At 46.9% G+C, this 107,354-nt stretch overlaps 2 protein-coding genes across 2 annotated transcripts in view; both read left to right on the forward strand.

The window, feature by feature from the left end:
* Nucleotides 1–4,402, forward strand: part of LOC136943113 (gamma-aminobutyric acid receptor subunit pi) — a 16,581-nt gene extending 12,179 nt beyond the window's left edge. Inside the window, exons 5-9 of the mRNA XM_067236314.1 lie at nt 232–314; nt 2,733–2,870; nt 3,096–3,248; nt 3,526–3,716; nt 4,040–4,402. Coding sequence (XP_067092415.1) covers nt 232–314; nt 2,733–2,870; nt 3,096–3,248; nt 3,526–3,716; nt 4,040–4,402 — 928 coding nt within the window. The remainder of the gene's footprint in view (nt 1–231; nt 315–2,732; nt 2,871–3,095; nt 3,249–3,525; nt 3,717–4,039) is intronic.
* A 17,868-nt stretch (nt 4,403–22,270) lies between these two features.
* LOC136943206 (adhesion G protein-coupled receptor A3) lies at nt 22,271–102,615 on the forward strand. Its single transcript, XM_067236454.1, is given in 20 exon segments — nt 22,271–22,476; nt 29,614–29,685; nt 37,749–37,820; nt 38,686–38,757; nt 38,938–39,009; nt 39,110–39,273; nt 43,640–43,853; nt 50,525–50,689; nt 51,874–52,093; nt 52,371–52,520; nt 53,730–53,891; nt 54,150–54,365; nt 76,623–76,830; nt 77,357–77,565; nt 90,296–90,423; nt 93,162–93,285; nt 96,709–96,854; nt 100,714–100,809; nt 101,216–101,983; nt 101,985–102,615. Coding segments are annotated over 20 exon segments (4,095 nt in total).
* The last annotated feature ends 4,739 nt before the right edge of the window (nt 102,616–107,354 follow it).

Genomic DNA, 107,354 nt, shown 5'->3' on the forward strand with positions numbered 1-107,354 from the left:
GGAAGAGGCTGGGTGGGGGGGGGGCACGGGGGTGGGGGAGTGGGTTGGGGCAAAGGGGCAGCCGAGGCAGGCCTGCAGGGGAAGACTGTGTGTGGAAGAGGCACCATGGGAGGAGGGCTAGCAGCTGCTGTGGTGCTTCCAGTGGTGGGCCTGGGGGGGGGGGGGGAACACAGTAGTGATTCTACCCAAGAGGTGAACAACAACTGATCTGCTTTTCTTGGCTCTTTCCAGGATTACCACCACAGTGGCCTGCAATATGGATCTGACCAAATACCCCATGGACAAGCAGACTTGCACACTGCAGTTGGAAAGCTGTAAGGAGACCACACCTTTGTTATTGCTAGCTCTGCGAAGAGTCCATGTCCGTTCGATGGCTGTGGCTTCTGTGCACACAAACATGCATACACACACACACACACACACACATTCAGATTACTGTTTCAGATCTGCTTGGGAAATGTGTCAAATACATCAGCGGCTTTGATGCGGATGAGAGTATGAACGTTTATGCATGAGTAAGTAAGTCGTTGTGTATGAAGGTTCGGGGGGGTGGGGGAGGAGAGGGGGGATGTTGTGTTTAGAGGGAGGGAATACATGTGTAGGTGTGCTTATCCCGACTTATTTAATCATAAACCCACCATAAGACTGCGTCAGATGTGAAATCCAAGGCAACCCTGTCGGCCCCTTAATCCATGGTTGGCCCCAGAACACTCCCTTGCATTTTAGGATCAGGCTTGCCCTGTCCCCGATCTGCCCCTGCCTCTGCCTGCCCCCAACCCCCCCACAACCTTCCCCCAGTTATGCAAGGCTAAAGCTGCAGGGAGTCCGAGGAACAGGGAGGGGAGTGAGGAAGAACAACAAATAGCAGAAGCGTCTCTCTCTCCCTCACTCCATCGCTCTGCATCACCCTCTTTAACGGCAGGGAGGCAGGCTAGCAGCTGATCTGATCCCCGCCAAAACAGCTCCCTGCCAAACAAACAGAGCTAAAGAGGTCTCCGGCCCCTCTGAGCCCACTGGAATGTGGAGAGGTTAATTCCAGGTAAACGCATGGAGGATGTGTTCTTGCCACGGCTTAGTGTCTGACACAGCATTCCGCTCCCTTCCTCTTTACCCTGAACTCTCAGGATGAGACGCAGGCTTATAAAAAGAAGGATATGATTCTGTTTCATGCTGTGCCAAAAATGGATTGTCGCTCCCCGCACACTCTACATTTCTGACGGGAGCGAAAAGTTTGGAGCAAAAGGAAGCAAGCCTTGCCAGGCAATAATGGAGCGATAATGGTGAAATATTTAGTGGAAACTGACAGGACAAAGGGGCCGAGAGTCAAAAGGCGTTCGCTGGGGTGTTTGATTGTTGCTTTCAAGACGGGAGCACAGTGGAGCGATGTGGAAGGGAGAGGTTAGGTGTTTAAAAGGGAGCCATTTTAAATAGTGCCTCTTCTTCAAGGCAGCATGGTATTTTTAAGAGGTGAGCTGTGAACTTTGCAGGGTTGAAAGCACCTCTAGACAGCCCCTCATGCTCCCTGATGTTAATGCGTCTTCCAAGCCAGCGCACTTGATGGCACCGCTCATGTTTTAACCCCAGGGTTAAAACATGAGCAAATCTCCTCCTGACTCTGTTGGTCAAGAAAATAATGAGCAAAAAAAAACAAAAAGACTGAAATGCAACAAGGGTCTTCAGATGACATCAAAGTTGCCTGCGTAGTTCATCGTCCTCCTCTGGGACACATTGGTCCATAATGTATGAGTCCTTACATATCATACTGTGTGTTTAGTCCCAGATGAGTCGGTTAAGAGGAGAGCAGAAACATGAGATAATTAGAGTCACGTTGCAGGGACAGGATGTGGGGAAGGTTTGGTGTTTATAATGGGAGTTTTCCCTCTGCCTCCCCTCTCTGCTTCTTATTCTCCAGCACCCCCTGCAGGTCAACCATAGAAATGGATTTCATTAAATGCCATGCAATAAAACCGAAATAGTGCACACCCTTTTCTTTTCTATTTGTACGTCTGTGTAACATATAGCAGCACCTTCTACTATTCTTTTTCATCTACAGTTCTACCATCCCATACTTCATTCTGTCACAGTTTCACAGGGTTCATGTAAGGTTTGTCAAGCTGACTGAAAGATGCATGATAATCCTGTTATTGTGTAAGCCCAGAGATATGAAACTGTAAGCCCAGAGATAATGAAGCAGTGACGTCTTTACTGCCTCTCTGTCCCTTTCACCCTGTGTTGAATTATTGAATGAACATTAAGGTTGCGTTGACATCAGAAATTCATATTAATCCCTCCACATTGTCATGGTGCTTCTGAATGAACATTAGACGGGATTGCCACTGCGAGCGAGCATTATATCCTGAATAAAACATCAGCTAACTCAAAAAAGCTGCTTGTGCTTGTCACACTTACAGCACAGCAGCCAGTGTGTCCACTGTCCTCTCATCGCTGTGTAACATGTGGAGCTGTCTTATCTTATGAGTGGCAGACTGGACTGGATACTCGAACAAATTGAACAGCCACACATATTTGGGTATTTGTACATGGAAAGCCTTTTAATTATTCTGTCCTGTCTGTTTCTCCCTCTCTCCTTTCTTCCCCCCCCCCTTTCTCTCTACCTTTCTCTCCCTTGCTCTTTTTAACTCTGTCCTTCTCATCTCCTCTGTTCCTTGCCCTCTCTCCCTGCCATCTTGTACCGCTCCCTCGCTCCCCTCCCTCCTTCTCTCCTTCTGTAGGGGGCTACAACGTCAACGATGTGATGTTTCACTGGACCAGAGGGAACGAGTCTGTGAGTGGTCTGGACACTCTGCGCCTGGCCCAGTACACCGTCGAAGACCACTACACCTCTGCTTCAGAGGCTGTCTATGAAACTGGTAGATAAAGCATATACAGTACTGTAGATACACTCCAGTTGTCTTCAAGGACCCATAGTACAGCAGCTTCTTTATTCTTTCCATGTTGCAATTTTTCGATTGTAACATGAATTTAACCCCTCGTCATAAAAGTTATATAACAGGTTTGGAATTTCATTTTTGGGAGCTTTTACTCCCAAGGTTCTCCAAGGTAAGACCAGTCTGAATGTGACCTTCTCTCTCCAGGAAACTACCCCAAACTGATCTTCCACTTTGAGCTGAAGAGGAGCATCCTGTACTTTATCCTGGAGACCTACGTCCCTTCCAGCCTGCTGGTGGTCCTCTCCTGGGTCTCCTTCTGGATCAGCCAGTCGTCTGTTCCTGCCCGGATCTGTATAGGTAGGCAGGCACCAGCATGGCTCGCCGTCCATCTCTACCCACACCTTCCAGCCTCGTGGGTCAGAAGCTGGTCCAGCAAGTGTACCTCCACCCTGTTTCCAAACGCCAACCCTACCCACATGACGTTTATGACCAAAATGAAACATTTTTGTAATGAAGTGAGATTTTAGGAAGTCCTTCACTGGTTACTTCATGTCCACTGACCATCGAGTGGCACATCGTCATGACGATGCACGTCCTCAGGCTTTGTGAACGTTGTGGTTCTGTTCTGTCCCAGGGGTGACCACAGTCCTGACCATGACCACGCTGATGATGGGCGCCAGGACGTCCCTGCCCAACGCCAACTGCTTCATCAAGGCCATCGACGTGTACCTGGGCATCTGCTTCAGCTTCATCTTCGGGGCGTTGATCGAGTACGCCGTGGCACATTTCTGTACCATGCACCACCCAGACTCCCACCTCATCATGGTGAGTGCCGCTAAACCGGCTGACTGGGGTTGACATTTGCCCCTCGCGTCTGAACCCTCTTCCTTCTTTGCGTCCCCGTCAGTGTGTTTTGTCAACGTCGTCACGGCAAGTTTTTGGTTTCATGTTCGTCTCCATCTTCATCGTAGTCGTTGTCGTCATGGTCGTTTTCATCATCATCATCATCATGTTCATCAGCATCAACAGGCAACCGTGATGCACGGTAGGGTCATGTACTGTACGTTTTCTCTTAAGCAAAGTCCAAGCTATCGGTTGTTTATAGAGCATACACTATGTTAACCGGCCTCCTTTTCCTTGTCCTCTAGTACGGCCATCCGATGCGTGACTTTGACGAGGAGATGAACGGCATCGTCACCACCATCGCCAACAACGCCAACCGGGCCAAGAGGCGCAAGGAGACCCCCGTCGCGCCCACCGTGGCCGTGCCCTCCGAGGCGGGGGGGGCTCCCTCCAGCCCCACCGGCAGCGAGCCCAAGCCCGAGCCCCCCACCGAGGACCCCCCCAACCGCTGCCTGAGCGCCCTGGCCCTCATCCGCAAGGTCCTGCGCTCCATAAACTGCTGCCACGTGGAAAACCCCCACTACATAGACAACTACTCCCGAGTCACCTTCCCCCTCTCATTTGTCATGGTCAACCTGCTCTACTGGACGTACTATCTGTACTTCTAACATGGAACACGTGGCCGTGTGTGTGTGGTCGTGTGTGTGTGTTTGTGTGTGTGTGTGTTTGTGTGTGTGTGTGTGTGTGGGCGAGCGTTTTGTGTGCGCGTGGGAATGTTTCTGAGAGAGGTGAGGTGTGTACAGTATTGAAGTACTATGTGTGTATGGTTTGTTCATACATGTCTATTTTATCAATTGAGTGTGAGCATTTTGTACATTCGTGTTTGTGAGAGACGCACACTCTATGTAGCGTAGACCGTTGTAGTGGGTCACTACAGTTTGGGGGCTTTCAAAAGAAAATCATATGTCTACTCCACACACTGTACAGTAGTTTCTTTCCATAGCTCGGGGGTGGACTTGTTGAACAGAAGATTGATTGGCCAAGCCTGGTGATAAGCAGCAGTGGGTCTAGATGTGCTGTGTAATGTTGTGTTCCTGGGCAACAGTATGTCTGGTGAGGGAGAGAACCCAGGGTATCTGTGACGCCAGGTTACCCCAGGGCTATCGTTTGTCTCCTCTCGCTGCAAATCACCATCTCTCTCACTTCCCTCTATCTGTGGCCTCTCCTCTCTCTCTCTCTCTCTCTCTCTCTCTCTCTCTCTCTCTCTCTCTCTCTCTCTCTCTCTCTCTCTCTCTCTCTCGCTCTCTCTCGCTCTCTCTCTCTCTCTCTCTCTCTCATGATCTTATCCTCTCTTCCTCTTTATCCCTCTCTGTCCTGTAACATTCTCTATGGTTTTTATTGCCAGTATAAATCCAGTGGCCTTGGCTCCCTCCAACACGTTATGGAAATCGACTCCCAATGAAGGCCACCATAAACACTTTAATATCATTTGTCAACCCACAGTACGCGCCACTATGTTTTACTAGGGAGAACACTTCCAGTGCCAGCAGCACCTTAACCGGACAGACATAATGCAATTGGTGTGAATATACAGCGCTAAACAGACAGATAGGCAGCCTATATGGTGATATATGCAGTATTCCTCAAGGGCGCTGGTAGTATTTTCCACTGTGCTTTTGTATAACATGCTGTGTTGATAGTAAATACTTGTACCTTAACTTAGTATTGATGTTCTAGGAGACTGATGTTTTGAATATGGATGAGAACCTGACAGGATTTCAACAGGATGTCATCCTCAGTGCTTATAGGGCTTGAGCTAACATGACATGCCTCTTCCTGCAAGTTATCCTTCGTGTGAGCTTAGCAAGGAGCAGTAGGTAGTAATAACCAAAGGACCAAAGATTTCAAATTGATTTGTTATCCTTCTTGGTTTTGTGTTCATAGTTTCTTCTAAGTTTAACTATAAATACATTTCAAACTGCTAGACCGTAATTTGCCATTATCATCTGTGAAATCATAGCAGCATGGTTTTAGCATGCAAAAAGGATTTCTTTAACAATCCACATTACAAATATACCATGTAATTTGAAAAGAGGGTCTCTTACAATGAAATGCATGTTTCTTATTACTTTCTTGAATATCCTGATTATGAAGTGCATACTTTAGTTACATATTTCATCCATGACTGCAAAATATAAACAGAGCTTCCATTAGCTACAGAACAATCTCAGATATGATATCCTACCCTTAGTAATGCATTTATTAACGATGTATATAATGGGAATCCATGTTTGCAAAAACTGTTAATGGTCCATCTGTGTTTATTCCGGCCATATCGTTTTTTAAAGAGAGCTATCAAACACTGCCATGATTATCGAGGATAGTTTTGTTTTTACTTGCTTGATTTTGGTTCACATTCGACTGAATGAAGTGCTTAGGTTGAGTAATAGTCATGCAATCCAAACTGAGGCTCATAAAAGATATATTAATACTTCTCTTGGATTCTATATTGACCAAACTTTTATCAAACTCAGCGAAGTCCTTGAGATGGTTTTCCATCACGTTGAATCATTTCCATGCATTAGTGAGAATCCACAAGGACAAAGTGGAACCTAGGTGGCTGCATCCCTTGGATGGTCCTATTTTCAAAAAAAGCCTCTTTGAAAAACAGATCTCACTTAGGAAAAATTATTGCAAAATAAAATAAAAAAAACACACTGTTGCAGTGTGTGTGTGTGTTGTATGGTATTTTTCACAATCCCCTAAACCAGCAGTTTGTCAGTGCCAAAATTGAGCCAAAGAAAAGCAAACGGCTGCGGAAATAAACTTGTCAAGGTGAAATGATACCCTTCATCCTACCCAAATGCCTCATCCATTCAGCCCCCTGAAACCTTTCTGTCACCTAGTGCTAACGTAACCCCCTCCTGGCCACCCCCAAACACCACCACCAACCCCACCCCCCCTCACTGGACTAAAGTCCAACACATAATCAGTTCACCTTCATTGGGTGGACACACTTTTGGAGATTAAACAGCTTTGTTAAAGCTTCGCAAGAACACGACACATACAGGGTTGCCAATCAGAGAACACCTGGCCAGTGGGTGTGTAAAGGCCACTCCCACCCTTCCCTTATCAAACAACAGCCCTGACCAGACTCAGAGAACAGCTGTCATGTGACCAAGGTATCTTCTTTACATTTCTGGGATGTTCAAGCTGGTGTGGAGTATTCTCAGAGCAATCTTCCTGTATAATGTGTTTATACTGTAACTGTCTAATTGGCATAATGTTTTCTGACATTGTTGTAAATAGATAGTTGACACTATGCATGTTTATTTGATGTTTCAATATTGACCATGGTAATAAAAACAACATATACAGGTTAGCATTAGTCTATACTCTGTTAAATTGTGGATTTTATGGATATTATGAATATTTTCTGCAGAAAGGAAATTGCCAGTCTTGAAAAAAAAATAAACAATACAATGTTACAGGAATGTTATTGAAGCTTGTTACTGCTGCATGTGGATCACACCTAATCCTGATCAATCCTACTCCTAATCTGAATCAATGTCTTGCAATCCAATCAGAGGGGCTCAAGTTTCAATATAGAGTTATCTGTCACATCTGTAGAGTGTTTGATCACCCCGGAAAGCATTTCTCTGTTCATCCTTAATTATGCGGCCTACATCTATCTCAAGATTCCAGTATCTTTATTCCAACCTATTCCCCCCCCCCATAGTCTGATATTATGTGTATGCAACTGGAACTGGTAGATACAAAGATTCACTGCTGCTCTGATGTTATAATATACTGAACAAGGCACATGTATTGTATTGTAACTTCTAATTCCATGTCTCTAGAGTATTTGTCTTTTCCATGAAGTTGACCAAAAAAATATCCAGGCAGTCAGACATGATATTGCTCATAATATCAGGACACAGCTAAACATAGAACGTGAGTTGCAGCTTGTTTGGAAGGGCATGTTTTTCCCTCTGTCTACACAATGGCTGAGAGAGTCAGATTCAAGGGCACAGCCTCACTGGAGAGAATGCAACGCTTTCACAGCAGCCCAGAGCCAGGGATCTGAGATAATATGTGCAATTATCTTTCTCACAGTCCATGGAGTATCAATACTGGTCTTATCAAATGGACTCAAACACCCATGAGGAACTGTGTGCAGCCCAGGATAGGCCAGGAGTAATTATAATCTAACCGAGTCACTAAATGTCACTGAAGCCACTGTGGGTATTAACACACTAGTGGAACCAAACCATTCAAAAGCAATCATGAATAGATCTTGCGGTACAGATGTATGTACAGATGTATGTACATTTATGTCAATTAAGATAACTGCACAAAGTGACTCACATATGATTAAAAAAAAGTATATTCAATGTGCATCTATACCACATCGAATGAAACACAGCAATTGTAACTACAACGCTATTGCATGTGAAACAGGTGTACATGACAGTCACACTGTTGCTTTGAGTATTGGAGATTAAGAGGTGTGACATATCCATAGAAAGCTAATTCTGTAAGCAGTCACACTGAGAAATCACATCAGTAAACCAATTAACCTTGTAATATGATAACATGTCCTCCAGACCCAGTCAAGCATCCACTAGCAATGAAGGTATGCTTGACTTGGCCACAAGGTAGCGCTGTGATATCAGATTTTAACAGACTTGCCCACTGCAGTCTTGCCTTTCCTTGCAGAAAAGAATAATGAGCTTAGTTGACACATTTATGCATTGACAAAATATAACCCAGTATCAGAATTTATTGACAATCCCTTTTAATGTTTTAAGCAGCTTATGTGTCTAAAACTTGTGTATGTGGAATTCTTGTTGAGCCTTATTCCCGTGTCCTCTCTGTGTGGAGGTTGGGAGGGGGCGCTGCACAGGCACTGCCATCGGAACACATGTAGGACAACTTGCTGAAAACTGAAATTAAATAAGGTTAAGTAGGTAAAAAATTAAGTAGGTCCTCTTCTTATTTTTGCATTGTCATCGCAAAAAATATTTTCATGGAATAGCTAGTTTACTATCTTGAACCACACAGACGTGAAGCAAAATTTGAGCCAACAATTCAACATTGACAATACCCCATAACTGATTAACATGATTTTTAGTAGGGTTACGATATTGACAAAACCTCATAGTGTATATTTCTCTCTCACCTAAATCTGTCTCTCTCTACCTTGACCTTGTTGATTCTTCATCTCTGTGCTCCTGTGATGCCAATGGAACAGCAGAATTTAGCTCCGGCTGAGAGGCCTAGTGGTGGGGTCGCTGGAGTGATCCCTAATCTCCCACTCCAATCTGTGTCACTCCCTGCCCTCTGCCAGCCATGTAATTGGACTCAAATGGGAATCAGGAGCCAGGATTTGTTTACGTAACTGATTGTTGGTGACGCCGTGATAAAGCTACCATGCTGCCGTCCTTCTGCTGACTCACTTCGAAAAAGAGGCCTCTTGTGTACCATTTGAACGGACTGAAAGCTTTGTGATACAGTATACCTGACAATGTATTGAATGGAACTGGAATGAACATGGATGAAGCTAAACGTGTGTAGCTGTGCACTCCGTGTCGGTTCACCGTGTGCGAGCTTGTGTCTGGCTTTGTTTTGGCCAGGTCTCTGTCTGGCCGGATTCTTCTCAGTCTGACCTCAGAGAGCTTACTGAATGCCCATGATGAGTCATAGCTCAGACTGGAGCCTCCGCATCACAGTGGGGGGCGGGGAATACAGAGCAGCTACCTCACCCCGGCAGCGAGAGTATATCGTGCCCACACCCACACGCACACTGCTAGGTCATTAGCAAAGGTGTGAAAGAAGGGATTCCTCAGGAGGCAGCTAGAAGGGAGTATGTGTATTGTGCATGTGTGAGTGTGAGGGGAGTGGGTGGGTGGAGGAGGCATGCTCAAGGCTGTGCCTAGCAGTGGGAAATTATGTGTTTACTATGTATTTAACTATTATTATATAAGAGAACAATTGTTGCATGTTGGGCACACTTTAATAAAAATAATATATATATAAATACACAGTACCAGTCAAAAGTATGGACACATTGAATGGGAAAATGTGTCCAAACTTTTGACTGGTACTGTATGTATATATATATATATATACCGGTATATATATATATATCATTGTCACAGACTGTACAATATTGACAAAAGCTCACACATTCTATTTCTCTCACCTAGATATCTTGATCTGTACCTTCCCCTCTGGGAGTCTTCCTCTCGAGCTCTAGCGATGCCAGAAGAACAGCACAGTTTAGTACCGACTGGGAGGACCAGTGGTGGGGTCCAGACTCTCTCAACTGTTCATACACATTTAGCCCATGAAGGAAGTGCACACAGATTAACTCTAATAATTGTCAACATGCTGTTCTATACAGCACCTATATCCTTTTGTCTTCTAGTGGAGAACACTTCACCAAATCACTGATTCATCCCATTGTAGATTGTCAAACTTACATCACCCTTCTCAAAATGAAATTAAATTGAGAACTGTCCTCTGTCGTGCTCTATTCATCTCCTCCTTGTTGTATTTGGGTTTCATCTCGACGACTAAAGAGGTATTTTCCATTCTCCCAGCTCTCCACCTCTGGAAACCCCTGCCTCGGATCTCAAAAGCGCAGCTGGCTGTGATGTGTATTTCAGCCCTTCCCTCAGCAAATTCCTTCTAAGAAACCTTTTCTATCCCCCTCCTCTTCGGACGACGCACGGTGACATTGACCCTGACAAACGTTCTGCCAGGGAGTTCCGAGTCTGAAAGGTTCTTTTTCATCCCAGACAAGTTTCCACTTCTCCTATGATCAATGAGTCTGGTTGGGGGATGTGATAGCAACTATCTGACCTGAATGAGAAGGAGAGAGAGGAGAGGTGAGTTGCCAATTTAACTAAGATTGCTCTGTGCAGAGAGTGAATAGGAAAGGGATTGTGGTGGAGGATCAAGGTATTGGGTCAAGCCAGGGTTCAGTCTCTTTGAATTAAATATGGAGAGGGGAAGAAAAGACCTTCATATGGAAGCACACAGTACAGAGGTAAAATATCAAATGATTATCTTTTTGTTCTCAAATATAAGCACTTCTAAAAAAGGCTTTTACTGAGGCCCCTGTGGGTATCTGACCATACAAACTCTGACTGACTGACACCCACAGACACACACACACACATAGACACACCCACAGACACACACACACACACATAGATACACACACACACACACACACACAGACACACACACACACACATAGACACACACCCACCTACAGACACACACACACACACACATAGACACACACACACACACACCCACAGACACACACACACACACACATAGACACACACACCCACAGACACATAGACACACACACCCACAGACACACACACATAACACATAGACACACACACTGAAAGGCTCCCATGGACCATAGACGCACTACTACGTAAAGTCTATTTCTGCCCTCTTGAGGAGAAAGATTGATGTGTTTCCATGAATCTAAAGAGACAGGCTGAAAAGGTTCACATGCAAAGATGCTCTGTGGTAAAGTAACATGTTTACTCAACAGAAAGTTTCAGTTTGATCCTCTAGCTTCATGTGGCCCCCAGTTTGATTACGTTTACGTAAATAAGATCCCTTAAAAAAAAACAAGACTAACCTCCTCATTGGAAAACACACACATGCACACACACTGCGCATTCTTTGATCAGCCTGTGCTGGTATTTTTGGACAAGACAGTCCCCTATAATCACAGTAATATGTTTGTCATCTACCATACATGACATATCTGCTCACAGCTCAGTATTGGCAAATGTAACTGTTTTATTCTTGGACGACTTTCTGGTTGGCAAATAAGACAAATGTTGAGTTCAGTTTGATCAGCCAGAGAATTCTCTACACTCCCATTTTTATTTTTTCGTTCTTTTCCAACAGCTATAAGATTCAACGGATAAATGTCATATCAGCTATTTTCATGTGTTTTCAGGGACAAGGACACCTGCTTTTCATATCGGCTTGCATTCACGGTCTGTGTTGGAGGCAAAATAAAGGAAAATGTTTTTTTTTCTTTTTCTGCCCGACTCCTAAGGAGAACTTCAAGTCCCTCACAAAACAGAGTGGACAGCAGTAGTTTGGGATTCGGGTCAGTACCTACCGGACTCAGTGAGGGGGAGTGGATGGCACCATGGAGAGATGCTAATAAGGCGTCACGTGCCAGCGGGCACCCGACAGCTGGTGAAGGGCAGCCCTCAGGGTCCGCTCGGCCCAAATCACCGACTTTCATCCTCCATACTTATCCAAAACAACACATCGTTAGGTAGCGCTGATAATCAGCCCTTTTCCTTTCCTCCATGTGGTTTCCTGCCAGAGCTTTTGGTTTATCTGACACGATGCTTGCTGGATTTACTGGCATGGATGATTAGATTACGATCGGGCTTTGTTTGACCTGAAGCCTTATCTAATGGCGGTACAGCTGTGAACTCTGCATGTTCACAACTCTGTCCTCTTGATTCCATGTCATTTATCTAATGTAGAGCCTCCCATGACGTATGTGTACACTGTACATCACGTCATGCAATCCATTAAGTAATGCATTATTTAAGTGATAACGTGTACTAAGCATGGAAGATAATGGTGGAGCGCGTGACTCTTACTATACTCTTAGCTCCGGGAATCACATTATTTTATGAGTTCGAAAAGGACGAGAGGTGAAATGAGATTGACTGCATTACGGCAGAGAGCTTGTCGCTACTGTCCCCAGGACAGAACAGCTCAGCATGGAACAATTCCTTTCAGAGACTTCCCATCATTCCCTGGTTGCAGTGGGCCTTGTGTGCTGTGACGACTCTGTGAGACTCACTGGACTGGGCTCCCCTCACTCAATCATGATGTATGATGTGTATGCTGTCCAGAACCGCCCTCTGGAAAAGCAGCCCTTCGTTCTAATTGAGAGCTACCTGATATGAACACACACACACACAGAGAGACACACACGCAGAGAGCCACACGCAATGTCGCACAGCTGACACTGTCGCAATCTGAAAAAAGACAGCGACACGCAAACAGTCCCATTTCAAACACCTTCACACACTATGCTGTCAGATTTTTCCTTCATCTCTTTCTCTCTGGTGCTCTCTCTCCTTCTCACACACACCTACATAGACACACACATGATTGTGTGAGCAGAGAGAGAGAGAGGAACATGTGACAGACTGAGCTTCAGGTTTCCAGTCTGTCAACACGATTGGGAACACATTCAGATGAGACAGGTCTCTCCCTAGGGACACTTCCTTCCCAAAAGTGGATTTATTGATCAATATAAATCCTGAAAACAACCTCTCCAAAAGCATTCCCATTCTTAACAATAATTCACTTGCAGGCTAACAACCGTAAAACCTCCAACACAGCACAAGGTAAAATGGGATTTCCTTTTTCATGGTGTTAGACAGGGTCACAAAATGGTGTCTCAATTAGTTACAGTTGTAGTGACTTGTAGTTTCTGTATTTGTCATTGTCCTGACGTGGACTTGGAAACCATACTTCTCAAGACTCTCTCTAATTACTGACTGGTTTCACAAGTTACTCACAACATGTTGTTTACAAGCTCATATCTAACTCTCTGGACTGGAAGAAATAGCAAACTAGGACAGAAGTACATGACCACTATCTCACACTGCTGGTTTTCTCAACAGCGGTCGCGGTCACTACGGACTTGAGATGGAAAGACAAATATAACTAGAGAGATCTAAAGATAAAAGAGAAAGAACATCCGGTCCAGTGCTGTAATCCTGAGAATGGAGAAGGAACGAAGGGACTGAAATCAACAAAAAAATACTGGACTGAAAGAGAGAGAGAGAGAGGAGAGAGACAAAGAGAGAGGAGAGAGAGAGAGGAGAGAGAGCGGAGAGAGAGACAGAGAGAGAGAGAGAGAGAGAGAGAGAGAGAGAGAGAGAGAGAGAGAGAGAGAGGAGAGAGAGAGAGAGGCAGGTGGGAAGGAGTACCCATGGCAGTCTAGACGACAGGATACTGACAGGGCTCTAAAAGCACAAGCAGGACTGTGAACAAATGGAACTGCAATAGTGTAGGAGGAACAGTTCATGGGGATAGGTCCCACGACAAGTTCAGCCCAAAGTCACAACATCATCGTGTCAGCACTACCTGTAGCCAATGTCGTATGAGCACTGACTGACAAGCCATGCACTGTGCTAGGTTTCTTTTTCATGTTTACTGTGTTGATCAGTCACCTGTGTTATGTAATGTACACAGCCAGTTTGGGTCTAGGGTGCTGTGTCAGGATATGTAAGGACAGGGTGTCGGTGTTGCAGGCAGGATGTAGATGAAGGACCCAGCTGCTTCCTCCTTGGTCCTCTCTGAGAAATAAAGTCATCCAGCGCTCCAGGTCCTCATGAATATGCATGAGCAGCTTTTCAAGCAAGCTCATTCAAATGAGCCCAAATATTAGAGAAGCCTTTTTTAACGCTTTAACAGATATGGTACCAGAGATGGATCCATGAAACACTGTGTCAAGGAGGCGTATCAGACAAAACACAGCAGATCATTTTAGATAGGGAATCCTACAAGAAAAATACTTGTTTGTAATCTTTTACGTATTATGGTATGATTTCTTATCTTCTTTAAAATCTCCTATTCCGCTAATCGGTTGTTTTCCTCTGATTGTACGTCTGTTGTTTTTTCTTACGGGCCTGGAGGCTCAGACGGCCTGATTGGGAAGTCACCAGTCTGCTCTGCTAACGCTCTACACAATGACAGGATGTGATGTCACAGTGCTGAGTGGCTGGACTGGCAGCCCCTGCTCTCTGATTGGTTGCTTGGCATTGTAGGCTCCAGCCCGCTGGCAACTCGGCCGCCATGCTAACCGCGCACCGGGAAATTAAAATGTAGAGAAAGTTCAGACTCAAGCATATGGAAGATGACTCTAAGGTCATTAAGATCAATTTAGTTCTTGACATACTGTAGATATATACAGTCCCTCTGCAGAATGAACTCCTGTATATTTCTAATATTTTTTGTAATTCAAGGGAATGAACTTCCTGCGCGTCCTGACCCTGCAGGATGCTGAATCTTTGATGCTGAATTCATTTTCCACTCAACCTCTGAAAGGGTTCTGAGAATATCTTGACCTCCACCCTACAACACATCAAGCCTTTTGAATCCTGTAGGATAATCTTCATGGAGGCTTGGGAACAGTCTGTAGTTACTTCTCCAGTTGAAACCAGAGGACTATTGACTCAATGTGTCATGCATAGTCACGTTCTATGCATCGGTCATGCACGCAGCTGGCCGATGCTGAAACCTCTGCCTCAGTGCATAACCCAATCCCCTGAGCCCCTGAGATACCTGTCATTGCCTGGCAGCCAATCACAGTCTCAGAACCGGCACGGCCTGTGACCAGCGAGAAGGCCTAGAGGAACACATGAGGTCTGCAACCGACGCCATGGAATCGGGGTCAGCGTTTTGCTTGGCAGGCTGCCAACATCGTGAACAAGAGGAGGGGGTGGAAAGGGAAGGGAACGGAATGAAAAGAAAAAAGAACAGGAAAACTGCAGTATTTTTAACTCCTGCAGTGCGTCATAGAGATGTATGGGGGGCCGTTAGTTTGCATGCAGGGGCTGGCGAGAGGGCTGTCCCAGGGCAGGAAACCCCCCCCCCCTTCCTCCTCCTCCCCTTCGGGCAAGCTCTGAAGTCAATCAAAAAACTTTCGTCAGTTTTGGGTCATAAAGTCTCCGATGATGCGCATGAGGGGTTGTAAATATGTCCTTCCCTTCCTCCCTCAGTTCCTCCATGTTTTGTTGTTCAGCCATTCCATCTCTGACAGCTCTGTTCTTTCTTCTCCTCCACGCTCTCTACATCCCTCCGGTTGACACTTCTCATCTTCTCTGCCTCCACAGACACCACAGCTTTGTTGTGGCGGCTCTTCTTAAACTAGCCTGGAGCTGAAATGGGTCCCTGATTTCATTTGGCCAGTGTGACGGCTTTTGGCTAGTGTGTAAGGATTTGTACTTAGGATTTGTAGTGAGGGACTGTGTGCGTGTGTGTGTGTCTGTGTGTCTGGACTGCCCTCGGTGCAGTGTGTTGATTCAGCTGGAGCCTCCCTGAACACCTGACAGCCAACTGACAGCGTCTGTCACTGGGCTCCGGCATGCAATCATGACTCAATAAGGCCAGGAAAATGAGGAGAGGGAGAGAAAACACATGTCTTGCCAGAGTGGACCGAACACAGCAGAGCAGAGGTGAGGAGGCCTGGGGAATGGAGTATGGAGAGAAGGGGTAGAGATTCACGTTGCTCTGGCTCTGAGGCCCCATAAGAGGCTACGTGTGAACATGAGAAATCATTTGTGTCTTGTTAACTTGAACCAGAGGTAGTCTGTTCTGAAAACACAGGAACAGAGCTATTGAACATACATCATCAGGTGGCTGCACTGTTTCTTTTGCAAACTATAGGAACAGAGAGCTTGTTTTTCCACTGACCCTACCCAAATAACTGAACCCATCCCTTGGTTTCATCAATCCATGCCAAATGTTCACCAAGTGTAAAGCTGGAACAGAATAAAAAATAAGGCTTAATTGTCCTGTACTCAATGTCCAGTCTTTAATAGTATGTTCTGCACTATGTCCGTCTGTGAGAAATGACTATATTTTGGACCGCCCCCATTAACTTCATTTTAATGATGGGAGAGAAAGTGTGCTGTGCTTGGTAATTACGGCGCAAAGCAGTCATAAAAATCTCTGAGTGTAAGACAGCCATCCTGCCTCAAGATTCTCAATTCAAAACCGTAGGGACTGAAATTTTTATTGCATCGTGTCAGTTGTATAATAATGTGAATAAATTACCAATTTACTCATGTGTTGAAGCAATAAAGTTATTTTTGCATAAAAGCTGCACATAAAAGAGGTTGAGAGGAATATTGCAGCTGTACTGTAACATATTTCCATTACTATATTTTCCCCTTGAGACAAGCGTGAAATGATAAGGTGAAGATGGGAATAGCCTGGGTGTTTTATCCAGTGAAACACAGGGCTGGTAGGCTAACTGGCATGTGCAGCACTGTGACCTCCAGTAATCTGCCAAGTATTGTGACCTATTCCAGATATGTAGCACATCTCTTTCTAGAGGTGATCTGTTGTAACAGCTGGGGGTTCATATTTTCTCCCACCCCTCTCTTCCTCCATCTTTCTCTCCACATAGCCATGGGCAGATGGGATATGGGAGGGAGTGGTCAGTAAGAGTAGTGGAAAAGTCGTTTTTCATGCTTTTAGTTGGAAATCAAATTTAAGCTGGAACTACATGTATAACGGAACAAGGTCTCACACCTACAAAAACTAAAGCTAGACCATGGAATATAAATTTCATACATTCCCACAGTAGCTTCCCAGTTGTTTTCACTGGGTCCGTTTTAGTTTTAATACGAAGCCCAGCTGTGGAAGGCTATCTGCCCTCTCAGAACATGCTGGGACTTCACCATGTGCGACCTTCTGGGTTTGAGGTCATGGTTTTTCGTGGCTCTGCCCCTCTGCGCCAGCCCGCCACATCCTCCCACCCTTTGCTGTGGCGGCATGGCAGAACATTCTGTGGGGATGATGAGCTGGCCAAATCAGTGGTCGGAGCCAATTAAAGAGCTTGGAGCGGCGTGACTGGTTTGGAGGGGTGTTCCAGGGCGTGCGGACGCATACGCTGGATGACACAAGTAGGAGGTCGGGTGACAGGCCACCAGCACATCCCACCATCAGATGACAGAGTGGGCGTCACCAAAGAGCCCAACGTTAGCGTCGCTACTCTGGCAGACTGCCACAGCTATGGCAGGATTTAGCTGGGCAGATTAGAGGTTCCTGTGTTCAGGGACATGTGCTTGCTTTATTTTCCTCTCATCCTTCCCCCTTTTTAATGCGGAACAATTAAAGAGCTCCCTTGTGAAAAGTTGCGAGGAAAAGTGTGCAGAGGTTGATAAGATTCCCGTTGAGATGAAAGGTTCGCAGGGTGAGAGCCTCTGGTGCAGACTAGTGCAGTGAGAGGAGGGCAGGAACTAGGGCTGCCTGCACTTTCCCCAGGGAAACAGCCCTGAGATCCTCACTGTGGATATGAGGAAGACATCTCTCGAAAGAGCCAAGCGTGTACTTTTAATGGAGAAAGCACCAGAGATCGAGAAAGAGATAGAGAGAGGAAGAAATCCCTGACAGACGGATAACATGGCGTGAAATCTGTGCGTTGTCAGAGCACTTGGTTGACTCTCTGATGACCTATCTCACCATAGAGAACAAGCAGCAATTATGCTTGAGGGATGGGTGGAAGTTATACTAGGCTGGCACCACTGTCCCTACAGCCTCACAGGCCCAGAGGTCACAGTCCTCACAGCAGTCACCCTGAGGGCTGTTTTTAGAAAGATGTCATGAGACAAAATGTCATTGTCTCAAAAGCCCAGGCTTTTCAATAGATAGTTTGTTTCAATGACTTCAGCTCGTTTTTCGGATGTCCCTTTCCATCCTCGTTGCCTCATGGTTCCACGGAGAAAAAAGAGTTGCAGACTGTTTGCGTGTGTGCGTGTGTTTAGAGTTGTAGACTGCGTTTGTGCGTGTGTGTGTGTGCGAACACACACTTGCGTGTTTTCAACCCCATCCTTTTTTTCGCCTGTGGAGCAGAATAGAGCACAATGAGGAATCACTCCATGGTGATAACTCAGAGGACATGTAAAGGACGGCAGAGAAGCCTCCCCCCCCGTGCCCACCCGCCCCACCCAGGAAAGAAATGTTCTCATGGGAGTTCATCTCCTCATTGGGTCTCTGCTCACGTAAACCGGATTACTGCTGGGGACCAGAATACTTATGAGGACAAGTTTTCTTCTGCTCAGCCCAACAGCTAGGGAATATGGATTCCCTGTCTCCTCAGCACATCTGTGTAAGAACAACGCAAATTCGTATGCTGCGCGCAAATTGTTTATTCAAAGCAAATGTATTGCTGACGAGTCAAAAGCAGTCTTTGTCTGTGCTAACGATGAGAAGTGAGCCATTGTGTTGACGCTAATGACGACGGTAGTGAGCCTTGGAAAACAAAGTGCGGTATATCAAAGACATTCATGAGATCTGTGGGTTTAAATGTTTTCAAGCTATTTTCATGCATATTGGTTGGAATGACACAGCACAACCCCCCCCAAAAAAAGAACAAAAAAAGAACTGAATCAGTGGGCAGTGAAGGTCTAGTGTCCGCAGGTGCATAACAAGTCTAGACGTCGATGATAAATGTTGCAGAGTGACTCTCATGGCCCACATTAATTGATCAACTGTGAGCTCATCCATGGCTGTGCTATGCTGTGTGCACATGTGCATTTCTCTCCCAAAACAGCCAATTGATCAAACAATCAAAGCTAAGTGAGAGACAGTTGATGATCCAACATAACTGATTAGCATATTGATGTGGTGCAATGATTAGCCCTATCATGCAATAGAGATAGCTGAAGCATTGCTCATACCCTCTATTGGGCAATGCGTCTCCAGCAGTGGCAGCCCAGAAAACAAAGTGTCCTCAGAGGAAATGATTTGGTTTCTCATGGCCTCTGTTTCGAGCATCATGTTCCAGGCCAAAGCCTCAGTGAAGTGGTATCGCGGTGATCTAGTGGCTGGTGGTCAGTGATTCTGCTTTGCCCTGGGGGCACTGTGGCTACACGTCCAGAGTCCTCCTCACACCAGAGCCCCTCTCCTTTATATACAGCTCTGGTCACCCTGTTTCCTCTTGGCACTTCCTCCTCCTAGATCACTGAGAGAAATCCTTCATTTTCTCTTCAACACATAACACAAGATACTGTTGCTTCCCACTACTCACTTTCACACTATATACTGTAGTATATATATTATGTGTGTGTATCTGTATATGACACAATGATAATGTTTTCATATTCTGTATACTTTACAGACTGTATGCATATATACTGTAAATTGTAAGCATGTACGTGTATACAGTACATACATTTATGTTTATGCTTTTAATTTAAGAAGGGGCAATGCACGTTCATTAACAAGACCACTTGGGTCCATCATGTAAATATGGCAGATTAATAACTGAAAACATTGTCATTGTAAGGGAGTGCTCATAGAATTAACACAAGCATTTAACTTCACTTAATTGTAAAGTCGACTAAAACAGCACAAAGGAAATAAGCAAAGACTAAGCAGAAATGTCAGAGAAGTTAGTCATGAGGTAATAATGAAATTCTGTCCTCCTGCTGCAGTAGTGCCTTGGCCTTTTCAAGCGCTGCATGTAAATATTTAGCGAGGACTGTGATTGCCTTGCAGCCACGGCTCATTCATCTCTGTCACAAGGCAATAATGGAGAGCTGTGAGCGCTAACACGAGCCAATGCTGACAGAGTAGTGACTGGGAAAACATGAACACACAGGCTACAGACAAAGCCTGTTTGCATTGGTTCAATACCATTGACTTTGGTGCTTCATTTTGTTCTAATGAGTCTTTCTTTCTTTTCTTTAGAATGTAACTGTTAGTACTGTTTCAGCCGGGCTTCCCCTAACACTGCTGTAAACAGTGAATGTGAACCATCTGACGCTCAGAACGATTTTCATGATGTCATCAGAAAAGGTTGCTGTCATGAAAAGTTTATAACATTCACAAAATGTTAATTGGTCTACAGTTACACAGCTGCTGGATGATCACTAGAGGCTGTGTATGTGTGCCGTAACAATAAACACACCATAAAACCGTTTATATGACTTGCAACTGTTTAGGTGCGAAACTGCGCTGTTATTGTCTGTTCTTTTGTCATATCAAATCACTGTTTGTCGATGTGAGGATCTTCTGCTCTGCCACAAAAGAAAATATTTAGAGAAGAGCCTGACTGCAGGGGCTCTGTTTTCCATTAAGGCCAAGCAAGTAACCCAGTCAGTGAACGCAGATGGCCCGCATCCAAATAAAAGTTTCTGTCTCCAGGCTCCATTAAAGATGTATCATTTCAAATGATGATGTCAGCTCCACTGGGTTCTTGGCCAATTGGCCTATGCCTCCCCAGGGTCATCTGGGGGGGAGATCCGCCTTCCTCACTTTCACGAACAAGGTACGTGTACATCTGTGTAAACAAGCATGAGTGACAGTCAGAGGAGCAACGGCTCACCATGGGGAAAGTAAGACTTCCATATGGCTTGAGTTTCCCTCTCCGAAAACAGGGAGGGGGAAATGTGCCTCTTGCCTTGCGCAGCCCAACCCTGTGGAGAGACAGTCCATGTTTGCCTGTCAGGAAGAAGAATGAGAAACATGGGCTGCTCTTCTCACGGCGTCAGGGAGCGGCTTGAAATGCTCCTTTGTGCTCCCAGTCTGTGTTGGAGACAATGTAGATAATGAGAGAGGAATTTGGCTTGGTGCACCGAGCACACACAGGGGAAGCACCTCGCCCCAGCCCTGGAGAGCCCAACCAACCAGCTGCCACAGCTTCTGTCTCCCAGGGCTGGATACTGTATACATGCTCATCCTCAGCCATAGGATATGATTCATATCTCTGCACACATTGTCTGCAGTTCTACTTCCACTCCCCCAAAATGTGGAGAAATAGCCCTGATATGTATGAATGTAAAGCCATGACCGGTTCTTCTGTTTCCTTATCATGATTCCAAGAACATGGCCTCTGTTGTTGTTAATGATGAGCCTGTGGCTTTTGTTTCTGTCTGAGGAAACATTCTGTGTTTAGGTATAAATCATGCAGCAGAAATTATCCATTACGTTGTACTAAAGGCTCCCTTGAAAGCAGTACAGGCATACTACTTTAAGTATAGCCACATTAACTAGTCCAGGGTAATTAGACACGAAACACTGGACTAGCTGTCAGTAGCCTAGCTCATGTCTGAGTAGACTCACTCCGAAAATAATATTAAGTTGTTTATTAAGATACGTTTTTAAAACTATATTCGAAACATCCCTCGGTTTCCTGCGGGGATGCACGAGGGTGGGACTTCAATGCGCTGCATATTGTGTGGGCTGTTAAAGTAAGTAGCCTATCGCTGGGAGCGCAAGCCGTGAATGAGGACGTACTGGCAACCTGTTGATAACGGAGTAGACGATGACCTTGATTAACTACGCTGGAATGCGGTGATACAAATAACACGACGTCAAAACGTACCCTTCGACTAAGAAGACGGAGTTCAAGGTTGCAAATAAAACATTCCTTTGCGCTGGAGGGAAACTTGAAAACTTAAAAAAAAAAATCGCTACAGTAAAAGTTGACAGCAAGTGTGACTGTGAGCGTGATCAGTGATGACAAAAACATTTGAAACGTATGTAAAAGAAATGCTTCCGCTATCTCTAATAGAAAATCGCGCAAGTTGCTTCTTAATTTGTCGGAGGACAGAGCAGGTGTATTCTACTCATTGTTAGGTAACAAGCCTTGCAACTCAACATTATTGAACATCTTTGGTCGGGATGTCCATACCTATGTGAACATAGGCTATATGAAATGGTGTCCACCTGTCTTACAAACTGGGGAGAGATAACCTGAGATGACCATTCAATTCACAATGAAAGCGCTTATCTTTCTGTGTATCGGATTTTGGACGTCTTGTATGAGCAACGACTGTCCGGATCTCACCATTGACAGCTGTGTCTGCACTTCTGAGAGGTCCAAGGAGTTGAGCAGACATCTCCGTGTGAAGGTTGTTTGTGACGATGTGGAATTATTGGACACCTTACAACCCAGCTTTTTACCCAACAAAACTGTTTTCTTGTAAGTAACATATTCATTTTGTTCTGATATTGCATCCTTCTTTAGATGTCATGCACAATTGCTACAGCAAATTGTTCCAGCACATCCCATCTTTGCTACATTCAGCACACAGTAAATAGTACTGTAAATATTTGAGTAATACAGTCAAAGTTTGGTGTAGCCTACTTGAATGAAATCCTATCTCAGCCCTTCTCCCATTTTATTGCCAATTCACACTATTGTGTCCAGAGGTATATACTGAAATATGGATGCAAATTAATTACAAATAATGATGTTGAATTCGATTGAAATCAGTGCTAGCAATAAGCAAATCTTCGAGAAAGTTTTGTATATGAGTCATTGTTATTGCATTATGACTAGTAACACATACAACCGCTGTTGATTTAGCCTGGAGGCCACAGAAAAGTTTTATTTCTGAAAGTGCCCTCCATGGACCCCCACACTTCATGAGGTCACAGTGTTGATTGCAGCTCATCATTATTGTTAAACTGAATCAATTGTCCTTAAATAAAACATCTTGGTCTTATTTTAGTTAGGGGCACAGGACTAAGCTTCAAGATAATCTTGAACACCTTTTTTGTTAAATACAAACTTAACAACTATATCCTCTCTTTCCCCCTTGTCCAGCCTTGCTCTTGTCCTGTAGGCCCATTGCCAGGAAGCAGTTTTTCTGCATTAGGAAATGTGACCTTTGTCAGGCTAGAGTCTCGCTTTTGTTTAGACGTGCTGTGAAAATAAACAGATATCAGAGGGAAGTATGCACATGTGGAGTTCCGTTAGTGGATGTCCTGATGAATCTCTCTCCAGATCCCTCCCTGGCTGGGGCCTCAGCCTTCTCATTAGCCTTGTCTTCATGTGTACAGAATGTACAGTAACCCCCCCCCCCCCCACACACACACACACACCCCTGCCCTCCATATAGACCTAGCTTCAATATACAGCTATACAAAAATCAATATAAAAAGTTGAGAAGGACCATTTTGAGTGAGGAACAGAGGGGTACAATTTGTAGTGGCCTCTTACATTTTACCCTTCTGTTCCCCACTCAAAATTGTCCTTCTCAACTTTTTTTAAAAGGAAGGAAAAAGGTGCAGTGGTCTTTTATTTTTTTCCAGAGCTGTATTTTGTTTCATCAGAGCAGATTTATTATTGCTACACAAAGAACTGACTGAGTGAATAATTAATCTATGAAGATGTACATTTAGCTCAATAGTAAGCAACAAAGCAACAAAAAATGTACTTCATAAACCTTAAATAATTTTCTTTGGTCTTTAATTTCTACAACATACCCTGTACATGATGGAACAACATCAAACATAAAATGGAGAAATTCAATTTGAGTAATTTGTCCCAGCTGCTGCGCAGCCGAAGCCCTCCATTAACACCTCTTCCTTTCGGGCCGATCTAACAGGGGAGAAGCTTCTGTGGAGTCGGAGTCAGGCCTGACAGCTCTGTTGACCTTGGGACCTATCTGCTGTAATGGTTTTCAAAGCAGAGTAGGAGAGACACTGGGCCTCTCTGGAGCACAGTAGCAGGGATTGTAGCAGACACCTGTCTGAGGCAATACCCTGGCTGGGGGACGTAGCACTGGCTACAGTCAAAAGGAAGACAGATTGGTAGTGAGGGAGGCAAAGAGATACAGGGAGAGGCGGGGGGGGGGGGGAGACTGAAATGGAAAGGGCAGAGAAAAAGGGGCGATAGTGCAAGAGGCAGTCACAGAAGGAAGTTAGCAAGAGAGGGAAAGTTGAAGGATAGTGGGAGTAAGAAAGACATTAGAAGGAGTGACAGGGACAGAGAGTCAGAGGGACTGACACAGAAAGCAGAGGATAGGATAGAGGTAGTATTGGGGAAATAGCTGTTTGCTCTGTGACATTGCAATAGAAACGACGTGACACAGAAAGATAAACAGAATGTTTGTCAGGGGTTGTTGCTCAGTCACAGTTTTAATGCCAAGCTACAACTAGGACAGGACTTTTCTCCATTTGTATATCACTTCTGACAACATGTGTACTCTTTTTGCACTGTATCACTGACAGCAAAGATGACTCTGGACTCCTACATAGAGAATCTGTAATGCAACAGTACTTTCAGATTTCTCACTTCTGACTAAAACCAAGTTGACGCTTGATATGAAACTTTCCACAACATTCATTTCAGATTTGAGAGCCACAAGTCCCCAAAGCATGACAGGCCCTCATTCTCTCTTGGTGCTAAAGCATGTCAAGGACAAAATATGGCTTGGGTGGGCAGATACCATATCTGGAGGTGTCTGGCTTGGCCAGTCTACAGGCCATCAGCCTGTCTCTGGAGACAGTCAGGAGGGGAAGCTTGTGGTGTCATGGTGGAAGGAAGCAGGAGACCATAGCTGCCTCCCTCCTCACACCACAGAGACGTTGCTCTTCTCGAGACGTGAAGTGTACGCCCTTGATCCACTCCCACAGTAGAAGATCCTCAGACTGTAGTTACAATGACAGGAGTTCTGCTGCGTTGTATACGTCATGTCGCTATTCATCCTGTCGGGGAGCAGTTACCTGAGTCAGACAGGTGGATTGAGGTCACCGCTAACCTCAATTTCCCAATAGACCCACAATGCGAGGCACAATGCGGACACTGGCGTAAGAGGTCCTCCTGTGTCCTCTGTGATTTGTTTTCCTCTGAGCTATCTATAAATCTCGGTTTCCTTCCCTTTCTTATTTTTCCTCTCTTCAGTGCTTTTGCATTTCAGTCCGGGTGCTGTTTGTGCGGTACACTCCTCACTTTCCTGAGTGGTTCTTCATGAATATTTCAGTGACATGCACATGTTGTCCTCTGTATCCTCTGTGCAGACTATGGACCTAGGACACAGGGAGGGGACAGAGAAGGAGAGATTCTCGGCCAGTTAAAGGCCATAGTTTAATAAGCTGTGGTACCAACCCTTAATTGAAAGAGACAGGGCCAAAATGACCATATACACTAGCTAGAGATTAGGACTAAGGCTAGTATTGACATGCACTTCCATGGTTGTTTCACTGCTTTTATCCAGCACCCATGCGGCTAAATCAAAGGAGCATGTTAAGAAGTGGTCTTCCCTGCATTAGTGTCTGAAGTCCAAAAGGAAAGTTTCTTCGAAATCACTTATTTTTCTGCCCCAAAATAGTGAGTACCACATTTACTTGCACTCCCTGTAAAAGGCTGGCTTTCCCAACCCTTGTTGTGTGTGATTCATTTTGTGTTTTAAAATCTGTTGTTTTGCTCCATTTTTTCTTTAGGTGATAAGGAATCACAGTTCATGACTGTTCAGAGGAGAGAACAGCTTGCAAATCACGATGGCCTTGAGAACCCAAGAATGTGTCCAACCTTAGTCAACTGTCTACCGTCTAAAAATATTGGGAAAGACAAATACAATGAGCGCCAAGGATACTTTTCTAGTCTGTTATCCCTACCTCCTCCCTTCACCATTGAGTAAATACCAAGGTTTCTTAAACTGTCATAAGTCTGCTGGCGCACAGGCAAGCCGGCCTAAGCAAGCATGTTGTGTTTTCCTCTGTCGCAAAACGAGTCAATTATAAACGTGATGTCTAATGCTTTTGTAGCAGGGGGTGGTCACAGTAGGAAACATGATTAACTCCCTCCCTGTCTCATCTATGCAGAGGCCTAAGAGCAGTGTGTCAGTGTGTGTGTGTGTGTGTGTTTGGGGGGGGGGGGGGTGTGCGTGTATTTGTCACTCAATCAAATAAAATCTCGAAATCATGACGGTCCACCTGTCAATATGATCTTTTTTTTTTATGCAATTGTTTAGTGGACTGAACAGTTTCCTGTCTTCCGACGAACTTCGGGGAGAATTAATTGTGTTTATCACAAATACTGATTTATGCAAAAAGCCAGCGTGATGATTAGCATGGTCTCAGTTAGAGAGCCTGACTAGGAGTCTCTCTGCTGCCCTGTGGGGCGGCGCCACATGCTCAGCTGTCAGCTTGGGCCTATTTGAGGCGCTACTAATACTTGAACTCCCCAGCAATGTCTGTTTCTCATCCAAGGTCAATGTTAGTCGATATGAAATATGTTATTTTGGTTAGCTGTGCCTAGTAACCCGATATTGTAGAATAACAGAGGGGTTTGGATGTTTGAAGAGAAATGGCTGGAAACCATGGGGCCGCCTCTGCATGTTTGTGATAGTTCACATTGTGAGCTTTTCCCCACTTGGTCCCCATGATTGGTGACTTGGATCCCATCAATTGAAGTTATTTTTGTGTCTGCTCTCTTATAATCATAAAGTTGGATGTCTCTAGTGCATGGCTGGTCTCACTGTAAAGATGTTGCATTTTGAAATGGACCTTACAGAAATATACTAGCTGTGGTGTTGGGGAAAAGAATTGGACTGGTGATCTTGGACAAGAGTTGATATAAGAGTTGCTCCAAAACATTTAACCACCAAGTACAATTCCAGTGAGGCTAACATTTAATGCCTGTGCCAAACAGGAAACATACAAGATAAACAATATATTTATTCAAATGTGAGTATAGATTGTAAATTAAAGCAGAACTGTATGTAGCCTAGGCCTCTGTGTGCCTGAAATACACACACTTTATGAAGCGTGGTGTAGTGTGGTTAAGACTTCCATGTTAGCCCTAATCACAAAAACACAGAGCAATGACATAGACCATTTGCTCTGGCCCCAGCCAGACAATATTTAATTTGTCTGTTCTCCTGAAAGCAGCTTATCCTCTGAGAACATAATTGATCATGTAAATAGAAAGTTGGAAGGACTCTCTAGAATCTGGTCATGCGCTGTTTACATAATGTACAATTATGTGTTGCCTCTGATTTCCCGGACGTTGCACAGAGGCCTGAGAGAGGCATGCAGGGGTCGCTGAGCGGCTGCTTTCCGCTGGAAACACACAGATCGGGGGACGCTTGAGTTTGCACAAACAGAGGCCTCCTGTCCCTGCCTGCTGAGAGGGTACTTCTGCCCATAGACACAGGATGAGGCGGGGGAGGGAGTTAGGGTGGAAGGGCAAGCGGAGGTGAAGATGACGGTACAGTATACAGCTCTTGCAAACCAGTACCACATGATCTTATTCAAGTGGGTGCCTTTCTGATCAGATTCTGATCAGATTCTGTGCTCAAAGCACTGTTTTACTCCAACAGTAACTTTTCCAACAAGCTTATATATGTTCACATTTTTCCCCTTGTCATTCTTGCTGTGTCATTGTATGTGTACGTGTCTGTCCGTATGGCTCGTGTATCTCCCACCCTGGCTATTCGAGCAGAACAGCTATAGCACAGCCCCCTCCCTGCACGGTCGGTCAGCAATTTGCTTCTTCAGCACAATGCATTATGGGATCAAGCTGCTTAATCCTATCGCATTAGAATGGAGGATGCATTCCTGCTGGTGAAACGAAGCGCCCTCTAGTCACTGAGGTGACTCGTGACACATCCCAATTACCAGCCTTCCCAAAACTCTCCCATCGCTTGGGAGAGGAGGACGACGACCTTGTTAAAGAAGACACGGAGGAAGACGAAGGATAGAGAGGGAGGGGTTTGACCTTGAGCATGTGGGAGCAAGCCATGTGACACAGTGCATGCAAAGCAGCGAGGCCTCTATCTCGGCCTGCAGGCAGTGACGGGCTAGAGACAGCATGCCAACCCTCGCCATACCGGCAGGCCTGCCCCACAGCCCCAGCAGACAGGATGATATAGGATCTGGCAAGAGCAATCAATATTTTAGCAGATACGAAATCCCAAAAATGCCATCTGAGTTGTATTTGAAATGATGTGGATCTGGGCCCAGGAATAAGCGTGACATAAATCATTACACACCGCTCCATTCTTAGCCCAGAGCTCAGCAGGGAGGAAGGAGGGGGAAAAGTGTGTGTGTGGGGGGGGGGGGCTGAGTACCTCAGTTTTCAAAGTCAAAATCCTTTGCTGATGTGTTATACCCCGACAGGGAAAATCAATGTCTGATGTTTGGATTGGGCTTTGTGAGTGGGCTTATCTGTTTCCATGTGCATGTCTACTGTATGATTGTCCACTTAAAAGCCCCTGAGTAGATCTGTGTGTGGGCGGGCACAGAGATGGTTACTATTGGGATGGGTGAGTAGAGTTTATCTCAAGTCTGATATGTTTACCTCACTGCAGCAGCAGATAACACGAGCACCATCTGTGCTCTAACGAGTCCCCCAGGACTCTCCCCAACTCACTACCTGGGGATCTTTGTTTGGTTCTATCCTGTGGCGGTGTGTGTTTTACCTTGTACAGGTATGTCAGGGATTTTCTGGACACTGTGTAGGATATTTCTGCGCCCCTGTTTTTTTGTGTGTGTATGTATGTGTGTGCGACTTTCTTCACGGAGGCTGAAGTTCTACCCACAGGCCTGTGTGTGACGACGGTTGTTTACATCAGAGGAACGAGTCTGAGCTGCTCTCCAGGGAGACTCAAGTCAAAACTTTCCCTCCCTGCTTCATACAAATAGCCTCTGTTAGAGAACAAAGGATTTCATCAATGGCATTTATCTCTTCATACAAGTATGAAGCATCTGCAGTGCTCTTCTCTCTCTGAGCCAAATCACTATCAACACAGGCTCGCATGTTCACATCCATTCATCACTAAATCCTCCTGTGGAACATAGCATTGATTTGTTTAGTGTTAGAACTAGCAGTGGATGATTGAATTGTGCTGAATTGGCGTTGCGTTAGACCTCACCGGCGAGGGTGATATTCTGACATGGGGGTCCATTACCCGTTTTAACCACAAATGGCTATAAATAAGACAGAAATGTAGCCCAGATGAGAAATTTACTGCCAGATCTAATCAAGGATAAATTTTCACCTTGCCCCAAGTTATTGGCAGGATGAATAATTTACGGGGCCTTTGTATAAATCACCTCCTGGCTGTATTTCTGGAGGTATTTACAAATCTGTCCCCTGGCTCACCATCTCTCTCTGCTGTCCATCGTCTGTCTCACCTCTGTCCCTTTCCTCTGCACCCTCTGTTTTGCCTCTAGATCTCTCTCTTCTCTGCCTCTTCTACTGGATTGTGATTTCTCTCTCATCTTTCTCTTTGTTTCGCGGGCCCTTCTTTAGACTATAGCTCACACACACACACAAAAACACTCACTGCCTCACCTCAGTCCCTTACTCTCTGTGTCTCATCCTCAGGATCCTCAGCAACAACAAGATCTCCTTGGTGAGGAACGGCTCCTTCTATGGCCTGGCCGCTCTGGAGAAACTGTGAGTACCTCTGTGGCTTGTGCTTTCAGTCGAGCCCCTGTGCGCTAAAGCTGGCTTCACCACTAGTCTCCTGCTTTGGGAGAGGAAGTAAAATTAGAATAATCTAAATCACTGTACAATAATAATGAACCGCTTTAAGAGAGGATGGTCTTTGATGCCCATAGTAAGTGCCACAGCACTTAACTCAATTGCAAGAGTAAGTGTCCTAATGGTGTAATATATAGGGTAACATAACAGCACTGCAAGTCCATAGGATTTAGCACTTCGATAGGACACCGAAGGGTGGGAGTGATGTAAGTGTCCAGCCATGGGAAACTGAGTGACGATGTAATCATTAATTTATCATTGAATGAAAACCACTTATCCAAAGCAACGTACAGTACATGGAGGGGATTTGAACCTTTGACCTCTGGATCTGCAGTCAAGTGCTCTAACCACCCTTTCCCTGTTGAGATGGTTCCCTCGGTAATCAACCAGTGATGATTACCATTCCTTCAACTCCATGAGTGACCATCACATTCAATGGTGACGTCGAATTCGGACCATCTTTCTGAGAGTGGAACTATTTAAGAATGCTAATGACATCATTACTAATGCTGCTAGCCAAGGAACTTCTATTAAAGCCAGTTATGTTGTGGAGCCCCTTGACAGGTCATTACAGCAGAAGGAGAATCCTCATGTACTTTCTATGATGTCCCTGTGCAGCATACATAAGGATGTCATCGGTTTTCCTCTATGGTGTAATGGCACCCTTACAGGATCAATAAACAGATTATGCAGCTGATATATGTCCAGGTGACGTGTCACCACGTGACCTTTGACCTCACGGCCAATTGGGTCCCGTTGTCCCAACACCTGTCCGTCTTGAAAGCGGCAGCTGATGGCAGGGCCAGTGTACCTAGGGCTGGTGGGGTGCCCAGGCAGTGTTTCCAATTCTGGTCCGTGAGTGGGCTGTAACGGCCGGCTGTTTGATTGTCTGGCTGGGGCTGGAGGCGTTGGCACCCAAAGACACGGCGCTTCACTGGCTGAGTGTCAGGCTGATGGAGTGGGTAGCGGAGACGGGTGGGGGTGGGATGTAGAAATGTTGTAGAGGGGGAGGGGCATAGTTTCAACTGATGGCCATGCGGAATAGCTTTGGTTGGTGTATACGGAAACAAGTTTGAGAAACAAGTTTGAATGTACCTGTGGTGGATATCATCTGTATTTAGTATATCGCGCAAATTGGAGATTGTATTTCTCCGTACTTGTTTATTTGACCTTTCACTTCAACCACAGTGGCATCTCTCAGTCTTCCCTATGTGAGAGGAGAGGCAGTATGTATGTGGAGAGAGTAGCCTGGTCCAAATCAGGTGTCATTATTATCTTTCAAAATGGGTCAGAAGGGAGTACTGGTATGTACATCCGCAACAAAGCCTAGCACTGGTTCTCTGTCTGGGTAAACGGACTGCATTTCTATTGCGCGTTTTCTACCTTAGCGGCACTCAAATCGCTTTACAGTTTTCCTCTCATTCACCCATTCACACTCACACTCACACATACCGACACCGGCGGAGCTACCATGCAAGGCGCCGGCCTGCCCAACCGGAGAAACTTGAGGTTCAGAGTCTTGCTCAAGGATACTTCAGCACATGGCGGGGAGGAGTCAGAGATCGAACCGCCAACCTTGCGATGAAAAGACGACCCTCTCTACCCCCTGAGCCACAGCCACAGCCGCCCCTAGAAGGGTAGAATGTTTTACTACCTCATGCATTCCCACAACTTTGGTTGGCGGCGGCAAAGAGCAGAGCTTGTGGTGGTGGGCTTGCTCATGTAGCTGGTGTGTGGGTTTTCTCCCTCTGATTAACCTTCATTAGGATCGGATTGAAGTCCAAATGAATTCATCTCCCAACAGTCAGTTGAGAGACAGAGAGGACATAGTCGGCTTGACCCAATGTTCCTCACTGACACCAGCAGCGAAGTCACGGAGGGGACTTCATCAAGATGCAGTGTGGCGAGTCGTGGCCACCGCCATTCCTCACGCCACAAGCGGGCGTCGGGGGCGCGGGACGAGTCCTCTAAAGTTTCCTTGTCTCGTGGTTCCTGCTGGGGAGGAGAGGACTCAGTCGATTCCCCCTTCCTCAGTCTGACGCGTTGGATTGATGGATGCATGGCAGATCCCTCAAGGACAGATCACTGCACAGCCGGCTCTGCATGTGAATGGAAGACTGGGGGAAATAGTGCCTGGAAACAGAGTTTAATGCAAAAGTGAGTTTGGGGTATTTCAGGATTCTCTGTAATTGTCTTCACGTCCGAGTCCACTTGGGAAACATGCCCTCAGAGGTCAAGGGTTATTGCAGAGGGGAGAACAATTCTACAGTATTAAAGTTGTTGGATTGGGCCTGTATTGATTAAATCTTTGGTGTCATACATAATTGAGCATGACGTGAATTCATGTGATAAGGATCACACACAGTATGATTGCTCTGGCGTAGAATACCATTAGCAATCAAGCGTTCTTTCATACGACAATATCTAAAAAGCAGCTTACTGTGGTATGTAGGAAGTAGTCATAATATAGACAGGCCCCAATGGTTTAGTGTTGTTTTGAGATATGAGGCTTTTCGACAGTGTTTTATGTGAGCCAGTTGGAGGGTCACACTGGAGGTTAACTACCTCAGTTCTGGGGGTCTACTGATCTACTGTACCCAGCAGGCTGTGAAAGAGACAGGCTGACTCTTCAACCCCCCCCCCCCTTCTCTCTCTCACATTCTCTGTCTCTCTTTCACTCTCTGTCTCTCTCTCTTATGGGCTTCTCTGATGCCTGGTCTCTGAGGAGCTCTCCAACAGACCATCCATCAACTCTGTCTCATACCTCTACCTCTAAAGAAGAGTTACTTCTCTTGTTTTCCATCTCCAACTGGCCAATGGCAAGACATTAAAGCATAGTGATTTATCTGTATTAAGCAGTTTGTGACGTCCTGAAAGGGAGTGTTGGAAATCATCTCTTGGTTGGCAGTCACTTTACACAGGGTAAGTAAATAAAAGTGTATGTATAAGTGTTTCTCTCAGGATTCATGTTTTAGACTAAATTACTACTGTTTATCTCGATTCCAGGTAACTATCATCCCCAGGGAGGAATATTTCTTATTTTGTTTACCTGCCCTGACGCTCCTCCTCCATAGTCTATCTGTGTATTTTAACTATTATATATATATATATTTTTTAATATATATATATTCAATTATATGATTTTTTACCTTTAAATAAATACCTAAGGGGCAACCTGCTTACAGAAAATATACAACCCTCTGAAGCATTCTTTGTCTTGCTAGTGAAGCAGGCAGGAAATGATTGCAGTAGGGTTCCATATCATAAATGCTTAAACTGATTAGACACTGGGAGAAACACTGAGGGAATATAATTCTGACTGTTGGACAAGAGTCAATGATTTAGAATGATTTCCAAACCACATACTTGACAAAATATGAGCTTGTTTGGCAAAATGTATTAGCATTGGGCTGCATTCAGATGTAGTCTGTCAATGCCATATCTCTAGCTAGGGACCTTACTAATTCATGATGGTTGGCCCCTTGAATTCTATATGTTATTTCCCAACTAACACAGTGAGGGAAAGCCCAATGGCTTTTGAAGCTCTGGCAGTGGTTGCTACAAGTCTGTCACACAGACATGCGCCCAGACTTTCTAATTGGACTGAACTGTCTAACTACCCCTTCTTTTTGCTCCCGAGCGACTTTTCAAAGCATATTTATTTACAATTCCGTAGGTGGCTGTTTCCACCCTAATGAGATGTGTTTCTCTCATTTGGGGAGTGTGAGAGACATATTTCCCTTCCATGCTGCTCAAAGGCAGTGCAAATTGACCCACGAATATTTGGAGTATTAACAAATGAGTTAAACGGACCGCCTTATTAGCATAAAGATATGAGGGGGGTATCAATGCAAACACAACACGTTTTCAAACCTTAGGCCAAGAGACTTGTCATGCAGCTACTGACAGCTTGACTGTGTGAGGGGTGTGGAGCTAAAGGTCTTGTGTTATTCCCGGTCCGCGGTGGGAGAGACAGAGGAGGAGGCAGTTTTCCAGCAATGAGGCCACTGCTGCTACACAGTGGCCTTTTCTCACTGTCAGAGAGTGAACTCTCCTCTCATTAGTCTATATGCCTCCCACTCTTCCCCCCCCACTCTTTATTTCTCTTTCTTTCTCTCTATTTCTCTCACGGTTGCTCACTGGTTGGGTAGGAGATGTGTGTTTATGTGTGTTGAGGGTGGTGAGAGAAGTCGTCATGCGTTGTATCAAATTGGCCTTTTCTTGAGTCACAGTGGATTTTGACTTCAGTCCCCTACTCTAGAGGATTAAATTATGTTTGCTGGAAACACATAACATTGCTGTTAGGAATGAATTAAATTAGACATGACACAAGGCTTACACAATCATATTTGTCCTCACTCATTCCATGTGATATACCATGCAACCTATCTAATGCACCATGGTGCATTGTTGGAATTTAGTGCGTTAAACCGTAGTAGAAAGATATTTCATGGACAGCAAATCTATTACTCCATGCTATATCATCATTAACCCTTACGTAACCCTTCTGGCGGTCAGTTGGATTCTTCACAGTAACTTGATGTTTTCTTCTCTGTTTACATGTACTTGAGATTTGACTGAATCTGAGGCCAGTTACAACAACACTGATTCCAAGAGGAACGCAGATAGTTAGATGAGGTCCTGCACTATGTCTGTGAAGCATGCGTGTGGTCCAGTCACCCTATTCAGGAGTGTGTTTGCACGCATGTGTGTGGGTGTGTGGCAAGTCATTGAAACAGAGATTAATCTACCCATTAGTGTCATACTACATGGGAAATAGCTGAACATCTCAAGAGTCAAACAGACGTGGGGAACTCCAGCAGTCTAAGATATACAGCACTGTGGAAATGAATAGGGAACCACTTCAGTGGCCTTTTAAACATTAGCCACAAAGAGATGAGTTTATGTCAGTGTTTCCTCCCTTCACTTCCAGCACTCAGTGTGCAGAGAACCAAACGATTGTTGTTTAAACATTCATCTCATCCGAGTTTACACAGATGAACGTATCGAAGAGTCGGTCACCTCATAGTCGCCCTTGGGTTTGTTTATAGGTATGTTCAGACATAGGACTGTGTGTGTGTGTGTGTGTGTGTCTGTGTTATTCTTGACCACAGCTACAAACAGACTAGTCTGAGGAAACGGGAAGACTTATTTATTCTAGTGGACTTCCATCCGGCCTTTCTCTTTCCCCTGCCAATCACCCAATCCAACAATGCTACAACACAACAATCACATGCGCGGTACTGGAAGACAGAGCTTGTTGCTGATGAATAGAACACTGTCAGTAAACCAGCCCTGTTATTATGAGTATGTGGCAGTATAACAGAGCAGGAGGTCTTTGGAAAGCATAAAGACATGAAGCCTCTCAGACCCAAATAGTTTAACAACAATGTTTTAGCAAACTGTAAAAAATGCCCTGCAGGCATTTTTTGGGTTGTGCTTTTCTCTGTCAAGGTCTTGTCAGACATTTCTGCACTGCACTAACTGCATACTTATAGCTAGCAGCTAGCTAGCTGCTTCCTCCTCTGTATTTGACCTCACTCATAACTGCCCCCAGGCCCAGGGCTGTTAGGGGAAGTGCTGACTGGTCAGCCCTGAGACAGATGGACAGCTCCCAGCTGAGGAGACCGCTGGCTGCTGCAGACTCGGAGAGATGAAAAGGAGGCGTACAGAAGGTACCACAGGCCAGGTGACAGTCCTTCAGCCCCAGCCCTTGGCCTGGTCTTCTTGTTGCAGTTTGTACGTGATCAAAGACCTGCAGAGACAGGACATCACAACTAACCCACTGGTGCTACCCGTACGCATGGCATGTGCTACGTGGTCAGGGAAAGACAGACAGACTGCTGACTCGCTGACTTCTTAAATCAGAAATATTTTTCCAAAAGTGACTGAGTTTCAGTTTTGCTTAGTCTATGAAGGGGCTGTTTACAATGTCTATACTTATCTGATCCACGAAAAGCTGTCTTTCATTGCCCACTATTGTGGTCCACCAGACCGTATATATATGCATACAGAATGCATGTTCAGGACAGTGACTGAAAGTGTGGTGAAGGTTAGAGACAGACCTTGTGTCTACATGGCTGCTTGGTGGCGGTCGCTAGGGAAGGACTAACGGCACAGACAAAGTGTGTTTTAACTCTGGACCGAACAATTTAACACAAGACACAGATCATTAAACCCAGACAGGAGTCATTTATCTGACGATAATGATGGCTTCCCTCCCTTGTTTGTGTGTGCAAGTGTGTGGCTATGTGTGTTTAACGATTAACATTGACCAAATTACCACCAGTTCCAGTGAAGGCCTACCGTGTAAAACAGCCTGTCCTTCAGTGTTTTTGACGTAGTAAAGTTAAAGTAGTAATATCAGTTACGGCAAAGCACTCCTTGTTCTTTGGCAGTAGCCTTCACCTCATGCTGCCTGGATGCAACATCGAGTGGTTACGCTGTGGCCTAAAACAACAGAGGAATCATTTAGCTAAGTTCTTCACAGTTGATTTAAAAAAGATTGGCATTTATATTTTCGAGTGTTGTTGCATTGTTTCATTCTTCTCCCTGGTTAGCTCTCTCCCAGCCATGATGACTGCTAGCTGCTAGCTGCTAGCTGTAGAAGCAGCTGGAGCCGGACTAGGAGAGCTGAGCCATGTGTTTGTGTGGCTCCTCACCCCGGCACATCTGGCTGGAGAGCAAGGCAGCGAGCTGCCTGTGATGTTCACCGCTCCTGACAGAAGCAGGCGGAGGAAACAGGGGACACAGTTTCAGGAAGTTATCTTTGGCTTTCAATGGGGAAATCAGGAGAAGCGGGGTACGGCGATGATGCGGGTCCTTTTCTTAGCAACTTGGGGCCGGGAACTGAGAGAACTCGGCTGAAACGGCAATGTGTGTGTGTCTGTGTGTGTGTGTGTGTGCGTACTCTTCTCTCTGTTAGGCACCACACTGTTTCTGCATAGCAGGGAAAGAACATCTGTTGGACAAACAGGTGCTACTCTTCTTAATACATATGTTAGGAACCTTTCCTTCCTTTCTCTGTCTCTCTCTTTCTCTGTCGTTCACTCTCTCGCTCTGATTGTGGATAGTGGTGGTAGATAGGATAAGATGTTCTGTTCAGGGGAACACAGCTATGTCACCACCACGCTAAGACAAAATACGATTTTTCTCCGAGTCTCTGTATGTAATTACGTTTTTCCTGTGGATTTGTGGTTTTCAGATAGCAGTATGCACTCTTGAATTTCTCAACAATGTAGAAAACCATGTCAATTTTACTCTATATAGTTATAGAATGTATAAACCCTCTAAATACACTCATGCAGGAATTATGATCCTCTGAAAATGATGTTTACATCTCAATGTCAGTGTGAGGTGGACTTCTCTGCTCTGACGAGTTCTGGGAGCCTCTCTCTCTCTCTGTCTCTCTCTCTGTCTCTCTCTCTCTCTCTCTCTCTCTCTCTCTCTCTCTCTCTCTCTCTCTCTCTCTCTCTCTCTCTGTTTCTGTCTTTTCTGCCTTCCAACTCTGACTTTCATTCTTTACTTTCCATTTCTATTCTTGTTCTGTTGCTCACATTTTTTTCCCCCTTTCTCCCGTCCATCTCTTTTTCTTTACCCACCCTCCCTCACTCCCTCACTCCCTCACTCCCTCACTCACTCACTCACTCCCTACCTACCTACCTACCTACCTACCTACCTACCTACCTACCTACCTACCTACCTACCTACCTACCTACCTACCTACCTACCTACCTACCTACCTACCTACCTACCTACCTCCCTCCCACTCTCTCTCTCTCTCTCTCTCTCTCTCTCTCTCTCTCTCTCTCTCTCTCTCTCTCTCTCTCTCTCTCTCTCTCTCTCTCTCTCTCTCTCTCTCTCTCTCTCTCTCTCTCTCTCTCTCTCTCTCTCTCTCTCTCTCTCTCTCTCTCTCTCTCTCTCTCTCTCTCTCTCTCTCTTTTTATCTTTATCTTTATCTTTCTCTCTCTCTCTAGGGACCTGAGGAATAATTTGATTAGCACACTGGAGCCCGGAGCCTTCCGTGGACTGCTGTCTCTTAGAAGACTGTGAGTATAACAGAGCACTTTCCCAAAATGGCCTGTGTGTTGGTGTGTGCGTGTGTGTGGGTGGGTGTGTTTGCGTGCGTGTGTGTGGTTGTGTGGAGGGTGTGTGGATGGGTGGGTGTGTGGAGGGTGGGGGGGGGACAGGTAGGGTGGCCTGCTATCACTGCAGTAGTGGTGATATTTTGCTAGGATGCTTTAATTGAGCACTCACACACAAAGACATGCACGCACACACACACAAACAGAAGGCTTTAGATGAAGTCTACGGTATAAATGTCTTAATTCTATCATGATCGTCCAGGTTTTTAGACTGGCAGGGTGTTGCAGGGATGCTGGTTTGGGACGCGTGTGTGCCAGGCTAAAGGAGCTGCCTCGTGCTAATTTAAGTGCTCCCCAACTGGTGATTACTCAAGTGCTTTGCTTATTTTCCCACAGCTGCTCCAGCAAAGCAGCTCTTTAATTACAGAGGGGAAGGGCACGGAGCCACAATCGCAACTGCACTCAGCTACTCACATCTAGGAGGCCTCCGTATGACTTGTGTGTATGTGTGTGTGTGTGTTTGTGAGAGGTCAAAGGTTGTTAAAGGTCAGGGTTAATGTCCTGAGAGTTGGGCTGGTTGGAACATCACAGTTCCATGAGCTACTTAAGCTCTTGTTATTAGATTATTGAGAGAAGAGGGCAGAGACTCAACAGATACACAAGCTGACACACGCACTACACAAACTTGTTGTCACAGCAAAACCCATTCTGTTTTCTGTCACACACACACATTCCCTGACAACCCGTCCAAGATTACTACTCTTAATGGTTCAAGTCCAATAGGATTGGCTTATCTCTAAACCACAAAGTTGTTTTTTTGTCCATCTAGGGATCTGTCCAACAACAGGATTGGCTGCCTCTCTCCTGAAATGTTCATAGACCTTGGCAATCTTTCCAAGTTGTGAGTAATCTCCTAATTGAAAACATACAGCTCTGCAACGCACAATTTGCAATGAGTGTGTTGAAAATATGTTGTTTATCTTAGATAATGTGGTTCCAAACTAACGCCTCAACCGATTCTGTTGCTGTTGAACTTCTTCAAACCATTTGAACATGGATCTGGCATTGTCTCCCCTCACAGGTACCTTTCTGGAAATATTTTCTATTCCCTGCCTGCGGGACTCTTCACCAACCTTCTGTCCCTCAGAGTCCTGTAAGAACACCAGGGAGATCGAAACACACTCGCACACACACACACATACAAACGCACACGTCGAGAATACAAACGTTCCTCCTGTGTCGTGTCCCATCAGGAACTTCAGTACGGAGTCTCTGTTCTGCGACTGCCAGCTGGAGTGGCTGCTGCTGTGGGCCCGGGCCAAGGGCGTCCGCATCGCCAACGACACCCTGTGCGTGTACCCCAACCACCTCCACGGCCTGGAGTTCCGCAACCTCCGAGAACAGCAGCTCCGATGTGGTACTGTCAATAGGACCCTCTTTCTAACAGTATGTCTGCCGGAACACGGTGGGCTTGGTTCACAGGGCGGGGATGGAGTCGATGTGAGCGCCGATGTCCCCGTTGGTGTGTTTGCGATCGCCCCTTGTGTGTATATGTGAGGCCAGAGTGTGAGGAGCATAGATGACGAGAGAGAGATGAAAGGTAGAATGTTCTGGTTTTTCCATCTCTGCTGTGTGCTGTGTGTCGCGAGGTTGTCTCATACGTGATAGCCTCTGGCCCCACTCCCCATCACCCCCCCACGGCCTGTATACGCTTTCAGGATATTACATCGGTGTGACAGAATCGCATGAGATGAGAGCTGGAAAAGTGAGTTCCCATGGACTTATTGTTGGATGTGTGAGTGTGTGTTTGTGGGGTTAGAAGGGGAGAAATGCTGCTCATATAAAAGGCCTTTTTCCTGTCTCCCTCTTGTTCTCAATACCTTGACACTTCTCTGTCTGAGCCGCACATACCAACCCAAAGTTATTCGCTGTAATCCGGAGCGTTTTTCATTTGCGTTGAACAATCCCAGCAATTAAAGGCTAAATCCACGCAGGACTATGTGATGAAGAGCCAAGTGTGGAATTAGGGTGGTGGGGTGGTGCATTCTCTGTTCTCAGGCCTAACACATCCATTATGGGATTACAGCATGATAACGTTATGCACCCCACCCCCCCCCCCCCCCTTTCCCCCTACCCTGCATGTCTCACTACCCCTCTCTCTCTACAATAGCCTTTTACATTGCCTTATTTATGTGCTTGGCAACAGCCATCTTCGATTGGACACAGTACAGAGCTCCTACAAGCACTTCTTGTAATGTTATTTGCAAGCTATTATCCCCATATGGCTTCACTTTGTGTCATGGAATGCCGTGCGGCTTCCCTCCAGTCCCTGCTCCACCGTAGCACGTCAGATCTGATCACACACGTCTGATGAAAGGTGCGTCAAGAAGAATATAGCTCTAGATAAGATAACAAACCATCGTAAAAAAAATATATTTATATATATATATATATAAATTTTTCGTATTTCAGTACACACTAGGAGCTGTTACCACGCCTCGTTTCTGCGGCTTCTTCTCCACCGTGATGAGTAGCAGATGTCAAGGCCCCGCGACGCCTCCGCTCCCTGTGCCTGGCGGAGCGCTCAGGGTGGCTGTCCCTCTCAAGGAAAGGGAAACGGAGGGGCACTTCCTGTGGGGGATCAGGGGTTTCCTGCGGCGCGGTCAGGGCAGACGTACAGCACGTCTGCTCGACCCATCTACCCACGGAGAACCTTCTCCTCGGCTTCCATGAGACCCTGTGCAAAAACCCTACAACCCCACTATAAATATGGATTCGCATGAAATAGAATAATGTATAATCAATAATTGGTTGATTCAGACTCCCCAAGGGTCTCCTGCATCTTTGGAATTATTTATTGTGTGATGGCACAGCAGTGAAGTGCTCTTTTATTGGTCGCTGCATGGCCTAAGAAGAATTTCTACGTGCCTGTCCTAGCTGGTGGTATTTGGCAACACAAAAGGACATGATTTTACACAGTACCTGGCATGTAATTACCTCGAATTTGAGTTCTCTTCGAAAGCTACTCCATGAGAGCAGAGCTTGTGAGAAAATGATTTTTGTCAACATTCACAGCATCTTCAAATAAAGGGAGAAATCAAGGTTGACAAGAACACAGCAGCCTGGCTGAATGTTAGATTGTCAGCAGCCATTCCACTTTTAACCATTTCTCCTTCCATCTATAAATGTTGTTTGAGACACATCAGTACTCATACAGTGAGTTTGTGTGTGTACATTTAAATGCTCGTATGTGGATGCATAAACGTGTGGTAAACGTGTGAGTGTTTGGGTAAACGCGTGTATACTTTGCGTGTTTGGGATTGCATGTCCTTTCTGTGTGCTTTTTTTTATGGATCTCTGGTTGAAATCTGCTACCAGTGGCTCGGGCATGTGTCCACTGCATGCCCCTGGCCCCACCACGGCAGATGTTCTGCATCTCCCCGCCAGAGAGACAGGTCAATTTGGTTAATGTGGTAACTGCGGCGCAGTGACCCTATTCCGTCTTGCTGTGCAAACTATCCCTTCAGCCTCGCATACAAACCCACACGTGTACACTTACACGGTGTGCACACGCCACACGCATGCATGCAGATATGGACTTTCTCAGGCGTTGCTTGCGCCATCACACACAGGGATCCCTCTGGCTATCTGATGTTCACACACACGCACGTACCCACATGGACACAAGTGTGTTTCTCTGGCAGGGCCTGAGAGGCACGAGTGATCTGCTACTCTCTAATCCTTGGCTCAAAGTGTTGAATCAACAATATCAGCATCAGCCAAGTCAACAGTCAAATGCCACATGCTGCTTGGATGTGTAGCTTCCTGTAGTGCTAACAGGGTTACAGTCACTGTAGCCACCGTTTAGCAGCGATTACTGCTGTGTTAGCAATAAACCCAAGTGTTGATGTACTAAATCAATTAGACTCTTTACCACTGCAATATCGGCAGAGTTTAGCTGTGAGCATGCCAGATAATCACTAAGTTCTGCAGTTTACTGTAGCCTATCATCTACACCCATGCAGTGTTAGCCCTGCAATGTGCAGTACTGATGCCACGCATGATGCTATTCATCATGCGTTGCATAAAATCAAGGTCAGGCGTCGGCTCCTATAAACAGACTTGATCGCTCACCAGATTACGCATTACCATAAACATCACGGCGTATATTTAAGATAGCCCAGGGGACGTGTAAGGCTGTAGCCACTCTCCCTGGGCCTATCTGGCTCCATTCACAATAGAGATGTCACTTAGACGTCCACGGCTCCAGTGAAATGTATGGGCGGCCATAAAAGCCGGCGGTTTACGACCCGTGGAGCCAACGGGCCGTCACGCTGTAAGTGCGGCTGTGCTGCGGGCGTCCGCCATTGATCTGAATGGAGGTGAAGGCAGAGCGATGCTCTGCTCCGCTCTCTGGAGCCGATCCAAGGAAATGTCTTGCAGCGTCCAATCAAACATGTTCCCCCGGCGTCTGGAGAAATTCTGCAGGTAGGAATGCAAGCCAAGAAGACGTGATGAACCAGGGTTTGCTGGTCCTGAAACACATGATTGATTCTCGCCAACCCATTGTGCACCACTGTAATCCATTAGAATCCCATTATGTGCAACTGGAGGCATGTGTTTAAGATTTTATTTAGATGCTCATTCTACAGCAGGGTCAGGCATGATGAGATCCATATCTCATCCTCTCTCTTTCCATCCACAGAGTCCCTCTCCTCTCAGGTCTTAATCCACTTTCAATCATTATGTCACTCTTGAGAAGGAATTAGGATCAAAGAATCCCATCGCTAATGTAGAGCAGTTACTACCATCTCTTTAGTTTGTCTTTGTCTAGGGAGAGAGAAGGGGCCCAACAGAAACATGGAAAGTGTTTGGCAGTGTGCGCCTTACAAAAAGGGATATTTATTTCAACAAAGTAATTGGCAAAGAGGACAAAAAATGAATAAATAAAGCAAAAGAATGGTGCCAAACAAAAGAAAACAGTGAAAGTACTAAATAAACCTGCCTAACCAAATCATGCTAAATACCAATTAATGCCTCTTTAACAAAAGTACAGTACGATGCCTAAGTACACTTAGGCATCGTTCCTTGCCTAAGTGTTCTTAACAAGTTTAAACTACGTGATGTGGTGTATGCACACAAGCAGTCTAACTGTCCCCTTGTCCATGTGCGAATGACCAAACAAAAAGCACTATACTACGTATAGGCGCATTAATAGCCACTAAAGGATGAGAGTGTTGGAGGATGATATCTAAAAGAAATAACCGATACTTTTACCACAGGGTAGAAACAGAATAGCCGATAGCAACGAATTACACAAACAAGTCAATTTGAGCAGCACAAACACAGAATCAATCTGCTTTCGAACATGAGACAGTTGATGTTTTAATGGAAGATGGACGCACAGCTGATTGGCTGGGAACAGTTGCGCTAGTGACGAGGAATGTAGTTGATAAGCCAATCACAGACCGACATCTGAATATATGAATGAGAATGAGGGAGGAAAGAAATGGAAGGGTAAGACAACACTCCACAGACAGAAATATATACAAAAAAGTGGCCGTAACGAGCACCAACCGTCTCCTGGTAGTGACAGTCACGGTGGGTCCATGGCATCTCTAGGGTGTTCCTCCTTATCACGCCATCTGACTGCATCAAGACGTTTGGCTCAGTACAGCAGAGAATAAAGGATTACGTGTGTATCTGCAAGTGTCGTCCCTCTCTATCCGTGTATGAGTCCTCCCTCATCCACTGACCTCCTGTCCTCCATGTCTTCCCTGCAGACGGACCCCTGGAGCTGCCCCTCTTCCAGCTGATCCCATCCCAGAGGCAGCTGGTGTTCCGGGGGGACAGGTTGCCCCTGCAGTGTACCGGCTCCTACCTGGAGCCCCAGGTGAGCTTGCACTGGCGCCACAACGGCCAGCCCGTCCACACCCAGGAGGAGAGGGGTGTCTACTTGGAGGACACACTGCTACACGACTGCTGCCTGCTCACCAGGTGAGGAGGGAGGGGAGGCAGGGCGAGGAAGGACTGGGGGCGGCGAGAGAGGACACGAGGAGAGGAGGGCTAGGTCATGAACTCATGTACCGTGCTCATGAATGCACACACCCACACACGTACTGATCGCTCATGCAGTGTGCCCTGCAGCATTCGCAATGCCAAGACCTGCACAAAGCAGACACAAACATCCACACAAATACCCATCCCCCTTTCCCTCTATCTATCTCTCTCTCTCTCTCTCAGATCGTGGCTGTGATTTACCTTTTGTTGCGGCCGCCCTTGATAAGGATCTGAAAGGACAGGCCTGGATTGGCTTGGCGGCATGCCAGCACCTCTGAGCAGTCTGCCACTCCTCTCTGGAGGTTAGCCTTGCACTCCGGCAACATTGTCAGAGCGCTAGCTGATCACACGCTAACACGAGCAGATGCTGAATCATAATTACGGCGATAATGCTCCCGGTGTTGCTTTTCTCACATTTTTACCCTGAGCGTTGGGGGGGCAACATCCTCTTCCTGTCTTTGTGTTTCCTCCCCGGGGGCGGCAGGGGCTTGTGTGTGTGTGTGTGTGGCTTAGTCTTCATCGGGGATGGGGGGGAAGACTCATTGCCGCTGATTAGTTTAACTGCTCCCGCTCGCTCCCAATGCACAGCCTCTCAAACATAAATATTGATGGAGCGCTGACAGAAATATGTTTCCATGTGTCAACAGGCGGAACGCTCCCAGCATGGTTTACTTAGCAACAGGAATGCTGGTTCCTTCAGCATGCTTTCTGGGAAGAATAGCACCGTGTGCGGTGCTCCTGATTTGACCGATAGCCTGTGTTTATTATGCGAAGCCAGTCAGTCCCTTTCACGCTTCAAATCAGTAGGAGCGATTCTGAGAGATGCCCCGTGGATCTTCCGATTTCAACTGTATTCCCTCATGTTCATAACGATTCTCATCGTAAATAGATGAAAGGAGCTTGAGAAGTTTACCTAAATGATGAACATTCCTTCCCTAGGCTGTTCCACCTGGCCAGTCATTAGATACAAGCTAATGGATGCTTAACACCCCAGCTAATAGGCTGCAACAGCTGTGGTGCTCGCTTCTGAATTGTTTACACAGAAAGTCATCAAGCAGCTCTGGTGAACGTATGACTTGCGTGTGTGAAAGACTTGGAGAGTGATGAGCCAACACTGTGGGGGGCCACCGCAGCCGTGCAGCAGTAGTTTGGTAGACTGGAGAGAACCAGCCCAGTGTCCATAATTGTGAGGCTCTGAGGAGAGCCCTTTACGCCACATTGGCTCGGCAGTGATTTGTGACGGTCATCACGCCCTCCATTCCCCTCAGTACACATTGTACTGTACTGCTGTACTTTATTGTACCGTGCTGCCCCACCACCACCCCACGCCCGACCCCCTCTCTCTTTCCCCCCTCGCCGGTAGGAGAACCAAACACTTATTTTCCACCGGCATGTCCCAACAGAACACCTCCCAACAGAACCTGATGGATTTCACCTCATTCCCATTCTGATTAGGCTCGCCTCGTAATTAGTGGCAGGCTCTCCCTTGTATACACAAATTATGCCATCTCCCCCCCTCCCCAAGTGGAACCTATACAGTCATGTTGCTCTTGGCAGCCAGCGAGCTCTCCTCACAGAGGACCAGGCGAGGAGACATGCCTTCATTTCCACCACAGACAACGAGTGTATGAAACAGACCTGTCCAAGAACAACACACACTGGGCCCAGTCTGAACCAACCCCCTCCCCAACCTTTATCATAAACACTGGTGTGGAAAGACGTACAGGGGAATTAGGGAATGTTAGGCTCGTTGGCCTCGGCGCCTCTCATTTAGTAAAGAGAAGGGATCAGGGATTACTAATGCCCTGGCTCAAGCCATGGCAGTGTGTGCCAATGCCAGGTTAATGACACCAGCCAATATTTGAGTGGTTATGCTCTGTGTTGATGTAGTTCACCTTGAAGTAATGTACTCTTGAGTCAGTCACCCCAAGTCGTTCAACTCATCGGAGGAGAAAAGTCTAAACACACAGGATTTATCATGTAGCTTAACGTCCCTTGAACCTGAAACTCGAGATTGGCACAATATAATCAGATACGCTGAGGCAAGTCGCATCGAATTTAGATTTTATGACCCCTGTTAAGGTGACTCAGTGATGTTTTCTTAGCTTGAAGCGGTTTATTTTATAGTCAATACAGTGTCACACAAAATAACCTGTGCAAACATTCTGACTATGACCCAATCTCACTGTCATTGACATAAGTGTGTCCTGCTGTCTGTTGGTTTGTGTGTGTATGTTGGTTTGTGCATATTCCTAATGTGTTTGCAACTGTGTGTATTTTGTGCGTAAGCGTGTGTGTGTACGTTCAAGTTTGAGTTTGTAACAAGTACTAGTAAAGGCACATTGGAATTATTTGGTGCTGCTCCTCTTGACAATCCCTAGCAGCCTATGTACACCTATAGTACTCATCTAAACTATGAATACTGTAAATCTTAACCTATATGAGATGCTATACTTTTCAACTATATCAACAATAGTATTTAACAACGTAAGAAAGAACAATTCTAGAATACTGAACAATTCACTGAATAATTCACAGAGAACAACTTAAGCTAAGAATAATAACTAAGAATGTGTGTGTTGGCTACTCTAATACTGCTGCTGTGCATGTATTATGTGTCATTACAGCACCTCTCGCCGGAGAAGGGCAATAGGCTGATTCATTTTCATATTTCATTCAGAATCCGAGCCAAAAATAAGGTCCGATGCAAGGTGTGTGTGCGCGCACGTGTGTGTGTGTGTATTAAAGACGGATGCTGAGCAATAGTGCCAGCCCCGGCTCTCAGTAAGCGATGCTAGCGGCGGACATGGGCCCAGCCTGTAATTCATGTTCCATTAATCAAGGCCTTTCAAGCCTGCAGCCAGCCGCAGCTTTGGTGGTATCTTTCTTAATCCTCTCCATTTTTAATCACCCTAATCTAGCAGTGAACTGAAGACCTGGGAAGCATTCCATGCTGGGGAAAGAAAAGGAAGACGCTCCTCCTCCGTGCCCTTTATTCTTTCTCTATCTCCTGTTCTCCCTCCTACTTTCTCTGCTTTTTCATGTCGTGCTCGACTTTTATCCATTTTTCCCTCTGTTCTCTCTCTTCATTATTCCCGAATCTGTCTCCCTTTATCATCGCTTGACGCAGTCCCTGCTCTATCCTCTCTGTCCTGTGCAGTCCTGCCCAGATTTCAGCTCTCTCGTTCCCTGCTACCTGGTTCAGGGACTTTTCCAGGTTAAACGGTCTCCGCTGACATCAGTCACTATGGAGACCATCATTAATTGTGTCATTCCGGCTAGAATTGAATAATGCTTCCCAGTTCGTTAGTTGATCGTCAGCTAAGTTAAACCAATGAAACGAGAGAAGCTGATAATGGCAAGTGTATCAGAGTAATGCAGTGACATCGAGGTCATTCCAAAAACAGATGGACATTTACCACTAATGTAGTATATGAGTTTAAATAATGGTCAGGTCATTTGAGGTAGTGTTCCCCCACAAAGCCCAGTTTACTGTGGCACCTTAAGCACTTCAATATGAGGAGCAGCATATCTGGTTCTAAATGAGGTAGGAGGGGAGGACAATCATCACGCAGACCAACATCTGCTTTCAAGGATGGGGCTGCAGGAGAGATCTTTTATTTATTCTGAAATCTCTCTGTAAAGCTTTCAGGCCGCTACTGTCGGCTCTCAGATTTAGCCCTCTTTATTAAAGCGTTATCATCACTGGCCAAGAGTCAGTCAGAGAGACTGTTGGTGTGTGTGTGTGCTTTTAGTCCCCTGTCATCCAGTGCTTGGATGTGATGTGTTGTGTGTGATTGTGTACAGTAGATGTGTTTATGTGTGTGTGTGTGTATGAACATCCTCACATCCTATGAGAAGTACTGTTGTAAAGAAGTTCATTAAAAAGCCTGAGTTTTAAAAGACTTCTAATGAAAAGGGAACAGATTAAAAGTTTACTGTCGCAGAAAGCATTATGTAAACAAATTGTTGAATATCTGCAGAGAGTGTAAATGGTCCTAATGAGGCCTTCAGGAAGAACTCCAGGCGGAGAACTCCACAATGGAGTACTTGTTGGTGTGCATTTAGGTCATTGCTTTTGGTGTGTGTGATGTGTTTGTATGTGTGGTTTGTGTGTGTGTGATTGTGTGTATGTGTGTGCCCCTGTCCTGCTCAGGGGTTCTGCACTGAGGCTGTCTCACATATGGTTATTATGCAGTGTGAGAACGACCTTCCCAAACTGTAGACTACCGAACAAGCCGGCCAGCCTGCTGCACTAATTCCTATGCAGTCTTTTTGCCTTGGGTTCAAGTTCATTTTGGTTCATTTTAGATAGTGTGCAATGCTACCTAGCTAATCCTTGCTGTTGTTGAACGCTTCACACTAGCTAGCCACAATAATACTGTCTGAACCTCCATAGTCTGTGATTGTTATAAAACATAACATCTCTATTCTGTCTGGTACAACTGTTTTAATACACAGTTCTTTTAAAAGGCTTAGACTAGGCTTAACCAGAGATTGCAAGGGGAGGGGGGAGGGAGAGAGAGAGACAGAGAGAGACACAGAGAGAGATTCAGGGTTGGGGGAGAGAGAGATGGAGGGAAGGAGAGAGAAATGTCTCTGTGTGTTGGCCAGTGTTCACCAGTGATGTAACTGGCCCCTCGACCGACTGGGTAGCAACTACTTCTGTCTCTCAGTCCCACACACGTGTTGATCTGCACAGAGATGAAAACCTCATGCATCCAACGCTCGCGCTCCAGTATTAAGTCCACGCACTCATCATCTCCATCGTCACATTCATTGTCAATGTCAACATCATCGTCACCATCTCCATTCTCGGCCATTCTCAGCATTTGATCTTGACGTGAGGACAGGTCAGTGGTCCCTCTTCTGTAAGGTTTGTAGCAGGAATGAAAGAGAGGACTGCAGCCTTCAGGCTACTCTTGGATGGAGCTCAGAGGCTTTTCTATTTACGGCCTGACTGGAGAGTTGAAACCCTACTTTGTGGCTGTGTTTCTTGGAAATAAGGCTGCCATTTGAGAAAGAGGGGGAGAATGAGAAAGAGAGATGGGGAGAAGGAAAGAGAGAGAGAGAGAGATATTTCTGCCTGTGGTGGTGGTGGCGGTTGTGTAGATGATTGGCGCTGCTGTAGAACTGTGTTGACTATCTGAGGATTACTCAATGCTGGACTCCTACTGTGAGAGCTGGCTAAATCAGTCCCCTCTGTACAGAAGCAGCACACTACTGCTCCTGGGCAGGGCCCTGAACAAGTCGAAATAATTAACGGATCTCTCTATAGACAACCAGATGAATGGAGGAGAAGGGCGAAGTATAGGAATGATGCTGGATCTCAGGAGGGTGTTTGACAGTGATGCGTACTGTGTGACTGAATGTAGAACATCTCAGGGCTTTAAGGTATTTTTTTTATGTCAGTGGAGCGGAGACTCTACTCCAACCAATAAAATAATGATCACTGAGTTTCAAAGCTTTTAGCTAACCGTCTTGCCAAATGCCCTGGAGTTTGTGTTGCACAACTCTCTCTCTCTCTCCATATACACACATCACCCATCACTTCAGTCAAGCGTTCAAATTTGATTTAAAGCCCTTTAGACTACCGATCAGAAACAAGTGGTTAGCCAAATGTAGAAAATGGAATCATGGGTTATTTCATTATACATTTTCCTCTGAGTGTCATTGAAGCAAAGTCACTGAGAAGAATTGGTACATGCAGATAACGTGGGTAGGATACAGTCGAGGACATCACTGACCTTACCGACCACCAAAATGTGGGGTATGTTTGCTAAGTGATTCTGTTTGTTGGCTGAAATTGATAGGAGATGGGATATTCGTTATAGGAGCTGTAAGAGGGGAAAAGGGAAGACTAGTTGAGTTATTGGAGATTATATAGAGAGGAAGCCAGAGGGAACTGCATTTCATGTCTCTGAATAAATATTTCTCACAAATTCTCTGTTTTGCGACACTGTCAAGGATTAGGCCCTGGCACATCAGAGTGCACTCAGCAACTAATCATTTTTACTGTGGAAGATTTGAGTGTCTTCTCTAGCCTGTCACTTATAATTTTAATGTCAACTGTCACACACCCATTTGTGGAGTGTTGTTACTCTTAAGTCGGATTTGAAAACTCGTGTTTTGAGGGAAACTGCGTCTACTGTTGTGAGCACGGCACAAACCGACGCTTGACAAAAGTGAGTGGAGAGTGCCAGTTTGGTGAGGCACGTGTGGAAATGTGCATTTTAAGGCAATTAGGACGTGGTAGTAAATCAAGCACTTGGCTTTTCTCTGAGGAAACATTTCCATGGTTATAGTTTGTTGCCTAGCAATTTGTTGAGTTTATTTTGACATACAATGAGCAATGCTGTCACATGAGTTTGAATAGCCCAAATGTGCCTGTATGTACAACAAGTGCTCTGCAGATTCACCATTACTTTGTCACATCCTTATTTTAACCAAGTCTCATTGAGAGAAAAAGGTTGTCCTTCTCACACACTCCTCTCTCTCTGTCTTTCTCTCTCCCTTCGACACACACACATACAGTACACACACACACAAACACAGACAATCTCAGTCAAGTTACCTTTACCCCTCCCCCCCCCCCCCCCCCCCCCCAGTGAAGTCATCCTTTCCAACATTGACGTTGGTGTGTCCGGCATCTGGGAGTGCCAGTTGACCAGTTCCCGTGGCAACAAGTCCCGCCAGATGGAGATAGTGGTGTTGGAGACATCAGCCCAGTACTGCCCTGTGGAGAGGGTCATCAGCAACAAGGGAGACTTCAGGTGCAGTACATAATGTCATTCTTATTTGTAATGCTTAGCTTAGGTTATTCTCAGTTCTCAGTTGATTATGAAGTATTGTTATAAGTATAGCAGCTCATAGTTAGGATTTACATGATTTGTAATAGGCTTAGATTATTGTTAAAGGTTTAAATAGAGCACTAGGGGTTGTCGAGAGGAGCAGGACTAAACAAATCCAATGTACCAATGTACCTTCGCTCGTACTTGTTCCATGGCACATGGTTGGCAAGAAAACTTGAAGAAATGAAGGGTTCAGTTCAGGTGAAGGCCAAGTGACTAGGTCAAATACCGGAAGATGTTTGAATTGAAGACAAATTGTTTGTCAGCGGAAGGCAAATTATTAGATGTCTGAACTCTGCCTGTTCCTGTCCCCAGACAGGAAATTAGATGAGATAACACAGAAATAAAATGAAAAAAGAAAATGAAAATTATGGGCTAAGACTTATGCACTGTAAGGCTACCAATGCCCATAAGTACAACTGTGCGGCGTATCAATCTACTAGATTCAAATAAACACCCACGTGTAATATCTATACTGCTGCTCTGTAAAACAGGGCGGGGACCTCTCACTTTTTCTACCCACGCTCTCTCTCTCTCTTCATTGAGAGGTTCCATTGTAGTCTCTCGTTCTCTCGTCTCTCTCTCTTTCTTCCGCTCTGTCTCTTTCTCTCTCACTCGCTCTCCCTGCCGCTCACTTTGTCTCCGGTGTTGTCGTGTACGTTCCAGCATGGCTGCTGTACTTTACAGCCCACTTCCAGTGCAGCAAGCGGAGAGCCTTTGTTTCTGCCCAGCAGGGATGTAATGGGCTGGAAAATGAGCCCCCTTTTTTGTTGGGAGGAAATTAGTGCCATTCATTACTAAGTAGCCGCTACTACAATGACAAGGAGAGAGGAAGGAGAGGATAGAGAAGAGAGAGGACAGGTTCTACTCTACTTCAGATTGTTTATTTGTCCCTCGGCTTTTACCAAAATGAAGACCAGTATGACAGTGCTGGGATTAAACACCCTATTATCTAGCTGGTTTGTATTTAACCAGCTCACACTGGTGTGTAGAGAAGCTCTGGCAGGAACTACGCGACAAGGAGTAATTGTACTGCTGTCATAATGTGCCGTGGGCCTGGCTAAGTGTCCTATTGACAAGCCTGGCGGGGTTCTATCTCATGACAGGTGGCCAAAGACCTTGGCGGGAATCCTAGCCTTTCTGCCCTGTGCCCCCCCCGCCTTTGGCTCTGCCCCCCACCCGCAGGGCGTCGTCCCTCCCCACCCCAACCAGAGGGAGAAGAAGGCCTGGCGCCGCTGTGACCGGGAGGGAAGGTGGGCCGAGGACGATTACACCCAGTGCCCGTATGCCAGCGAGGTGACCCGTGTGCTCCATGAGCTCACCCAGGTATGCCCAGTGCCAGCTTTCCATCTCGCCAACAATCGAAACTATTTAACTGTCAGTACCAGTCAGGGCCTTAAAACTGTAGGCTGTATGGATGTTGTAGTCTATTTCAATCCCACAGATGTAAATGGCCTTAGCAGTTCTGCTCTTCAATCGGAATTGTGTCGACATTACTTTATATTAACAGCTATAGATGAACTGGAGCAGTGAATGCCATGGCCCTACGTTTGCACACGAAAGTCTAATCCTGTTGTAACTCGATGACCCGGACCTCTTGCAGATGCCCATCAACGCCACCAATGCCCAGCCCTTAGCCCAGCAACTGGTGGCCTTCACCAGCAGGGCGGCAGACTTCACCCACGTGATGGACGTGATCTTCGTCACACACCTGGTGGAGCGGCTCACGCGATTAGTGGACCAACGCAAAGACGTACGACGACACACGCGTGACAACGAGCCCCCACTCACGTGCACGCTGTGACCCATGCACGAACGCACGCACGCCCCCGCTCTGCTCTCACAATGTGTTTGACCGCACATTCTCAATCCGAGCAAAGGCACTATAAAGTAACCCAAAGTGTTTCCTCTGCACTGGCTGTTTTTAGTCCAATGAAAGGCCTGTCTGGAGGACGGTCTCTCTTAGTGCGGCTCTCTGGCTCGCCTCTCCGACTCCAGCTCGCAGTGCTCGACCTCATCTAGTGCTAATTTCTCCACATGTCATCAGTGCAGCAATCTAACAACATACAATTTAGGGGGAGTGATACATATTGTTAGCTGCTATTTCTGGCCGGGCATTATTCATGCCTGCGAGTCCTGAGCACTTTGTTTTTGTAAAACAGTGATTTGATGTTTCCAGAGGAGTGGAGGAGTGCAGGAGTAAACTGCAGGCTTTCCTGTGCCATTCAGAGTTTATAGGCTGCTTCAATAGATCAGATGCTCCTGGCTGTCACTGGGCCGTGGAATCAGACGTAAGTCTACGGTGGACTATGAAAAACATGTTAGCCAACTGCTGGCTGTTAGCCCTCCATTGATCGTGAAGGAGAGCTGTAGGTTTTCTCTTTAACCGCTCCCGTTCTCATCCTGTGGCTTTCCCCTTCCCCCGTGCTTGTGCTGAGGATGTAGTTGAATGACCACTACAGGGATAGGGATTAATGGCCCTTGGCTAACAGGAGAAATACAGCTCCATTGGTTTCAAGGTACACACTGGGTTTGGCCCTGAAGAAGATGTCAGCGTGTGTGTGAGGAGTGTTTGCCTTTGACAGGAAGGAGGTTTCTCCGAGCTCAAAGCCTCATACAGCACCAGGTCAGACAGGGGTGACTGTGGAAGACATATAACATAATTAATCCCCCAGCTGTGCCATCAATACATGCCCTCCCATCAAGGAACATTGGAATAGAAGCTGAAACTGATGCAAATAGTTCAACTGTCATCCCAAGGAAGTGATTAGGTCCCATTCTAACCGTTAATCTAAATTAAATCTTTCTATAATGAATTAAGTCACCATCGCCACCCTCATAACTCTGACATGGGATTGTAAATGTGTCTTCTGTAGTGCGCATGATATATGATAATGACGGATGTGCGTCTGTGAATATATGTGTGTTTGTGTGTGTGTGTGTGGGGGGCGTGTGTGTGCAGCTGGGGGACTACATCTCCGACATCGCCAGTAACATGATGCTGGTGGAGGAGCATGTTTTGTGGATGGCCCAAACGGAGGCCCGAGCCTGCACGCGCATTGTGCAGTGTGTGGAGCGCATCGCCGACCAAGCCCTCAACACCGACACCCGGGCCATATCCAAGGTACTCGGTCACACCACACTACCTACAAGCACATCAGACACGGGTCATTTGCACAACTGGTCAAAGGTTGATTGTCCTATTTAAGTCATTGGAGATATGAGCTAAACACACAACATCGTTTTTTTGTTTTTTACTTTTAGCTTAGCATAATGAGTTACTTTTAGCCTGAAAGAGAGCCAACTTTCTCTTGCTTCGTCTTCCAACCACTTCCTATTCTGTCTCTCTCTCCCTCCCTCCACCTTGCTTTGGTCTCTATAGGTGTCTGCTAACATAGCCCTGGAGGCCTTCCTTATCAGGCCGTCTAACTTCCTGGGTCTGTCCTGCACGGCTGTCCAGCGCCCCCCCCGAGCCCCTCTCCCTCGGGGGGCGGTCCGGCACAGGGCTGGCGAGGACCCCGTCGGAGACGCCCTGCTAAACTTCAAATGTCACACGGTCAACAGCAGCACCGGTCCCCACGCCAACCCGCTGACAAAGGTACAGTAAAGGTTTAAACACCTCCGTGTGGGACATGATCTCACCGCCAGAGTGACAGTGGAAACGAAAGGGAACTTTTGGAGCTCTAGACCAAGCTTGATCTGTGCCAGGTAAAACTGGCCCTCTTCCTCTCTCTCTCCTGTTGGCGGGACAGCAGCTTGCTTAAGACCGAAGTCCTGTCCTGCAGACTGCTGTTTGGCTCCAGAGGACAGTTGGTCGCCTCTGGGTCGCTGGAGTCCATTAGTCTCCCAGATGTGACGTCCTGTTGTGGCGCGCTGGCACACCGTCCATCACCTGGCGATAGGATGGACTGCAGAGGGGGGTGGGTGCTATTTGGGAGTCAGTGAATGTAGGCCACTCCCCCGTGATGGATACGGCGGCCTTGTGTCCCTGTCACTTTAAATCAGGCCGCGCCTGGTCATGCCTCCGGTTCAGAGCTGTCTCCAAATGACAAACGTCACCTCAGTGGACACTCTTCAGCCTGCATATGCAGACAGGAGCAACACAGTCTGCTCCCCTGGCATTGAGCTGGCATTGTTCGGCGATATTTCAACAGTTACACCCTCCAGCTATTGTGCGGGGTGTGTCGGGTGCGTGTGCGCGTTTGTGTTTTTTTTCCCTTTTCCGTTTAAATGATGCATGCGTGTGTGTGTGTGTGCGTGCGCGTTTGTGAAAGAGACCAGGACCCTGTTGTTCCCACTCTATTGCTTTCGAGAGAGAAAGTACTTTCCTTCCTGTGTTCTCATCTACTGCAGCTACTTTTTGACAGACCTTTACGGGTGTAGAGAGAGAGATTTAGTTTTTTTGCGAGTAATTACTGTGAACCTGATGTACTTCTGCCCGATGCTAGTGAAGCAGCATGTTTGTGGGCCGGATGGAAGTGATGGAGAGGGACTGCACAACAACGCAGGGGCCACCGAGGGTTGGGATGAGGCCGCCGCCAGATCTTTCTCTCTCTCTCTATGATTCTCTCCCTTTCCCTTTCTCCCACCGCTTCTCTCTCTCTTTCTCCTAACTGGCGTTTCCTAAGCCCTGGCACTGTGGTCGTCCTCGCTCGGCGAGTATAAGCCTCCAACGTGGCAGCGCGTATGGGAAGGCCCCCCAATTACTGGCTGTCTGGCAAGGCCTCTCTCGTCTCCTCACCTCATCCCACCTAACCTCTCTTGCTGACAGTGGTGGTATAGGAATAGAATGCCCTCACACACAGAACTAACTAGGGACAACGTTTTCAGGTCGGCAATCGCAATTATTTGGGCTCTGGATGTTTTAAGAAACCGAATTTAGATCTAGAATATATAGACACATCGTAAAACAAACAAACATACAATTGCATACAACTTGTATGATACAAGCACTGACAGAAAGTCACAAACAAGAAAGTTATTTTCTGAGGCATATAACAAATGGCTGGGGCTTCAGTACTGCTTCTGGCTACACCACCTCCTGGTGGTGGGAGGGTGGATGTGGGGGTGATGAAGGACCTTGCTGACATCTTGCAGCACAAGGCCCACTGAAAGCAATTAAAAATCGAAGCCCCAGTTTACCTCCCTGGTTGTGTGTTTCTGTGTGGGGTTTTTGTGTGCACACAAACATCTTTCAAATAATCATGAAGCTACAAACACTCATTATACTCTCTGCCTACCCTCCTTCTCTGAAGAGACCAAGTCTGTGTTTATGTAAGACGGGGAAGACTTCTACAACATGTCCTTCCCTTCTCCCAGCTCCTTCTCTGGAGTCTGTCCCCTGGGTTAGAGCTGAGGAGCTGAAGCCCAGTGCTTCTACCTCGGCTGTTCTATAGTCGCTCTGTCTGATCTTTGTCTTTCTCTGGCACTAGCCCAGGTCTGTTTAGCACTGTGCCAGGTTAAACTGGACTAACACACACAGCATATGGTCCATGCTGGGCCCACGACACCCGCAGCCAAACAGTGGCATTACTTCAGTCTCTCCTCTTCACACACATACCACACAAACACAAACACAAGAACACCCACACACACACACAGGCAGGCAAGTGCTCGTGTGCACCCACGCACACTGGCGTCCGCTCACACACGGGTGTGCTCACACACACACACACGCACACACACGCACACACACACACACTGCATGTGCCAGACCTCAGACACCATATCCAACCACTCACTTTGGTTCTGAAATGTCTGGCTGCAGTAGCTAATTGGATTGGTTAAGTCTGAAATAGCAGGACTTTGGTTTGCAAGCTCCCTCAAAATAATTTCACTCAAAGGCCGCACACAACTCGCATATTCCCTCGAACAATACCGTGGTGCTTAGTTAGTTTTGCCACTCATCCTTCAAACAGCATGTCTAATAGCCGGATAGCAGGTGCATCACACTCTCTGCCAGCCATGGATAGATCCCTTAGACCTTCTGTGTACACACATACTATACAGAGTTGTCTCCATTCCACAGGCTGAGTCAGTGTCATCACTGATTGTCTCACGTGTACTGGGAACATGACTGTACTGGAGTGGACTGTAGGATCCCAAGGCTGAGGTGCATCTGATCATAGCAGTATGATTTTAAGAGCTTTGAAACATTCAAAACTGCCTACGCTCCTGAAATAATGCCGTTCTTAATGCGGAATTCGATTCAAAATTGAGGTGTTATAAGTCGATCAGAAACCAAAAAGTGAAGACTGCACGATTCTGGTTCATGTGATGCTGTTTGCTAAGAACTTAATTCCCAGCTAGCACCTCTCCGTCCCAGCCTCCCCGGTGGTGCCAGACCTCTCTTCCTGGTCCTGCACGAGTGTGGAGCGGTTCTGAATGATGCTGGATGTCCAGTGCTGGGCCCTGCAGGTGTAGGGATTTGGTGCTGCCACCACAACAGCAGCACACTCCCCGGTCCCAGACACCAACGCTGTGCCACCCAGACAAATCAAAACATGACCCACTTTTCCCGTGTTCTATAGCAGAAATAAAAAATAAAATCGACCTATTCTCTTGCGTATGGCTACGAAAATAGCTGGATGTTGTTTCGTTACGTGAGCACTTAAGGACTACATACCGACACCTATGTTGTTTGTCGAGGCCAGTGAAAGTATTAACCAAGCCACTGCAATGGGTACCTGTGAAGGCCTGTTTGCAAAGCATGTTGACCTGTGTCTGCTGAGAGAGAGACAGGGGAAGTCATGTACATTCACAACACAGGACGCGGATGTCATCCGTCTGGATCCAGGGTGTGTTTTATGTGTAGATGTGTGTGCGCTTGCTGTCTCGTCCTGTGTCCAGCACAACATATACAATCGTTTTCTCTCCCGCCAGAAAAGCATCCGCTTCCTAGTGTTGCTATTTAGAACACAGGCCAGTGATGCTGCAGTGAGAGGGCCTGAATGCTAAACACATTTCAGAGCACTGAGAGAGAGAGGAGGGGGTGAGAGGGAGAGGGGGAGAAAGGGAGCAGATGGAATTCAGAAAGAATGAAAAAAGGTTGGAAGGACAGGAGAAAGCGACAGATTAAAAAAAAAAAAAAAAAAGGTGAGGGGGATTTATAGGCAGACGGAGAGATGGTGCGAGAGAGTGAGAGACAGAGAGAGATTAACAGGAAAGGGGGAGGGGGGTGGAGATTGAGGAAGTAGAGGAGCTCTATAGATGGATAGAAATCTGGGGCCTTGGGGAGATCCGTCCGTTTCCGCCGAATGAAGGACAGCGGAAATGTGCTTTCCTCTGTGTCGGAAGGACGAGGGGGAAACATGGACGTAGGAGAGGATGGCAGAGCATCTAGGGCAGAGTATTGTCCAGGGTGGAGTGACCAAGTTGTCCCTCTATCACATTCTGGAGTACCTGAGAGGGGGGCACCCTGGCCCCCAGGGGAGCACTTGCCCTTTTTGGATTCTGGATTTTTCCACGATTCTCTATCTAACCCATCCCACCCCTTCCCTGATGGAGGCAGGGGGGTGGATGTCATGGCTGACATGTTGCTGATTCACGGTCAGATCTGTCACAGAGGCAGATGTTGTTGATGCCCTTGGCTGGCAGTCAGTCACAAAAGGTCGACTTTGGTGACACACACTCCTTGAACGTTGATCTCGTAGGAGGCTGTGTAAAGACGCGTGCAGACCCTGCGCCGTGCGCTCAAATCACCTCAGTCATGAGCTGCTGTCCACGTCTGGGACTGAAAATGATCTAAAGACGTTTGTCACATTCCCGCCTTTTGTGGCACATTTCACCCTTGACCTCAGTAATGGAGAAGTATAAAGTAGTTGACCCACGGCACTTTTCTATGTGGCAGAGGCTAATGTAACCTTCTACCTTCCCTCCTTCCAAAGTCTTTATCTCTTTTCCTCCCTCCGTCTTTCTCTCCGCCTGCCTGTCCTATCTCTCGTTTTCTCTCCTATAAATGGCTAAAAGCACCATTTTGGGCCAGTTCGCTGGGGCTCTGTCCCTGGTGCTAGTTTATCTGCTCTGTCCTGCTTTATCTACCACCAATTGCTACTGGCCTACAAATCACAGCTCTCTCTCTCTCTGTCTCTCTCTCTCTCTCTATCTCTATCTCTATCTCTGTTTATGTCTTTGTTCTCTCTCTCTCTCTCTCTCTCTCTCTCTCTCTCTCTCTCTCTCTCTCTCTCTCTCTCTCTCTCTCTCTCTCTCTCTCTCTCTCTCTCTCTCTCTCTCTCTCTCTCTCTCTCTCTCTCTCTCTCCCTTCCTCTCCTCTCTCCACCCTCTGTCCTTGCAGCCGTCTTCAAGCTGGGGAACAGTTGGAGTGGCTGTCTCAGTCTGTCTCTTTTTTCTTTTCCTAGTTTCACCTCCCACCCCCCCCCCCCCCACCCCCACACCCCCTTTTCTGCTTCTGTTTATGCTCTGCAAGCCGCCTCATGCATTCCTTCTCTGGCTATGTGGGGTAATTAAAGTGAAATTAACAAAGAATTAAGTTCTAAAAGAACAGGCTGTTGTGGGTCATTGGGAGTAGCGCAAACATGCGGCACAGCCACACACGTGAAGGGACACACACACACACACACACACACAAGTGCAGCAACAAACGATCACAACACCACATGTACCGTACGCAGGGACACACACTTCTGCGCACGCAAATGATGAAACACTCACACACACACACGTTCACTCATTTCTCCCATCCATTGTGGCTATTTAATGTTACCACGGCAGTCTCTTGATATTTCCTTTCTCTTTTCCCAGCGTTGTTTCTCTATTTTCTCACTCTCTACATCTACCTCGGTCTCTCTCTCTTTCACACACACACACACACACACACTCTCAGTTTCTCTCTCATCAAATCCATCTATCTACCTAAGTAGTGCTCCAGGCTGCGGAGGAGCAGTCTTTTCTAATACCCAGAACCAGGAGAAGGAGGACATTTTCTAATTGCTCTGCGGTGTGTGTTTGCATGGGCGCCATCTGCGAGCGTCTGCCTTTCCCTCAATTAAAATTCTTAGATTAACGAGATTGAAATGTTACTATACTGGCAGTGTGTGTGTATGTGTGTGCGTGGAGTGTGTACAAGGCTGTGGAGTTGGTGTGTGTGTATGTGTGTGTGTGTGTGTGCGTGTGTGTGCGTGCGTGTGGAGTGTGTACAAGGCTGTGGAGTTGGTGTGTGTGTGTGTGTGTGTGTGTGGAGTGTGTACGAGGCTGTGGAGTTGGTAATTACAGTAACACCTCGTTGCGTTCTCAGTGCCTGTTTAAGGAGGGTGTGGAAAGGGTGTTCTATTCTTCTCACTGATTATCCCCATACGTATCTCTTCCTGAAATAACACTGCTGCTGCTTTTAATGCAGCCACTAAAAGTCTCTCTCTGTCGATATTGAGGATTAACTAAAACAATATTGTTTTCTCCTTGCAAGTGTTTTTGTTGTGCCGATCTCTCCCACTCTTCAACACTGGCATGTATATGCACACATGTCCATGTAGGCAAATACATGCAGTACAGACATGAGGGCCTTTGTCATTTTGAGGACATTGGGAAGCTTTGCTAATCTCTATATTGTGTCACCATTGCACATATTTAGGCCATACAGGCTTTACATGAAACATAATGTGTGAAGTACGGCATATCATACACACACTCACAGACACACACACACACACACATACCAGCAGTATTCTGCAGCATTACAACAGAAATCTCCCAACTCCATTGTTGCTTCTCATTATAATTTAAACACTACTCTGCCCACCCATTCCCATCTCTCCACCCACTCTCTCTCTCTCTTTACTCCAAATATCTCCCAACTACCCACTCAGACCTACACACTATCTGTGATCACCACAGAGCTTGATGGAAGGTCCACAGTGCCTCCCGCCCTTGCAAACAGACATTTCGCCTGGGCCCATTGCCTTTTTGTCAATATTACTATCCTCCATATTGCCATCGCCTCCCTGTCTGTTCTAATGGTCAGCCGTGTTGAGTGTAATAGCCACCTGCTGTACGCAGAGCAGCGGAGGACTGCAGTAATTACAGCGTGCAGGCTGATCCTCCTGCTCAGGACCAGAATGTTAATGTCTTATCAGGGCCGGAGCAGGGGAGAGCACAGCGTAGAGGAGATTCCTCTCCCTACGGTGGGAAAGGGAGGTGAGGTAGAGGGGTGGGTGTTGACCGAATAGGGTGTACACACACACACACACGCGCACACAAGCCAAACGACATAGGTTTGACAGAGCGGAAGAAAGGAGAGTGGGGCCCTTTAATGAAATGATTCCTTTTCCCGTATAAGCTTGTTCTCCCAGACCATCCCTCTCACATACCCACTGGAGTGTGGCACCCTCTCTGCTGCTCCGAGCCAGTCTGGCACCGGGGCTTTCTCTGAGGTGTGCGAGCATCCCCACCCACCCTAATTCATCCTGCTCTACTCCACCCCCTCAGGCTGGCACACCTGACTGGAATGCCAAAGTTTACGGAGCATTTGTATTCATAAGCCAACAAGGCCCCTTGCTGGAGCTTTCTCCCTCATAGCTGCAGTTCAAGGAACACCGGGCTGGATTCCATGTTTCTGAGGTGATTTCCTTTAGAAGATAAAGCGACCTGCATCCCACAGGGTTGCTACATAGACTGGGCGGTTATGCCTTCTTGTATGTGCACCGTGTTTTGATTCAGACCTTCTCCGAGAGCCTAGAGAAAGAGTTAGAGAGTGTCAGAGAGAGAGTGTCAGAGAGAGAGTGTCAGAGAGAGAGACAGAGAGAGAGAGAGAGACAGAGAGAGACAGAGAGAGACAGAGAGACAGAGAGAGACAGAGAAAGACAGAGAGAGAGAGAGAGAGAGACAGAGAGAGAGAGAGACCGAGGTGTGATTGCTGCTACAGTGTGGACAGTAGGGCTTTGATAATTCATGAGAGGCTGATAAGGGGATAAAAACTGTTCTCAACTGATGGAGGGAAACCAGGTGGCGGAGAAAAAGTGAGGGAAGAGATTCAGAGGGAGAGAGATAGAGATGGTGCCGGTGACAGAAAGCTGGCTTTGAGTAAACATTGTTTGCTCACAACAACAAAAGAGCATGCACTCATATGATTGTTAGTTTATTGACCAGGTAACTATAGCACCGCGGAGACGCACCGAATGATACTTTGCAGGTGTGACACAAGGGCCCAGGGAAATAGTCAGGTGGCTGAGCGGTGAGGGAATCGGGCTAGTAATCCGAAGGTTGCCAGTTCGATTCCCGGTCATGCCAACTGATGTTGTGTCCTTGGGCAAGGCACTTCACCCTACTTGCCTCGGGGGAATGTCCCTGTACTTACTGTAAGTCGCTCTGGATAAGATAAATGACTAAATGTAAATGTAAATAGCTACGCGCATCCACCTCTGAACGCCATTGAAAAGTGCATCTTCCTGTAGAGGGTATAGGGAGACGGAGGAGAAGAGAGAATGAGAGCCAGCACACATGGGAGAGGGGATAGGGTCCTGGAAAGGGGGGAGGGACAGAGGGAAAGAGAGATCGAGTGAGGATGATGAAGGAAGCCAAGGAGGAACACAGAAGAGAAAGAAACGGTGAACCAGATGGAAAGACGTCAGAAATGGTGCAAGTTTGACATCCATCGTTTCATAAATCCTATTCCTGTGTTTGTTTGGAGCACGGCAGACTTTACTTTGCGGCCCCTTATGGCGCCTCCCTGGCAGTGCCTTGCTGCTTCTGTGTGTGTGTGTGTGTGTGTGTGTGTGTGTGTGTGTGTGTGTGTGTGTGTGTGTGTGTGGGAGTACGGTCATTAAAGCGATGTGATTTTATCTCCTCTCGTCTCGGTCTGCTGTCCGTCTGCAGGCTGGACTAGGGACGGCGCTGGACTCCCAGCGCTTGGCTAATCCCAGCGGCTTAGAGCAGACGCGAGGAACAGTCCTTGTCTGATGATTGGTACATTGTTTCAAGGCACTTGGGCTCTCCGTCCTCCTGGCGTAGACTAAAGGAGAATAGGAGAGAGGAAGGGGAGGGGAGAAGGGAGGGGAGATAAAAAGGAGAGAGAGAGAAAGAGAGAGAGAGAGAGAGAGAGGTAAAAATGGTTACAGATAGGTTTGGAGAAAGAGAATGAGGAGAGAGAGAGTGAAGGGGAGTCATAGGGAACAATAATAGACTGAGGGAGCAGGATGAAAAGACAAGTGGCTGCTCTCCCAGATGACAAACTGTTCTATATGCTTGTGCTTATGGCTGCATTTTAGAGGACACTTGAATAGATCTGGGTGATTACTGATTACCCTAGGTGGGATGGAGCCATGGAAATGCAAACAGTGTGTATTTCATCCCACATCCCCCGACTATCCTGTCTGTCTCACAGCTAGCTGGAACACAGTAGAAATGGGACTGGGTATTACTTGAATACCCCGTAAGGGTGCAGCACCAGTCAGTCCATGATTTCATCCATTTTCCATTTATGAATGTTCTTGCTGTATGTCATGTGTGTTGTAGATTCACCACAACAGGACAAACGGTCAATGTGGTTTACCCCAGGTCCTTTATGAATGTATTTGACAAACGGATAGATTGTGCTCCATTTGTGGCAGGGATATCCCTATTCTCTTAGCCTTCCTGCCATGTCCTGTCCCATCATATTACAGGCTGCCTGATTCCACGGCCAATAGGGAGTGACAGTCTGAGATGAATGTAGAGGATATTCTGTCTGGGCTGAGTTTTAATAGATTGCATTTTATGGTGATGAGGCTCCCCCCTGTCATTCAGAGAGCAGTAATGCCTTGCGTACATACACATTCACATGCTCACACGCACAATTTCTCTATTACATTCATAGATATGAAGGCTTGCCTGTTACAGTAAACGTCTAACTTTCAGTGTCAGATTTCACTCAAAGTGTCTTTGATCAGTGCTTTTTGTCTGTGTTGACATGCAGTACGAGTCAGTGGAAATGTTAACGATAGAATAATTGCCAAGATTGAATAAGGTGTTTGTCTGATTCGCCCTTGTCTTTTCACTCTATTCTTATTGAGCTGCTCCTGAAGCGACAAGGTTGTTAGCGGCTAATGGTGGCAACGCAACAAAGGCCGCAAATTAGGTTTGGCGGCCGACGGGCGCTTTAATGGTTCAATAAAAATCAGTTTTACCCACCGCTAGCCGCCGCCCAGCCAGACACCAGGCGTCTTCCCTGCTCTCTCCACCAGTCTTCTTTCCATCAGACATCTGGGCAAGTGCACTCCAATCACACCCTCCGTACGGACCAGAGATTTTTATAGCACGCCATGTCCGCTCTCAAGATGGCTTTTCAATTAAGTCAATTGGCTCCCAATGATGTGGGTTTAACTTGCTGAGCATTGATTGAGCCAGCTCAGGCCCAGCCCCCTCCTTTCTCTTTGCCAGACAGTCAGCCAACCAGCCAGACAGCTAGTGTTTCAAGGTAGACTTGTTTTGATATAGGAGAAAGAATCAAATCAAATCCCAATTGGCAGGTCTTTGAGGCCTGATATCCATGCTCCCGTGGTGAATCGTTTTATTCCAGTCCTGTGAGTGAACCACTTGTTTATACCGCAGACAACATTGATGTTAGATGTGATCCAATTTCTTTTTTTTCATATTGGTAGCCTGGAACAGAAGTGTAAATGTGTGTTGAGAATCGTACACACTTTTCTCAAGGTCAAGTACTAAGGAATACAGTTTTTTAACAGAATCTGTTATAACAGAATAGTTTTTTTCACACAAATCTATGCCAACTGCAATACTGTAGCTAAGTAACTGATTCATTGTCTTAAAACAGGAAATAAGAATCCGTCTTCAGTCATTCATTCAAGCCTCTTTACCTCCTGGTGATGTTGGTTGCCTCAGGTAATGACCAGTAATAATTTATTCATTAAAATCCATTATCTGATTAATTCCAACTAATCAGACGGTTCTGTTTCAGTAAACCCAGTCAGAGGCTAACAGAGACTCACCTGACCGCGTTTCATCTCCTCACTCCCGCTGCGGAAAGAGTGAGAGAGAGAGACAACGGCAAATCTGGGTTTTGGGTGAAGAAGAGCGTTGATTAAGGTTTTATGTGAGAACAGGGGCTGGGAGAGAGGCTGTGTACCAGGGGAAGCTAAACCAAACAAGCCTGGCTCCCCTGAGCTAATGAATAATGTATCGCAGGAAAGCAGTGCATTCTGTTAGCGCCGCCACAACAGTAAACTGCCAGTTAACACTGAGAAGCTGTAAAAGGGGAGTTATGGAGGTGTTTCCCAGCGAGACCTGGCTCAGGTCAAGGACTTTCTTCCTGTCGTGTTCTACAGGCTTGGACTGGAACCACCCTTGCTATTTTGAAGTTAATCAAAGATGTATTATCTGGTTTATGGACCCAGATACAGTTATATACAGTACAAACAGACAGCTGTAGAAGGCTGTCAATGTACAGTTCATGGAGTCTGGCCTGTCAATCCTTTCTGTAGTTCTCTTAGCAGATATTTGTAAAGCTGTCCTCCAAGAATGTTCTTTAATTGTTCTATCTTTAGCTTAATGGCCTGTTTCATTCAGTCCCATAGCTTCCCATGGTTCTCTAATTCATGACCTATTCTGCTTTGAGTGAGGCTCCAGCAGAGTATTTGCCTGCTTCCGGGCATGGGGAATTGTGGACATGGTTAGCAACAGGCGGTGTGTTTGCCGAGTTTTGAAAGTGTTAGCCCATTTGTAGGGCTGTAACTAGGGAGGGTGCTTCAGCTAGCAGCATGGGTTCTGATGCTGTGGAAACGCCTCACCACCAACCCCAGCTTCCCAGCGACCTCGCCGGAGCCTCCTCAGGGTCAAACACACTCTGGAGAAGATTAATGAGTCCTCATGAAACCAGCGTTTACCTGCAGTAGCCAACAAGCCGACCGAGCGCAGTGTCTCCGTTTCATCATCCTGTGAGGTCGACCTACTCTATTTGTGTGGAAGGACAGGATCACGCTACAGTATGATGGTATCTCTGCACCCACGCCGTTAGCGTGTCATTTTGGTCTGTTGCATAAGGCCTAGGCAATAGCCAATTGCAACCAGTAGTCAGTAGGTGAAGAGAGACATTTTAACTGTCCGTTTGCCTCAATTGGACACAGTCAGCCTCCTCTTCTCGGGGGACATTGATTGACATGGTGTGTTTACAGACACCGGGGTGTGTAACAACACTTATCAGGGTCTCACAGCCCCAGGAGTATACTTGGCTCAGCTCACCGGCTCACACACACACACACACACACACACACACAGCCTTTCAATGTTAATGAAACGGGATACTTACAGTGGTGAAGGGGAGGTTGGGGGAGGGGGGGGGGGGTCATTACACTTGTGTGTGTGTCTCTCTCTCTCTCTCTGTCTCTCTCTCTGTCTTGCTCTTTATTCAAATGAAGAGCTAGGCCCTGGGGAAATGTAAAGGTTGGTGGTGGTGTGTCTGTGTGTTTATTTGTGTGTGTATGCAGGTGTATGTTGTTAGCAGGGGGTTGGTCTCACAGCCCTCTCTAAAACAGGCCACAGAGGCAGGGCTGCATAGGGAAGGTCATTTAGATAAGGGGGAATGATGTTCGGCCTGGAAGATAGGGAGGCACCGCAATTGCCACCACACCCATAAAAGTATCTTTAAATATCTGCCTGCCACAGGCCCACTAACAATGGAGGAGGGGTGTGCATGTGGGGACTCCTCCCCAAACCCTCCCCCACCCCCCGTGCACATACACATGGACACACTAAAACACCTGCCAATGAAAGCTATCCTAGCTCAAATGTGCCCACCGTTCATGTATGGCCCAGTGCGTTGTAGGGAGGCACTGACACAATATGCGTCTCAGTTTGTCAAAAAACAGTGCAGGGGCATAATTGCACACACATCCACACATACATCCATGTTGTTCATCGATACACAAATCCACAGCACAGTAAGACACACACATTTACATTTACCCCTGACTGAGTCTCACACCTTAATTCTGGATCCAAGGGGAAGAGGTGCCTGGAGCGGTTTACTGGGTGAAATTTACATTTATACTGACATGGAAAAGCAGGTCTATCCCTGGAGCGTAACACAAACCAGACCGGCAGTAGCATCTCTCTCTCTTTCTCTCTCCCACTCCACCCCCCTCTCTATCTCTATGTCTCCGACCCCCCCTTTTTCTCTCACCCCCCCCCCCCCTCTCTCTCTCTCTCTCTCTCTCTCTCTCTCTCTGTGTCGATTTCTCTTCCTATCTCTCTCTCCAACCAGGATTTTTCATGAAGAAATCAGTTCCTAGGAGGCTGCAGTTTTGCAGCTGACTTTATTTGCCTTTGAGCTGCTTGTTTGAGGAGGCCTCAGTGAATCGTTTCTCCGCTTCCTCTTCCTCTCACGCGTACTCTCTCTTTCTGTCTCTCGCTCACATGCGTGTATTTGACCCTCTTCCCTTTTCCCAGCTCAAAACAAAAAACTCTGACGAGAAGAATGTCAATAGAACATACCCGTAAATATTCTTCAGCCAAACTGCTTCTGAGGCATTTTCCTGATGACAAATTCGGCATTCTAATATTAATGGGTACAAAATGAGAAATGTGCCCATCGTAGTGTGCACACAAAGTATTCCCTGTTTAAGATGAATCTATTCCACTAGCACCTCATTTGTTTTTGTCTGCGCTCACATGCTCAGCGAGAATGGCACATAGCATGAACTGGCATCTGATAATTCACTTATATATTAAAACATTCTTCTGGGGAATGCCGTATTTTTCAGCCAGCTATGCTGAAGAGGGAAGGATGGGTAAGGGGGGGGGGCCTCCCAAGAAGACCAACATCGTATGCTAATAGCAGAGTTGGTAATGAGTTGTAATGGTGCCCATTTTCTCCACAATAATTAATGAGAACGAAGGGAGTGTACGTGACATCCATTCTGAGGGGCACGGTGTGGAACGTCCCCAATGCCAAGTGTTCCGGAACAAACCGGATGAACCCCTTATGCGAAGACTCCCTCGGGCCCTTTGGTCAGGTTGGTTGAGTTGGGCTGCCATTATTCCACTTACAGGCAATGTGGTGGCTGTACATGCATGATACATATACAAGACCAAGCTGCAGCTGGGTGTCATGAACAAGGACAGGGCGTCAGGTGGCTGAGCGGTGAGGGAATCGGGCTAGTAATCCGAAGGTTGCCAGTTCGATTCCCGGTCATGCGTCTGACGCTGTGTCTTTGGGCAAGACACTTCACCCTACTTGCCTCGGGGGAATGTCCCTGTACTTATTGTAAATCGCTCTGGATAAGAGCGTCTGCTAAATTACTAAATGTAAATGTAAATGTAAGGACATGGAGGAGCCTTTTCGACTTCCTGTGGCGGAGGCGTTCTAGGAGGCGTTCGAGGCCTGGCTCCTTAATCTGGTGAGAAGGACAACCTGGGCTCCCAGAAGAGTGACAGCGGGAGGTCATGGGGAACACAGACACCGAGCCAGATAGTGTCTCTCTCCAGATGAAGGGGACAGCAGCTGAGAGCGTAGAGATGCCAGCTGGTATAAATCACTCCGCGGGCTAGACGCACACATATTGGCTAGACGGACGCACACCCGCTCACATGTGTGATAGTAATCTGACCCCTGCTGAAACACGCGGGCATTTAAACAGCACGGTGACTAGATAAGAGAGGTGGGAGTCAAGGAGGAGGGCCTTTATGTTGCAATCTCTCTTCACTGACTCCCACTGCTTGTAGTCAAGTGGAGAATGGGACATGAGGAGATTCAAGGCTCGGAGATTCGGCATTCATGTTAATAGCTACTACACTATGGCAGATGCTTTGGAGTGGCACAATACAAGGACGAGGCCAACGTGTGTGTGTGCGTGCGTGTGTTTGAGCATGTGCACATACTGCATGTTTGTTTGGGAATACGCCAGTGGACGGTCACAGCACCCACAGGAAGTGGTGTCAGGGAGCTGAATCATTGAGTACATGCTCCAACAAGTACAAGCACAAAAAATCAATCTACAAGAGAGTCAATCACAGCCCACCCAGGCCGACTCCTTTATGCTTCCCTAGACAGTCTCGTAGTCCTCCTCTATCACAGCATTCTGTATACTGTACCAAACGTAACAGACGGTAAAAGAGACATGGTCAGACGCTTGTTTCGCGTTCGTTCGACGCACACGATCCCATTCTAATTGGCGCGACAAACAAATCTAGACGTCACTTATCGCCTCGCCGTTGGGTCAGCAGACCTGCTAATGCATCCCTGTTGGTTCTTCAAGCCTGGCTCTCCGCCAAACCCTTTGGCGGCTCGGAGGGTGCCCGTTCGGCCCGCTCCTGAGGCTGTGTACCGGAGATGAACCTGTGCCAGGCGAAGGTGCCGGAGGAGGCGCGGTGACAGGAGCTGGCCCAGATTAGGGCTGTCACGTCAGCGCTCTCCGGCCAGAGCGGAGATGTCTCCCTCTCGGTTTTTCTGGCTGTGCTGTGAGCGTCGTCATCACTAGACTACTCTGGAGTCTATCACATCCTCTTCATCAGGTCAACAGCATTAGTGATATTGTCATCATCATTGTAATGATCATCATTAGAAACACATCTTCTCTTGAGGCAGAATATGGCTCTCTTTTTTCTGCTAATTTACCTAGTAGAGACCACATTTTATTCCCATTCTCAATAAGTAAAATCCATGGTATCTGGCCTTGGTCTGACCTATTCTACCAGGAGGTAGTCACGCATGGGCTGCTCATTGATCACGCTGAGAAGGGGGTTGGGGACAGGGAAGAGGCTGAACGATCAGGGCCATGGTAATGCTTCAGGAGATCGATTAAAGGGATATGCGTTTGTGCCACAGGAGCACGACCATAAATCCTGGATCGCAGCCCGGTCCTTGCTCTCTCTGGCAGCCAGAAAAGTGGCGTCCTGCAGACGGCAGGCAGGCCCCAGGCAATGCTCAGCAGCATGCTGAACAGATTCCCCAGGGGGTGCACACCCCCGGTGGCTCAGCGGGTAGAGAGTACCACATAGGCTAAGCCTGACCGCATGGTCCCGGGTTCAATTTTGGCCCGAGCCATTCCCTGCATGTCATCCCCTCTCTCTCTCTCTCTCTCTCTCTCTCTCTCTCTCTCTCTCTCTCTCTCTCTCTCTCTCTCTCTCTCTCTCTCTCTCTCTCTCTCTCTCTCTCTCTCTGTCTCTCTCTTTCCTGTCTCTCTGTTTCTGTCTGTGTTCAAAATAAACAAAGACCAAAATATACCTCAAACAGCTGCCCAGGGAGACACGGGGGCAGTGGAGCACGCTAAACACCATGTGACTCAGTGTGGGTCAACTAGTCTGAAATGATTGTTTTGGCATGTGGGTAGAAACATTCATGGAAAAGGTAAAATTGTCATGTGACACCTATTCTTATGACACGTGTTTAGGGAAAGCCACCTCATGGACATGATCTGTGCTGTGGGATGTATTTGGAAGAATGTCTATTTGTAGTTACGTAACAGCATTATTTTTGCCCAAGCATGCACACACACACATGCACTTTATGTGGGAACTTATGATGGACGGTTCCATGGCCTGGGAGTGAGTTTGTCATTGTTGCCAGTGAGTTCATCATCAGACAGAGTGATAAAGATTGCCACAAAGCCATTACAGTTTTATTTGGTGCAGCCAAGGATTAGTGGGAAGGAATTAATATGGTTAGAGGCTGCCATAAATATAAAGCATTTTTCTCTCCCTCAGAGTCTATTCCTCAGTAAAATTAATCTTGGTAAAACGGCTGAGGTTTATGAACATGAAATAAATACTAATTTGAACTGTAAACACTGTCAGACACAACAGTCTCTAATGTTTGATCGTTTTTATGTTGCACGCCAGATATAACACGCTGGACATGACCATGGGTCGTCCACATTCACTTTTTGGCTCTATCCACAAATAATGATGACTTGTGACAGAATGTGTGTATCTCCCTGCATGTGTGTATGTGTGCATGCGTGCAGGCCTGTGTATGCATATGTATGTGTGTGAGTGTGTGAGTGTGTGTGTGTGTGTGCGTGTGCGTGTGTGTGTGTGTGTGTGTAGGCATGTGTAAATACGTGTAGGCATGTGTATGCCCGTGTGTGTGTGTGTGTGACTGACACATGTGGGTTCATTCCTGCCCGAGGCTGACTACTGCGAGGGTTCAGCTGGAATCAATCAGCTTGTCGCATCATCAAACACAGTGATGAAATCGCAGGACCCCCGTGATGGAGTTTAGATGTGCGCAGAGGTGATTCATCTCACAAGATCTGTTTCGCAGCCTCATTGTGATTAGGCTTTGCCATGCAGACAGCCATATCCCCCTGCCTCTTTGACATCTCATTTATTTACATGTGTTAGGCGTTTGGAGGTGAACGATTGATGACATGTTCTCCTATTCAGTCATGGCATCAGAAAATCCTTCCCTGTGCCATCTAGTCAGCTGTAGTACACTGACATTAACTAACACAACCAGGACACTGGCACACGATTAGCAAAGCCACCCCAAACCACCTTAGCTTTGGCTCCGAAGGTTCTTGCTATGACTTCAGATGATGGCCCTTGTGCAGATCTATAGGCAGCCCTGTGAAGCAGACCATCATTTGGCTGATGAATCGACAAACCTTCGGAACTCTCACACTTGAATATTCATATCTCGCCACTTTGATGTAAAGGCACTTTGTCGGCCAGGAGGCCGCTGCCTAATACCCCCCCCCCCCCCCCCCCCCCAAGCCCACCCTCCCCACTGTCCCCCAGTCCCCCCCCTCCCTGCACTCCAATGAAATTGTTAAGTCACACAGCTTCATAACCAGGTTACCATGGAGACACTCGAGGATCAGTAGCTATAGCTCCTTGCTGCAGCATCATAAATTGGAAAAGGCTTCATGGGCCAACATCTCTCAATGGTTATTACTATGAACTAATACACTCCATACATCATGGGTGATACGGACCTCAGAGGGGTGTGTATGTGTATCTCTGTCCTTACCTGTGTGTGTGTGTGTGTGTGTGTGTGTGTGTGTGTGTGTGTGTGTGTGTGCACATGCTGTGTGAATCCGCACTGTTGCGTTTGGAAGTGTGTGTGCGTGTGTGTGTCAGTATGTGCAAATCTGCACTGGTATGTTTGTGTGTGTGTTTGTGTGTGGGTGCGTGCGTGCGTGCCAATACACACTGGTGTGTGTGTGTATGTGCTCCTCTAGCTGCCTAATTGTAGGAAGTGGTTGAAGTTAGAATCTATAACACTCTACTGTGATAACCATTTCATTGGAATTAATTTGTTGAGTTCAACTATTCCAAAGAATTCAATAGGAGGTATAGTAATGTCAGTTTAAAAGCATCTCATCCTGCAATTGTAGTCCCCCAGTTGCTCAGATGGCGTTAGTTGGGGTCAAATGCACACCATGCACAGAATTTGTCGTAAATAACTCACACAGAAATCAAACAGAGACTGAAAGGTAAGTGAAAAAGTGAATCGGGGGGGAAAGGCTGCAGGTCACATTCACTTCACCTTGGGAGCCTAATCTCACATTACAATCTTCAAGGCTCTTGCAGGCACCATTGTTTTCTCCTGCTCACATGAAATAAAGATCCCATTTAATCACAAAATCCAAGTACAATGCAATATCTGGAGAGGAACTATTGATTCTGACAGCTGCTTCTTAAGATGCATATAGTAAATTGTTGCTGACAAATATTACATGTCTAACATTTCATTATATCTGGCAACCCAGACCATCTTTATGTCAGAAACAACAGCAACTCTGACTCTAGTGAGAGAATGGGAGGCCCTCTAAGTGGATCAGGGAAACAGCATATTTACTTTATTGCACTGTTATCTTGTGGTTTGTCTCTTGGACTGCAATTCCTCCCATGAAACTGAAGGTTGAAACAATTGGAGAGTACAGGGTAGCAGAGACAGATCTTGAATGGAGAGGTTGAAGGCACAGGTTATGTGATTTGGACTGGTGTGGGCTGGGCAGAGACACCCCCTGTGGCCTCATCCAAGTTATTGCTTTGTTTCACCACTCAGGCAAGCCCTGCACACCCACATTAGCTGTGTGTTGGTCAACTATTAGTGCAGTGTCAAGTGTCACCCCCCACCCCAAACAAACACACACCACCCCCTCACCCCTATCCCCTATCGTTAGGCAAGATATCTTGAGGCTGAGTCAAACTGGAGAAGTGTGGGAGGCATCCAGTGGTTCCACAGTTTTGGACGGGTTTCTAAAAATATGTGGGCACAATTTCAAATGAGAACCAGTTGACCTGTTGCATATATACTTATTTTGTCATTCATGGAGATTGGTTGACAAAAACAAGTGTAATTAATTGATGTACTTCCATTGACTCACATCTACTCTTTCAGAGAGTGATCAAAACATTGAACAAGTATCTACCGTTTTCTTTTATGAATGAATGAATAAAAACATGAATAACTAAATAAATAGAAAGCCCCGGACTTGGCCTTTGTCTCTCAAGCACTTGCCTGGAAGCTTTTATTTGTGCATAGCTTTGAAATGACTATAAAGTGCATTAACATATGCAGTCTAACCTTTCCATTATGGCTGATCCCAGTGGGATGGTGGAGAACCAGGTCTTTGTTCTGTGTTAGATCTGTCTGGGTGTAACAGCACACTGACGACTGGTGCTGCTGAGCCCAACACCTTGCCCATCCTTGTTGCCTCACATCCCTCTCAATCATCCTGTTGTGAAAAACATATAGGATATGAACAGACTATTCAGCTGTGGCAAGAACGTATCTTTGCTGTAGGCCTGCTGTGAATTCGGAACATCTTTGCAATGTTACAGGTTTAAATCTCCCCTGTACTGTTTGTCGTTTTTGATCAAAGCGTCTGCAAATGATTACATTGCATTAGAGTAGCTGGAATGACCTGATTAGATCAACAGAATGGATTGATTTGAACTCTCACAGAGTAAAGTATGAGTATTCCAGCTTGCTGTAAGAGTATCCCATTACTTGAAGAATTTGATGTTTTTATATATTTTTAAGATCATTTGGAGTCATACGCCTGTTGGTGTCTGCTTTATTTCCTGACTCAAATCCCCCCCAAACACACACACAACTGTCTGGGGGAAGCAGCTGGTTGGCATAGCAACCCTGTAGCCTGTTTTAATTTCTCACAGTGAGCGATGATAACGACAGAACACGACAATAATGCTCAGGAGGAATAGGCAGTGTAAGCCTCAACCATGAAAATCGTTTTAGAGATTTTTTTTTTTTTTACTTCAAATAATACAATTAGGATTCAATAAATGCTAAACTGCTGCTCTCCTCGAAAGCACCTTCCAAGAAAGGCATGTGCAAGTTCATATTAAATATATTTGCAAGCAACTGTTGTAGCTGTTGTGATATTGAAGTCTTGTATACTAACTTGTACTGTATACTGTTGACTTGTATACTGTAGATGACATGTATACCATTGCCTTGTATACTGTAAACTAGCACAAAGAGGAGAAGGAACAAGAACAGAGAGGGGGGGAAATTAGGGGAGAGGAGAGGCACTGATCATCTCACCACAGATACCTCAGAGGTAAAAAGGTGATTGTTGACATTGTTCTGGAGGCTCTTTGCCTGAAAACAAGAAACATTTTGACAGCTAAGGCAGTCTAATTGTAAGGAAGGTAGAGAGAAGGTAACAGCTGAGTGAACAGAAAGGATAGAAGTGGGGGGTGGAGTAATAATGGTTACTAAGGCGACAGCATGCCACGTTATCCGAAAGGGGAGGCACTCGGGGAAGGTCAGGTGGCGTTGCAGCGCCTGACTAAATCAAGTCTGAAGTGTGAGGTCCCAAGTGGGTCTAAGGTGTAAACATACCTCCTTTAGAGCGTTAAGAACAAGCCAACGTTTGTTAGAAGAAGGCCTTGTTCGTGCTTCCAAACAGCCTCGGGACTATAAATCCCATAGATATGGCCTCTAAAGACGGGGAAAGAGGAGCAAGGATGAAGAGTCAGGTGGCATGGGGATATGGGTGGAGGATAGAAGATAGGACTCTGGTGGTGTGCTGTGCGCTTTGACTTATGAGGTCAGCTGCCATGCGCCCAGCCTGTGATTGGATCTGAAGGTAGTGCTGCCAGTCCTGTCTGTCACCTGGCATCTCTGATGTCACCCCTCTGGTGCTCCTCCACACTGTCCTGGATGACTATATCCTTTCATTCTGGGAGACAGAGTGGTTGCTTAAGCCTTACGATGGCAAATAAATTCCATGGCAGGCATTCCTTTTCTCTATCTCTCTCTCTCTCTCTCTCTCTCTCTCTCTCTCTCTCTCTCTCTCTCTCTCTCTCTCTCTCTCTCTCTCTCTCTCTCTCTCTCTCTCTCTCTGTGTCTCTGTCTCTCTCTCTCTCTCTTTTTCTCTCTATCTCTCTTTCTCTGTGGCTCTCTCTCTGTCACTCTCGCCATCTCTCTATTCCTCTTTTCTCTTCTCTCTCCCTACTCCATTTTCTCTCTCTTCCTCTTTCTCCGTCCCACTCCCCCTTTCTCACTCTTTCCCTCTTTCTGTATCTCTCACACTTTCTTTCTGCCGTTCTCTTGCCATCTCTCTTTTCTTTTCTCTCCCCTTTTCGCTCTCTCTCTCTCCCTCTTTCTTCCTACCTCCCTTTCTCCATTTCCCTCTCTCTCTCTCTCTCTCTCTCTCTCTCTCTCTCTCTCTCTCTCTCTCTCTCTCTCTCTCTCTCTCTCTGCGGGATGGAAATCAATAGGCTTTCAAGTGTGAGTCAATGCAGAAACGAATAGCCAACAAACCTTGGCCATAAAAGAGCACAGGCTGCTTCACACAGCGGTAGTAAAGAGAAGGAATCGTGCTAAAGTACTCTGTAGCCCCATGTGACTTTATGGAGTTGTCCTCCGTAGTGTAATGGAATGGTTGGTCAGGATAACTTGAATTTCGATCAGGAGCAGGAGTTAAGACACCTATTTCTCTTGCACTGAATCTTGATGAAGCACTACAGCAGAGACTTGGCTTCCAACATTCAGTGAAATTACAATTACATATAGGCTTGTAGATTTATTGTGTAATGTTATTAAACATGAGATCATCATTTTCTGGACGGGCAGGTGGTATGGGCACCTTAGCAGGTGCACTCATGTCACTGAGGGAGGACCCTGTCCCATTTGGAGAATAAAACTGCTGATGTGAGGCTCTTTTGACAGTGATTATAGATCTTAAACCTCATGAACCTAGACGTTTTTATTTTGCTACATTATCTACAACTATTGCTAAATTTAGTTGTCATCCATCCCCACAATCTCCTAAGTAGTTACAAGGAAGAAATATGGTATCGATTTTAGTTGTAGCGACATAGACAGACAATTCTTTAGATCCGAAGTGCATGACATATTGTAATTTTAGAACAGCAACATATTTCAGTTTGACTGCATCTACCTATATATACGTGTATTATAGCTGACGTTAGCATTTTGGAAATCTCTTTATATGATTACGTTTGACCTCAGACACTGTAGAGCAGCACTTGCTATGGGTTTTAAAAGTGCAGTCAAACCTCCAAGATAATGCGCGTGAAATAATCCGCATGCACGTCTCTTCTTCAATGTTCCTTCCATTGCTTACATAGGATCATTTCAGGGAGTTCCGTGGTGTTTATGAATTGTGAGGGGAAGATAAAGTGAGGCCGGTTGTCTCTTTAAATCAAGCTGCAGTGTTGATGTGCCCTGGAGCTGAAATGGTAAGAACCATTTCCACCTCTGCGGCAGGGAGCCTGACCAAATAGGCGCACGAGAGCGCTTCAGACGTACCGGGTGATACCCTAGTCCCCTTCTTACTTGATCTCTCTGGTCGCCTCCGCATGGGAAGCAATTTGTCAGTCTTGCCCTTCTGGAGTTAACATTTTCAGCGCATCAATAGCGAATGGCATTATTTAATTTTTATTTTGTCCTTTTTTATTCCATCCGCAGAACTCAGTGGCAGTCGCCTCAATCCATGTACCACTGGCTGGTACGCCTATCCCCTCAGCGTTGCAATCTGTTGATAACTCGACTTGCAAGCTGCAGTTTATTGTCTTTCGAAATGGGAAACTCTTTCCTTGCACAGGGAATTCGTCAAATCTTGCAGATGATGGAAAACGTAGGAGTGTTTCAACACCAGTTGCTTTCACCAAATTAGGTAAGAGGACATCCATTTTATCATCATGCCTATGATGTCAACGGTCTGTCTACAATGAGCTGTCGACAACACAGGAACACGCGCATGCATGTAACATATCCTTATTCGGCGTTATCTGCAGGCGTCGACTAAGAATCATGTTTTATTCTATGCGTTTGTCTGTCTTTCATTCATATTTTCAACTGTCACACATCTGATCACGCTTTATTGCCTGATATCAATACGTCACCATTTGTTAACGTAGACAACATATACTTAACTCACTGGTGATACCTAAAGGGTGATCTTACAATCTATGTATCTAGCCGATGCACAACCCTAACTTATTACTGAATGAAGTATAAATATACACACACATTAAAGTTACTGATTTTACAACCTATAACAACCACTGCAAATAAAGTGTGTGTGTATTTTGTGCTTGTGTGTGCGCCCGAATCTATTTGTGCGTGCCAACTAGCTATGGATTTTGCACTTTAAGACTTTCTACTTGGTTTCCCTAACATAATGTGTTGCTTTCTTGCAGATGGGTGCAGCCTCGGAAGCGCCGTGCACTCCGTTACCATCGCTCTCAGGCACTTTGCGCTGGGTGTAGACCCCACCGCAGCCTATTGGGATTTTGACTTGCTAGATGGGCACGGTGGCTGGCGGGCAGAGGGGTGCCACATAACAGGCTCCGCGGGCAACACGACCACTATTCATTGCACTCATCACAATAACTTTGCTGTGCTAATGGTGAGTACAGTTAGTGGTGTCATTCATTCCCTCCCCCTCACCAGACCCACTGTTCCCAACCTTTTGAACTGGTTGTTTCTTATTATGTATCAAATGCACCCATTTCACAAAGGAAAGGAGGGTCACGTGTTTTGCCAAACACTTTATGATAAAAGGGACCTTAAAAATCTTTGTATTTAGTTTTCCCGCCGAGGAAAATGTCTATGGCAATTTGCGCAATATTATCTGGTTAAGAATGACATTATTTTGTTATGTTATAGCCAGTAAAATGCTTTTGAGAGAAGTTGTTGATTTTGTTGAGTGCCTCCTCCTCCAAAAGCTCTACAGCATCTGAAATAAAACGATGCTCAATAGAACGTGCGCCTTGTCAGTATTCGCCTGCGAGCGCAAGTGGTGTACTAATTGGTTCCAACCTTTCCCACCGAAGTGTTCGGTTGTAAAGCACGGAATCGTTAATCTAGCTTGCTTGGTCTTGACGTCGCATTGTGTATTTTCGGAAGCCTTCTCTCGCAGTCGTTCCCTATTAAAATTGATTTCATGTGGAAAATACCAATAGCGCTATGGCATCGCATCGCTCAGTCGTTCCGTAGTGCCGCTGCGCCTGGTCCGCTTTTGGACGAACAGCAATCCTCCGGATGTTTACCGAAGAGTGGGATTCGCTAGACTGGGAGGTCAGTCCTTGGTAGTGCATGAAAGTGGTGTGCTTGAAATGATGGTAGCTTTTTACCTGCACAATTTATGAGGCGCTTCAATTTTGTTGCTATTCATGTTCAGAAATATGCTTGTGAAAACCCCAAAGGAAAGAGTGTTGGTTTTTAGATGGGAGAGGGAAAAGCAGCGCAGAAGACTCTGGGAGCGAGCTAGTTGTGTTTAGAATACCAAGTTGTTCTTAAATGGAGCGCAGAGATGTCAGATTGTTATTGTACGGGGCCGAGGCAATGTATGTATATTTAATATCCAACCTGGTCAAGGGGAGACGCTTTTCGGTGCGCTTGACAGCGCGCCGTCATTGGGTACCTTGTGGCTGTCAGCTCAAGACTAAAGTGAGATCGCGAGGCAATTTAGTTAATGGACGTGACACCAGATTAATGATTTGAACTTCAGGGCATGTCAAATAGAAGTGATGGCGGTGGTATAGGGAGCTGTTGCTCCACGGTCAGTGGTAGAAGACCTTGCGTTTTATTCGGATGTTTGCGCGGAAAAGATCGCGTGTTTGCTAATGCAGTCACCACACCCGCAGTATGTCTCTGCAGTGCCCGAGAAAAGGACCCTTATTTACGGACTCGTGACATCACTCTCCTGTCTATTCTACAGCTTTTGCGGTGTGTTCTTTTAAGGCTTGCTCTGGCACATTAAACCTGTTGCATAAGCTCTTAATGACCAGCTGAGAGGGCTGTCATGCTCCTGCAGGCTACTATAATATTTTCTTAATCCTTCAGTGGAGAACGGATTCATGGGCCACACAGTATTATAAAAAAATAACCTGACCCCTCAGTTTGAGGGGAAGCTAGCATCTGTTTCAATGGATTCAAGGAACCATTCATGGACCCATGTCCAAACTTTTCCCATAATCTTTTAAAACCATTGCAGTAAAGACATACTGTGACGTAACTCTTACTGTCATATCACTTTTGTGATATATTTGTCATTATCATCCCATATATACAGGCAGAGGTTATGTGGAGCAGTTTGAGGTGACCCCTTATCTGGATTACACATCAAAGCCCCAAACTGAAAATATAAACTCTATATTGTACAATACCGACCAATGTGGGGGTAAACCATTCAGAACAAAATGACAGGATTGGCCATAAAATACTGCTTTGTACGATGGAAAATTGAGAAAATTGTCCACACGATAGAGCGATTGAGAGAGGGTGAGTGAGAGAGGGTGAGAGAGAGAAAGCAAGAGAGAGAGAGCGACTCGCCACAGTCTCCAGCCTTTATGTGATGGGCAGTTTTTATTCAGCATTTAGGGGGCTTGTGTGTGAAGGTGATTAGTCTACAAATAGTGTGACAGACCAATACAATTGTCCCTGGGGATTTCCGTCCAGTTATTGTTTGGGATATTAACAAAGGGGTTTAATGACATGCTTTTGACTTGGCTTAGGAACACCAACTAGAGAGAGCCTGTCTTCTATCAGTGGTTAGAATGTTCAATGAGGAAGGATATTGGACAAGCTCCATCATCCATGTGTTGCTTGGTAGGATATTCCCCCAGGGCATTTTGCTGCTGTCAGAGTAACTGTAGAACTACATTTGCTATTTACAAACAGACAGATCACTAGTTACACCCCCTTCATTATAGGCTTTTATTGAAAGAAGAAAAAAAAAGCAACCGGATGCTAAGACTACTAATGTTTATTAACTGTCTGAATCGTTAAGGGATACTGTGGTACTCTGTGGGCTTACAGACCACTACCACACTGCCTTCCAGCTTTCAGCACCTTGGACAGTGCCAGTCTCATTCCAATCCATTGGTTAGATTAAACATGCCCAGCATGGCTTGGTCTTGTCTGGTGTAGTTTGGAGTGGCCCAGCCCCCTTCTCTTATTAGGCCTGTCTCTACTGGAAAGGGAGGGCTGACTTATTCATTTACAGCAATGCAGCCTGATCATCAGTCTTCATCAAGATTGACAAGCCTTTTCCCTCTTAACCAGCTGTATGTTTTTTTTTTTCTCTGTCAAAAACATGGGCATCGTAGGATGCAAAGTTCTCCATCTGATTGCGTCCCTGTTTAACATGCACAAACAGACCTTTTGAGAAAGAGCGGAATGCAGGGAAGCTGGCTTTTGTCAGTATCCAATAATAACAAAGGCTCTGAAGCCATAGGCCAATAACAGAGAAGCAATTCAGAGATATATTGTCATATGCCCATTAGGACAAGCTGTCTGTGTGATGCTTAATAGAAAATAGATAGTCTTGCTCAGTGATGGCTCAGCACCACATAATACACATTAGGTGTCTGAGTGAAGCTAAATAGATGAGCTGTAAGGTTCGCTTTCGTAGAATAGCTTTGACTTTGTTTTCAGGTGAAACCTCTCAACACAAACAGAATACCAGTGATCGGCTGCCATTATACTGACTAATGTTTTGCCTGTGTTGTTTTATGGTGAAAGTACACTCGGTGCCATGTGAGTGTCACAGTGTGTGACACAGCAGAGGGGCCTAAGGATGCTAGGAGGGCATGCTGACAATTTGCAAGCCAGTCCCCCCATGGTGACCCCTGACCTGCAGTTCTCCCACTCTTGTTTAAAAGATGGCAGCGTATGGAGGAACACACATCCCTGTCCAGCACTGCGTGGGCAACCAGGCTGCCTCCTGCCTCCAGCCTTCTGCTGGTGCAGCCAGGCAAAAGAAGGAACATGGCCACACGCAGGGAACACAAAGATCTGCTCTCTACTCACGGGACAAAAGGTTGCTTTAGTTGGCAGCTTGAACAGCTGATATCACTAATTGGCTCACTTTCTTGCACAGTGTTTAGGCACTTACAGTTTAAGAATTGAACTATCAAATTCAATGTGTCCAAGTTTTATTTGTAGCTTCCAGTGCCATGTTGTCGAGAGCAGGAGGCTGTATGAAGGCAGTCACCTACGCGTGGCTGTGGATTTACACCAACGCCAGAACCACTGGTTTGGAACGGTCTCTCTGGTTTGGAAGGCTACAGCTCTCGTTACTCCTCCTAGTTCTGAGCTGTCCAGTCTGAGCTTGGCTTGAGCTGCTAGCTAATCACTTTGGTGTGATTGGTCGAGCTGAGCAAGTGGTCTTCCTCGCTTCCTTAACAGATTGCTGCTTGCCAATGGTTTGGCGTGTGATGCAGATTGTTTTCTTCATGAGTAATGAGTTCTGAGGAGCTCTGCCCACCATTAATCTGGACCATCAACACTTTTCTCCCGGGCACTGCTGGAGTCAGCCAGCAGTCCGTTTCGCGTCTTCTTTCTCTTCTTCCCTGACTTATCATATTGACTGAGATACACGCCTCCGTTTTTCATCAGGCCTTATTCATTCTGGCCTTATTTTGGGTACAAATTGCATTACTTTATAGCCAATTGGTATTCAAATGACTGTTAGTCTTCATCTAAGTAGTGGAAAGATTATAATATTGCTGTTCCCAGCAGAAGGGAAGTCTTGAATAAATGGATGTGTTTGTAGGTGTGTGTGTGTTTCCGTGTGGATTTGTACTGTATGTGTGTGGATTTGTACATAGACAACAAAGCAATACAATCCATAGGAAGTTAAAGGCCTATTCAGTGCTTTCACAGTTTTGTTGTTGTTTATATAAAATAACTGGGTAATTGGCAGCCTAAGGAGCCCAGCAGTTTTATGAAGACTAAAGCTACACTGACTTCAATTGTTAATCTATCCATGCTGACAAATGTAATTTATGAACAATAATCATATCGTTGACTTTCTGTCCTGATTAAAGGTTTTTGCCAGACTTTGAACAATTGCACGGTATGCTAACTGCTTATTGATAGAAGGAAGCACGCCTAGATCTTTCTCTGAATAGACAGTTTATTCTTTGTCACATCTTACACCAAATCCCTCAGACAATCTCAAACTCAACAAGTCAGCTCAAGCTCTTCATCAAGACTCCCGCTACAACATTGTACCCAGTAGCACAGCCCAGAAAGCTGCCTCCAAACCTGGACGGGAGACCATGCGGGTAACAGGCTCCTTCCCGAGGAGTACTATTTACATTTAGTCATTTAGCAGACGCTCTTATCCAGAGCGACTTACAGTAAGTACAGGGACATTCCCCCGAGGGAAGTAGGGTGAAGTGCCTTGCCCAAGGACACAACGTCAGTTGGCATGACCGGGAATCGAACTGGCAACCTTCGGATTACTAGCCCGATTCCCTCGCCGCTCAGCCACCTGACTCCCCTGCTATTTATTGTTTGTGCCTCTAAGTGAACCCGACAGCACCTCATTTACAAAATTCTGGCCAGTCTAGACAAACACATTTAGAGCTGATTTCCCCTCTATTAGGACCATTCGTGGTACAGTGCGATCCAGACCAGCCTCGGCTGGCTGGCTGGCTCCGCTGTCTGCCTGTCTTGTCAGCCAAGACAGCCCATCTCCCCCAGGTCTCCCACACATCTTTTGCTGTGCTGTTCTAGCTGGCAGCTCGCGAGAAAAAAAGGAGATGGGAAACAGGGACATCAGGGAAGCCTGGGGGTTAAAGGCCACAACAGCTGCTCTAATCAATTGCCCAGACAACTGGCTAGGGGAAGGATTTGTTAGCGTACTAGTCCCCATTCCAGGTCACAGGTGACTAATTCCCAGTAGTTTACACCAGCACTGTGGTACAGCAGCCGCATCACATTGACCTCTGAACTTTGACTGCATGACCTTATCATTGCATTAGGGGACAAGGTCAGTGCTGGGGGTTGTAGTTCTGTTTTGTCACTGTCCCTGAGATGTGCTCTGTGCTGCTGCAGGATGCAGACTCCTAATTACGTGGTATCTTACTGATGTGAAGAGGCCCCAGTGCACCTCAGGGTCTGATAAGGACAGGAGAAAATTAGACTTGTATGATTTGAAGGTGGGCGACAAAGAGGAGGGGGGAGGGGGGGGGATGTATCTGTGGCAAGCTCTATTAAGTAGCCTTTGAATGCCTTATCAGCTCAGCGGAATTGAAATATTCAAACAAATTATTTTCTCCGCGGTTGTGCTCGGTTCCTGGGTACTGTGAATGTAATGTGCCTGAATGCTGGATCATGCTGTTATGCAGGTGACTTCAGTGGGGTCCTAAGGTGTAACAGAGGCTTTTGCTTGACAAGATGTTTTCATGCCAATTGTTGGAGTGTTGCCACATGGCATATACAGTACATTTTGAGAGCATGTGTTTAAAATACTTATATTATTTGTCAAGGTTACGTTTGTGTGTGTATGGCATAGAGGTGTGAGCATGGGTTGGGGGTGTTTGCATGGTGTTGAGCTTTCATCAGTACGTGGATGTGTGTGCCTGTGTTTGGGTGTGTGTGTGTGTGTGAGTCATGTTGCACATTAGTATTTCTCTAGAGATCGGCCTTAGCACGGCAGCGGTTTAACTTCAAAGCCCACTCAATTCGCTCCCCAAATCCCATTCCAGCGGGTGAGCGATATGCTCTCGTATCAAAGGTGAAAACTAATCTGGTCAGTGAAATTCCCCCTCCGCCCTCCAGACACTGGGCCAGCCTTAAAAAAATGTCCTAATGAGACACAAACATGTAAATGGCTGCTGGAAAAGATGGAGCGCCCACTTAGAGCTAAATGGCACTGCCAGCATAACTGTCAGCTGGCGAAATGGGATTGGCCAAGATCATGTCACGCAATCCATAATCAAAAATGGAAGGAAAGATTGCCTCGTCGTGGGAACGGAGGGGGGCCCTGGGGGGAGGGGGGGGGGGCATCAGGGCTTGTGGTCTGAGTCACAACCGCAGGTTTTATAAGGACTTGAAGATAATGATATACCTCTCACTATCTGTCTCTGCCTTTGTTTATCTCTCACTATCTCCCTCTTCACCTTCTCATTCCTCTACTTTTACTCTCTGGCTTTTAGCAGCGTAGTGCACACACGGTTGTCCCATTCATATTCAAGCCTTGTTGCTCTCTCTTCTGTCTCCTACTCTCCCTGTCGTACGGACAGTTGCTGTACAGGTAAGGAGTGTCTTTGCAAGCTTGGATGCTGGATCCGGTAGGGGGAAAGCTTGAATATTGTTGCAGCAGCATTGAAGCACATTTGCTTTGGCAAGGAGCTCAGGCAAATTCACTCTGAAGTGCTTTTGGAGACAATGTGGTTTTTATGGCAAATCTAATGGAGTCATCAGTGGTCTAGCATTACACAGCTTTTTATGTTGCCAGCTAGCAGTACTGCATTGTTCCCATAGGATGACAGAGCTTGGGAGTTAAATAGAGAGAGAGAGATAGGAGGGGTATGGATAGCAAGGGAGAGATAGATGTGTTGGCCAGGCAGAAGCAGATGTGAAGACGACTCTCTGGTGAGTGTAGTGATTTCAGTAGCTGAAAGTCATTAAACATCATGCACTGAAACATACGTTGTTTATCCAAGGGACCTTAAGCTGGGAGTGGTTCAGTCTCTCTACTGTGTGTGTCGTACTTGGTACAATACTCTAGGCCGATGTGTTTGGTTGTGTCCTACTCGGCCTCGAAAACCTTCAGACCGAGTCACCCTTGGCCATGTTTCTATTCAGTCTATTTGTCACAGGAGAAAAATGGCCTTTCTGAGCACATTGTGTCAACCTGTAAGGATGAAGATAGGAAGAGACGTATCCCATGCTCCCCTCGCAGTGTGCTGAGCCGCATGAGGTCCCACGAGGCATGAGTGTGTGTGTGTGTGTTTACGTGCACAACCGTGTCAGTGAGTGTGCTTACGCTCATGCCGTCGACCGCGTGTACGTATTTGAAGTAGACGGTGCCTCCTCCGTCGAGACTTCTGTGGTGTGCGGTGGAGACACTGCTGTAGTGTGTGGTGGAGACACTGCTGTAGTGTGTGGTGGAGAGGCTGCTGTAGTGTGTGGTGGAGAGACTGCCTTGGTGTGTGGTGGAGAGACTGCTGTAGTGTGTGGTGGAGACACTGCTGTAGTGTGTGGTGGAGAGGCTGCTGTAGTGTGTGGTGGAGAGACTGCCTTGGTGTGTGGTGGAGAGACTGCTGTAGTGTGTGGTGGAGACACTGCTGTAGTGTGTGGTGGAGAGGCTGCTGTAGTGTGTGGTGGAGAGACTGCCTTGGTGTGTGGTGGAGAGACTGCTGTAGTGTGTGGTGGAGAGGCTGCTGTAGTGTGTGGTGGAGAGGCTGCTGTAGTGTGTGGTGGAGAGACTGCCTTGGTGTGTGGTGGAGAGACTGCTGTAGTGTGTGGTGGAGAGACTGCCTTGGTGTGTGGTCGAGAGGCTGCTGTAGTGTGTGGTGGAGAGACTGCTGTAGTGTGTGGTGGAGAGACTGCTGTAGTGTGTGGTGGAGAGGCTGCTGTAGTGTGTGGTGGAGAGACTGCTGTAGTGTGTGGTGGAGAGACTGCTGTAGTGTGTGGTGGAGAGGCTGCTGTAGTGTGTGGTGGAGACACTGCTGTAGTGTGTGGTGGAGAGGCTGCTGTAGTGTGTGGTGGAGAGACTGCTGTAGTGTGTGGTGGAGAGACTGCTGTAGTGTGTGGAGAGATGAGTCACCCTCTCAGCCCCAGACAACACCCACCAGCCGGCTCTCTCTTCACCAGGCCAGCGCATGAACGTGTGCATTGATTAGGCTCTCATTGTTTGAGGCTGGATGCCTCCGAATGCGCTATCACAGACTAACGTGTTGCAATACTCTGTGTGGGAGGGAGGGTGAGAGCTGGGCTCGTAGAGGGTGTGGTTGGGTCCAGGTTTAGCCTTGCAAAGTCACATTAGACAAAGCAGACGGACATTAGTCACTGTGCGTCTGTACCTCCACTGACAGTTATGGGACAATGTGTCTTTTGTGCTATTTGATTGCACAGACAGGACAATATTTACAAATAATGCCAATACAGTATGCAGCTCATGAATCTGAAAAAAGGGAGACTCACTGTAATGGAAAGCCTTACACTACGATGGCACTTGATGTCTAAGTAAATAAATAGAACACAAAGTACATGCCTGAGCCTCAAATGATAGCACGGGTCTGGGGGGACTTTTCTATTGTAGTTCAAATGAGATTCATCAACTCATAATGCGGCCTGATTTGATGGCTGTTTATTTCATTGAAGTTGATTTGATTACCCTCACAGCAGTGGGCTTGTTGACCTAATCTGTGAACATTTAGAGGGAAGAAAGAAGCTGTGCGATGCTTGTCTGTCTGATCCCAGCTTTCCAGATGCTGCGACGACGCAGCCGACCGACTGACTGACACGCCAAGGTGTGACTGACATGAAAGATGAATGACCTTGGCCGGTGTTGGCTAAAGATTACGTGAGCGTTGCCAGACTCAGGTGTTAGATGGGTCCCGGCTCTGTGCTGTCCGGTGGGGCGGGTCTGGGGGGGGGGGGGGGGGGGGGGGTCGTAGGGTTTGATTTGCACTCGCTCCCCAGCTTCGTTCCAGTGTTCACACGGCACGTTCAAGGATGATAAAGCATGGCGCTGGATGCCAGCTTGGAGCCCTAGGGCAGTCTGCCAAAGGATTTTAATTTTGTGCGCGTGCGTTGCCGTGCGTGTGTGTTTGTATGTGAGCGAGAAAGACAAAGAGAGAGGGAGCATTTGTAGTTTGGCCGTAATCCTTCAAGGTGCAATATATAGTTTCATCTGTGCTCTATGAATACAAACCGTATTGACCTTACACTTACATTTAGCAGACGCTCTTATCCAGAGCGACTTACAGCAAGTACAGGGTGAAGTGCCTTGCCCAAGGACACAACGTCAGTTGGCATGACCGGGAATCGAACTGGCAACCTTCGGATTACCTCACCGCTCAGCCACCTAACTCCCCTTGCAGAGATGAGGACGAGGAAAACATTTAGTCCATTCCTCTGACGGATGGCCTCAACCAGCATTGCATGAATCTACCCCTTTAACCCTCTAAATATCTGAATATTTCATCACCCTAGTAACAGAGCACTCAAAACATCATACAGAATGCTGGACCTTTGAACTCTGAATATCTATGAATATCCTCCAATGTTTCCCTCCAGGCAGGAAGACACTGTAGTCCAAAGCCGCTGTCCTTCCTTTTGACTTGTTTGACTTTTGTTTGACTTGATTATGGACATGGCCACGTTTAATTGACACCAGTAATCTGTTTTTTGGCGAAGAGGTGGGGGCAGGAGCCAAGTCTGGATTAAAGTTGTAGCTAACCACACAGACGTGGGATAAACAGGGGCCTGTTTAGCTACAGCAGGGGACTGCAGAATACAATAGGTGCATGCTTAGATGTAGCTACGCCAGCCCTAATCCAAAATAAAACCCAGCTGGCTTGGCCACAGTAATATTCGGTCTGAGTCTCTAATGAATTGTCCCTGTTGGAGTCTAACCACATGACCCCCCCCCCTCCCCCTACCCCCTCCCCCCCCATCCTCTGCAGTAATAAAGTCAGCCCAGCCACAGCACAGCACCGTGATGTAATATGATAGTAATAATGATAATAACTGGAGTGGAGGAGTCACATTTGAAGCTGGCTTCTGTCCTTATCTGACATGACGTTGGCTGGCTGGCTAACTGAAGAGCTGTTGGTAGACTTTACAGGAAGTGGATTGTTCTGCAGCAGGGCCAGGGTATTATCACTCATTTTAACTGCTAGGTCAGGAATTACAACCCTGCCATCGATATGGGCTCGCTGTTTGTTTGTAAGTGGTGGCACAGCAGACACTGGTTTTGCAAATCCATACTGAGCAATGTTAGCGGGATTAACGAAAAGAACCGTTATTTATCATGAAGATATATTTATCAGAATCTACTGTGGGGCATTCTGTGGTATCCTATATGAGTTATGGTGGCAGTCTTTTCGTGATAGTACTGAAGCAACTGCTACAGCCAGTGTCTCAGCCAGCCAGCAGGCTTCTCTCCCCTGCTCAGTATGAGAGTCGGCAGAGCGTCATTCTGTCCTAGTGGCAGCACCTCCCTAGGAGCATAAACACTGGGACCAGGAACCATAGGAACAATTTGTTCTGGGTGCCCTGTAGTGTGCCTCGCTATTTTTCTCAGGGCCCATCCGCCTGGTGAAAGTGACATCCCCCTCCCTCCCTACTGCCCATCCTCTGTCTCCATCCCCCTTTTCCTCCACCATTTCTCTCCAGCGGCGCCTCATTCAGGGGCCTTCAATACAAGCTGGACCATTAATGGGTCAGTTAGCTTAGCCATGGGCTCGTTAGCGAAATGGTCGGCGAGGCTTGTTAGATTAGGCCTGAGTTAAGTATATCAGCAATTCACCAGTCCTCCGTTGAAGTGGTTAATGTGTCAGCTAGGCTTTCTCTCACTACTTTTATTGTGAGCTGATTTGTTGGACTGGGCGCTAGCCTGTTAGCTGGTCTGTTAACACAGTGCTATTATGCAGCCTTTTTCCCCTCAATGCTGCAGTAAATCCAGGCCTCAGCTGGCCCAGAGAGTGGGAGCTCTCTCTTGCTGTGCCTCTTCTCTCCCCTGCCTGGCTGCTTTAGGAGCTACAACAGTCTCTCTCAGTCAGGGAATAGATTTCTCTGCTAGACCCCTCTGGTTAAATCCTTCCCTGACTCTTTGTTGAGAACACAGTCACCCTACAGTAGGTTGTCAGCAGTGCTAGTAAATGGTTAAGTACTGTACAGTCTCAGGGGACGGCCGGGAGAGGGAGGCAGACAGGCTCAGCTATCATTAGAGGCTCATTGATGCTAATATGTCCCATGAGAACCTTTGACTCGGAGAGATCACCCTTGGCCGACCCCTGCACTCCCCCCCCCCTCCTCCCCCCCCCCGGCCATTTAAGTACAGTAGCTGTCATATCCCATCACAGAGAGCCACACTTCAGCTTTATATCGTCCCCTAGATACCCTGTCTCCCTCTCGCATCTCTCCATGTCAGCATCTCTTTCCGCCTCTGTTTTTAGCACTTCCAAATCCCCCTCTGCGCGCACACTCCCCAGCCCCTTTGCCATCTATTTCCTCGCTTTATTTACCCATCTCATTCCCCTCTCATTCCCCCCTCTGGTTCCCATCTCTCTCTGCATCCCCGTACTTTCTTCTCTCACTCAGTTCATGTTCGGGTACAGCTGTATTGTAATGCTGTGACTCCCAGTCTTTCTCTCACACTGTCACATCAGTGGAAATGCCACAGATCACGCTCCCATCCGCTACCCTTTGGCTTGCCCAATCCCACCCGCCCTGACTGGACCTATTAGTGCCCACCATGTGGAATGTCTGGGTCATGACCCCTACAGGCCCCTACGGACCCCTGAGCCAGCCCTGTAGGTGAATCCAGAGAGGGGGTTTTGCTTGGCTGGGCAAAGAGACGGCTGGTTGTGCATCACTCTCTCACACCCAGACACAGGACCTCAGGGGGATCTGATGATATGCTGGGTCATATCTATGAAACAGCCCTGTCAGCATGTGTTCTACCCTACATGCTCTGTAAAGCTCTCCTGATGTTTAGACCAGCAGCCACACCCACTATAAAAAGCGTCTGCTTGAGTGTCTTTAACAGGAATAGGCATGATGATTGGCTCCCTCTCCTGGCCTCGGGTCTATGTTGTGCTCATTAGGGGAAATCGTGCCGAGTCATGAGTGATGTGCCTGACATACTTTTCCTTTGGAAGCTTGTCTATTTGCTGCCGAACAGCAGTCTGTCTATCTGCTTTCTGATTATTGAGCTGTGTTTCCTGCTGCTCATTGACAGTGTACATTTAGCAAGGTAGTCCCAGTAGATTTACTACAGAAATGTCCCTGTGAGGCAATGACTGGAAGCATCTAAACAACATTATTATAGAAATGTGTTTACACAGACATACTATAAAGAGGTATTATGGTTTGGTCAAGTCATTATAGAGTTTATGTATATGAGAACATACTTCAATAGCACTGTGCGTTGTCTGACTGTGAGGTCTCTCTCCCATTTTCTCTCTCGTTCTTTTTCACTTTGTCTCTCCTGCTCTCTCTCTCTTTGTCTCCTTTGCTCTTTCTCCTAATTTCTGTCATTTTCTCTCCCGCTCTTTCTCTCTGTTTCTCTCTCTCTGTTTCTCTCCCTCTGTTTCTCTCTCTCTCTCTCTCTCTCTCTCTCTCTCTCTCTCTCTCTCTCTCTCTCTCTCTCTCTCTCTCTCTCTCAGGATCTGAAGAATGTGCTGTCTTTCCCCCCGTACCCTGGGGAGTTTCTGCACCCTGTCGTGTATGCCTGCACGGCGGTCATGTTGCTCTGCCTCTTCGCCTCCATCATCACATACATCGTGCATCACAGGTAACCACTTAATGCCTCTTCTGCCTCTTCTATGACTGGCTGCATGCCTGTGCGTCTGTGGATGACTGTGTGCGGCCCGTGGACCCGCTCTTTATTTGGATCCTTCTGAGTGTTTGTATTTACCCCCTTAAATTCAAAGGGAAGCTGGGGGCAGGAATTGGGAGAACTGGGAGCCGCAATTCCCTTCCTCCGCTCCCGTCTCCATCTCTACACCACCTCTCTTTTCCTGTTTGTTTGTCTCTCCGTCCGTCCTGTTCCTGGACTGTGTGTGAGTCAGACGCTTTAGAAACGGCAAGAAGAAACGCTGCAGCCTTTTCTGAGTCACGGATCTAAAGCACAGGATGGATGGAGTGTGTGTGTGAGCGCGCGTGTGTGTGCGTGCAACACCGACACCTAACAAACCAAGCCTTTTTTGAAGAGACGGCTCAATCAAATTTCCATTGGATTCAGGCCATCTCCCGTGCCCTTGTTCATTCGAGGCTGGTTAATGAGAGTGTGAAGCCCCTGGGCTAGGAGCTAGCGTCTCCCTGTTCATCCACTGTTCATCCACTGCTGAGGGACCAGAGAGGGCTGGAGGCTGTTGGCAGCCTGGATTCATGTCATTAGTGTGGCCCACACATTCACCTTGAGTCCATGTTAGATACTGGAGCAGAAGATCCTGGACAAAGGTACAGCTGAGTGTATGGCCTCAACATGGCCTTTCTTGTGTGGGAAGCTCTCTGAATACACTGGATAAAGGAGCATTACACAATGAACACAGTTTTCATCGGTGTGTCTGTGTGGGTGTGTGTGTCTGTGTGTCTGTGTGTCTGTGTGTCTGTGTGTCTGTGTGTCTGTGTGTGTGTGTGTGTGTGTGTGTGTGTGTGTGTGTGTGTGTGTGTGTGTGTGTGTGTGTGTGTGTGTGTGTGTGTGTGTGTGTGTGTGTGTGTGTGTGTGTGGGCGTGCTTGCGCATGCTTGGATCCAGACAGCATGTAACCGCTCACTGTCAATGCGCTTCTGTCTCCCAGCTGCAGCACGCGCTTAACACCTCCCCTCCCTGCCGCCCCAGACACAGGCCTGAGCACTCCTTACTGCTGCGGCATGTGTAGTAGCACTTCCCTGGCTGTCACTGGCTGGCTGGCTGGCTGTCACTGGCTGGCTGGCCGGCTGTCACTGGCTGGCTGGCCGGCTGTCACTGGCTGGCTGGCTGGCTGTCATTGGCTGGCTGGCTTTCACCTCTCAGCCCCAACACCAGGTGATAGTGTATAGACCAGCACAGATGTAGGATGGTGAGCTTGTTAAAGGAAGGCAATGCCCAGTGCAAGACTCGTCTTGCGCCCGAAGATGAATGAAAGCTTGTTAAAGAGCACACTCACATGCAGACATTGCAGGAGAACAGTCCCTTCCCCTCTCTCCCAGCACCACTATAGGGTTTTATGTCCCTTTTGAGGGTTTACGGGGAGAGGAAAAGCGAGCGAGGGGAGTGTGCTGGGAGGGGGGAATATTTTAGTCATGTGCTTCTCTGGAGGGATGGGGATGTGGAGGGTTGCCAGGTTAATGTACTTGACCCACTGAAAGCCAATACGGGGAGCCCATGAAAAAACACCCTCCCGTGTAGCCAGGAGCCCGACTGATTTATAGCCCCGCTCCTGGATGGAGTTCAGCACCTGGGCAGCAACAACCAGCCCAGGCAGCAGCTTGCCCCGCGCTGGCACAGAGCAGAGAGCCAGCCAGGCCGTCCCCTGGACACGCCTCACAGCCCCCCTGTCGCTCCCTGGCGCTCCCTGGCTGCACTTGGCTCACATTCAACCGAGGCTGCGCTCTCCACCATTTTGGTGAGCCGAGCGAGGCTCCCTAGATATCAAAGGATGTTGTTTTTCACGGTTTACGATTATGATAATGAGTGTTTGTGATGAATGTCAGCACTTGAAATGTTATGGTTGCTAAGGCTATTCTCTGTCGGCTTTGTTATAAACTAAATTCCCTTTTTCGATGAGTAAGGTACACTGAAGGTCTGTTGGCAGTCACCAAGAGGGGAATGCCTTTAGAAGGCTGTATGTTGGGAGATATAATAGATGTGGTCCATTAGTGTTTTGACTCCAACCTAATCTGGTCGAATACTGTACATTTGTATTGGCTGACCTACATAGTGTAGCACAGTACACATTAGTGTAGCACAGTACACAGTAGTGTAGCACAGTACACAGTAGTGCAGAACAGCTGGACTGACTGGTGGCAATACGGGTTAAGTGCTGAGCCCAAGGGTGTATAACACTTTCAGTCCGTTTCTCAAAGAATGTGTGTGTGTGTGCGTGTAGTGCTCTATTGTGGAGTGTTTCAATTGAATCAGCGTACTGGAATCCATCTGCTATTTTGTTTATTCACCATTGAGCCAAATTCTGCTGCGCACATAAAATGTTCGAGCAAGTGGATGACTTAGCTGTGTTCTGAACTGCACAGGGCATTCTTGTCAGCTACATGTGCTTACAATACAAACCCCCAGACAACCACACCTATAATACATTATGCTGTGTTGAACGTTGACATGTTTAATCTTGTGAAGGAATGTACAGTAATACAAGACATGTCAATCATCTGCCATATCACCTAATTATTTGACTGTTTGTCATCTGTTCTCTATTTCCCTTTCTCTCTCTCTCTTCTCCTTTTTCTCACCCGCTCACTCTCTCTCCCTCCCCTCTCTCTCTCTCTCTCTCTCTCTCTCCCAATCTCTCCCCCTATCTCTCTCCTCTGGCAGCACCATCCGTATCAGCAGGAAGGGATGGCACATGCTCCTCAACTTCTGTTTCCACACGGCCCTGACCTTCGCAGTGTTCGCCGGGGGCATCAATCGAATCAAATACCCCATCATCTGTCAAGCCGTAAGTGCACTCGCTTTTCATTTCCCTGTGCGCTCTCAAAGCTCTCCAGGAAATTGATTATGAATGTCTATTGAGGTGGTCAGTGGAGCAGAGTACCAGGATGTATAGCCGGACCTGGCCTCTCGCTCCTCTTTAATGCACTGGAAACATGGCGAGCCTCACTTTATCCAAAGTGAAGGGACAATGAGACAAGAGCTTGAAGTGCATAAATGCTCTCTTGCTCTTGCTCTCCCTTTCTTTCTTTCTTTCTCTGTCTCTCTATCTCTATCTCTCTCTTTCTTTCAAGATCTCTCACACTGTCTCTCTCCTATTGCCTACTCTGTACCACAGCCCAGGGGGATGTGATGGTGGTGTTTGTGATGGTTGTAAAGACAACCGCCTGGCCCTGTCCTGTGATAGAAGTGACAGAGCCGTTCCCTGGAGGTCCACTTCTCCTCCTCCCCTCCCTCAGGGGCCCTTGAAGACAGTCTGTCATCCTAATTAGCCCCGCCGTACCGCCTGCTTGGGGGATTTCAGCCGCCAGTGTCGCCAGCACCGCCGTTTGACTCTGAGCCTGTACACAAGGTATCTTTGTCATCCCGCCCACGGCTAGCGAGGGAGGCCAGGCGGCGCCAGGCAGCCAGTGGCGCGGCGGGACACTGCGTTGATGACCCCCCACATGCCGGTGTAGGATTGGAGAACAGGTCACTGGAGCACTGTCTCTCCCGCTGGCTGCACTAACACTTGGATGTGACGCTGTGTAGAGCAGGGCTGGATGTGTCTGTGCCAGACGGAGCCGTGCCTCCCCTCCAGGGGGTCCTGCTCTGCACGAAAGACCCTGAGGGCACGGGGCCTGGATGCAGGGGCGTGGCCGCTCAGCCCCCGAAAGCATAGAAATCCAGGAAGATACTGGGTGTAACTTGTGTTAAGTGTTGAGATAAGACTCAGTAAGTGAGAGTGAGAGGGAGAGAGGGAGAGAGGGAAAGAGAGCAAGAGAAAGGGAGAGAGAGCGAGAGAGAGAGAGAGCGCACGAGAGAGAGCGCGAGAGAGAGAGAGAGAGAGAGAGAGAGAGAGAGCGAGAGAGAGAGAGAGAGAGAGAGAGAGGGGGGGGGGGGGGGGGGAAGGAAGAATGATGTCTGTAACCAGGGGCACATCTGACCAGATTGATGGGTGGAAGTGACGGGGACTCATCAGGTGAAGTGTGCTGTCCCTCCTCTGCCTCATCCACTCAGCATGTGGGCAGTCAGCCACAGCAAAGATCCCCTCATCCCCTACATCTATCACCCACCTCTCGCTCTCTTTCTTTTCTTTCTCTCTCTCTCTCTCTCTCTCTCTCTCTCTTTCCCTCTCTCGATCTCGATGCAGCCGGTATGAGGCGGCCGTCTATCCTCCTGTCACAACCACTTCAGCTCGTCCTCCTCCTCTTCCACGCTGGAATGCCTGCGTCTCAACATGGCGGGGCTAGCGCTAGCTCAGTGTAGCTCAGTGGAAGCTAGCAGCGAGCTAGGCTGCGAGGCACGGTGACAGGGACGGCAGCGAAGCGCCCCTGTTTCCTGTCAGCCCCCGTCAAAGCGTGACGGCCTTCTCTCCGCTCCTGAGATGACACGTCCCGGCTGGCGCTTGCCGTGCCCCCCCCCCCCCTCCCCACTCCCACTTTGCCATCGACTTACCTGCTCCCCCACTGCTTAATGTTGCATTAATAACCCTCAATTAGCATATCCCATTTACCTTTACTGCATGAGCAACATGTGCAGCGAGTTACAAGCAGCCGCTCCAGAACAAGGTCACCAATGCCTGTGACGAAAGAAACACTCTCCACGGTCAAATCTTTGTTGACAGTCTTGATATGTACCCTGTCTATGTCAACAATGAAAGTGGCGACATAGCAGACTGTTGCAATTTGGATGCCAGTTAGCAAGGCTTCGCTAAGTTATTCAGAGCCACGCAGAACTGGTGGTGATAACTTTGCCGCCATAGGAAGACACCCTCCACCCCCGCCGTTTGCGAGATTCCTCTCAAGCCCAGCAGGGCTCCTCTTCCCTCAGGGGAGAGATGGCTACATGACACCCCCACCTCCCCCCTCCCCCAACCAGGGGAACTTCAAGGATCCGTGGAACCAGTTCTGGCAGCTTCTCAGTACTTCAAGCAGATACACCCCTCCTCCTCCGCCATCTCCTCCCCCTCTATTCCTCCAGCTCTCCCCCTCTCCTCTTCTCTTCTCCCTCTTCATTTTCTCTGGCACACTCCTTCCGCCCACTCTTTCTGCACAGTCACTCTGTCTTCTCCAATGTTAGTCAGTGTCTTGTCTTTCCCCGTGAGGTTCTACGACCATGTGACAGGAACGGGGGCAGTAACCCCACACTTCCTAACAACCCACTCACATCACATACTGAACAGTCATTTGGTCTGCACAGTGACTCAGCTTAGCTATACACATCCCCACTCACATCACACTCCTCCAACCCCATCCACTGCATTCTCTCCGTCTGTCCATTTGCCGGTCCTGCGCGCTCCTTCAGTCGGCCCTGGTGGGCATGTGGGGATCTCCTATACAGTCACACCTGGACTGACTCAGTGTTTTTAGGTATGACCTCACTTGCTACTGCAAGTATGGCTCTCTCTTGCTCCCTACAGATCCAAGTATGGATACCACACTGGGTAGGATACTTCTGAGATCCGAACATTTGAGTTACGGGACCGAGTGAGGTGCTCTCCCCCTTCGTCCTGTCTTTCCAAGTTTTTTTTCTTCCTGAGCTTTCTTTTCCGGAGCTTTCTTTCCGCTGACAAAGCCTTGGAACAACTGCACATCAATTACTATTCAAATAGGTTTCATGAATATTAAAAACAAGAGAGTGAATAGTGTTTCAGACAACGGTGCACTTGCGTCTGCAACTTGTGTACACAAGCTGAACGTGAGCGACATTCAAAACCAGAAGTCTCCTCTTCAGCTCAAGCTAGTTGTCCTCTAACTAGATGTGTATGGTGAAGAGGTGGTTGATATCTATCAGTTAGACTCCCAGTAAAAAGTTGTTTTTCCCCCTGATAGCTCCATCACTCTTCACATCAGTTCAACGTCTCTTTCAGAGTAAACTCCTCTTGACACCTTTGTAAAAGGTATGAAGGTGCAGTCTTGAGTGAAAGGCGGACTCTGCGGAAAGGCCCTTGAAGTGACATTGATTGCGGTGGCAAGTGCAAGCACTGTGGCACCGTGTGCGAGCAAAAGCTTTCCCTCCAGTCAGTAGTGTGTGATCAAGAGAGAAAAAGATACAGAGAGACGTAGGGATGTAGCATCTGACATGCTTTCTCTGTGTGTGTGTGTGTGTGTGTGTGTGTGTGTGTGTGTGTGTGTGTGTGTGTGTGTGTGTGTGTGTGTGTGTGTGTGTGTGTGTGTGTGTGTGTGTGTGTGTGTGTGTGTGTGTACGTGTGATCCTCTTCATGCTGCAGGTTGGCGTGGTGTTACACTACTCATCGCTCTCCACCATGTTGTGGCTGGGGGTGACGGCCAGGAACATTTACAAGCAGGTGACCAAGAAGCCACCACAGACCCAGGACGGTGACCCACCAGCGCCCCCCAGACAGCCTCTGCTGAGGTAAGCACAGCACATACACACACACACACCCACTCAAACACTCCGAGTCATGGATCACCTCTCTGTGAAAAATCTCTGCTGCTGGTTATGAATTTTGAAGTGTTTGTATGCACAAATCTGCCCATGTATGCATGAGGCTGCGTCTGTGAACGAGTGTGCAGCAAAGCATTGGCTTCTGAACTTTCTGTAGATGATATATCTCGCTGGGATTGTGCTCTGGGTGTATTTTGGGGGGTCAGGAACTGGTTCAGCAAACAATTCTCTGCTTTCTTATTTCATTTTCCGCTCAGTACGTGCCTCATGCAAGCCAGAGAGACACGAAGAAGTCTTCCACAATCACAGGAGCTCGCTCTGTTTGCTGAAGATCCTCCCACAGCCAGTCCTGTGATGGCGGCGCCTTGTTAAAGACTTTGATTTGTAATCTTGGGCTTGGTCACCTTTCTTTGGTATTATGTAGATGTTGTTTTCTACCGAGAGTGAGAGTGATCATTTAGTTTGTGGATTATTTCCAAGAAAGAGATGTGGATGATATTTCATGTTTCAGTCTGGGGTTTCTGTGTTGTTTGTGTTGGTAGTTGTGCATGTCTCTGTACAGGCATGTTGGGTGTGGGTGTATGTGTGTGTGTGTGTGTGTGTGTCAGGTGTTATTTCAGTGTTATTGTGCATCAGAAGTGGTTTCTCCAACTAGTTTGCGTTCCACAGTCCCAGAACTGGTTCACTCGTCTTGATTTTACTGCCACTGTTTCCAATGTGGGGTCTATTGTCTAGAAATTAGAAACATTACACTCTTGAGTCATGCGCTTCCATCAGGGGAAGAAGTTTGGCTTTAAATAATATGACTCACATAATGCTCAAATTTGCTTGAAAATACCCCGAATTACTTGGGGGCATAGACAGCTCTTTTTAATCTGCTAAATTCCAGAAATGAGGCCTATTCAGTTCAGAATAGCCTTCTTATGGAGCGAGGCAGGGGTGACTTTCAAGGTACAGGCTGCTGCTTAGCAACGCTGTCTAACACATAGGCAGCTGGCTACATCTGCCCAGGGAGAGTGTGTCTGCAAGGGAAGCTTTTCTAATCATCATTATCCTCTTCATCATCATCCTCCTCATCAACATCATGGTCATTTTCTCCTTTGTGTTCGCAATTTAGGCAAATAAAGGCCATTTGCAAAATGAGATGACTAAGAAGGATAGATCAAGGTGGAGGAAGTATCTGTTCACACAAAGAAGAAATATCCTAAGCAACCTGTTCCCATGACGATGGCCCAAGGCTGTGACTAATGGCCTCCGTCACCTTCGAGGGCCTGCTGAGTTGCTGGACCTTGGAAGTTCCGTCACAAATCTCAATCTGGTTTGGCTCCGACAGCTTTCATTGCCATCAGCATCAGTTTCACTGTTGCTTCTAGGTTTTCATGTTTCACTTTTTTTTCTGCTTAGTCATGTTGTCTGGCACATTTAAAGAGGATCAAGATATTTTGGATGGAAGGTGGGGAAGGTGCTGTGTGAGCTCTTTGCAGATCCAGGCTTTGAAATAGCACATGAAGTCCTGTAGGGCTGAGAAAGGATTTTCAGGCACCTGGAATTAAATTCAGACAGACAGACACACAGGCAGACAGGCAAACAGACAAACAGACAGGCAGACAGACAGACAGGTTGGCGGGTATGTTGGTAAGATTGTAGTTGCACCATACAATCCCCAAATGCATGGTCATGTGTAAGATGTGTGTGAGTCTCTGAAGGCCTGTGAAGGTCACCAAGGATGACCCAGCAGAACAAGGAGCCCCAGTCCTGGAGCAGCTCTCTCCTTACAGGCAAATCCTCTGCCGCCTTTGGACAGCTTAATACGTTTCGAAGGCCTACGTGGTCATGTGCTCAAGAGCCAGAGAGGGCTACGACTGGGGGGGTTGTAGCGTTTGCGGCAGATTTGATCCCCCTTGATTGACTATAATGCTCGCCATCAGAGAGAGACCAGGCTATGAGACTTAGCCGCTGGAGACAAATCAATTTCCCTCATCCCTTCTTCCTCTCTTCCCCCTTCCCTTCTACTTTCCTCCTTCCCTCCCCACCCATCTCCTGAGCTCCAGAAACACACCAATGACAGCCTCCGATGGCAACAACGTCTTATTGGTCCGTCAGCTAATCCAGCAGCCTATCCTGATGACCTTTTGCCAGTTGACTCCTGCTCTGTTGGCCAACAGTTGAAATGCCTGCATACTAATAAGTCACCGTTACACGCACACACACAAACATACAACATTTTAACAAGCACACAGTAGTCACTATTTATATATTTCTTGCTTCATTTCTGTACAAAACACAAGCTCGGTGCGCCATGACTTGACAGGGCTTGATTTTTCAGTCAGATGCAGCTGTCAGTTTAACGCATCGTGCTGTTCTGGATCTGTTTTTAGAAAGTCTATGGTGAAGAAATGAGTAATGAATTTCCAAGGCCAGACGGAGAAAAAGAAATAGAGCGAATGGGAGAGATAGCGAGTGGGAGAGAGGGCAGTTTAGTACGCAGAGAAGGGGACGGAGACTGTTCTTTCACCAGGGGATTCGATGTCTATTTATATCAAACCAACGCTGCTTCCCAAACTTACTCTAAGTCACCGGCCGACCCCAGCACTGCCATTTTGAGTTTAAATACTTGAACGTACACACCCATGTCGAGTCACCGGGTTTGGAGTAAGTGTGGGTGTGTGTTTGCGTCTGTGTGTGACTGGCAGCAGGGCTTTTCGAACGCGGAGAGAGAGGGGGTCGTCAAGCTCCAGCCTGAACATCTACTTCTTCTCCTTATTCTTTGTGCTTATCTCCCTGACGGTTTTGTAAATGGCTTTCTGTTGGAGAGAATATCCCTGGGGGGATCGCTCCACTCAGACAGCGTCAGCGCTGGTAATGCCCCAGCCCTTTACGCACACACACACACACACACACACGGACATACTGACACACACACACTCCCTTTCCACCTGCCCAGACAAACATCTTGATTATAATTGAATTTTGGGGATGGGTGCAGTCACTGTGTGAGGAAGAGAGATCGAGTGGGGGAGAGAAGAGACAGACAGACAGACAGACGGGATAGAGATGCAGCGTTTGAGACTGACAGAAGAGGACACATTGCAAAGAAAATGTAAGAAAGAGGGGAAGAACAGAGGTAGAATGAGAGAAAAACAAAAGGACAATGGAAGGGAGAAGAGTTGCCGATTTAAACACAGAACAGTATTGAGGAAACAAGAGTGGAAGAGAATGAAAAAGAGAGAGAGAGAGAAACCGCTCAAGTAGACCTATACCAACTCCCACAAACACACATGCACACATACATATACAGACGAGCCTCACTTTCATCGACCTGCGGGCAGAATGCAACACAAAAGTTTGAAGGTTTGCACGAAAATGAAATCCAGCATACTATTCCCAAAGAGATGCACTTCCATCAGTGGTGGAAAGTGGTTGTATGGCAGCTTGACCACAGACACACCTACTCTCTTCCCGTTTTCCAAGCTGTGTGGTGTCTGCTATCAATAATTTTGCAGTGGAGAGGCAGTAATAAGTGTGTTGAGGAACAGTAGCCCTGTCTCATATTGGAAGAGAGTGAGGGAAGCTTATGTACCTGACTGGGGAAACACCTTCTGCACAAATATAGCTGTTTGCCTTCTTGTCGTGTGACATTCTGCATCTCAGAGCTGTCTTTTGCTCTCTCTCTCTCTTTCTCTCTCTCTCTACCTCCTCCTCCAACTCTCCCAGTGACATTGTACTATTGATTCAATCCCTACGCAGAGAGCGTATTCATGTTACATACCGTCTTAACTATGTCGCACATCATTTTCTCTAATCTCTCCCCTCTGTCCATCCTCAGGTTTTATCTAGTCAGTGGCGGAGTTCCCCTCATTATCTGTGGGGTCACGGCGGCCACCAACATTGAAAACTACGGCAGTGGAGAACAGGCTCCATAGTGAGTCCCAGCTTACACCCTCACACTTAATGTCACGCCACACACACTCGACATCTCAGATAACAACATCCAGACATTCACACATATGCACACACACTTGAATACACACACACGCACCCATGCACACACATATATTCAATTTTCTTCATTAACACTCCAAATATGCAGCTTGGTTTCATGTTATGAGTCACACTCAAATATGTGTTTTATACACCTCCCACTCCCTCCCTCCCTGTGGCAGTTCAATACCTCCTAAGCCCTGTAGATGTTTTGTGTGGGCTTGTATGTGTTGGTTAATGTGTAGGCTAATGTTTGATAAATCAAACATCAATCCAAGGTTATGTTAGCAGGGATGCCCATGATAGTTTGTGTGTGTGTGTGTGCGTGTGTGCTGTGTCTGTTCCAGCTGCTGGATGGCATGGGAGCCCAGTCTAGGAGCTTTCTACGGCCCGGTGGCGTTCATCGTCCTTGTAACCTGCATCTACTTCCTGTGCACATTCGTCCATCTGCGGCGCCACCCGGAGAGGAAGTACGAGCTGAAGGCCCTGACGGAGGAGCAGCAGAGACTGGCGTCTGCCGACCTGGCACAGTGCCACCAGGGGGAGCCGGGCGCCCAACCCACCAGCGGGCCCTGCCCCCCGGGCTGCCCCGGCATCATCAACCCGTCGCTCCTGGCCAACGAGCACTCCTTCAAGGCCCAGCTACGCACAGCCGCCTTCACCCTCTTCCTCTTCCTGGCCACCTGGGCCTTCGGGGCGCTGGCCGTGTCCCAGGGCCACTTCCTGGACATGATCTTCAGCTGCCTGTATGGTGCCTTCTCCGTCACGCTGGGTCTGTTCGTCCTCATCCACCACTGCGCCAAGCGAGACGATGTCTGGCACTGCTGGTGCTCCTGCTGCCCCGGCCGACAGGCCACCAACGGCTGCCACGGCGGCCACGCCCGCCCCAAGGTCAACGTGAACGGGGATACGCACAGCCACGGGCACAGCCACTGCCACCTAGACTCTCCGTGCCCGGGCAAGGCCATGATGGGCTGTGGCCACGGCCCGCCCTCCGCTCACTGCAAGTTCAGCGGGCTGGCGTCGTCGGGGCAGAACCACGTCACCTGCCTGGCGCCCGTGACCCCCTGCTGTGCCGCCCTGCACAGCCAGCAGCTGATGGAGGAGGAGCCGGCCCCCGCATGTGCTCCTGCATGCCGACCCCGAGGGCTACCGGCCCGGCATCCACCTGCACCGCTGCCTCAAGGGCAGCACCAGGACTAAGGGCCGGCACTTTGGGCGCCAGCGGGCGGGGGCCAGTGGAGCAGGCTCCGGAGGGGAACGGGAGTACGCCTACCACATCCCCTCCAGCGTGGACGGCGGCAGCGTGCACAGCTCCCACACGGACAGCCCTCACAGCACGCACGAGCGCCACGCCCACCTGTGCCACCTGGCCCACGAGGGCCACCCCGAGTGTCACCACGAAGGACACCACGCGTGCCATGTCGTCGCCCCCGAGGCCCTGGCATGCCACAACACCTGCCACCGGCACATCTGCTGCGCCAAGACGGACCTCTTCCCCACCTTGTGCCAGGCGGAGGCGGGCGACACGGGCACCTTCCTGTGCGGCTGTGGCAAGATGGCGGAGGAGGACTTGATGGCGCCGCATCACCACCTAGAGATGCACCCGCGCAGACAGTCCTACCCGCAGAACCCGCCCAATCAGAACGGGATTCTAAAGGGCGGCCTGCATGAGGGCTTCCTGTATGCGTCGGACAGCACAGGGAATATACGCACCGGACCCTGGAGAAACGAAACTACTGTGTAGCCGCCCCACCCTTCCTTCCCTCCCCCCCCCCACACCCCCACCCCCCCCCCCCCCCCCCCCCACACTTCCCGCCCCTGTCTTCTTTTCCAGATCCGCACCTCACTCCTTTTCTAGGATTTAACAATGAAGCTGTTCAAAAACACATCACATGCTGGTTTTTTTTACTTTCGTGTTGCATTTCCTGTGTTTTCAAAGCTCTTATTTCACTGTACAGTTAAATGACAGCCTGTGACGGCCAGCCATGCAGTCAGCAGAACAGATCTGTCTCCCTAAGGGAGTACAGGGAGCCCTACCGCCGACAGACATACCTCTTATCCAAGGTATATTTACCTCCATGTGACAGATCTGTGTGAGAATGTGGATGTGTGTGTGGGTGTGTGGATAGATACAACCTCTCTAGGAGTTTTAAAAGGAGAATCTAATTCTGTTGACGACTCGGTTGTGTCATTCCAGTACTTCAAAAAAAACTCTTGCTTTTCATGTTTTAGACAAACAAACCAGCAATTAGAGTCCATTTTGTTATTTTTCTGCCAGTGAAAAAAGCGTACTAACTGTATACTGTGAATATCAACTAGTGGTTTCTTAGTAAATATACAAAGATTACTGATCTCACCAGAGTTCTGTGGATGCCAATAAGTTGTGGAAATTAAAAAAGACAACTGAAAAGTTAAGTGAACCCAACATTACTGAGTATTCTGTTCCCGGTTTATATTGAATGTCCTACGTGTATGATGTCTTAACTGTTGTGTCTTTTGGAGACGTGTTCAGCAACAATAACAGCATCTACATTATGTATAGTGCCCGGTGCTAGAGCTAGGTGGGATTGTTTGTGTCACTGTTAACCATGATATCCAATCGAACACAGTGCCACACAGATCAACTTCCTGTTGAACTATTCTATTATTGGATCCTCCCTCTTGCTTCAACACTCTCACAACATATACTAAACAGAAGGAGCTATACTGAGCAGATGGTGCCATTGATCAATGCTAAATTACAATCATGTATTTGCTTTCAATAGAGACCCCAGAGCATGCATGCCTTGTTGTATGTAGCTACTATATGTTGTGTGTTTTTGCTGTGTACATTAATGCGCATTCATTTGATATTGAGTTTGACTTGCTGATCAGGCGAGAACATAGCAACAGGCATATTCTTTCTTGCTGTTTGCTATCATTATGCTATTATTGTCCCAGTTACTTCTGAGGCGATGCTGTTTGGAAATGCAGTGTTTATTGTCATCAAGGTCACCGTCACTTTGAAGCGCTGCATCACCACAGAGCATAAAAGATATGCTTCTAGCAGAGTATGAATGATGGTGGTGGTATCGAGTTAACTGTGTCGCAATTTTGCGACCAGTGATTCAGCATTGACATGGCAGGTAACCACAGAATAAACTGCAACTATATTACAGCTACCAGCAAAAATACCCATGATTTGCACTCCATTCTTCCATCTATCCATCCATCCATATATTTATCCATAATGTGCACTCTCCTCTAATGTACATAGAAATTGTTTCCGACTGATTCTTTTATATGAGATTTAAAATATTTAAGAGTAAATAAATCTATCTGTAAAGAAAACACATGGGAAAAATGTTCCTCTCTATGTTATTGCTCAGTATCTGAGTTTAGAAATGTCACGTTTTTGCATTTATTTTGTTGTTGTCTTTTCTGTTCCATATAAGGTTTTAAGACTTGACTACATTGAGTATGCCACCACTGTTTTTGAACTCGATCTACATTTTAATCGCCTCTGGCCAGAATGTTAGAAATATCGTAAGGATTTGAAGATAGAGACAGTATTTTCCATAAGAATATCAGATGAAAACATGCAAGGTAATGTTTCATTTGAGGACAGGGAAAATGAGAGACTTTTAGAAGGAAAAAGATGAAGCATGACTTCCTTTGTCCTTATTTAGTGGAATAACTGACTTTGTGACAGTATCACCTGTGACAAACCCTATATTCCCTGGTATCTCCCCTTCAAAACCTCATTCTACAGTACATGTCAAGAAGATTTTGCTTTTGTCTAAATGCTGTACATTCACCCATGTCACTGTTGCAAAGTGAGCCTGTCATGTTTCTGAAGCTGTGTGTTTGGTACCATAGTCCACCAGTCTTCTTTTCAGCAGAACTACTGCCAGATTTAGCCTGCTGAGGTAGCCCCTCTGGCCTCTGTCTAGGTTCACCTGTGGTACTGTAACAAGACCCAAAGCCACATCTCACCTTTTTTCTACATCAACACGAATTCCAATAAATGTATTTTTTCACCATGCAAAGAACAACCCTGTTTTGCTGTATTTGTTGCGTCTGTCTGTGTGCATGTGTTTGAACGTTTGAGGCTGTTCCTTGCAGTATTCATGTCTTCTGACTTCAGCGGAGAAGATGGAGATGTCTTAAGGACTCGCCACAGGGGGGGGGGGGGGGGGGTGGGGGGGGGGGCTCCGCCGATAGCTGCCTTGACTGGCACTGTGGGTGTATGCATTTGCAGTTGTGCATGCCTTTAAGTACATCCATTTGTGTTTGCGTGTGTCCGTTCATATGTTGATGTGTGGGCACGTGTGTGCATGGGCGAGTATAACTAAGACTGTGAGTCTTTTGTGCATCACAAATCAGGTCAGGGCTGACAGGCCATGAAACGCCTGAGCACATTTAATATGCAGCTGGATTTTTTTTTACAAGGCCACACGCCACTCTCCCCCTCCCAACCATCAGATTATTTCTGTAACTTGATGCAAATAAAACCAGGATCCAGCTTTCCACTCAAACATGGGAACGACAGCCAATGACTGTGTGACCTTGTGGAACATGTTTAAAGTTGATGGTCGTCTTACTTTCTTGACTTCAATTAATGACTATCTATGTATATAATTTTTTGAGTGATTTTTGCTAATATATGTGTGTGCATGTCCTGGTTTGTGTTTGTGATCATGAATGTGCAGTTCAAGACCCATTATGGAGATACTGGTTTTAGGGCATGAGAAATGTAAATTATACTGTGTGTTTCTGAGCCAATGAGTATGATCCTGGAGCCGGTACTGCTGGTGGGACCTCTGTTCTTTACAGTATCCTCAGTCTGCAGTATCTTAAGTCTGCAGTACCATCAGTCTGCAGTATCCTCAGTCTGCAGTATCCTAAGTCTGCAGTACCATCAGTCTGCAGTACCATCAGTCTGCAGTATCCTCAGTCTGCAGTACCATCAGTCTGCAGTATCATCAGTCTGCAGTACCATCAGTCTGCAGTATCCTCAGTCTGCAGTATCCTCAGTCTGCAGTATCATCAGTCTGCAGTATCATCAGTCTGCAGTATCCTCAGTCTGCAGTATCCTCAGTCTGCAGTATCATCAGTCTGCAGTATCATCAGTCTGCTGGGCAGAAAACAGAACACAGGGGACACATGCAGGAGGAATTATAGAAGAAAAAAACCCTGCATCTGTTTCATTAAAGATGAATGTTTGTTTAGCCAGGCAGCTGTCATATTTACCATACACTTGAAGCTGTGTTCTTTTTCATATTTAAACATGTTAAAAGCCTACAGCTACCTGTTTTGGTGTGCACGTTGTATCTACTGCTGTTCTGTCTGTTAGAGTTGGTTGAATCTACTGCACATCATCTGGGCCTCAGTTGTGATTATTTGTGTCGGAAATGCACCTCACAACACTGGTTGTAAAAGAGTCTCAGGTCGTCTGACAGCCTGGTTCTCCTCTCAGATGTGATTTGAAGTCATGTGGTATATGTCCAAAGAAACAAAATGCTCTTTGAGTCACATGTACTACTTGCCTTTCAAATGTATAAATCTCTTTCTTTATCTCTCTCTCTCTCTCTCTTGCCCTCCAATATCTATCAACATGTCTCTCTCTCTGTTCCTGCCATGTTGTTTCCTCTGCAGCTTAGATGGTATGGGCTGATCCTGCAGCCCTGGCTGCAAGGCTTCTGACAAAGCACTGTGATCACCATGCTAATGCTGTCCTGTGCTGGAAGGAGGAGGGAGACCTAAGACATTCTGGCAGAGAGAGAGAGAAAAGAGAGATATGAGAGAGAGAGAGAGAGAGAGAGAGAAAAGAGAGATGAGAGAGAGAGAGAGAGAGAGAGAGAGAGAGAGAGAGAAAAAGAAAGAAAGAAAGAAAGAAAGAAAGAAAGAGAGAGGATGTGAGGAGGGATGCAGAGAAACGTGTGTTCTGGGCAGGGTTGGCATTTGGAGGAACACAGGGTGCTTGTTAAAAGGGGCACTAGAGAGCAGAAAGGAAGGGAGGGAGGGTTGAGGTTGTAAAGGGAGGTACTATTGTGTACAATGTAATGACTTTGGTTTGGATGAAAATACAGAATGTGTATTCCAGTCCTCTGGCCTCAGCAGTTGAGTGTTGAGCCTGGTAAAGACCTGTGATGATGATGATGATGATGATGAGGATGATGATGATGACAGCAGCAAGCAAGAAACACCCCTTCTGGCTGTGTCATGAATGCTTTTGTGTGTTCCCAGACCAGCTTTAAACTGACAGATGTGTCCCCCCTGGACCTATACAGCAGTCAGCAGGCCTGCTGGGCTTGGTGAGATGCTGGGCTGAAGAGGGAGATGCCAGACACACAGAAGGGTCTAGACATGGAAAAACACACATAGATACTTTTAGGGTTTTATGTCTTGTCATTGTTCTGTTTTTCCCTGGATATCTTCTGCTGCAGCTGTTTCCTCCCAGACAGTTTTCATGTTTCCCCTGAGAGGACCTTGAGAGCGATA

Source organism: Osmerus mordax, chromosome 5 (assembly GCF_038355195.1).
Source record: "Osmerus mordax isolate fOsmMor3 chromosome 5, fOsmMor3.pri, whole genome shotgun sequence".
Taxonomy (NCBI): domain Eukaryota; kingdom Metazoa; phylum Chordata; class Actinopteri; order Osmeriformes; family Osmeridae; genus Osmerus; species Osmerus mordax.